Source organism: Capra hircus, chromosome 15, assembly GCF_001704415.2.
Source record: "Capra hircus breed San Clemente chromosome 15, ASM170441v1, whole genome shotgun sequence".
Taxonomy (NCBI): Eukaryota; Metazoa; Chordata; class Mammalia; order Artiodactyla; family Bovidae; genus Capra; species Capra hircus.
The window spans coordinates 13,828,109-13,972,287 of NC_030822.1; positions in this window are offsets into that span (position 1 = coordinate 13,828,109).

Genomic DNA, 144,179 nt, shown 5'->3' on the forward strand with positions numbered 1-144,179 from the left:
GTAATGATGAAAATAAATATTGTAAGAAAAATATTCTGCAGATTAAATATTACTCCTACCATATGTTGGAATAAAAACATAAATGAAGAATGGTCACTAATCAAACTTCCAGTCTAAAGCAAGAGACTGAAATGCAATTTCTACATGTTTATATGTCTAATAAAAAAATCTGGGCATTCTAATAGAAACATATTCGAATATAATATGTGGAACATTCTTATCCAAGTTTGAAAGTAATTATATAAAACAGTTTTCTAAAAGTTATCAGTCTCAGTCACACAAAAATCTATGAAATAGGTATTTCTTCTTTCCTTGGATGAGAAAATTTAGCCTTAGAGAACTTCTCTCAGTTCACAAAGTTGCCAGTCATACTCAAATTGATCTAACTTCAATACTCGTAATTCAGCCAAAAGGAATCAAGGATCTCAGCAGAAGAAGAATAGGAGTATAACAAGAAGACATTTAAATATATATATATATATATATATATATATATATATATAAGTTAGTTAGCAAACACACTCATAAACTAAAAATAATTTTATGTAAAATAAATATATTTAAGATTTCAAATAATAAAAGAGAAAGTCCTAGGTCTATTTGGGAGGCTCAAGAATTTTAAGTATGTACATAAAATACAATTATAATATTTAATGTGCCAACAAGTTACAATTTGTCTAACATTAGGTAAAGGATCATAATGTGTGTGCCTAGTCATGTTCAGCTCTGTGTGACCCTATGGACTATAAGCCCTCCAGGCTCCCCATCCAAGAAGTTTTCCAAGCAAGAACACTGGAGCAGGTTGTCATATCCTACTCTAGGTAATGTTCTGGACTCAGGGATGGAACCCATGTCTCCTGCATCTAACACATTGGCAGGCTGATTCTTTATCGCTGAGCCACCTGGGAAACCAATAAGTTGAGGGAAGGTAACTGTATTCGTTTACTAGGACTGCCATAACAAAGTATCACAGACATGATGTCTTAAATAACAGAAATATATCTTCTCATAATTCTAGAGGCTTAAAATCCATGATCAAGGTGCTTTTAAATTTGCAAATTTAAATTAATCATATACAATAAATGAGTTTATAAATCTTTGCATGTTATTTCTTTGTTTGATAACAATGAAACAAAATGAGAACCAAAATAGCATTATTCTTATGCAGGAATGTACACATTTAAAGAACTCATTATTTGAACTCAGTAAAAATTAATAATGTTGCTAGAATAAATATCATGTTGCATTTCCTTTAAAATATCATAAGCCACTTGACCAAAAAGTCATGAACTTTATATAGTTTTTGTGGCTGGCTTACTACAAAGTATGAACTTTTACCTCTGCTAACTGAGGCAAAACCTATTTTCTTTCAGAGTGTTATGGGGTTAATACTGACCTTCTTTCTGTGTTGTGGGAAAACAAATGTATAAGGATGTCAATATATTGATCAATTTTTTAGGTCAAAAGTGACATGGAAACTTTCATACTGTGGTGATTATTTCAGTCTTAAACTAACCAGACAATTAACTAAAACACCCACAGATATTTTTGAACTCTAATTTTGGAGAGACATAGGTCACAAGAAGAAAACCAAATGTCATCAATTTCATTAACTTCTTAAAGACCAAATATGTGTCTCAAATAGATAGAGCATGAACTTTGTCAATAGCTCCTGAGTGGTGTCACTAAAATTGTGAAACATTGAAATCCGTAAAAAAGTACTAGGTACCTTTTCAATGAAGGACTAGTCATAGACTGTCTTTCCATGGTTGCTGATATTAAAATGACCTGAAACTTTCATTGTCTTGGGGCTATTCAAAACTTAGTAAGTTGTAGAAATTTGTAGAGATGCAAAATTTTCTTATCCATATCAATGAAAAAAAAATGTGTCTGGTGGATTGCCATTGTTCACTGTCTGATGGATATTGGCTAGTTTTGCACTCTTTGTAAATTCATTTCAGAATTCTATATTGCATATATATATATATATATATATATATATATATGCATGTGGTTCTTTAAATTCTTCTTGGACCCATGGTAACATCTTACTGAATCTCATTTTACTTAAAGGAATACATAAAATCTTTACCTTATGTCCATTTTATATTTATATGAGTCATAATTTTGCTTTTTAAAATAAATTTTCCCTTAAGAGTTTGGATCCGTCTTCAGTCACTGACTATGCTAATCCAAGGTGTAATTCAGATCAGTTCAGTTCAGTTCAGTTCAGTTGCTCAGTCGTGTCCGACTCTTTGCAATCCCATGAATCGCAGCATGCCAGGCCTCCCTGTCCATCAGCAACTCCCGGAGTTCACTTAAACTCAAGTCCATCGAGTCAGTGATGCCATCCAGCCATCTCATCCTCTGTCGTCCTCTTCTTCTCCTGCCTCCAATCCCTCCCAGCATCAGCGTCTTTTCCAATGAGTCAACTCTTTGCATGAGGTGGCCAAAGTATTGGAGTTTCAGCTTTAGCATCATTCCTTCCAAAGAAATCTCAGGGCTGATCTCCTTCAGAATGGACTGGTTGTATCTCCTTGCAGTCCAAGGGACTCTCTAGAGTCTTCTCCAACATCATAGTTCAAAAGCATCAATTCTTTGATGCTCAGCTTTCTTCACAGTCCAACTCTCACATCCATACATGACCACTGGAAAAACCATAGCCTTATGCAGTGCTTGGATGTAGTCTCAAAAATCACAGAATGATCTCCGTTCAGTTCCAAAGCAATCCATTCAATATCACAGTAATCCAAGTCTATGCCCCAACCAGTAATGCTGAAGAAGCTGAAGTTGAACAGTTCTATGAAGACCTACAAGACTTTTAAAACAAACATCCAAAAAATATGTCCTTTTCATTATAGGGGACTGGAATACAAAAGTAAGAAGTCAAGAAACACCTGGAGTAACAGACAAATTTGGCCTTGGAACACAGAATGAAGCAGGGCAAAGACTAATAGAGTTTTGCCAAGAAAATGCACTGGTCATAGCAAACCCCTCCTTCAGCAATACAAGAGAAGACTCTATACATGGAAATCACCAGATGGTCAACACTGATCAGATTGATTATATTCTTTGCAACCAAAGATGGAGAAGCTCTATACAGTCAACAAAAACAAGACCAGGAGCTGACTGTGGCTCAGATCATGAACTCCTTATTGTCAAATTCAGACTTCAATTGAAGAAAGTAGGGAAAACCACTAGACCATTCAGATATGACCTAAATCAAATCCCTTATGATTATACAATGGAAGGTGTAATTAATTAACCTTTAAGTCCAGGTTTCTAGTCCATAAAAAGGATATAAAAATATCACCCTCTCAGGGTTGAAAAGAGCTTTAAATGAGGTGCAGTGCTTAGCACAGTCACTTGTCACACAAGAGTTAGTGTTCTTTATTTCCTTTTATAGCAAATGACTAACTTTAGTGCCAAACAATTAACTTTAGTTTAGAGGCCAAAGCCACCAACAATTTGAGCCTTTTTTAAATTTCTCCTCAACCTCAGTTCACAAACATATACACATAATTCTTATGCTAAATAAAAATGTCCTGGAAAGTATGAGTCATATTCCATTTTATTTTTTGCAGTGAAATAATACTACATAAAATATTTCTGAATAGAAATGATTATTTTTAGCCTTTTCTTTCTTTAGTTTTTACAAAGATTGCATATACATTGAATATGCCAGATTAACATAGACCAGAAGATATTAAGCATAAGTAGCCATAGAGCTGGAAGAGCCTTGGAGCACATGAAAACACTTTTAGAATATAAGTGCAAATGATATGTCCTGGTTAGGTTGCAAAGTGTCTAACATTTCAGAAAAAAAAAAAAAAATCATGAGCACAGAGGTGGGAAAAGTAGCCCTTCAACATGCACTATAACCAATAGGGCAGTCTGTTCTGCTACAACCTTCCTGAGCAGTTAAGTCCTGGTTGTGCATCATTAATTCAAAGTTAACCTGATTCTTTATCTAGTTGTTAATATAAAGTGCTAGAATTAGCTAGATATTTATCTGGAAAATCAATAATATCAAAGACACATATCAGCAAGTGCAAAAATAAGTAACTGGAAATGTGTGCATGCTCAGTCCCTAAGTCACGTCCAGCTCTTCGTGGCTCCATGTATTGTAGCCTTCCAGGCTCCTCTGTCCATGGGACTTCCCAGGCAAGAATACTGGAGTGGGTTGCCGTTTTCTCCTCCAGGGGATTTTCCTGACTCAGAGATTGAACCGGAATCTCCTATGTATCCTGTTTGGAAGGCAGATTTTTTACCACTGAGCCACCTGGGAGGCCCCCAGTAAATGAGAATACCCCAAACTAAAAGAAAATCATCAATAAAATGAAAGGCAATCTATGGTATGGGAGAAAAATATTTGCAAATTATATATCTCATGAGTTAATATCCAAAATTTACAATGAATTCTTACAACTCAATAATAAAATGCAAAAAATGAAAGCAAGCAATTCATTTTTAAAAAGGGGAGTGAGTCTAAATTATTTTCCAAGGAAGACATATGGCTATTTAACAGGCACATGAAAAGTTGGTCAACAATACCAATAATCAAAGAAATGCAAATCAAAACTGCAGTTAGATATTACCTAATATCTCTTAGAATGGTTATTATAAAAAATAAAACGGATAACAACTGTTGGCAAGGATGTGGAGAAAAGGAATCCTTGTGCACTCTTGGCAGGAATATAAGTTGGGTATGCTGCTGCTGCTGCTGCTGCTGCTGCTGCTGCTGCTACTGCGTCGCGTCAGTCATGTCCGACTCTGTGCGACCCCATAGACGGCAACCCACCAGGCTCCCTTATCCCTGGGATTCTCCAGGCAAGAACACTGGAGTGGTTTGCCATTTCCCTTCTCCAATGCATGAAAGTGAAAAGTAAAAGTGAAGTCGCTCAGTCGTGTCTGACTCTTAGTGACCCCATGGACTTCAGCCCACGAGGCTCCTCCATCCATGGGAGTTTCCAGACATAGCCTCTATGCAAAATGTTATGGAGATTATTTTAAAAATTGTAAATAAAACTACCATATGACCCAGCCAATCCACTTCTGAGTATTTATCAAAAGGAAATTAAAACACTAATTTAAAAGATATATGCACCCTCATGTGCATTGTAGCTGATTTGCAATAGCCAAGATATGTACATAGCCTGTGTCCACCAATGGATGAATGGATGAATACTCACACACAATGGAATGCTATTCAGCCATAAAAAGAAAGACATTTTGCTGTTTCCAACTATTTACATGGATGGACCTTAAGTACATTACACTAAGAGAAAGAAGTATACAGAGAAAGAGAAATAGGATATGATCTCATTTATATGTAGAATGTAAAAAAAAAAAAAAAGTCGATAGATACAGAGAACAGGTTGGTTGTTACCAGAGGTGGGGTGATTTAAGTAATAGATAAAAATGGGTGAAGGAGGTCAAAAAGTACAGACTTCCAGTTATAATAAGTGCTAGAGATGTATATAGCGTGGTGACTATAATTAGCAATATTGTATTTTTTATTTAGAAGTTGCTAAGAGAGTAGCTTAAAAATTCTGATCACTAGGGAAAAAAAACGCAATTGTGTGCATACAAATCTTTAACTTATTGAGGTGATAATTTCATGATGAACACATGTATCAAATCATTATGTTATATACCTGAAACTAATATACTATCAAATACAATTAGTTGATATCTTAAAAATACATATATTCTATGAGTATTTACTGCAAAGACATCTTGCCTAGGCATATGCAAATACATATACATATCCATTACTTCACAGTATGGTCAGTCTTCTTAACGAGACAGAGACAGAGATATAAACAAATACTTGTTGCATACTGTTAATACCAACACAGACATACACAAAGCATGTGGAGATAGGATGAATGATTGATTTCTAAAGGATGGGAAACGTTTTGGGAAAAAGTCATCTGGAATTAGAGAGCTGGGGAATATAGACATTTTCTTTCAAAATCTTTTCCTTTGCTTTATCCAAAAGGTAAGTATAGTGTTCCTCTGGTTTCTTGTTAGGAAAACATAATCAATTTAATGTTTGTTCATCTCAAATCTCTTGGGAGAAAATTTGCTTTGGGGTCAGCAAACATCAAGGACAGACTTTCTCCAAAAAATATTTCAAAGAAACACCCATTCAGAAGAAGAAAAAAAAATTGTTAAGAATTACTCTTAAGAGAGATTTTTTTTTACACCGTAAAATTTTCATCTCAAAAACGTTAGCAAAAAAAAGAAGCAGCAGATAACTAAATTGAGCTATAAATGTCAATTTATGACTTCTACCTTTATCTCTGGTATATGATGTATGAATTCAGTGGCAGGTAAAGGAAACTTGTTATGTAGCCTTTAGTATTAAGAAAATTGTAAACGCCAGTGGAGAACTCAGTGTTTGGGGCATGTAAATCAGACACTTTAAATACTTGTTTCTCTATATAAGAATCATTTTCTGCAATAATCATTAAGAACAATGAATACTAATAAACACAAAAAAGTTGAGAAAGTGAAAATCTCTTTACTGGGCTTCATACATATAAGTGTGCTTGTTAAAACAAAGAAAGAAATGAAATCAAATGAACAGTACAAAAGAGACAAAAAAAGCATCATTCTTTAAATTTTATATTTTAAATTCATAAATTCTATTTTTTAGAGCAGCTTAGTTTACAGCAAAATTGAGTAGGAAGTACAGAGAGCTCTCATGCACCTCCTGTTCCTGCACAGGTGAAACCACCCTGCTGTCGGGTCTCCCATACCACAGGGTGCATCTGCTACATGCCGCAAACCTCCCCTGATACGTCATCATCCAGCTTCTGTAGTTCACATTAGCATTTAAGTCTGGTGCTGTATATTCTATGAGCTTTGACAAATGCATGACATATTTCCACCATGATAGTGTCACACAGGATAGCGTCACTGCCCTAGCCTGTCCATCACCCCTCCACACTAACTCATTGTAACAACCCATCTTTTTACTGTCTCTACAGTTATGCATTTCCTAGAATGCATTATAAGCAATATAGTTGGAATCACACAGTACACAGTCTGCTCAGAGTGGATTCTTTCTAAACCACAGCCGTTGTTTTGAACTTAGAGAAGGCCATGCTGCCATTATCCTGCCAGTGGATTTTTTTTTTATTTTTTTTTGACACTGGCATTGTTTAGATTACCAATAAATTGTATAGATTGATAAACCATTGTTTAGATTGTTACCAGGGGATAATCCAAATCAAAGCAACTTTTACTCAGTTTTATTGTTGCTTTTAAGTACTATATAGATAAATGATACTTTAGCCATTCTACTCAAAGTGGACATTCACACTTGACCTTCCCACCACCCTATCTTTGGAAGATCACTGATAAAGACCTTAAACTTGCATCATTTTGAAGTCCATCTGTGGAAGAATGGATCTATTAAATAGTATCCTCAACTTTGGTAGTGTTCTTCGAAGCTTCCCTGTTCTGGAATTAGTAATGAGGGGGTTGGAACTCTGATTCACCTTGGTGCAAATTGTGATTTAAAACAATGTGAGGGATGTGACAGTATCCTGTTTAAGAAGTCCACTTGGAATGTGTGATTTTTTTATTCCGTGGCTAACCTAACCTTGCCTTTAAATCTTTAATTAAAATCTTAGCACTCTTAATGTTTTCCCATAGCATCTTCATTATGAATATTTAGATTTTTATCATCTTGAGTTGGAAAAGTGTATTTAGATTGATGTAAATTCTTCCTTTGAGGTCACAGTCTCTAGAAATTCATGAAATTGTAATGCTTAGAGCATTTTAAATATTATAGGCTTGCTTCTTTAGAAATGAATAAAGATTACTCAAATTAGAACAGGCAAATGCTATTTATTCAGAGTTTGCTAACAAGTAAGTCAGCCACCATCACCTGTGTTGGACAAACTTATAGGCAGACAGGAGATTATAGAAGTTTTATAGTAGAAGAAAGAGAAGGCTCAAGGTATACCCTAATGGGAAAGCTGGAAGATGGGCTAACTAGAGGGAAGATGTCCTATGAGGTTTGTTAAAGATATATATTTGAGTTTCTCTGGTTGGCCCTTAGAAGAGGAGGTAGAAATTAGGAAAACTGGTAGTTGGCCAAATCTTGACAGTTTGGAGTCAATTGCTATTCAAATTGTGGCTTGTCACCCTTCTAGTTGTTGCAGACTGTGGGTCAGAGTTCTAGTTTTATACGCAATCTGGCTGTTATCCATTTGTATATCAGTCTCTCCTTAGTCTTTGTCTTTTTCTGCAGATGAAGAATTGAGACTCTTAGAAGAAATGTTACCTAAGACTGATAGAGATCCTTTATTCTCAGTTTGTATGCTTGTTTCATTTATCACTTAAATATATTTATCCAGTTCTAAAATTAAATACATTCTTCCCTGGTACCTCAGCTGGTAAAGAATTCACCTGCAATGCTGGAGACCGGTTTGATTCCTGGATGGGGAAGATCCCTTGGAGGAGGGCATGGCAATCCACACCAGTATACTTGCCTGGAGAATCTCCATGGACAGAGGAGCCTGGCGGGCTACCCAGGTGGCACCAGTGTTAAAGAACCTGCCTGCCAATGCAGGAGATGTGAGAGGCATGGGTTCGATCCCTGGGTCAGGAAGATCCCCTGGAGGAGGGCATGGCAACCCATTCCAGTATACTTGCCTGGAGAATCCCATGGACTGAGGAGCCTGGTGGGCTACAGTCCATAGGGTCTCATAGAGTCAGACACGACTGAAGAGATTTAGAACACGCGCCCACTCCAGGCTGAACTAGCAAAAAACTCTCTACTATCCTGAAACTCACATTCTTTTCACACAAATAAATATATAATGGAATGTGAGGTAGTTTTATCTTTTCAAACACACCTCACTATGTCATGCCTCAGATACGTTTATTGCTTTCTATAATTTTTTTTAGAAAAACTAGAATAGACATTTTTTGTTGAAAGGATTTTAACTGTAAAGTATTAAGAGCAGCTGTGTGTCTGTTCAGTCAGAGCTTCATATTTGTCATCATTCTTCCTTCAAGTGAATTAAAAGTTAACATCAGTTGCTGAGAAAATGTGCTCACATAGACACTTCAGTTCTTTACCTGTAATGCTTTTAAAGTGTATCAAAGGGGAACAAACACTCAGGAAAATGAATTTGTTGCTTTGCCAGATCTTTTGACATATAAGGCTCATAAGAAGCTGATATCATGGTTGCAAATTAGGCAGACTAAAAATGTCTCTATATAGATTATTCATCCTTGTAATTTTGAGGTGCATGTGTTTGATGAAGCTACCTGTCTTTATAGAATGTGGAGTCAAAGATTTTTTTTTTTTTTTTTTTTTTTTTGTGGGGAAGCTACTTTTATTCCCACAAACCTGAGACAATCACAGCATGAGTTAATTGAGGGAGTATGAATGCCTTAAAGGCAATACTAGAAAAAAAAAAAAAAAAAAACTAGAAAACAGCCACGTAGGTACATTTATCCATAATGGGGAATGGTGCTATTTGCTAAGTAAACTAGAGCAGTTTTTGTTAAAGTCCACTGTGAATCAGAACTATCTTCAAATGCAGTAGGTCCAGAGTGGAGTTCTAAACTGCATTCATAACATATCAACAGACAATGCTTGTGATAATGGTGTTGCTGGTCTGGAAATCAAACATTTTAGAACCATTAGAGGAGACCACTCACTGTGCAATGTAGTCTTGTCTGTTTTGGAAGTCCACCATTTATAATTGATCAAGTAGCTTAAGTCAGTTTAGGATCGGACAAAATAAAGTATAGGCTCTAATGATAAGATCAACTTATTTGGCTTGACAATGAGAGAGAAACAGGATTTTACCTTGTGTGGAAAGTCAAATTTTCAAAGGTTAGTATTTGTAATAAATTGGCTTTTGAGGAGAAAACCAAAACTACTTTCTTACTAAAGAGAATTAACATTATATTTATAGAGGTAGAATTAATAAACATAAAGCTATAGAAGTCTTAAATTTCCATAAGCATAATGGGTTCAATTTATAGTTCGAGTATATCCAAATCCTTATAACACTTAAGCAAATAGGACTTTCCATATTAAACATATTGTAAAAAAATGTGATTTCTAAAATGTGTCTTTTTACCGTGGGTAAAAGATTAAAACAACCAAACTCTTGAGAGTTCAATTTGCAATCTCTGTACGTTTTTCATTATCTCAAAAAGTTACATTCCATTATTTAAGAAACACTGAAAGAATTGTGAACATGATTACATAGTGGGGATATAAATTTTAACTCAAAGCCTTTGGCCAATCTAATTAATAGTCTTTATTTCCTGAGCCTCTGAGGCAATTGTAATGTAAATATTATCCAATGATCTCATCTCCATTTTAGTGGTATAAATTTTTCAAGTCTTTTCATCAATAAGACTATTGCATTTTCAAAATTAAATATAACTGTGACTTGTGGTTTCTCTTTTCCAATAATTTCACACAAAGATAAATCAAATAACTTATATGCTTTCTGTGTTTATTTATAATTAAGTCTATAATGGTGAGTGAAGTCTCTCATTCGTGTCCAACTCCTTGTGACCCTATGGACTGTAGTCTACCAGGCTCCTCTGTCGATGGGGTTTCTCCAGGCAAGAATACTGGAGTGGGTTGCCATTTCCTTCACCAGGGGATCTTCCCGATGCAGGGATCAAACCTGGATCTCCCGCATTGCAGGCAGACCCTTTACCCTCTGAGCCACCAAGGGTGCAGTGGTGAAAGAATCCACCTGTCAATGCAGAAGACCTGGATTAGATCTTTAGGTAGGGAAGATCCCTTGGAGAAGGAAATGGCTACTCCATCCATTATTCTTGCCTGGAAAATTCAATGGACAGGAGCCTGGTGGGCTAAAGTCCATGGGGTCACAAAGAGTTCACTGAGATACAACTGAGTGACTGAGGATTTATGCAAATATGTGTCTAGATCAAATTTAATTTTTTAGCCTGTTTTACTTTGTTGGTTCTATTTACCAAGTTCGGTTCAGTAAGGACTTTTTTTTTTTTTTTAAATCTCGAAATTTCTGCAGCATCAGGATTTGTGAAACCTAGTGGATTATAGAGCCTCATGAAAATTTCAGTGCACTGAGGAAAAATGTGTTCCACAGCTCTGGGTGTAAAAAATTCTTATTTTTAAGTGTTCTGAATCAAGTGAAAAGTGACTCTAAACTTTTACTATAGAGGATTCTGAGAAATTCAATCTTATTCTTGCTGTGTGTAGCCACAAACACATGGAGAGCTTTCATACTGACTGAGAAAAACAGAATAAGAAACTCTAGACATCCATGCCATGTTCTCAACTGGATACTTATTAGACCAATCCAAGCCTCCAGGCAGGAGTTTCCCTGGTGGCTCAGATGGTAAAGAATCCTCCTGCATTGTGGAGGGCCTGGGTTCTATCCTTGGGTTAGGAAGATCCCCTGGAGGAGAGTATGACAACTCAGTATTCTTGCCTGGAGAATCCCCCTGGACAGAGGAGCCTGGGGGGCTAGGGTCCATGTTGTCACAAAAAGTTGGACTGACTGAGCAACTAAGCATAGCACAAGCCTCTAGTCAAAGTCAGCCTTCTGTAGCTCTGTGTTCAAGTCTTCATTTGGGCTTCTTTCCTGTGGTTCCAGGGAACAAACCTCCAGTTTAAATTCTCAGCATCTTTATTTCTCTACAGCAGATATCCTGTGCCTCTTTGGGTACACTCTGGAAAGGGGTTACAATTTATTTTCAGTTGCTGATACCATCATAGGGAAACAATCTCCATACTGTGGCAATTTTAGTTTGCATGCTTAATAAGTGTGAAATGTACATTTTAAATGGTATAGTTCTAAATATCAGCATGTTCATTTTCCAAACAGAGAAATTCTTAGATTCTTGCTTCTTGGTTGTGTAAGCTAATAAGACATGAATGTGAGAGGTGAGGAAGGGAAATATAAAACACTTTGTATTCTGTAGCAGTGCAAAATAATATATAAATAAGTCAATTAACCAATTACACATGTGTGTGTGCGCGCACGTACTGCAGCATAAGGCAAGGGAGGAAAAGAGAGGAAAGAAAGAAAGAAAAGAAAAGAAAGAATAAAGGAAGGAAGAGACAAATACTAAGTGATTCTATTCAGGCTCTTCTGTCTCCCTCTTCTAATATCAAAGCTTCTTCCCATATCGAATAACTTTCTGATAGAAGAGTTTCCTTTTTGAAAGAACATGAAGGAGATGTTCACTAACTGGGCAGTTTTTCCACAATAACTCATAGCTAGAGGCCTTTATTCTTCACTTAAATTCAAATTTCTATTCTTTTTAAGAAGTACAAATAAATCTTAAGAAGAATGGGAGTTCCCAGGATTCTGTGTTGGAAGACAAGTGTTTCCTCCATCTCAGGGCTATACTGTGCAGTTCGTAGTAACCACATGACTCTTTACAGTCTTAGTTTGGAAATGACTGAAAAGATAAAAGGATAATACGCTCACCCTCTTTGATATTTTTAAATGACAGTTATGTGTTTTTTCTTAAGGTACAAAGACCTAGGATATTTTCCTGATCAGTAAATATAGGGGCATTATCCCTAACAGGTAATACATTATCTTCTCTTCTATCCAGAAATATCAATATAACTAATAGAAATTTCAGAAACTTTTATCTAAATACAAGGCAATCTTTTGGGGGTATAAATCTGCTATCCAGACACTTGGCATTAAATTCTCTTTAAAATTCTTACTTTTTAAGAAATTTTGGTTTTTCTGAAGTCATACCCAATTACTCTGAGAGCTTAGCAAAGTGTTTGGCACATTTTGTGAAGGAACATAATATTTTATAAATGAAAACTAAATAGATAACACTGTGTATGGCTAAACTGAGCCACATTCTGTATCCCAAACCTATCTTCTCATTCCATTTTTCCTAGATAGCACAGTAATTATTGATTATTTGAAGTAATTTGCTTTATGTTTGTCTTCTCATTGATTGTAACTTCACAAGGGCACACCTACATCTATCTTCTTTGCTGTGGTGTCACCAGCGCCCCAAGGATAGCTTATGTTCAGTAAGCATTAAATGGATAGACATCGGTTGATTCATTAACTCGATGAATGAATGAAATAAACAAATAGAACAGTGAAAAGGAGAATACGGGGGAAATGACTGAACAGGTAATTAAAGACCAGGTTACTGCTTTATCCTTCTTCCATTGTTTCTAGACAGTTGAAAAATGAGCAAAAAGAGATTAGCATCTCTTGCTTCAGACATAAGATGAGAAAAGCAAAGGTTTAAAATCACAGAGACGAGGCTGACTTTCTATTTTCCTGACATATTTTGATATAATTTCTCTCATCCTACTCTCCCTTGTCGATACAGATCTTTTTCATTCTTCCATGCTCTGCTCAATTTTTTCCTAGCTGTGGTCTTTACCCAGCTGAATTCAGCCTATTCCTAATTGATGGGATGAAATAATCAAATATTTATCAGACGTTTAATTGATTATTGTATCTTATTTTATGTCAGTCTTACTGGGCTGTGGGGTACCCAAATATTTGACCAAATAATATGCTGAGTATTTCTGTAATGATGTTTTTACAGGTGATTTACACTTAACTTAGTAGACTGAATAAAGCATGATCTTTCCTAAAGAGGGTGTGCCTCATCTGATCAGTCAGAGACCTGAATAGACCAAAAAGGTTGAGTTAGAGGGAGCTTCTGCTGCCTGACTTCAAGAGCTGGGAAACAGGTCTTTTCTGGCTTTTGAACTTGGACTAAGTCATCAGTTCTTCTTGACTGTGGGCTTTCAGATCAGAGTTCCAACATTCTTGGAACTCCTAGTTCTCAAGACTTTGGACTCTGGGTGCAACTATATTATCAGCTCATGTGAACCTCCATTTTGCAAACTGTAGATCTTAGGACTATTTAGCCTCCATGATAACATGACTCAATTCCTTATAATAAATCTTTTACAGATTGATGAATAGATAGATATATCCTATTGACTCTGTTTTCTGTTTCTCGGGAGAACCTTGACTAAAATCCCAAATGTTTCCAATAATTTAATTTATTGATTAGGAATTGAGAAGGACTTCCTTGGTGACTCAGATGATAAAGAATCTGCCTGCAATGCGGGAGATCTGGATTCGATCCCTGGGTTGGGACGATCCCCTGGAGGAGGGCATGGCAGTCCACTCCAGTATTTTTGCTTGGAGAATCCACATGGACAGAGGAGCAGTCCATGGTGTTGCAAACAGTTGGACACAACCAAGAGACTAAGAACAGCACAGCACAGAATTTGAGAAAAAAAAATAAATTCTTTAATATACAGAATGCGGGAGCATGAAGACTCAATTTGATGTCTAGCTTCTATTATTTTTAACTTTGTTATCTGAGAGTCAAATTTCTCTTAGGCTAAATCTCCTCATCTCTGAAACGTATATTGAAATTCCTTGCCCATTTCACAAAATTGTTAGGTTAAATAGTTTAGATACATCAGAATTTATGATGTGATAATTTATGGAATTTTCTATCAGTCTTGTGTGTTCAGTTCAGCTCAGTCGCTCAGTCGTGTCCAACTCTTTGCAACCCCATGAATCACAGCACGCTAGGCCTCCCTGTCCATCACCAGCTCCCGGGGTTCACTCAGACTCACTCCATCGAGTCCGTGATGCCATCCAGCCATCTCATCCTCTGTCGTCCCCTTCTCCTCCTGCCCCCAATCCCTCCCAGCATCAGAATCTTTTCCAGTGAGTCAACTCTTCGCATGAGGTGGCCAAAGTACTGGGGCTTCAGCTTTAGCACCATTCCTTCCAAAGAAATCCCAGGGTTGATCTTCTTCAGAATGGACTGGTTGGATCTCCTTGCAGTTCAAGGGACTCTCAAGAATCTTCTCCAACACCACAGTTCAAAAGCATCAATTCTTCGGTGCTTAGCCTTCTTCACAGTCCAACTTTCACATCCATACATGACTACTGGAAAAACCATAGCCTTGACTAGCCGGACCTTAGTCGGCAAAGTAATGTCTCTGCTTTTGAATATACTATCTAGGTTGGTCATAACTTTTCTTCCAAGGAGTAAGCGTCTTTTAATTTCATGGCTGCAGTCACCATCTGCAGTGATTTTGGAGCCCCCCAAAGTAAAGTCTGACACTGTTTCCACTGTTTCCCCATCTATTTCCCCTGAAGTGATGGGACCAGTTGCCATGATCTTTGTTTTCTGAATGTTGAGCTTTAAGCCAACTTTTTCTCTCTCCTCTTTCACTTTCATTAAGAGGCTTTTTAGTTCCTCTTCACTTTCTGCCATAGGTAGCTTCTAATTCCACTTCACTTAAACTTAAAAGTAAAATTAAAAGCAATAGTCTTTTAAATAAAAACCCAATCAGTCTTATCTCTACAAGAGAGTGAAAGAATCCTTTTTCTCTTTAGAAGAAGGTCTTTAGGTAAAGAATAAAACCTAGCTTTTATTCTTTTCTTTTAGGCCCATTCCTCTTTTACGGACCAATCATCTCAAAGGGAAACAAGGCAAGGAAAGAGAAAGTAATTTTTCTAGAGGGCTTCATACCATGGCCTGCCGGCCAACTACAAGCTTTACCTGTGTTTGTATGGCCTGTGAAGTAAGGGTTTTTTTGAACAGGTGAATATTTAAAATCAATTTAATCACAAAGAATACTACCTTTAAAGAGCAATTAAGCAAAATGTTATGCAAAAATGTTCTTCTCATCTGTGAACCGTTTTTTTTTTTTACAACAAAAAATGAACAATTATAAATACTTTGAATTTCATCAAATATAAACATTATAGAAATTTGTTTTCTTTCTTGTCATATAAATACCCACATGGTATCTTTTATTTTGCATCCTGGCTCACAAAGCCTATAATGTTTACTGTGTCTATACACACAAAACAGCTTCCCTGATAGCTCAGTTGGTAAACAAAAAACAAAACACCTGCAATGCCGGAGACCCTGGTTTGATTCCTGGGTGGGAGAGATCCCCTGGAGAAGGGAACAACTACCCTCTCCAGTATTCTATGGGGTTGCAAAGAGTCAGGCACGACTGAGAGACTTTCACTTCACTTCCCTTCATACACGCACAAAAATACTGCCTTCTCTTAGACTAGGGCAATGAGTCAAATTTCTTTACTTCACTTGTTATTTTCTTCTGACATCAAACTGTATCAAATCATATCAAAAGGTCACTACTTCTCTCAACTTTCAAGTATCGGATGAGAGTGATTGACTTCTTCCAAAGAAAAGAAGCACTGGAACTCCCCCAAGCTCATGGGGGAATAAAGACTCTGCGGGAAGTGACTTCCAAATGAGAGAAATCCGAGCAGGCCAGGAATCCAAAGGGGTGAAATTTAAGGTGACTGTACGATTAAAGATCTTTCTCTTCACCCTGATTGTGTCAGCCTTTACTACCATCACCCAATAACATCTCTTGGGAGCCAATTTATCCCTGACTCATATTTGCAACTGTCAGAACTGTAACGAAATTTGAAGGAGGTAGAGAGGAGCTTCCCTTAGCTAGTTACTAACATAGATTCATAAATGATAAATATAAAGCTCACATGCTTTCATCTAGCAACCACATTTTGAGAATTTATGACAAGGAAATTATTTGAGAGGATAAAATTTTATATGCAGATAGATAAACATTGGAATATATATATAATTGCAAAAAACCCAGAATGATCCAAATGTCTAATAGTAATAAAGTATTTGAGTTAAAGAAATTCTGATAGAATTATATTTAGCCATTTAATTTGCAGTCATGAGAACCATTCCAAAACATAAAAAAAATATACAATATGATGTTATTAAATAAAAAAACAAGATAAAGTGATATTGAAAATCAAATATTCCATACATAAATTACAATAGAAAACATATCATTTAAGTAAAGTAGCTTTATTATAGACAAGTAAATAATGGTAAACTAAGGCTAGTTCTTTAAACTTCAAAATTTCATTAGTGGTACATCTGCTGTTGCTGTTCAGTCACTAAGTTGTGTCCGACTGGTTGGCAATCCCATGGGTTGCAGCATGCCAGGCTTCCCTGTCCTTCACTACTCCCAGAGTTTGCTCAGATTCATGTCCATTGAGTCAGTGACGGCATCTTCTGCTGTGCCATTCTCCTTTTGCCTTCAATGTCTCCCAACACCAGGGCCTTATCCAATGAATCGACTTCTTGCAGGTAGCCAAAGTATTGAAGCTTCAACTTCAGCGTCAGTCCTTCCAGTGATATTTAGCATTGATTTCCTTTAGGATTGACTGGTTTGATCTCCTTGCAGTCCAATTCTCTAGCACCACAATTCAAAAACATCAATTCTTCGGTACTCCGCCTACATTTGAACCTTTAGCAAAAGGTGATTCAAACATACATCTTTTTAGAAATTTGTAAATTTCCTTGTATTTCTGAGACAGATGAATAGGAGAGTTACTGCAAAACTGAGACAACTAAGGAGCCAGAGGCACCATGAGAAAAAAAAAAAGAAAGAAAAGAAAACTGCAGAAATAGCTTGCTGTATCTGATTTATCTAAGAACAGCTCAAAGGATTTGATATCTTACAGTGGTTTTAGTAATGGTCTGGTGAAAGTGAAGGCATGACTGTAAAACAGAAATCCTAAGAACACACCGAGATGAACTCTAAGGAATGACAGATACTGATGTTGAGAAGTAAATCTTTTTGAAGAGTCAGTGGCCTGAAGTATATTAGGAATGAAAAACAAACACCACCACAACCACAACCCACAGCAGAACAGGTGTTTACCTTAATGTACTCTGGTGCCCAACAGTGAGTTTTAGGTAATACGCTGTCTTTTTGGATATGTGTGAGTCCACTGAAAAAGGCTCTTAACTTGAGAATATGCCAGTGGGCATTACAGAGATTTAGCCAGGTCTGTGCTCTTGCACTCAATAAATGTAAGCACACTAACAGTAGGCAACTCTTGCTTACAGTGATATTTTTACCTTTTATAAGTGCATTGGTTTCAGAAAGCTTCAAGTCAATAAAATAGAAGGATTTCCTTCTGAAACTGCATTAAATGGTAGGACAACTCTGTAAAATATTAATTTCATCATTTAAAATAATGATGTTCTTTTTCATGTGTGCCAATATATGTATTCACAGATAAATGTGTGAACATCTCAAATATATACATACATACACACACACACACACACACACACACACATATATATAATATGAGTAAGAAGAAAAGAAAAATATCAGATTAATTCTGGTGAGTCTGAAATCCACTCATCAATGTCCTTAGCATTTCAGCATCATAAACAGAACAAAACTGTGTTACAAGAGAATGTGAATGGGTTGTTAGATATCATTACCCTCTAAAATCTTGGATTTAATTACCTCAACTTCTAGAGAACATGAGCTTCTTTAACTTTTTCCCATGCCCCTACCTGAGATTCACATATTATCTAAAAACAAAACAAATTACCATCTAAACTTTTACTCAAGCATTTCCCCCCCTCCCTCCGTCAATTCCTCTACATCTCTCAATTATTATTAGACTCCTAGAATCAGGCTTGGAGAAGGCAATGGCACCCCACTCCAGTACTCTTGCCTGGAAAATCCCATGGACGTAGGAGGCTGGTAGGCTGCAGTCCACGGGGTCTCTAAGAGTCCGGACACTACTGAGCGAATTCACTTTCACTTTTCACTTTCATGCATTGGAGAAGGAAATGGCAGCCCACTCCAGTATTCTTGCCTGGAGAATCCCAGGGACGGGGGAACCTGTGGGTTGCCGTCTATGGGGTCGCACAGAGTCGGACACAGCTGAAGCGACTTAGCAGCAGTAGCAGCAGCATCAGGCTTTGTGTTCCTCAGGATGTGCATTCACAGCGAGAAAACCTCTAAAAATATTGAGTTTCTACCAGGGGATGATCTACTAATTCCTTCTTTATGCTGGCTGTCTATGAACAATTGATATGAAATTCTTTTGCCTACCTTGTATTATCCTCCCCTATAAGACCCAGGCAGAGATGGAGAAGGGGACCTTTGTGAGTGACTCTGTTCAGTAGTAGATAGTGTTTAAATGTCTGTCTATGAAAAAATATGATGAAGGGAAGGAAGATTTGCTTTGCAGTATGAAGAGTCTTTTTACTGTAGTTTGAATTAATTACAGCAATAGGATAAAGGATAAAGTGAAGTTGTTCAGTCATGTCTGATTCTTTGTGACCCAATAGACTGTAGCCTACCAGTTTCCTCCACCGTCCATGAAATTTTCCAGGCAAGAGTATTGGAGTAGGTTGTTGTTTCCTTCTCTAAAGGATCTTCCCAACCCAGAGATCGAACTCAGGTCTCCTGGGATAAATGATAAATTGATTGCAAAAATTAAATCAAGTTAGCATGATCCTTGAAAGTGAATATACCCACTGGAATTATGGCCTTTATGGATATATATGTATAATTTAAGGAAAATGTTACTTATGTATATATATATAATCTAAACATATTATTTATCACATAAACATATTTGATGTTTTATATTATTTTCTCACCACTAGTTAAAATATACTTCATGCTATGCATAATGATCAAAAATTTGATTTTCCTATTTGATAAGCTATTTAAAATAATAAAGTATTATCCTCTGTACTTTTATGGAAAAAAATAAGTAATATTGGAAATAGAGCACAATCTTCTGAATCATATTATTTTATTTATTTTTTTGCTGGTGAGTATAAATATACAATGCTGCTTTCTAGTTTTCCACAATATATTTGCATTTTCTACAGTTAATGGGCGAGGGACTATTTTAAGTTCGTTTCAATTAGAAAAGAACATGTTTGTATGAATATTTTAATTTTTGTTTTCTTGGGTACCCTTGTGTGAATTCCTTGAGATGGTATTCTAGGAGTGTATTTTTCTGGGACATAAACCATGGATATTTTCAACTTCATTAAATAATGTCAAGGGGTCACATGTCTGCTTATAGAATGTTAAAATTTCCATCCTTACTAACACTTGGCACAATCAGGTTTTTAATGCTATTCAACATTCATTAATCAATAGTCATTTTAATTTTCTTTTCTCTGATTCTTCACTAGATTGGGCACCATTTGATTTTTCTTTTTTGTGAAATATTTTTCAATGATTTTTATCCTTCATTTTAGCTGTGGTTTCTATTTATGCGTCGTGATTTGTGAGAAGTTTTATATCATCTGTTTATAAGCCTTTTGTTGTTTTATGTGTTATTTCTCCAATCCATGTGTTAATTTTTTACTTCCAATGTATATTTTGAAATATAAACTCTATGAATTTTAATATAGTTGAACATAATGATCTTTTCTTTAAAATATTACCTGCCCTGATAACATGAAAATTTTTCTTATGCTTCAGAAGCTTTATTGTTTAAAAATTTTGTATAGGTCTCTAATCCCTCTGGAATTGGTTACCATGTGTGGTTTGAAGTAGGAATCCTTTTCATTTCCTTTTTTTTCTTGGTGTGGGTACTAATTATATCAATTGTGTGGTAACTGTTCTTTTTCCACTTGCTCTGCCATGCTGCCTATCAAAAAAAAGATCTGTATGTATGGGTATCATTCTTGTTTCTATATGCTATATACCATTGTGTTATTTTGCTATTTTTTCCTTTTTTTCGGATTTCAATGCAGTTGCTCCTAATTAAGATTTAAAGGGTAGAAAAACATGAAGGATAAAAAAGTCACCAATAATCACAACTAGTATCTGACATGCACCTTTTTTTACTACCATGTATATAATTAATAATTTTTTCCTTTATGAAAAATGTAGAGTGAGCATAGTTTACATAATTTGAACTGCTTTTAAATTTATAGTAATTATCTTAATTTTCTCCTGTCATTAAATAAATTTCTAAATCATAATTTGTAAAATCTGACACTTTTTCCAATAGAGGGTATCATCATTTATTTAATTGTTAAATAATGGCCCTTTTTCTTGCTCTGTAATTTCAATTTTTGAGCCTTACTAAAACCTTTTGAGGCAGGCAACTGGTATATTACTAGTAGTATTTTACTGATGAGAAAATTGAGGTTCATTCAGTAATGTGTCTTACCAAATGTCACCCATTTAGGATAAGGCCTAGCTAGATTTCAGACCCTAAATCCTTTTCAGTTACTATCTTCTGCCTCCCATCATGAGCATTAATTATCTTTGTGTTGCAGATGTAGATTCATTAAGTGCCAATTATTAACAATAGATGTTAAATTCTGGTCAAAATCCCACTAGAGAACAGTATTTCCTGTGTTTATCAATTTGACTTTTTATTCTCACAGAAGACTGACTGGTTGAAATGTTAAAGCATGTCAGCCATCCAGACGAAGTAGGAACCAATCCATGGATCAACGTCAGTTTCATTATTATTCTTGAGCACACATGTCTAATCATTTTTGTGTCTGACATTAGAATCCCTGCATAGAAATAATTTTCACAACTTTAATTCCCCCCCCATTTAATCCATCACACACTGAGACATTTGATATTCCCACTGTGATCAGCCTGTGAAATTTGTCAGCTTTATTGCTGATTTAGAGTGGACTCTGCTAATAATAAAAGTCATTCCTGACTGTATTCTAACTTTTCTAGACGTGCATGAACAAAGCAAGTGTTATTTTCTTTTTTAATCAGTGCTTTGTTGTTAGACAAGCTCAGAAAACACTGGGTATGAAAGTATCCAACAGTTCAGAGATGATTCCAGCAACATAGGCTACAAAAACACTAGTTTGATGACTGCATGAGTGAGATGGTAACATATTATTATTCTCTTATCACAACCACATGTTGGTCTTACCAACATCTCATAAACACCCTTTTGTGATTGACTTTCCTGGGGAAAATCATATTAACTTTGAACTTCTTACTGTGGTCCTTCAGGAAATATAAGTAGGTATAAAATCAATCAAATAAGCACATTATGCTGCTTGCAAAAGGGTTTGAACAACATGCAGTGATAATGAATAACATTTAGTATGTAATATATTTAATATATAAGAATATATAAATTAATATTTATGCTATACAAATGAATGTGAAAGTGTTAGTCTCTCAGTCATTTCTGACTCTTAGTGACCCCATGGACTGTAGCTCACCCGGCTTCTCCGTCCATGGAATGATCCTGGCAAGAATACTGGAGTGGTTTGCCATTTCCTCCTCCTGGAGATCTTACAGACACAAGGATTGAACCTGCAGCTCTTGCATTGGCAGGCAGAGTCTTTACCACTGAACCTCCTGGGAAGCCCCTATGATGCAATATGAATTGTTTATTTCAGCCAAGAGTCATCAGTGAATGCAACCAACAACAGAGGGCCAGCTGTCTCTCCCTGACCCACTGAACATCTGTAGTATCACGAAATCCATGCTACCAGATATAGGAAATCTGAAACTAGAAGATTCAAACTTGTTCTGGAAAGAGGCAAAAAAACAAATTCAGAAAGCAGGGCATTCTACAGGAAATTTTAAATCAAGAGCAAGGGGAGATTCTACATTTAAAAGGACGAACCTGCAAGTTATAGTAAATGGATTCTGTTTGGATAGTGAATTAGGGAAACTTAGGGTCAAAAAGAGTCTGACATGACTGAGCGACTTTCACTTTCACCATAAAAGTACCTTTTGGAAGCAACTGGAAAAATGTGTTTATACACTGAGGATTATTTGATAGCAAAGGTTTTGCATTAAATCCTCTGGAGACTGTGTTAGAATGGTGACATAAGAAATACCCATTTTCAAAAACTTGTAATGACTGAATGTAGGCATAAATGACAAGATCAAGATAGTATTCTTGCATTTGTTTTTGTTGTCTACCTTAAAAATGTAAGACAATTGTGCATAATTTTTAAATCTCTGCATCTGGTGGTGGCTTATCTTACTCCCACCTACATTCCATTGGCTAGGACTTCATCATGTGGTCCTCAAACACTCTGCAAAAGAAGATTGAAAGTGTAGGGTTTTTGGATGCCAAAGAAAGTTAATAAAATTTTAAATATATATCATTATCCCTACCACTTCTTTTTTCTTTCATTATTATAAGTAAATTATTTTTTTCCACATAACAGGGCATTATTTGTAAGTATTAACATGTGAACTTATACTGTGTTTACTATCAACCTAGTCTTCTAAGCCCCTTCATATAGATCAACTAAATAATTGCATACCCACATCTATTTTAAGATAAGAAAGTTAATTTTAAAATGTGCTGTAGTTAGGGATTAAACTAGGTGTGAAATCACACTGTCTGATTTCTTCCTAACACCTATGCTGAGATAGTATGTTACAGTGTTGTAATATATTTATTGTTAAAAGAACTATATTTTTAAACCTAACCTATTTTTTAAGCCAATTAAAATATAGTAATCTAATCATGATTTCCAACCAAAGCCCTGAATTTTGGTTTCTACACTGATAGGAGGGCAGGAGGAGAAGGGGACAACAGAGGATGAGATGGCTGGATGGCATCACTGACTCGATGGACATGAGTCTGAGTGAACTCCGGGAGTTGGTGATGGACAGGGAGGTCTGGCGTGCTGCAATTCATGGAGTTGCAAAGAGTCAGACATGACTGAGCGACTGAACTGAACTGAACTGACACTGATGGGAAAAGGAACATATTTTTCCTTCTAGCAAAACTCTTGTTGAGACTCAGTCTTGAAGAAAAAGACTCAGATATCAAGTAAGATGAATTTTGAAGTCTTGCTTCATCACTTATTACAAATGACTCGATTCCTTGAGCCTTAAAAGAAAACAACTATAAAGAAGATCATAAGAGCCACCTAATAAGGCTTCTGTGACAATTAAGTATAACATAAGTCAAGTAGTTAAGTTTCCAGGGTAAATGAGAAAGAGTCTCTTCAAGTTTATATCCCTGGGTCAGGAAGATCCCCTGGAGGAGGGTGTTATGCCCAGAGTCCGAGTCCCCAAAACTGAGAGAATAAGACGTCCACAGCAATGCAAAAGCATGAAGGGGTTTTATTTCTAGCTCGAGCTAGGGCTCGCGCCACATCCAAAGCAGTGGGGTGGAGCAAGGAGCCCCAAGCCCAGATTTATAGCAGTATTTATAGGTTTTAGAACATAGAGCTGGCAAGGGCTGATTGGCTGCAGGAGTTGCCTAGTATTTACTAATTGGCTAATCTTTATTGGCTGCAGGGGTTTCCTGATATTTACTAATTGGCTATTGGCTGCAGAGGGATGTCTTTTACGTCCTGATAAACTCAAACCAGGTTATGGGGAGTATGCTGATTAGACGAGTCCTGGCATTCTCGGGGATGACCTCACTGGGCAATGACTCAGCTTTTCCCATGAGTCCTACCTTAGTCCCTGAAGCCTATCATGGCGTTTGTTATGTCCCAACATTCCCCCCTGTCCTTTGATCATGGAGGGGAATCCTCTTCTTCATTCTGAGACATTGCCTGATATTGTTGTCTCAGCATCATCACTTGAACTGTACTGATATGTTCTTTTTACAAAGGTCCAAGGTTGAAGAATAAATCTGGCCACCAAGCATTGGGGGGATTCCAGGAGTCAAATTAAGTACCTCATGGGTTAGTCCATTACAAAGCATCCAGGTGATCTTAGCAGGTTGATGTGGGTTAGCACCAGCAGTTCCGGAGTGAAGAAGGAGGGCCACCAACAGGAGAGTCAGGGGGATTCGTCTGGGGCCAGCTGGCGGATGAGCTTCATTTTTAAGGGGTTGGTGGGATGCGGCGTTACCTTCCATTCTTTTGGGGCCTTTTCTTGTTCCTCTGGGGTGGCATGACGCACGTGGTTACAGTGCACCCAGGGTCCAATTCCATCCACCTTTAGGGCAGTGGGGGTGGTAAGGAGAACAACATAGGGGCCCTTCCATCTTGGCTCTAAGGTTTTTGAATGGTGTCTCTTAACCCAGACCCAATCCCCTGGGCCCATATCATGGGACGGGATTGTTCCTTTACTCTGGCCCTCATGAACTTCTCGTATCAGTGACCAGATATGTTTATGCACTTTACTTAAAGCCAGCATCTCTTGTTGGAACGTGCATAGCGAGAGAGATGGTTTAGTCTTTCCCTCAAACACTGAACAAATGGGGGGTGGACTTCCATATACAATTTCAGAAGGAGTCAAACCTAATTTATAGGGGGTATTGGACGCCTGAAAAAGTGCAAAGGGAAGGAGGGTTACCCAGTCCCCGCCAGTCTCTATTGCCAGCTTTGTTAGTTTCTTTTAGGGTCTGATTCATTCTTTCTACTTGTCCTGAGCTCTGGGGACTGTACTCGCAATGTAGCTTCCATTTGGTCCCCAGGGTTGGGACCAGTCCTTTAACAATTTTGCTCACAAATGCAGGTCCATTATCAGAGCCAATAGATGCCAGCAGCCCAAACCCAGGTATTATCTCTTCTAGGAGCTTCTTAGCCACTATTATTGCTGTCTCCTTTTTAGTGGGGTAAGCTTCTACCCACCCAGAAAATGTATCAACCAAAACTAACAGGTAACGATAGCCATACTTGCCTGGCCTTACCTCTATAAAATCTCTCCCAATGCTGTCCTGGCCTTTCCCGCTGGTATCTTATACCCGTGTGCTGTCCTTTTCCTGGTATCATCATCTGACAGGCCTTGCAGGTGCGGACTATGTCCTGTATGATTTTCTTTTGTCAGGGAAACCACAGCTGCGCTGCTTGTAGAAGCGTCAAAGTCTTTTTCTCTCCCAATGGGTGGTTTGGTGTAAATGAGTACAGAGATGTCTGCCCAGGTTGGCAGGAAGCAACAGGTTGTCATTCTGGTCCTGATACCATCCGTTCTTGCCCACAGGGCGGTTGGTGTTATCCTGCATCCAGCTTAAATCGGAGGGGGAGTATATGGGGCTTGGAGGGAGAGTCCCCATCCCCGGTGGTTGTAATCCTACAGCCAGCACATGAGCTTGGCAGTATCCAGTGGCCACCTTGCGGGCTGCTGCATCGGCAGCACAGTTGCCTCGGGCCCTGGCATCTTCTCCTTTCTGGTGTCCTGGGACATGTACTATGGATACCGCCCGGGGCAAGTGAACTGCTGCCAAGGGTCTGTGTATTTCAGGCAGGTTCTTAATCTCTTTTCTCTCTGCCGTCAAGAACCCCCGCTCTTTATATATAGGGCCTTGAATATGTGCAGTGCCGAATGCATACCGGCTGTCAGTGTAAAGGGTAATCTTTTTTCCTTTCGCCCTCTCTAGTGCTTGTATCAATTCTGCTTTTAGGGTGGATGTTCCAGTGGGCAAAGCCTTGGCCCAGACGACCCTCCCAGTGTCATCTACTATGGCTGCCCCTGCTTTTCTCTGCCCATCATTTATATAACTGCTCCCATCTGTGAACCATATCAGCTCACTGTCCTTTAATGGTATGTCACTGAGGTCTCTTCGTATGGTGGTTACCTCAGCCCATACTTCAACACAGTCATGGAGAGGCCCATCCTCCTCCGGGATGGGCAAGAGAGTAGCAGGATTTAGAAAACAAGGTGTCTGAAAGTGTATCCGGGGAGCATCTAACAGCAGGGCCTGGTAATGGGTTAAGCGAGCGTTAGAAATCCACTTATCTGGTGGCTGTTTGAGGATCCTCTCTATGGCATGGGGAGTGTAGACCAGGAGGCGCTGTCCATAAGTCAACTTGTCAGTGTCATGGACAAGGAGAGCAGCAGCCACGATGATACGGAGACAGGGCGGCCATCCAGCAGCTACTGGGTCCAGCCGTTTAGAGAGGTATGCCACAGGCCGCCTCCAAGGTCCCCATTGCTGTGTCAGGACTCCCTTTCCCACTCCCTGCTTTTCCTCCACAAACAGTTGAAATGGCTTAGCCAGGTCAGGGAGCGCTAGGGCCAGGGCTTCTAGCAATGCCCGCCAGAGTTCCTGAAACGCCCACCTCATTGGCTCAGTCCAAGTCCAGTTCTTACTTTCTCTACTTCCTTCATATAGGGGCCGGGCCTTTTCAGCAAACCCCAGGATCCATAGCCTGCAGTACCCACCGAGGGAGACTCTTCTCTTCTTACAGTCTTTTTTTCAGGTTTCTCTTGGGGCACTCATTTTTCCAGTGCCCTTGCTCTTTGCAATAGGCGCATTGGTCTCTCTTTAGGGTCTGTCTGGCTGGTTTCTCCCTTCCTTTTGGCTGGATGTCTCGAGTCTTCCAGGAATCAGGTCCCAGTCTTGTCGCCTCATAGAAAATTTGAGCCAGCTCTTTCTGATTTCTTCAGTTTTCCTTAGCTCTAAATTTCCTTTCCTCCCATCTAATTCGTCCCTCCCTCTCCTCAGGAGTCTCTCTGTTATTAAACACTTTCTCAGCTGCCCTCAGCAAGACTGCTGTGCATGGCTCATCAGCCTGAGGGTCCATGGGCGTATACTGCCTGAAAGCCTCCATTAACCTCTCTAAAAAGGCTGCCAGGCTCTCATTTAGCTCGTGCCTTATCAAATTTACCTTAGACAAATTCGTTGGTTTCCTGGCAGCTGCCCGGTGGCCAGCCATTAGAGTCTGGCGGTACACTCGGAGACGCTCCCTACCTTCAGCGCATTCAAAATCCCAGTTCGGTAGCATCAAAGGAAGCCCCTCCTCGATTAGGTGGGGCTGCGTGGTGGGTCTTGCATCCACTCCTGGAACATGTTTCCGTGCTTCTCATAGAATTCGCTCACGTTCCTTCGTGGTGAAGAGCACCTGCAACAGCTGCTGACAATCATCCCAAGTAGGGTTGTGAGTAAACAAGATAGAATCTAAGAGATCAATAAGACCTTAGGGTTTTTCAGAAAAAGAAGGGGTTTGAGTTTTCCAGTTATATAAATCACTCATAGAAAATGGCCAGTACTGGTATGTTCGCTCCCCACCGGGATTTGCTGGCCCCACCTGGACAGGAATGCCCGAACAGTGGATGAAGGAGCCTCCCAGCTTCCGTCCTCAGACAAGTCTCTGCCCCTTGGAGTCCTTCCATGAGTTCCTTGGGCTGGCCCCCCTTCCCATGGCGGAGCCAAGGGTTCTGGGTCCCTTCTTTGTTCTACTGATGACACCTGCGGTACCTGCGGGGGCAAGGGTGGCTGCATATATGGGGGAGGTGAGATTTCAGTGCCTAAGTCAATCAGGCTAGGATATAAAGAGGATCCTGGAGTATCGGCTTCTTCTGACTCTCCCAATCTTCATGGTCAGTCATTACAGACAAAGGGGTGGAAGAGCTTTGACCCATAATGACGGAGCTCACAATGAACACACACAAAAAACAAAAATGGCGCGGACACACAAAGAAAGGCGACAGAAGACAAACAGAAGACAGAAGACAAACAAATATCGGCCGAAAACACAGAACTAGGTCTATCCCTGGTTACTGTTATCTTGCTTCCCAATGTTATCTCGCCGAAGGGCGTCCACTGCCCACCAGATTTGGAGTCGGGAGAGACGTTCCTTCCCAATCCCTCACAGAACCAGCTGCCTTCCAGCACGAATGCTGGGCCCCGGTCTTATGCTGGCTGCCAGTTGCCTTCCAGCACTCTCACTGGGCATCGGTTTTACAGTGGCTAGGACAACTAATTTGCCTCTGATTAGGCCTAACAAGAGCCAGCTGCCTCCCAGTGCATATGCTGGGCCTTGGCCTTACACTGGACTTAACCAGACTTAACACCAGTGTTCAAATATCTTTCCTCCTAGTGAGGAAACCCCTTCTACTGGGAGAGTATTGTTCTTCCCAGTTAAAGGGATCCTGGACTAGCCCCCAAATGTTATGCCCAGAGTCCGAGTCCCCAAAACTGAGAGAATAAGACATCCACAGCAATGCAAAAGCATGAAGGGGTTTTATTTCTAGCTCAAGCTAGGGCTCCTGCCACATCCAAAGCAGTGGAGTGGAGCAAGGAGCTCCGAGCCCAGATTTACAGCAGTATTTATAGGTTTTAGAACAGAGAGTTGGCAAGGGCTGATTGGCTGCAGGAGTTGCCTAGTATTTACTAATTGGCTAATCTTTATTGGCTGCAGGGGTTTCCTGATATTTACTAGTTGGCTATTGGCTGCAGAGGGATGTCTTTTACGTCCTGATAAACTCAAACCAGGTTATGGGGAGTATGCTAATTAGACGAGTCCTGGCATTCTCAGGGATGACCTCACTGGGCAATGACTCAGCTTTTCCCATGAGTCCTACCTTAGTCCCTGATGCCTATCATGGCATTTGTTAGGTCCCAACAGAGGGCATGGCAACCCATTCCAGTTTTCTTGCCTGGAGAATCCCATGGACAGAGAATCCTGGTGGGCTACAGTCTATAGGGTTGCAAGGAGTTGCGCATGACTTAAGCGCTTACCACACACACACACATTCAGTTTTAAATATGAATTGCCTTATTCATTCCTCATTAAAAAAAAAGTCTAAGAAATGACTGAAGCAATTTTGATTTTGCACATGTTAGATTAAAAAAGCCTCTTGGGGCTTAAACTGTTTCTTTATGATGTCACAGCCACAAAGATTGGGCATAGGGGTCTCTCTGTTTTAACTTCTATTGCAGGGACTTTCCTTTTCCACAAAATATTCTTGTAAAGTTCTTTCTTGCACATTTTCTTACATAAAGTAAAATCTCCAGCTCTTTTCATGTGTACCTAAATAGTATCTCAAGAAGGTGAATGCACTGAAAACTACTAGTGTGTCTTTTATTTGCTTCTTAAGTATATGCTCAGAAGAACCTGGTTAATATCCTCTAAACCTATAGTACTAAAAGAGAAACTAAAATCATAATGATGGTAGATCCTCAATCAGAGTGTCTTGGAGTTAATAGATGTGAAGCCACAAAGAACCCATTACAACCTTAAATCAATTAGCATGCTAAGAACTTTAGGCCAGTGTTTGAATCAGGATAATAATGCCCCTGGTAACATTTATAAGCTGTTATTGGGACAGATTTAGTTATTTTAATGAAACAAAAATTCTTTTAACAGTTTTCATAAATGAATATATATGTGTGTTTATATATATACATGCATATAATTTTTTTGTAGTTGTTTCTAGAATCTTCCAGTATAATTGCAGGTGAGTCTAAAGACTGGTGATATTTATCGAAGGTGTCCTATGTGAGACGTACTTTCCAAGTTGGTAGTTTAATTGGCATAATAATTTTATGAGGGTTATTTGTTTCCATTTTACAGGTGAGCTAGTATTTATAATAGTCAGGTAACTTCAGGTAGTATAGCTCATTGGCAGCCAGTAGAGAACTTGAACCAGACCTGAAGCCAAAATCCTAGTTCTTCATCACCAAAATATAAGATCTTTTCTAAAATGTCTGTCTCTGAAAAATAAAGCTTAAAAATAAATATATTTTTAAGTGGTTGATTATTTTACATTTATGACCATGTTCAAAAAATTGCATAATCATGTGTATACCAAGGCAAATTCGATGATCTGAGTGACTTTTGAGCTAGAGACTGTATTGGATGTATGTTTCCATATTGATCATTCCAATAGCAAAAAAGAGTGACAAGATTTTTTTCTTCAGTATAATATGATATAGTTTGAAATTTCTCCAGGGTAAAAGTACTGTGATTTTAACAGTTAACATTTAGAGCTATTAGAAAATATTTCCACTTTTTTAAGCTACTGTCTAAATTTTTGTCTTTCTAATTTACCTTTCTGATAATTTTATTTTATTTCATTTCACTTCCACACAGTGCGGCTTGTGGGATCTTAGTTTTCTGACCAAGGATTGAACCTGTACCCGCAACAGTGAAAGCTCAGAGTCCTAACCACTGAACCACTAGGGAATTCTTAGTTTCTTTTTCTGAGAATTTTTAAACGTGACTTCATTGTCTCTGCATGAATTGATGGTATTGTAATGCTTGTTGCTGGTGTGAATTTGCAAATTTCATTCTTTAGCTGGACAATGTGCCCTTCTACTTTGACTAGCCTCTATTGTTTCATAACTGATATTTGGTTTGATTTTCAGTGTCTCACAGAGAAGTTCACTGCTTCTTATAAATATCAAGACAGTTGTTCAGCTTGCCATTTCATCAGTCATTACTGAGCCTGATTTTCCAAAATAGAATATGACAAGCCAATCTCAAGACTTTCTTTCTTTGTTTTCTTTGGTAAATAATTTATCTGGCCTCTCAATCCATCCACTCTAGATACCTTTGCTTCATACCTATAATCTTCTGTGAATACATTATAATTCTGTTATATCTTCTAGTCCCATTACCTCTCAGGTTTAAAAATTAATTGTGAAACCTCTCAGGTTTTATGCATAGATATTCTTTTTGCATGACTGAGTTCTTTAATTATTTAATGTGGTTTAACACATCTTTAAAACTTGAGTAGGAGCAAGAACGATGCCTAAATACCTACTGGTATTAGTAATTCTAGTTCCCTGAGTGTTGATTAGCACAATTTAGACATTTGGTAGAAGAAAGGCTTGCATGATGGCATGAGAACATAAGAGAAATTAATCCATTGTTATCTTTGTACAAAAATTTGGCTTAATTAAAATAACATTATCTTGTTGTTGTTCAGTCACTAAATCATGTCCAACTCTGCGAGTCCATGAACTGAAGCAGACCAGGCTTCCCTATCCTTCACCATCTCCCAGAATTTTCTCAAACTCATATCCATGGAGTCGGTTCATAAAGTATTAAGGATGTCTATAATTTTTATATAAAATATAAATAAATGACTTGTATGTAATCAGTAGGCTAATATCCGAAAATAGTCATCTTCTAAATAATAAAAAAAAAAAGTAGTTGAGTATCTATCTACTATAGATACTCAAATGAGGAAGTTTAGTATACCTAATCCTAATTGCTCTGATCTTCATAGTATTTTGCAAGGAGGATATTGTTTATTTTTAACAGTTTTCTGCCTGTTATTTTGATAAAGTGTTTCCATTCAAGATAACTCTCAGTTCACCTGATATTCCTGGTGACCTGCACAGTGCCTAATAAAAAAAAAAAGAAAAAAAAAAAAAGACAATAGATTAGTAGTTCTCAAACTTTTGTTGGGCCTTAAAAATTCACCTGCTATACTGAGTAAGAAGATTCACAGAAATTCAGTGGGTCTTGTGAGATGCCTATATTTACATTTTTAAACACAGTATACAGGTAACTTTGAAAGTCAAACTTCATGGACCATACTTTGAGAAATATAATAAACTGCAAAGGCTTGGTTTTATAATACTGTTAAAAAATGGGAAATGTTTGATAAACAATTCCTGTGTTTTGAAGAAGATACAAAAAGTCTTAAAAAAAAAACCACAAACTTTAAAGTGCAACGATTATTTAAAAGAATCAAGAGAAAGTTCTGGTAGAAAATGGGAAGGATGCCATTCAGCAGCAGTATACTGGTTGGCATTATACCATCATACTTACTCCACTACAGTGGTTGTCAGCACTTTTTAAATAATATTCTTCCCCTGATTGAAGAAAGTCCTTGGTATCAGTCACAGCCCAAGAGCCACTGGGTGACATCCTTGGGGGCAAGGTACCTGGCTATCAGTGTCAGTCAAGAACGATGTCTTCACGGTTCCAGAAAAAGGTCAAGAAGGGAAAAGTGATAGTGATTCGGGTTGAGAAGAGTAGGATGTGTTCTGTCACACTCCAAAGAGCCTTGTCCCTGAGCTGGCAGTAATGAGAGAGCATCAATTACGGTGTCTTACCAACCCCTCAAAGTGGATTAGCTTCATCCATAAGGAAGACCCGAGCAGAGAAAAGGTATTGGACCATTTCCTGCTGAAGAGTATTTTAAGAAGCAGGGTTGTTAAACATAAAATATATCTTCATTTTTGCCTTGGCCTCTCAGAGAAAGGCCTTTGTTTTCTTTATTCTGTTAATGTGTTCTTACCCTTACTTCTTCTTCTCATGTTTAGCTGGTAAAGCATGGCTCTCCTAGACCCGAGGTGGCCTCTTCAAATGTCAGTGATGGAATTCTGGCAAGGCCACAGCTGATACTTTTAAACACTGTAAAAACTGTGAAGTGCTGCCAGTTTCTCCCAAGAAATATTGGGAAATCTGTGATGCTTTCTTTGAGTATCCCTCTTATCCATGACTTTGGTAGAAATTTTCTTCCTTTGGCTGCCTGCTGACTCCACTGAAACCAGATCTTGCCTCAACATATTATGTCAACTGCTCAGTTCAGGTAATTTGAATAAACACGTCTTAACCATCAACTGTAAGCCAAGCATCAGCTATAATGAATAAGTAAGACAGAAACTTTGATCTCAAGAAGCTTATGTTTTAGAGGGAGATTCAAGCATCTGAACATACAGAAAACTACACTTTAAATTCTTTACTGGGAGAAAACACATGGTGTTCTAATTACAGAAGAAAGAAAGTCTGCCATTAATGATTTTTAGGGTAAAAAATACAGGGACATTATGACCGAATTGGTTTAGGAAAAGAAGTTACTGAATAACATAACAGAAGGTCCAGAAGCGGGGTTGGCTGGTTGTAGGCATGGCTTTCAAAGAAGGCCCTATAATATACTAGGATGTAAAATTTTGTCTGTAATGTGATTTCACCTGTGTTGTTTCTGATTTTTAAATGGACATCGTTTGTGGCAACAAAATGGCTTTCAGCAGCTACAGAGCTATTTCCTTTCTGCTGAAAACAGTTCGATAAGTTGAAAATATTTTTGTCTCATCATTATGAGGAGGAGTATTTAATCAGTTACCCACAGTCGAGTCAATCTCCAGATGTTTGTTGCACTGACTGAGGCTGGTGTGCATTATATACCCCATCCTTAAGCTGGTGCTAGACAGGAGCATAGACAGATCTTTTAGACTGAAAAGTAGTTGTCATATATTCCTAAAAGGAAAGTATGGGTGTTTGGAGTTAGATTCTAAAATGATCACAGCACAGGCCTCTAACTCAGCCTATGAGGTTTCAGAACAGGGGATGAAAGCTAAGATTCTTTTTTCAGACAGGAAGGAATTGACTACTCTATAAGAACAAACCATCACCCTACTCTCTCTGCATGATCTCAAATGGCTTAGAAAAAAAAAACTATATTTATTGCTTACACAATATCTACTATAGGTTTGGTAAGTTCTCCATAGCAGTGACATATCCTGAGAGTGCTTAGATTCTAGGCTGCACTGATTTTATTGAAACTCCATTTTAATATATGCTTTAACTAGAGGGCTGTAGAACGTGGAACTGTCAAATAAAACTTCCATTTATCACCACAAATCAATATGTCATTACTTTTGCAATGTCTTGAACAGAGTTGAACACATGCTAGACAGAAATGTATAATCCTCCCATATTGGACATTTTCAGAATCTGCCAATAACCCATTGACCATAGCTACTTGCATCAGTTCAGTTCAGGTGCTCAGTCGTGTCCGACTCTTCGCGACCCCATGAATCACAGCATGCCAGGCCTCCCTGTCCATCACCAACTCTCTGAATTTACTCAAACTCATGTCCATCGAGTTGGTGATGCCATCCAGCCATCTCATCCTCTGTCGTCCCCTTCTCCTGCCCCCAATCCCTCCCAACATCAGGGTCTTTTAGAATGAGTCAACTCTTCGCATGAGGTGCCCAAAGTATTGGAATTTCAGCTTTAGCATCATTTCTTCCAAAGAACACCCAGGACTGATCTCCTACAGAATGGACTGGTTGGATCTCCTCGCAGTCCAAGGGACTCTCAAGAGTCTTCTCCAACACCACAGTTCAAAAGCATCAATTCTTTGGCACTCAGCCTTCTTCACAGTCCAACTCTCACATCCATACATGATCACGGGAAAAACCATAGCCTTGACTAGATGGACATTTGTTGGCAAAGTAATGTCTCTGCTTTTGAATATACTACCTAGGTTGGTCATAACTTTTCTTCCAAGGAGTAAGCGTCTTTTAATTTCATGGCTACAGTCCCCATCTGCAGTGATTTTGGAGCCCCCCAAAATAAAGTCTGACACTGTTTCCACTGTTTCCCCATCTATTTCCCATGAAGTGATGGGACCAGTTGCCATGATCTTATTTTTCTGAATGTTGAGCTTTAAGCCAACTTTTTCTCTCTCCTCTTTCACTTTCATCAAGAGGCTTTTTAGTTCCTCTTCACTTTCTGCCATAAGGTGGTGTCATCTGCATATCTGAGGTTATTGATATTTTTCCCGGCAATCTTGATTCCAGCTTGTCCTTCTTCCAGCTCAGCATTTCTCATGATGTTTCAACTTCTGCATAGAAGTTAAGTAAGTAGGATGACAATATACAGCCTTGACATACTCCTTTTCCTATTTGGAACCAGTCTGTTGTTCCATGTCCAGTTCTAACTGTGGCTTCCTGACCTGCATATAGATCTCTCAAAATGAGGGTCAGGTGGTCTGGTATTCCCATCTCTTTCAGAATTTTCCACAGTTTATAGTGATCCACACGGTCAAAGGCTTTGGCATAGTCAATAAAGCAAAAATAGATGTTTTTCTGGAACTCTCTTGCTTTTTCGATGATCCAGTGGATGTTGGCAATGTGATCTCTGGTTCCTCTGCCTTTTCTAAAACCATCTTGAACATCTGGAAGTTCACAGTTCATGTATTGCTGAAGCCTGGCTTGGAGAATTTTGAGCATTACTTTACTAGTCTGTGAGATGAGTGCAATTGTGCAGTAGTTTGAGCATTCTTTGGCATTGCCTTTCTTTGGGATTAGAATGAAAACTGACCTTTTCCAGTCCTGTGGCCACTGCTGAGTTTTCCAAATTTGTTGGCATAGAGTGCAACACTTTCACAGTATTATCTTTTAGGATTTGAAATAGCTCGATTGGGATTCCATCACGTCCACTAGCTTTGTTCATAGTGATGCTTTGTAAGGCCCACTTGACTTCACATTCCAGGATGTCTGGCTCTAGGTGAGTGATCACACCATCGTGATTATCTAGGTCATGAAGATATTTTTCGTACAATTCTTCTGTGTATTCTTGCCACCTCTTCTTAATATCTTCTGCTTCTGTTAGATTCATACCATTTCTGTCCTTTATCAATCCCATCTTTGCATGAAATGTTCCCTTGGTATCTCTAATTTTCTTGAAGAGATCTCTAGTCTTTCCCATTCTGTCATTTTCCTCTATTTCTTTGCATTCATCACTGAAGAAGGCTTTCTTATCTCTCCTTGTTATTCTTTGGAACTCTACATTCAAATGCTTATATATTTCCTTTTCTCCTTTGCTTTCCACTTCTCTTCCTTCCACAGCTATTTGTAAGGCCTCCTCAGACAGCCATTTTGCTTTTTTGCATTTCTTTTTCTTGGGGATGGTCTTGATCCCTGTCTCCTGTACAATGTCATGAACCTCTGTCCATAGTTCATCAGGCACTCTGTCTATCAGATCTAGATCCTTAAATCTATTTCTCACTTCCACTGATCTCCAATAGCATATTGGGCACTTACCAACCTGGGGAGTTCCTCTTTCAGTGTCCTATCATTTTGCCCTTTCATACTGTTCATGGCATTCTCAAGGCAAGAATACTGAAGTGGCTTGCCGTTCTCTTCTCCGGTGGACCACATTCTGTCAGGCCCCTCCACCATGACCTGTCTGTCTTGGGTGGCCCCACACAGCATGGCTTAGTTTCACTGAGTTAGACAAGCCTGTGGTCAGTGTGATCAGATTGATTAGTTTTCAGTGATTATGGTTTTAGTGTGTTGTGGCCTCTTCCAATCACACGGGGGTGCACAGTGGTAACGTCTCCTATGCCCTAAAGGAAAGGAAAACTAGACAGGAGTGGGTATTTGGAGCTACTGCAAGTCTAGAGTCATCAGATGAGGGAAGAGCTGGTGCAGAGAAGTGGAAATTGAAACAGTGTAATGAGTTCTGAGAACTGCACAAAGTTTGGCATTTTTGAAATGAAAAACAAAAAATGTGGAAGAGGCTGGAAAGTTGTGCTTTTATGGTGCTTCACTTCACTTTGCAGATACTGTATTTCTTAGGTTGAAGACTTTTGGCAACTCTGCATTGAGGAAGTCTATTGACAAAATTTTTCAACAGTTTGCCTAGTGTCTCCATGTTATATTTTGGTAATTCTCACAATGTTTCAATTTTCTTTTCTTGTTTTTTTTTTTAAAATATCTTATGTGTATCTTTATTTTTTCTCTTTTTTAATTTAAATTTATTTATTTTAATTGGAGGCTAATTACTTTACAATATTGTATTGCTTTTGCCATACATCAACATGAATCCACCACAAGTGTACAGATATTCCCAATTGTTACAGTGATTTGTGATTATTGATCTTTGATGTTACTATGGTAATTGTTTTGGGGTGCCATGAAATGTGCCCATATAAGATAACAAACTTAATCAGTAAATGTATGTATCCTGACTGCTCCACCAACTGGCTGTTCCCCCATCTCTCTCCCTCTCCTTGAGCATCCTTATTCCCTCACACAACAGAAGGATTGAGATTAGGCCAATTAATAACCCTACGGTGGCCCCTAAGTATTCAAATGAAAGAAAGAGCCACATATTTCTCACTCTAATTCAAAAGATAGAAATGATTAAGCTTAGTGAGGAATACATGGTGAAAGCTGACATAGGCTGAAGGCTAGGCCGCTTGTACAAACAATTAGCAAAGTTGTGAATGCAAAGAAAATATTCTTAAGGAAAATTAAAAGTGCTATTCCACTGAACATGCAAATGATTAGAGAGCAAAACGGCCTTATTGCTGACATGGAAAGAGTTCCCTTGGGCTCCTGATTCTGGGGCCCATAACAAGATTCAGTATAAGTTTTATAATTTCATGGGATTTATCATTTCATTGGCTGGATAACTGTAGTCTCCATTCTATCAGACAGGTGCATGAACCAGGATTACAATTCATTTTAAAGTGCTAAAAAGGACAAAATTCAGAGATAAGTGCTAAGAATGAAAGGACATGTTTCATTTTATTTTAAACTTACTTAAAATTTTGTTGAGAATTTGAAATTTACTCATAGACAATAATCTTTTGGGAGCTGCCCGAGTGGCAGAGTAGTCAAAGAATCTGCCTCCCAGTGCAGGAGATGCAAGAGGCTCAGGCTTGATCCCTGGGTCAGAAGATCCCCTGGAGTAGGAAGTGGCAACTCACTCCAGTAATCTTGCCTGGAAAATTCCATGGACAGAGGAGCCTGGTAGGCTCCAGTCTAGAGGGTCTCAAAATGTCAGGCACAACTGAGCACATACAAATAAACGTTTTAAAGAACCACCCATGTACTAAGGAAAATTCAGAGCATCTAGCTTCCTAGAAGAAAAGAAGATATTAAAAAGGGAAAGAAATGCAGAGAAGAAGTAGAGAAGGTTTATATAAAATTTTTGCTAAAATGAAAAGACTAGTGGAAAACTTTTTTACTGGATGTCTAAGTTGGGGTGATGGGTATTTAATATGTACAAATCATTTACTTCTTGGGATCTGTGTTTTCACATTTACACATGAAAGGTGTTGGACAGACCATATCTAATGCAGAGATTTATGAAGGCATATTTTTCCTTTCCAAGATTAATATTTATTGAGCACCAACAATAATTGGGATTGATTTGGCTATGATTTTACCTGGTTGACATCTCCAGCTATGGTTTGATTTGGAAGAAATCTTCACCAAACCTCTAAATGACCCTTTCTTGCTGACTGAGTGTGGTCAGCATCTGGGTGTCTTTAAAAGGGATGTTTTTATAACTTGCATATGTTCTAGAGCTTCACTGAGCTTGGTTCCTGCATGGAATCATTATAAAAATTCACATTCTGGTAAACAAAAATAATTACAAGATATTTCTGATCATTATTTGCCTTTTGAAGAGCATCAAAGTGGCATGCTAGCAAACCAGAATCAGAATTCTTAAAAATCTTGTTTTTCAAACCCAGGTAGGCTATAATCCATAACTTCTCTAGAGATTCTTTCACAACAAACCATCTCCAATGTAGTCTGACTTTCCTCTTCCTTTATTCCACCCATGCATGCAACAGCTATACCACCTTGCTGATAAGACTGTCTACCTGTAGCCTCACCTTTACCTAATGATGGTGCCTGGATCCTCCAGAAGGGTTATCCCACTCCTGGTCCTTCCTTGTAGCTCATGAACAGCAGTGCACAGAACCTCTGGGCCTGAAACACTTTAATGTGTTTCTCTCTTAAGACATTCTTGGTGAGCATTTCTGATCACAAAAAGAGAGACATGATTGTTGTCATGCTCATGGGTTCCTCTCCTGAGTGGCAAATTCTCTTCCTACTTTCTGTTTTGTACTGCAGGAATAGAAGTAATTCCCTTTCAAAAGTTCTGGGAGCATAGTCAAGCTTAGAGTGACTGTTAGTGTCAGGTAGTACTTCATAGACTTGCCAAAAGAAGAAAGGAAACTTGTCAGTGAAAGAATTTAATCTCTGCTCACTTAGCAGGCAAAGACTAAGGCAAGTGAAGAAAGATATTGTATTATATGCCAGCTATCCCTTAATTATTTATCTATCACTTACACAGTTGAAATCATCATAAGATAATCTTGAATCCCCCCAATTGTGGGGTGCCTGAGTTTCATTATTGAATTTGTCCCACCTCTGCTGTTTCTTTAATGGGCCAGAAAATGAGCAATTGAGAAGTCACAGTAATCTTGTTAGTTTCTCTTGGTTCGTGCCAGAAGCAGACTATAAATCTATGACCTGGGTAAAATTCCATTCTCAAAATTCATACTTCCTGCTGGGACCTCACTTAGGGAAACCCAAGTTTAAAAACAATTGAGACATTCTTGTCTTTTTATCTCCCTGTCCAAGAGCTGGGATTAATTATGATGTTGGTCTCCTTGTTTTTCTTCTTTATTTTGATAAATTCACAAACAGGTGGAATTCACTGGCTGTCCAATGTTACCTTTCCTTTCTTCTTTTTTTTTTAATATTCATTTATTTGGCTGCTCTGGGTCTTAGTAGTGGCATGTGGGGTCTTTGATCTTCCTTGTGGGCATGTGGGTTCTAGTTTCCTGATTAGAAAACTAATTTCCTGATTAGAAAACTAGTTTCCTCAGTGATCAAACCCACGACCCCAGCATTGGACACTCCGAGTCCCACTGGACTGGCAGGGAAGTCCTTTCTTTCCTTTTTAAATTAAAAAAAAGACTATATAGCAAACCTTGCTGTGGAGAACTTCTGGCATTGACCTAACCTGATTCCTATTCATCCAAACATTTTCTTTCCCATCATATAACAATTGTCATTCTTTTTTTATTATTTTTCAACCTGAACTTGACAGAAAACTTTTTTCTTTCCTTGCTGCTGCTAAGTCACTTCAGTCGTGTCCGACTCTGTGCAACCTCATAGACAGCAGCCCACCAGGCTCCCCTGTCGCTGGGATTCTCCAAGCAAGAACACTGGAGTGGGTTGCCATTTCCTTCTCCAATGCATGAAAGTGAATAGTGAAAGTGAAGTCGCTCAGTAGTGTCTGACCCTCAGCGACCCCATGGACTGCAGCCTTCCAGGCTCCTCCATCCATGGGATTTTCCAGGCAAGAGTACTGGAGTGGGGTGCCACTGCCTTCTCCTTGCTTATCTGGAAATTTAACACATAAATGGTAACCAAATTCCACTGAGCCACATATATCGCCTATGAAGTGAATCCTACGTGAAATTGGAAACCTTTATGTCAACATGTCTTTGAGTCCATGGATGACTTTTGTAGGTTTCTGATTGCATACTGGGCCATATAAGCGTCAAAGAATTTCCAAAGCTGAATTATGCTCATAGAAAAATTTGACCACAGTTCAAAAGCATTTTCCTTGACTTTTGGCATTATTACTTTTTGCAAATTCCTCTAGAAAGTATGGTGAGGGAGTTCTTCATACTCTCTTTGTGAAGCTATAATATATGACAAAATATTGCTTTCTTCAGTCCTTAGAGAGGGCAGGTAAACTCTTGGCAGCCCTGTTGCTTCAGGCTGAAGCAACCTTATGTATATACTCTAATGAACTGTGACAAGGATTATTATTTTCATTATGTTCTATGACATGAAAAAAACGCGCCATACAGGTCCATAGCAATATTTTTCAACTTACCTAATTGTAAGTCCCACTGTAATATGCAAAGTGAACTAGTCCGAGCAGATTTTATAACTGTCTTCTCATACCTTCATATCCTGTGACTGAGAAACAATTTTCCCATAGAGCTCATGGCCTTATTTCTTTCAGTGAAGCTTTCTCTGACCATTCCATGTAAATTAGCATTCCCTTGTGCCCATATGTCCTAAAGTCCATACTATGCTTTGTCATTTGCCGTTACATTTATGACACACTGCGCTGCGCTGTGCTTAGTCGCTCAGTCATGGCCGACTCTTTGCGACCCCACAGACTGTAGCCCGCCAGACTCTTCTGTCCATGGGATTCTCCAGGCAAGAATACTGGAGCGGGTTTTCATGCCCTCCTCCAGGGGATCTTCCCTATCCAGAGATCAAACCCATGTCTCTTGCATCTCCTGCATTGGCAGGTGTATTCTTTACCAGTAATGCCTCTTGGGAAGATCTGTTCTTCTTATCCGGTAGCTTAGTCACTCAGTCGTGTTCGACTCTTGTGAACCCAAGAACTGTATAGCTCACTAGGCTCCTCTGCCTATGGAATTTCCCTGGGCAAGAACACCAGCGTGGTTTGCCATTTCCTTCTCCAGTTGTTGTCATACTTTCTCCAATAAATGTGTCTGTGGTTTTTATACTAATTATTATTAATAGTTTGCTTAAAATGTGTTAAATTCTCCAGAGTACAGATGGTTTCTAATTATTACTTGTGATACCACAGATATTTTAGATATTTTTATGGGTTTGTAAATCGTCTACTTACAGCTTCTTCCTGTGATCCTATATTTTAAAAAGGTTTTTCTTTTCCAAGATATAACTATTTCTCTTTATTTATTTATACTTTCTTTTTTATAGGTTGTACCTCACATCTAAATTATGAATAATGAATTTTTGTTTTACTGTGTAGAGTAAAAAACACAGTTAAGTTTTTTCAGTAGTGTTTATAGAATAAGCTATTCTTTTTCCATACTTCGAAATATCAACTTTACTACATTCTAGATACTTATATATTTTCAGGTCTGCCATAAAAATTCCTCTTATGTTCTTTTGGATGATGCTTCTGTTCCTACAGCTGTACCAAAATGTTTTCAGTATTCTAAATGTATAATGCTTTATTAATTTATGATTAAATTCATTAACCTGTTTCTCAAATTTATTCTAAATATAACATTTTCAATAAATGTATTTATTTAAAAGTGATCATTCTTCCAGATAAATTTTAAATAATTAAATTGTCCCTAAACTACCTGCAAGAAATCTGGGAATTTTAATCTGTACATTTGTTAATTACTTTGGTGAAAGTCAACCAAGGTATAAAGAAAAAAAACATATTTTCAGCATTACTTTTCTCTATTTAGAAATATGGCATGCATTTCTATTTTTAGGATATTAAATAATATTTTGTCCTCTAAATTAAAATTTTAGCATTAGATTGTTACTTATTTCCACGATATTATAATTATAGAACACAGAAAATAATGATAAAAAACCTAGCAAAATTAAAGTGAAAACTACGTGTAACTTAAAATCCTTTTCCTCTTTTCTTAACAAGCCATGAAAAGTCCTACTGACCACTCAGAGGTGAGCACATCTAATGCTTTTCAGTTTAGCATTCAGTTTACCATTAGTTTCTGTATATTTAAGCAAGTATAGGTGCATAGTTATAAAGCATATGCCAAAACATTTTGTTCCTTCCTTTTAAATTTGAAATAGATTTTTGTAGATAATGGGCATGATTATAAATCATTACCTATAATTCTATGTGAAAATGTCAGTCACTCAGTTGTGTCTGACTCTTTGCTACCCCATGGACTGTAGCCTACTAAGTTCTTCTGTCCATGGGATTTTCCAGGCAAATATACTGGAGTAGGTACTCATTCCCTTCTATACAGGATCTTCCTGATCCAGGGATAAAACCTAGGTCTCCTGTATTACAGGCAAATTCTTTACAGTCTGAGCCACCAGGGAAACCCTAGTTCTGTATCAGATGTTTAATATTCAGTTATCCATATCAGTTCAGTATTGTTCAGTTGTTCAGTCATTTCTGACTCTTTGCAACCCCCCAGACTGTAGCACGCCAGGCTTCCCTATCATCAACTCTTGGAGCTTGCTCAAACTCATGTCGATTGAGTCAGTGATGCCATCCAACCATCTCAGCCTCTGTTGTCCCTTCTCCTCCTGCCTTCAGTCTTTCCTAGCTTCAGGATATTTTCCAGTGAGTTATCGTATCATGTGGCCAAAGTATTGGAGTTTCAGCTTCAGCATCAGAAGATCCAATGAATATTCAGGATTGATTTCCTTTAGGATTGACTGGTTTGATCTCCTTGCAGTCCAAGGGACTTGCAAGAGTTTATTCTAACAACACAATTCAAAATTCTTTGGTGCGCATTTTTCTTTATAGCCCAACTCCCACATCCATACATTACTACTGGAAAAACCCTAGCTTTGACTTAAATGGACCTTTGTTGGCAAAGTAATGTCTCTGCTTTTTAATCTGCTGTCTAGGTTAGTTATAGTTTTTCTTCCAAGGAGCAAGGGTCTTTTAATTTCATGGCTGAAGTCACCATCTGCAATGATTTTGGAGCCCCAAAAATGAAGTCTGTCACTGTTTCCATTGTTTTCCCATCTATTTGCCATGAAGTGATGGGACCAGAAGCCATGATCTTAGTTTTCTGAATGTTGACTTTTAAGCCAACATTTTCACTCTCTTCTTTCATTTTCATCAAGAGGCTCTTTAGTTCTTCTTTGCTTTCTGCCAGAAGAGTGGTGTATCTAAGGTTATTGATATTTCTCCTGGCAATCTTGATTCCAGCTTGTGCTTCATCCAGTCCAGCATTTCTCATGATGTACTCTGCATATAAGTTAAATAAGCTGGGTGACAATATACAGCCTTGATGAACTGCTTTCCCAATTTGGAACCAGTCTGTTGTTCCATGTCCAGTTCTAACTGTTGCTTCTTGACCTGACCAGAATATCGATTTCTCAGGAGGCAAACATGGTCTGGTATTCCCATCTCTTTAAGAATTTTCCACAGATTGTTGTAATGCACACAGTCAAAGGCTTTGGAGTAGTCAATGAAGCAGATGTTTCTATGGAACTCTCTTGCTTTTTTGTTGATCTAACAGATGTTGGCAATTTGATCTCTGGTTCCTCTGCCTTTTCTAAATCCAGCTTGAACATATGGAAGTTCATGGTTCACGTATTGTTGAAGCCTCACTTGGAGAATTTTGAGCATTACTTTGCTAGAATGTGAGATGAGTAAAATTGTGCACTTATAATTTGAACATTCTTTGGCATAGCCTTTCTTAGGGATTGGAATGAAAACTGACCTTTCAAGTCCTGTGGCCATTGATGAGTTTTCCAAATTTGCTGGCATATTGAGTACAACACTTTAACAGAATCATCTTTTGGTATTTGAAACAGCTCAGCTGGAATTCCATCACTCCCACTAGCTTTGTTTGTAGTGATGCTTCCAAAGGCCCACTTGACTTCACATTCCAGGATGTCTGGCTCTAGATGAGTGATCACACTATCGTGGTTATCTGGGTCATGAAGATCCTTTTTGTATAGTTCTTCTGTGTATTCTTGCCATCTCTTCTTAATATCTTCTGCTTCTGTTAGGTCCATACCATTTCTGTCCTTTATTGTTCCCATCTTTGTATGAAATGTTTCCTTGGTATCTCTACTTTTCATGAAAAGATCGCTAGTCTTTTCCATTCTTCTGTTTTCCTCTATTTCTTTGCATTGATCACTTAGGAAGACTTTCTTATCTTTCCTCCTATTCTTTGAAACTCTTCATTCGCATTCAAATAGTATAGCTTTCCTTCTCTCCTTGGCCTTTAGCTTCTTTTCTTTTCTTAGCTATTTGTAAGGTCTTTCAGACAGCCATTTTGCTTTTTTGCATTTCTTTTCCATGGGGATGGTCTTGATCTTTGTCTCCTGTACAATGTCATGAAACTCCATCCATAGTTCATCAGGTGCTCTATCTATCAGATCTAGTCCCTTAAATCTGTTTCTTACTTCCACTGTATAGTCATAAGGGATGTGATTTAGGTCATACCTGAATGGTCTAGTGGTTTTCCCTACTTTCTTCAATTTAAGTCTGAATTTTGCAATAAGGAGTTCATGATCTGAGCCACAGTCAGCTTCTCATCTTGTTTTTGCTGACTGTATAGAGCTTCTCCTTCTTTGGCTGCAAAGAACATATCAATCTGATTTTGGTAATGACCATCAGGTGATGTCTATGTGTAGAGTCTTTTCTTATCTTGTTGAAAGAAGATGTTTGCTATAACCAGTGTGTTAGCTTGGCAAAACTCTGTTAGCCTTTGACCTGCTTAATTTTGTACTCCAAGGCCAGATTTGCCTGTTACTCCATTATCTCTTGACTTCCTGATTTTGCATTCCTGTCCCCTGTGATAAAAAGGACAGTTTTGGGGGGTGTTAGTTCTAGAAGGTCTTGTAGGTCTTCACAGAACTGTTCAATTTCAGCTTCTTCAGCATTACTGGTTGGGGCATAGACTTGGATTACTGTGATATTGAATGGTTTACCTTGGAAGTGAACAGAGATCATTCTGTTGTTTCTGAGATTGCACCCAAGAACTGTATTTTGAACTCTTTTGTATACACATATATAAAGTACACCAAGTACCCAGTCTGCTGCTGCTGTTGCTAAGTCACTTCAGTCGTGTCCGACTCTGTGTGACTCCATAGACGGCAGCCCACCAGGCTCCGCCATCCCTGGGATTCTCCAGGCAAGAACAGTGGAGTGGGTTGCCATTTCCTTCTCCAATGCATGAAAGTAAAATGTGAAATTGAAGTTGCTCAGTTGTGTCTGACTCTTCGAGACCCCATGGACTTACAGCCTACAAGCTCGTCAGTCCATGGGATTTTCCAGGCAAGAGTACTGGAGTGGGGTGCCATTGCCTTCTCCGAGTACCCAGTCTATTCTGTAGTAAACCCCACCAAATAGTGTCCTTTTCCCCAATCCCCATCTTTTTCCCACCCTCCTGACCATAATAACCCTTAAATACATAAATAAGTAATATTGTGATTATCATCTCAGAGCTACTTCAAAATTCAGGAGATGTTTATTACTTTCATGTATATTTCCAAAAAGGAAGGAAAATAATAACATGAGCACCAATAATTTCTCTTGGGACCAGAAGGTCAGGTCACCTGGCAATAAATATTTCTACCAGGTAGAGTACTTTATCTGCCTTTTAAATTGAATTTGAAAGGTTTACTTATAGAGGTAAATATAGCATCAACAGAAAATTCAGACGAATATTTGCAAGAGAGGAAGTTGAGGTTAAGCGATAGTTCCACGGAAAGCATGGTGACCTGTCCTCCCACCAAAGTGGCAGAGCGTCTGTGAAGTCTTGATTCTGATTGTGTCATGAAGCATCGGGCAACACGTATAGTATAAAGGAAGATGCACCCTCTGTTCGTCAAGTACTTTCTCCCAATATAGGCAAAGATACAGAATTAAAACACTCTTTCCCTTCACTTTGTAAATATTGTGTTACTTTTCCTCTATTTGTGTCAAGGCCTTTTTCTTGCTACTTCAAAAATAACTTCAAACACCAGCTGAAACAGATTAACACTAGGTGCCCAACTTGAATTTTGCATGCTTTCTACCTGAAATTACCTTTATGAGGCACATTTTCCTTATAAATGCAACAATTGCTCACAATTAGCTCTGAAAATTTGATTCGGGGGGAAAAAAAGAAGTTACACTGACAGTTAAGGAAATAATCTCACTAGAGTTTCATCTAAATACTGAATCAGGGGAAAAAAAATTGGTTTTTATTACATAAAATATGGTTAGACATCTTTACTATAGTAGGATAAGTAGTACATATTTAAAGTTATTAGATTGCAGACAGTGATATTTAATGACTAAAGAATTTAATTGGGCTGTTTGGGAATTCTGTCCTTGGTATCAAAAATATTTTTTTCCTAATCATTGTCTCACTTGAAGGTGCAGATGGCTTATTTATTAAATTTCTTATAGCAAGGGACTTAAGAGAAGAATCAGTGTATTAAGTTGCAGGACAGAATGAATGTTCTATATCTCCACCTGCTGGAAATAAGGGCCAGGACAAATATTATGAATTATAATAAAGATAAAGATAAAGATACTAGATCAGGGAATTTCAGAGCAGAAGAGACCTATAAGATTAGGTAACAAGGCTTTCTTCTTTTTTTTTTTTTTAAAGAGGTAACAAAATTGAGGTGTAAACCAAAATTTTAGACATAATGTAAAAATATAACTTTTTGAGTTTGAAGGGGAAAGACATAAAAGGTAAGAAAGATTCGTGCTTAGAGTAAAAAAGGATGCTAAGCCCTGCTTATGAAGGCAGTGGTGAATTTTGAAATGGAAACATAATAGCCGAAAAGAGAGGAGACATATTAAAAATCCTACTTTTTTTTGCAACAAAATGTCTGTATTCAGGAATTCTGGGTCACACTTTTGCAAAGAACATTAAGAATCTGGACTATGTCTCAGAGAATAATAACCAGGAAGATGTGATTGGCTCAACTTCTCAAACATTATGTGTGAGAATGCTAATGGAATTTTGACTAAAGGATATTTAAAAAAGAAAAATTGTTGCATTCAAAGAGTGTTAGTGCTGCCACTTAAAACAGAGACTATTTTTAAATGTAATTTCATATTACTTAAAATCATGGAAACTATAGTAAGTGAGTTTTACTATAAATATAAGAGAGATGTTTTAAATTAGGACAATAGTTATAATATAAGCACTGAAAGCTTATGATACTTCTGGTATCATTCTATACATTTTAGATATATTGATTCATTTAGATCCCATTAGAGATCAAGCTCACATCTCTTATGTCCCCTGTACTGGCGAGTTCTTTACCCCTAGCACCATCTGGAAAGTCCTCAAATTTATGAATTAGGTACTAACATCTGTTCCATTATATAAATGAGGAAACTGAGGCTTAAAGGTGTTAAAAATTTTTTGCTTAATGTCACACTGTATATAAAACCAGCATTTGAACCAAGATCATCTTGCTGAAGAGATGATATTATTAATCGCTTCTTTATGCCTAGACTTGATGTAGTCAGGATGTTGAATCCAAGATGATTGACTGCTGAGCTTAAGCCCTATGTGAAGTAAATATTTGATAGACTTTCAGGGTAAGCATAAACATTTAAGTGAAAATTGTTCCTCTAAAAATGTAAAATATGCCTTAAAGCCTGTGTTACAAGGTGCAGTCCCAAAGGTAGAGAGGACATCTTTCCTGTCATGCAAAAATTCTGTTCAGTTCAGTTCAGTCACTCAGTCATGTCTGACTCTTTGTGACCCCATGAATTGCAGCACGCCAGGCCTCCCTTGTCCATCACCAACTCCCGGAGTTTACTCAAATTCATGTCCATTGAGTCAGTGACACCATTCAGCCATCTCATCTTCTGTTGTCCCCTTCTCCTCCTGCCCCCAATCCCTCCCAGCATCAGAGTCTTTTCCAGTGAGTCAACTCTTCACATGACGTGGCCAAAGTATTGGAGTTTCAGCTTTAGCATCATTCCTTCCAAAGAAATCCCAGAACTGATCTCCTTTAGTATGGACTGGTTGGATCTCCTTGCAGGCCAAGGGACTCTCAAGAGTCTTCTCCAACACCACAGTTCAAAAGCATCAATTCTTTGGCGCTCAGCTTTCTTCACAGTCCAACTTTCACATCCATACATGACCACTGGAAAAACCATAGCCTTGACTAGACGGACATTTTTTGGCAAAGTAATGTCTCTGCTTTTGAATATGCTCTCTAGGTTGGTCATAACTTTCCTTCCAAGGAGTAAGCGTCTTTTAATTTCATGGCTGCAGTCACCATCTGCAGAAATTTAGGAGCCCCCCAAAATAAAGTCTGACACTCTTTCCACTGTTTCCCCATCTATTTCCCATGAAGTGATAGGACCAGTTGCCATGATCTTCGTTTTCTGAATGTTGAGCTTTAAACCAAGTTTTTCACTCTCCTCTTTCACTTTCATCAAGAGGCTTTTTAGTTCCTCTTCACTTTCTGCCATAAGGGTGGTGTCATCTATATGCTGCTGCTGCTAAGTCACTTCAGTCGTGTCTGACTTTGTGCGACCCCATAGATGGCAGCCCACCAGGCTCCCCCATCCCTGGGATTCTTCAGGCAAGAGTACCAGAGTGGGGTGCCATTGCCTTCTCCGATGCCATTGTCATCTGCATATCTGAGGTTATTGATATTTCTCCCGGCAATCTTGATTCCAGCTTGTGCTTCCTCCAGCCCAGCGTTTCTCATGATGTACTCTGCATATAAGTTAAATAAGCAGGGTGACAATGTACAGCCTTGATGTACTCCTTTTCCTATTTGGAACCAGTCTTTTGTTCTATGTCCAGTTCTAACTGTTGCTTCCTGAACTGCATATAGGTTTCTCAAGAGGCAGGTCAGGTGGTCTGGTATTCCCATCTCTTTCAGAATTTTCCACAGTTTATTGTGATCCACACAGTCAAGGGCTTTGGCGTAGTCAATAAAGCAGAAATAGATGTTTTTCTGGAACTCTCTTGCTTTTTCAATGATCCAGCAGATGTTGGCAATTTGATCACTGGTCCCTCTACTTTTTATAAAATACTATTAGTTTGATGCCAACATAATTGTGGTTTCAGACCATGAATTGTAAATCATTATATCTAGGATCAAATACACCTTTATTAATCAAAATGGGAACCAATATAATCAACACATTTTTGCCAATACAAAATGTTTGTTTAATTTTACAACCTAAAACCCATATTGTGGGATTTAACAAACTCTTGGAAAGCATTTTCTGCCTCCTGTGGCTGTAAAAGCATATTCCCTACAAAAGAAGTCGTCGAAATGGCTGAAGAAGTGGTAGCTGGATGGCAAGAGGTCAGGTAAATATGGCGGATGAGGCAAAATTTCATAGCCCAGTTAATTCAACTTTTGAAGTATTGGTTGTGCAACATGCAATTGGGCATTGTTGTGGAGAAGACTAGGTCTCATCAATGCTGCCTGCAGGCACTGCGGTTTTTGGTGCGTCACATTGATTTGCTCAGCATACTTCTCAGATATAATGGTTCCATCAGGATTCAGAAAGCTCTAGTGGAGCAGACCTGCTGCAGACCACCAATGACTATAACCCTTTTTCGGTGTAAGTTTGACATTGTTAAGTGCTTTGGAGCTTCACGATCCAGCCACTGAGCTGGTCATCACAAACTGTTGTATAATATCCACTTTTTGTTCACATGACAATCCAATCAAGTAATGGTTCATTGTTGTTACATAGAATAAAGAAAGCAACACTTCAAAGCAACAATTTTTTTTAAACTTTCTGTCAGTTCATGAGGCACCCACTTATTGAGCTTTTTCACCTTTCTAATTTGTTTCAAATGTCAAACAACTGTAGAAGGTCGACATTGAGTTCTTGGGTTACTTCTTACATAGTATAAGAGGATCAGCTTCGATGATGGCTCTCAGTTGCTCATTGTCAACTTCTGATGGCCAGCCAGTATACTCCTCGTCTTCAAGGCTCTTGTCCTCTTTGCAAAACCTCTTGAACCACCACTGTACAGTACAATCATTAGCAGTTCCTGGGCCAAATGCGTTCCTGATATGGTCTCTGCTACTTTACGATCCATTTTGAACTCGATTAAGAAAATGGCTTGAATTTGTTTTTTGTCTATCATTTTCATGGTCTAAAATAAATATAAAATACACAACAAGTAATTCATTGGACAAAAAATTAAAGCAGTAATTATGCTTTAAAATGATGTATAACATAACCACATTTATTTAAGAATGTATTCCAATATCATATGGCAGTGTTCAACACTATAAAACTGCAATTATTTTGCACCAATCTAGTAGTTTTTTTATGTTGAACTAAGGATTTCAGAAGGCATATGAACACTTACTCAGGCCCTTGCACTTAGCTGAGTGACTTTAATGTTTAATTAATTTAATTTTCTAAACATGAAGTAGGTGCTATTATTAGTCTCCTTTTATAAACAGAGAACTGAGGTACTAAAGAACTAGATAATTTTCCAGGTTCACACAGCTAGTAAATCATGAAGCCAGGGTGCAATAAATTCTTTAGATTCTATGAGCTTAACCACCAAGTTGGATTGTATCTCACTATTTTCAACCTTGCTAGTGTAGCCAGCCCAATAGTGATAAAAAATATCTTGGAAAAAAGGAATATATGTGTTATCCAAAATTGACAGACCTAATGGATAAGAGCTCATAATTATAGTTACCAAGGGGAGGGAGGGAGGTAACTTCATTGAGTTTGGAGGCAGTGGACACATATATTTTTACATTATGGAACATAGTTATAATTCTTCATGGCAACTTTATATAGACTACTTTAATATGCTGACCACAGGTACCACACTTATTAGTTTTCCTAGAGTAACAGGAAACCATTGGAACTAGAGATGAAAAAGCAAAAATCCTTTTAAAACTCACAGACCACAGGGACAAGGGCACAAATAATTCTCCAAAGAAATTGGAACCATAAATTGCAGTACCATTGGAATTCTTGATCCCTTGAATACGATCTTTCCTGTATCCCCCTGTCTTCTTCTGCCCAGTTATAAACAGCATTGAAGCCATGTTAGGGTTGTAAAATGTGAGTTGGGAAGGTTCATATAGCTTAAGAAGACATGCCCCGTGGTGATGAGGGCATTCAGGGAGTGAAGTGGCATTCTCAAGGAACGCAGCCCCAAAGAGAAAAAGGACAAGAACTCCACAGTCTTGAATAGCAGGCCGGCAGATTTTGTTCTTTCCTTATTGTTAGTTTGTCCCATTTTGTTTGCTGTTGTTGCCTTCTCTGACTTACCTACATGGCGTTGTTTAAAATACCGTGTTCCATGACTGAAAAGCTAGTGGGTGCTCAGGACAAAATCTGAGGGCCTGCTCAGTGGCTTTGTTCATTGTACCACTGAGAAACCAGAAAGAGCTCAGTAAAGTAATCTCATAGTACTGAGTGTATATGAGCTAAAGATTGTTAGACTGAGAAACTCTTTATAATGGAAGAAGGAAGCTATAGTCCCTTATGTGGCTCTGATATTTTAGATGGTATGCAGAACCAAGCTGTACCCTGTCAGTGAAATCAAGGAAGAAGAAAAAAGAAAAGGTAGGAAAAGAGGAATAGTGAAGGCAAAAGAGAGCATGGATTTCATTCTCTTCACTTCTTACCTGAAAATTATTTAGTCTTCCTTCTTTCCTCTTCAAAAAGTACTGATTTAATCAATACTGTGTGCGAGGCAGAAAAATTCCAGAATTAAATAACCCAGTTACTTTACTGTAGGAAACAACGATGGAAATTGACCAAATATGATTTAGTAGTAGGGGTATGCATAATTATATATAAAGTGTTGTCCTCTCTGTATATTGAAATTGGTAGTAAATAACATGATTAGTTCAAGAAACTGGCATAGTATCAGTCTGTGAGTATAGACATAGCCCTGGCTCAGGTTGTAGCAGATAAAACTTCAAGTATTCTTCTCCACTCATAAAGATTCACAAAGAAGAACCTCTCAATACTGTGAATTGTAGTTGTCTGGCTATTGAATCTTCATGAAAAGCATTTTCTTGTTTTTACAATATTTTAATAGGTTAAATTCTGTAATACCATTATACCTTTTAGTACAATCTGACAATTTGTCACCGTAAAAGTCCCTATGTATTGGATCAGAACTCTCCAGAGTGAGATTGATATATGTAGTGTTTATCTAGCAGATAATATTTATTCTGGGGAATACTATCATCAAATATAATTGTTAACCATATTTATTGCTGATACATTTACCTCTTGGTAAGACCCATGAGAGTTGATTCATCTGGAATTTAGCCAGAAATTGGAAGAGTGTTAGGATTTCATAAGCAAAATTCTGGATCTATTTTGCAAATTATCCAAGTTATCTTCTAGAATAAGAGAGTTAGAATGACATGCAAGAAGTACTAATAGCTTCAGAAGGATTGCAGGTTTCAATGAGATCAGCTGAATGATAGCAATCAAGTCAAATTTGTGATGTGAGGAAGAAATTTACAAAACTAGGAACCTGAGTGTTGGGGATATTATCATAATGCAGATAAAGGCATAGAAAAGACAAGGATCATTTTGCTTCTATAGGTTGTAACTTTAAAAATAAAATGTGTAAAGATTATGCTACACTAGTATTGCTTAGAAACAAATGTTCCTTAAAGTCAGGAAAGGGAGTAGGCAGGTGTTGCAAAGGGTGTTATAGATAACAATGGAGTCTGTTATGCTAATAGTGTAAGTGTTATAAGACTGCTTTTCTTTAATCGTCTCATGGTTACACAGATTTAGAGCATTGTATTTAATTTGTTCTTTCTTGTTAAGAAAATTTGCATTTCTAAAAGTAAAAACAAGCAACCCCATCTCAAGTTGCGTGTTAATTCTGTCGCAGTTTGTACATCTTAGTCATTTGTGAATATCTCCAATGTGTAGTGTTTTCTCCTTTTTTAACAACTGGTATATTATCTTAATTTTGAGGTCATTTTTTACTTAATACTTTGAGTGTAATAAAAATGGCTTATGGAAAAAAATATAGGCACATAAAAATAAAAACTTTGACCAACAAATATTACACAAACCTGCGATAGAAGGAGAGTCAACCTGATGCTGAGCTTATGAGAAATTCAAAGAGCTCTCCACATGCTTTCTTTCTATGACCAGGATTGGCCCCCAGAGATAAGCATCTACTGGTATATTCAGGTAGTGGTCAGTACAGGAGTTATATCTCCTATTTAACTGTGTATCTAAGAAGCAGAACAGCACTTAGTACATAATGAATGTTCAATAAAATTGTCTAGAATAAATACTACGCAGGTGTGCCAAAAGTAATAACTGACCACATGTTGACCCTGAGCTATTGGGAAAACAAATAAAAAGTCAGTCTGAAATGCACCTTTGAATAATTACTACCATCAAGATGATTTTAACAACCGAAAAATAGCAATAAATGGGGCAGATCATGTAAATGGCACAACCAAGTCAAAAGGCTAATTTTGGAAACTACATTATTGCATGAAGTGCTAAGCATATGTTATAAGTTATATTGTTGTTCAGTTTGCTCAAATTCATGTCCATTTTTGCCAGTGATGCTATCTGGCATCTAATAAAAAAAATCTTATTTCAAAGGAAGGTAATATTTTTATTTGCATGTTAGGAAATTGGAGACTTTTGCGACTAGAACACTCATCCATGGTCACTAAGCTAAAACGCAGTTGACCCAGAAATCTTATCCAGATTTATCTTATTTCACAAGTCTGGTCAGAGTTTCCTTGGCTAGAAGAGGTGATCTGCATTTCTAATCAAACTTGGGGAGGGCCATATGGCATATGTAAACTCTGTATCTCACTGAGAAACGCTGTGTTTCCTGCTGCTAAATGCCGGTTCCATGTAATTTAAGAATGCTGTGTTATCAAAGTGCCCTGTTCCAGAAGAAGTCAGTTCCTCATTAGCTGCTGAAGCAGAAAGCTATATGGATTATGACTCAAAAGCAAAGAATCTCACTTTCACATAAGTTTTCATTTGAGCAATGCAGGAAAAAAAATTTAAAAAAATTCAAAGTTAAATATCACTGAAGACCTTAATAGAACAAAGACCAGTCAGAAGCAGAATTAGGATAAGTCTTGTTAAAAATCTCTGAGTTCTAAATGCATAGATACATACACATTTTAATGGTTTCTGTTTCCTTCTCAAATTTTGCTTTTGAGGGGACAGAGGTTGGAGTGAATGAACTAGTGGTAAGTGACTAGTTTTTTCTTTTAATTCATGAAAGACTGTAATGACAGTGTAACAGGGTGATGGAGTTTGTGATAGGCAGATGTCTAAGACAGCCTTCAATGATCCCTTCTTTGTGATAATAATACCCCTTTTGGAATATCTCCATTTGAGTGTGGACTAAACCCAGTGACTGGTTTGTAACCAACAGAGTACAACACAGATGAGATGTCACGTGCGTGATTAGGTTACAAAAGGTTATAACTTCCTTCTTGATGGTAGACTCTCCCTTCATTGCGATTTTCACTTATACACTTTGAAAAAGCAAGACATCATTAAGGAGAAGTCCACGTGGTAAGACACTGAAGGAGGTCTCCAGCCAACTGCATCCGTTCTCCATCCAACAGCCCTTGAGGAGCTCAGTCATGCCAACTGCTACCTGAGTGTGGTTGCGAACCTATGCTTCTCCAACTGGGCCCTCAGATGGGACTTTGATTTGGGCTGTACATTGATTACAGCCTTACAATAAACCATAAAACAGAAGATCCAAAGAAGCTGTGCCCACATTTTCAGCTCACAGAAACCTGGATATAATAAATATGTGTTGTTTTAAGTTATTAAAGTTAGGGTAATCTGTTATGCAGCAATTGATAACTGATACAGAGGAATTTGGGCTACCCGGGCAGCACACTGGTAGAGAATCTGCCTGCGCATGCAGGAGATCCAAAAGGAGAGGGTTCAGTCTCTGGGTTAGGAAGATCCCCTGGAGAAGGCAAGCTACTCTAGTATTCTTGCCTGGAAAGCTCCATGAGTAAAGGAGCCTGGCGGGGTAGAGTCCTTGGGGTCACAAATAGTCAGACACAACTGAACAACTGAGTGTGTGTGTGCACACACACAGACATACACATATGTACACAGAGGAATTTAGTGATAATGGATGGATCAGTCAGCAATCCCAGAGTTAACTATCTTTCTCTAGATTGATTATGTATCAGGTCCAATGGACTCAACAATGACTGCAGACCACTTTCATCTATCTTATGTGTGTATCTTAGAAATGAGAAATTTCTTTTCCATAATTTCCATTTTGTAGCCTAATCTGAAGATAGATAGCACAAAGAGCCTTTAAAAAGGAGGAAGACCGAAAACTGAAATGAAATGTAAAAGCATGCATTTAAAGAGAAAATGTCCTGTGTTGTGGCCTGTAACCGTGGAAACAGTAGCTCCAGTACTTGGGGTTGCTTCCAATATAATTTTCCCACAAATTATAACTGAAATGCTTTATAAAAGAAAATTGTGAGTCAACTTACATTGCTAATTTTGGAGCACATTCTTTGTGTAGAGTTAATTGAAAAATTACTTTTAACCAATAGACAATTATGTTAAATCTTATTGTGTTAGTTCATAATTGAGGAAGTGCATAACAAAAGACATTTGCTCTGTCAAAGAAAAATTGCGGTAAGTTAAATATTTGATTATATGAATATTTTCATCTTTTATTTTTTGTACTAAATCAGTTTTTAGCCTATCTTAGGAAATGCTATAAATAGTCAATGAGCTCTAATATTTTATGGGATTATCTAATTCAATTTCACACCTCAAACAATATTTCTTTGCAATTTCTCTTACCGGTCTCACTTGCCACAACAGACAAAAAAAATTTTAAGCTTAAATAGATAGGTTTTTTTTCCTTTAGAAGTTCATATATCTTTAACTATCTTAATTTTCATTGTGGCAACATGAAGGAATGCATTTTTAATGCAGATTCTCCATATTGGCCCTCTCAACAACCCTCAGAAGTAGCAATTTTATCAATCTTAAAATGCATACAAATTAGCATACAGAGGCATGTAGAGAATAAACAATTTTTCAGGATCAAACAGCAAATGATAAATTCATACTAAAAAAATCTGGTATCAAAGCCCAAGTTTTATGGCATATTGGCCAGTACCATATATTGGCCGTTGATTTTTCTTTTGTTTTTATCTGTATTGCTTCCTCTCTTTCATGCCTCTCTCCCCACCTCACCCCTTAGTCTTGCAGCTATTTCCCCCTCTCTCTTTTTCTCTCTCTCTCTACCTCTGCTGTCTGCAAACTTTGAAGCTTCTTTTAACTATTTTCCTGATTATTTAAGGCTCTCAGTTCTCCCCAGTAATGAATAAACATGACTTTACAAAAGTTTCTACCTCCAACATATTCATATTTATTTAGGCTCTTTATTTTTATACCTACCATTAAGTAGAATTATAAGATATTTTCATATTAGCAGACCCTGAGCTGAGTCAATATGAAAGATAACAATTTGGCATTTCCCAAAACAGAGTGAAAAATATTATATATTACAGATCCTGCCCTCACACATTACTTCTACTTGACTCCCAATTCTAACTCAAACAGCAAGTGCTCAGTAGTTTTTCATATATCCCCAACTTTCAAATATTTGAGCTAGAAAAATGAGAATAAATCCTATCAAGCATAACCTGTAAGTCTTGATGTAGATTTCAGCCTAATGATCATGCTTAGCTAATATAATTGTGCAGGTTAGTTATTAAGATCAAGAATATGAAGCTACACTTCCAGGGTCTAAATCGTAGTGTCTTCCATTCTACCTGGGGAAACTTGGGCAAACTACTTAACTTTTCTGAGCCTCATTTGCATTTAAAAAATGAAGATAACAGTCTCTCCCTCACAGTGTCACTATGAAGTTTAAGAGATTGATAGCAAGTGATACATAAATATTTCTAAAATGAAGTTTAAAAGACATTGATAGCAAGAGATACATAAATATTTATAAAATAAAAATATAAATGGAATATTATCCAGAAGTAAAAAGGGATAAAATTGGGTCTTTGGTGGATGAACCTACTAGAGTCTGTCATACAGAGTGAAGTAAGTCAGAAAGAGAAAAATAAATATCATATGTTAACACACATATTTGGAATCTAGAAAAAATGGTACTGATTAATCTAGTTGCAGGACAGGAATAGAGAGACAACGTAGAGAAGGAACTTGTTGGACACAAAGGAAAGGAGGGGGTGGGATGAGCTGAGAAGGTACCATTGACATATATAAACTGCTATATGTAAAACTGATAGCCAATGGGAAGCTGCTGTATGTCAATAGCGCAGGGAGTTCATATCAGTGCTCTCTGGCGACCTTGCTGGGAAGAGGTATGGGAGGGTGGTTTTTGGAAGACTCAAAAGGGAGGGTATATATGTACACTTACAGATGATTTGAGATGTTGTACAGAGATCTCTTCAAGAAAATTAGAGATATCAAGGGAATATTTCATGCAAAGATGGGTTCAATAAAGGACAGAAATGGTATAGACCTAACAGATGCAGCAGATATTAAGAAAAAGTGGCAAGAATACACCGAAAACTATGCAAAAAAGATCTTCATGACCTAGATAAACATGATGGTGTGATCACTCACCTAGAGCCAGGCATCCTGGAATGTGAAGTCAAGTGGGCCTTAGGAAGCATCACTATGAACAAAGCTAGTGGAGGTGATGGGATTCCAGTAGAGCTATTTCAAATCCTCAAAGATGATGCTGTGAAACTGCTGCACACACTACACCAGCAAATTTGGAAAACTCAACAGTGGCCACAGGACTGGAAAAGGTCAGTTTTCATTCCAATCCCAAAGAAAGGCAATGCCAAAGAATGCTCAAACTACTGCACAATTGCATTCATCTCACACACTAGTAATGTAATGCTCAAAATTCTCTAAGCCACGTGTCAACAATATGTGAACTGTGAACTTCCAGATGTTCAAGCTTGATATAGAAAAGGCAGAGGAATCAAACATCAAATAGCCAACATCTGCTGGATCATCAAAAGAGCAAGAGAGTTCCAGGAAAACATCTATTTCTGCTTTATTGACTATGCCAAACCCTTTGACTGTGTGGATCACAAGAAACTGTGGAAAATTCTGAAAGAGATGGGAATACCAGACCACCTGACCCTGCCTCTTGAGAAATTTATATGCAAGTCAGGAAGCAACTGTTAGAACTGGACATGGAACAACAGACTGGTTCCAAATTGGAAAAGGGGTATGTCAAGGCTGTATATTGTCACCCTGCATATTTAATTTATATGCAGAGAACATCATGAGAAATGCTAGGCTGGAAGAAGCACAAGCTGGAATCAAGATTGCCAGGAGAAACATCAATAACCTCAGATATGCAGATGATACCACCCTTATAGCAGGAAGTGAAGAACTAAAGGGCCTCTTGATGAAAGGGAAAGAGGAGACTGAAAGAGTTGGCTTAAATCTCAACATTCAGAAAACTACGATCATGGTATCTGGTCCCACCACTTCATGGCAAATAGATGGACAAACAGCGGAAACAGTGGCTGACTTTATTTTTGGGGGCTCCAAAATCACTGCAGATGGTGATTGCAGCCATGAAATTAAAAGCTGCTTACTCCTTAGAAGGAAAGCAATGACCAACCTAGACAGCATATTAAAAGGCAGAGACATTACTTTGTCAACAAAGGTACATCTAGTCAAAGCTATGGTTTTTCCAGTGGTCATGTATGGATGTGAGAGTTGGACTATAAAGAAAGCTGAGCACAGAAGAACTGATGGTTTTGAACTGTGGTGTTGGAGAAGATTCTTGAGAGTCCCTTGGACTGCAAGGAGATCCAACCAGTCCATCCTAAAGGAAATCAGTCTTGGGTGTTCACTGGGAGGATTGATCTTGAAGCTGAAACTTCAGTACTTTGGCCACCTCATGGAAGAGTTGACTCATTGGGAAAGACCCTGATGCTGGGAAACATCGAGGGCAGGAGGAGAAGGGGCTGACAGAGGATGAGATGGCTGGATGGCATCACTGACTCAATGGACCTGAGTTTGGGTAAATTCCAAGAGTTGGTAATGGACAGGGAGGCCTGGCATGCTGCGGTTCATGCGTCTTAAAGAGTCGGACACAACTGAGCAACTGAACTGAACTGAACTGAACTGAACAGCAGAAACTAACACAATATTTTATAGCAGTTATACTCCAATTGAAAGAAAAATCCACAGGGGGTAAAGACAAAACAAACAAGCATTTACATGATGGGAAAGCAGAAGATATCAATGAGCGGTATGGACATGAGTAGAATATGCAACCCCTGAAAGATGGATAAGTAGGTTCAGATCCCAACACTTCAGTTTCTGTAGCCAAAAGACCTAGTACTGGACTTTTAGGAGCTGTCCTTTGCCTCCACTATAATAAATTTTCATTTTTATTATTAAAGCCATCATGTTTGAGTTTCAAATAGCTGAGAAAAAAGGAGAAGCAAAAGGCAAAAGAGAAAAGGAAAGATATATCCATCTGAATGCATAGTTCCAAAGAAGAGCAAAGAGAATTAAGAAAGCCTTCTTAAGTGATCAATGCAAATAAATAGAGGCAACGAATAGAATGGGAAATACTAGAGATCTTGCCAAGAAAATTAGAGATACTGAGAGAACATTTCATGCAAAGAAGTGTACAATAAAGGACAGAAATTGTATGGACCTAACAGAAGGAGAAGATATTAAGAAGAGGTGGCAAGAATGCACAGAAGAACTATACAAGAAAGTTCTTCATGACCCAGATAGCCATGATGGTGTAATCACTCAACTAGAGCCAGACATTCTGGAGTTTGAGGTCAGGTAGGCCTTAGAAAGCATCACTACCAACAAACTAGTGGAGGTGATGGAATTCCAGCTGAGCTGTTTCAGATCCTAAAAGATAATGCTGTGAAAGTGCTGCATTCAATACACCAGCAAATTTGGAAAACTCAGCAGTAGCCACAGGACTGGAAAAGTCAACTTTCATTCCAAATCTAAAGAAAGGCAATGCCAGAGGATGTTAAAACTATCACTCAATTGCATTCTTCTCACATGCTTGCAAAGTAATGCTCAAAATTCTCCAAGGTAGACTTCAACAATATGTGAACTGAGAACTTCCAGGTGTTCAAGTTGAATTTAGAAAAGGCAGAGGAACAAGAGATCAAATTGCCAACATCTGTTTCATCATAGGAAAAGCAATAAAATTCCAGAAAAATATTTACTTCTGCCTCATTGACTATGCTGAAGCCTTTGATTATGGATCACAGCAAACTGGAAAATTCTTAAAGAGATGGGAATACCAGACCTCCTTACCTGCCTCCTGAGAAATGTGTATGCAGGTTAAAAAGCAACAGTTAGAACCAGATATGGAACAACAGACTGGTTCCAAGTTGGAAAAGGAATGTATCAAGGCTGTATATTGTCACACTGCTTATTTAACTTATATGCAGAATACATCATGCAAAATTCAGGGCTGAATGATGCAGGAGCTGGAACCAATAGTTCTGGGAGAAATATCAATAACCTCAGGTAACACAGATGACACCACCCTTATGACAGAAAAGAAAGAGGGACTAAAGAGCCTTTGATGAAAGTAAAGAGAAGAGTGAAATACTGGCTGAAAACTCAACATTCAAAAAACTAAAAGCATGGCATCTGGCCCCATAACTTCATGGCAAATAGATGAGGAAACAATGGAAAAAGTGACAGACTTAATTTTCTTGGGCTCCAAAATCACTTCAAATGGTGACTGCAGCCATGGCATTAAAAGATTCTTGCTCCTTGGAAGAAAAGTTACGACAATCCTACTACTACTACTAAGTTGCTTCAGTTGTGTCCGACTCTGTGTGACTCCATAGATGGCAGCCCATCAGGCTCCCCCGTCCCTGGGATTCTCCAGGCAAGAACACTGGAGTGGGTTGCCATTTCCTTCTCCAATGCATGAAAGTGAAAAGTCAAAGTGAAGTTGCTCAGTCGTGTCTGACTCTTAGCGACCCCATGGACTGCAGTCTACCAGGCTCCTCCGCCCATGGGATTTTCCAGACAAGAGTACTGGAGTGGGGTGCCATTGCCTTCTGCATGACAATCTTAGGCAGCATATTAAAAAGCAGAGACATTACTTTGTCAACAAAGGTCCATCTAGTCAAAGCTAGGGTTTTTCTGGTAGTCATGTGTGGATGTGAGAGTTGGACCGTAAAGAAAGCTGAGCACCAAAGAATTGATGCTTTTGAACTGTAGTGTAGAGAAGACTCTTGAGAGTCCCTTGGACTGTAAGGAGATCAAACCAGTTAATCCTAAAGGAAATCAATCCTGAGTATTCATTGGAAGGATTAATGAAGCTGAAGCTCCAATCCTTTGGCCACCTGATGCAAAGAACTGAGTCCCCTCTGCCGGGCAAGATTGAAGGCAGGAGGAGAAGTGGATGACAGAGGATGAGACAGTTGGATGGCATCCACTGACTCGATGGACATGAAGTTTGAGCAAGCCCCGGGAGTTGGTGATGGAGAAGGAAGGCTGGCTTGCTGCTGTCCATGGTGTCACAAGTAATCCAACACAACTGAGTGACTGAACTGAACCAAAGATGCATTGTAAAATACTACTAATATAGAGTGAGAGGATTCAAACTGTTAATGTTGATAAAATGCTTACCACAATGTAAAGCACACAGAAAAACTGAAATAAAAGATAGTGTTGCTTCTTCCAGTCCACTTTACTAGTAAATTGTTCTAATATAGAGAAACAAAATCTATGATTTTTTTTTTCATGTCCTGCTAAAAAACTGCAATGTCTCAATATAGTCTAATGAAAAACATCTAATCTTGGCTGGGCTTTCAACAACCCATTTCCTGTCACTAATCTATCCCAGTAAAGTTATCTTTTTTATTTCCCTAAAAAAGGGCTCAATTGTGAATCACCTGTCCTGACAGCTCCACATTCTGCTTCTTTTCTAGTCTTGATTTTTGTGAGTTCTAAACAAGAAAGTTATTTTCTTTGTTATTTCTCTGCTCTACCTTTTTGCTCTTTATCTCTGACATAATGCTTCCCTGGTGGCTCAGATGGCAAAGAATCTGCCTGCAGTGCAGGAGATCTGGGTTATATCTCTGGGTTGGGAAGATTCCCTAGAGGTGGGCATGGCAAACCACGCCAGTATTCTTGCCTGGAGAATCCCCATGGACAAAGAAACCTGGAGGGCTCAGTCCATGGGGGTCACAGAGTCAGACACAACTGAGTGACTAAGCACAGCATATGCACATTTCCTTTATTAGAAATTAGCTTATTGTTCTTAGTCATATGTCCAAAATGCCTTGCCTCATCATGTCCAAACAGTAGGCAGTGGTCATATTGTAAATCCTCAAAACCTGACTCAGCATTGTACCCAACATAGTGTTGTCAACAGGACGAAGGCATAATCAAGAGATTTTACAAAGAACCAGTCATTTCATTGAACAGTTACTCCTGGTAACTGCTTTGAGGAGGTTCATTTATTTTTTCATATCCTCCTACCATGGGTCTTAGGTTATCAGAAGGTTTGGGAAATCAGCATGTATACTAAGCTCTAGTTCTCTTTCTAACTGTACTCATGAGCATAATGAGGTTGGTATTATGAGTGCCTGTAATCAAGAAGTTGGCTCTGGAGGGTGTTTTAGAATCTCGAGCATCTGCTTTATTTAACTGCTCACAGAATGTCATGTTAGCATTAGCACCTTTACCCATTTATAAGCAAGATTTTTTTTTCATTAAAATCACAATTGTACTTCATCCAAGTTTCTTTTTTATTCACAGTATACAATGACTTGTTATCTGAAAAGTACTTAATAAAAATATTTATGAAAGCATATCAGGAGGTAAAATCAGAACTGTCAAAACTAAAATGTATAAATGATTAAAAATAATTAAAAAAAAACTATTCAAAAACAGCATCTCACATATGGGTTTTATTTTCTAATGACAAACAGCCTCAAGAATTGGTGAAATCCAAAGATCTGCTTCATGGTTCTGCTGAATTCTTTATTTTTCTGTGGCCAGTAAAACATCTTTTTTTGAAAGTTGAAAATGTGTCCAAGTCATGTCAGTCTAGTGGTAAAAAATATAAAAATACAGATGCTGAGGATCATCATGAAGCTAACTGAGTAATGTGACCAGCTATGTCTTGACAAACAATTTTTTTAAACCATTTAGTCATAGTGATCTAGAATGAGGAAGACAGCGCCGTTTATAAATAGCTCTTTCCTTGGTCTGTAGCTCCTCCATGATCTCTGGAACTCTTGGTTCATTCAGCAACTATTAAATGCAAATATAAAAGGACGATCATTCTTTCCCACTTTACTAAATTGCCCACTTCAGCATTAAAAAAGAGTAATTCTGACAATTATCATTCAATAATATTGCCCTCAAAAGACTAAACCACTGTATATGCTTTTGGGACGTTAACTAATATGCTTTTATCCTCTTGTATTCCTAGTCCCCAAAAGCATCATGCTTTGCTATGCTCAGTTGTCCAACTCTTTGTGACCCTATGGACCGTAGCCTGCCAGTTTCCTCTGTCCATGGGATTTTCCAGGCAGGAAACTGAAGTGGATTGCCATTTCCCGTCTCCAGAAGATCTTCACAATTCAGAGATAGAATTTGCTTCTCTAGTGTCTCCTGAATCCGCAAGGGGATTTTTTACCACTCAGCCACCTGGGTGACTCTAAAAGCTTCCGTAGGAGTTTTTGAAAACTGTTTTATTTAACATTTTCTAAAACCATCATTATATTTTCTAATTATATATTTATTTGTTCATTTATAGTACTTATTAGATCCCACAACTCATCAGTCTCAATGAATTAGTAAATTTCCAGAAGTACAGATAAGTATTAAGTAAGGTGCTGGCATGGAAAGAGCATGACTTTGGGGGGTGAAGCAGAGATATAGATTCTAATTCCAGCTCTACCCTCTACTGCCTGGGCAAGGTTTTCCTCTCTGACTGTTGAGTTGTCTACAACTTAAGCAAGTGGTTTATTTATATTGTTATTGCCACTCAGAAATGGAAATATAGTTTCCTTGCAAGCAAAATAGAACCAACCATGCTTTTCTATAGGACTGACATGAAGACTAAATGAATTACTTTAAAAGTTTTCTGAGCAGTTCCTGGAAAAAAGTAACCATTCAATTAACTTTACCTTTTATTTCTCTTTATCTTCCAAGATCTAGCTTGTATCTTTTGAGATTTTCCTCTTTTAAAATTGAAGTCAGTGTTTATAGCTTTATGATAAAATTATATTGGTTATCTTCTTGCAAACTGGTAATTACTGTAAAATTCCCAGGGAAAAATATCACTCCTGGAAATCTTGGATTTCTCAACTCATCTATTTTTATCACTCATTTGTAGTTTTTAACTATAAGGAAATGACCAGAGACATGCACTCAAGATAGTTATTAGAAATGTACAATGTAAGTAATATAAGCATAATTTTCTAAGACAAAGTATATGCCCCCCTACACACACACACACACACACACACACACACACACACACACACACTCACACACACACACACCTTCCAACAAATGCCTTAGAGTATTAGTTTTACTGTCTCAGTTTTACTCCAGTGTGAAGACTGTATGTTTACTATAGAAATGGCATTTAGCAACATCCCCATCTACCCAATGGGTATTAAAACAGCAAAGACAGTTCTGCTCCTTTCACATAACTCTGGAACAGCTTTGTCAGAAATGTGAAAAATTAAGCACTAGCACTGAATTAAGATTTCTAAGACTGGAAATAATCACAAATGTGTATGGCATAAAGACCAGGGCCATTTGTTTTTCAGCCTTTGCAACACTATCCATATGCTATACACACGATTCTCTTTTCATGTTTCCATTTTTCTATTTCTCCCATATAAATGTTTTGCATGGACCTACTTTGAAATACCCTTACATAAGATGTGGCTAAAGAAAATGATTAATATAAAATACTGAATAAATCCAAATAGTAATACAGAATTAAATTACATTTTTTTCCACATTTCAGTAGGTGGTTTTTCCAAATAGATACCTTACATTTAGGTATGACAGAAAAGCTTTATCAGTGTTATTTTATATCATCTAAATGGTTCCACCCTTTGATAAATATTTAACTTAGAAAGATAATCCTGTTACTTAAATTTTGAAATAGAGCTTGATAGATTTTGCTAAACTAGCGACTGATGAGAGAGGGTTCTATAAGTGCATGTATTTGGCTCTTCAATATTTTATATTCCACTTTACAAATTATATCTTTTTCCATAAGGACAATATGGTCCACTTTTAAAAATAAGACACTTTAGGGAAGGTAGGAGTGGAATTAAAAAAAAAAATTCCTTTGGTCTCAAAGGAATTGAATTCAAATTTTAACACGACCAATGCTAGTTGCCAATATGAGTCACCCTTGATTAAGTCACTTGTTGTCTCTCAACTTTAGTTTCATCAACTGTATAATAGGGCAAGTGGTATGGTTGGGGAGTAGGATTACTTCCATACTGAGGGGCTTTAGCAGAATACACTGATTATTTACAGAGCTTCTAGCATAATCTCCTATTTATAAATGGTGTCCCACAAATGCTAATGCCATATTTGTTTTTCTGAAGAATTTTCAAAAAGACATTTTTGTTTATGATGTTATGATAAGAGATTATATAGAGATGTTTTCATTTATTCTCTTTTGCAAGACAAAACAACAAAAAAGCAAAAATGTATATATATATATATATATATATATATATATACTCCTTCCAAACTTGAAAATTGAAATTAGAACAGAACACCAGGCTTGGATTTAAGAGAGACCATGAAAGTTTTGCCAATGCATTCAACTACCCTTTCAGAACTTGTTAACAAATTCTGTAAAATCAACTTGTTTTAAGAAATGAAATTCAACATAATATGATGGTTTTCCTTGCAAACTCTTGGATTTAATTAACCAGTGAAGCAAATTTACAGCCAGCCTATTTACTGATTATATCCCAAAGCTTTGCCAAAACACAGTGCATGCAATATAAACCTCCCATAGCAATATCTTGCTTCACAGAGGTTTTTTTTTTTTTTTTTTTTTTTTTTTTTAGTTCCTTGGGGAATATTCATGAAAAATTTTCTCTGAATTGTATTTATTTATACTGAAGCATGTTGCTATTAAAATGATTGCAGCATCAGTTAAATTATGAACAGTGCCATCACATACTTATACAGTCTCAGGAATAACAAGTAAATCTGAAAACCATCAACATACACTGTCCTAAAAATAACTGCACTCACAAATACACAATAACTTGTTTTGCACAGGAAAACTTCTACTTTTGAATTTAGGAACAGTGATAATAAATATTGGTGGTAATGATGAGAGTTTCAATCTGACAATTAAACTCAAATCTTTGGTTTTAATGGAATGTTCTGAAAAGCAACTCATACTTTTCTGGATATCGCTCCAGTTATTTATCACCTTAATTCTACCATCAAAGAAATCCATCAGCATCCTCTAGTCTTATGAATTAAGTATACAAGTCTAGGGGATGTTGACGGGTTTCTTCTTTCACTTTGGGATTCACATTGGTGCAGAGATATATTAATTGAACTTAGAGAGATAAGAAAAAGATTAAATCATATGCCAAATGAGTGTAGGGATTGAGCATGGAGTGTCTACTTGTTATTACAGCTTATCTTCTGAAGAACACTTCAATAGATACCATCAACCCATCATTCAGTGTATGTAAATAAAACACATTCACAGGCATTTAGTAAATGGCCCAAGATCATATAGTTTGTAAGAGATAAAGACCTGATTTAAATGCATTTCTTTTCAAACAAATGCATATAACCAAACAGAAACAAACTCACATATATAGAGAACAAACTAGTGGTTACCAATGGGGAGAAGGAGGAGGGAAGGGGCAATATAGGGATAGAGGTCCAGGAGATATGAACTACTATGAATGAAATAAATAAGCATTGAGAACATATTGCACAGAACTGGAAAGTATAGTCATTATATTCTAATAACTTTAAATGGAGTAAAATTGAATCACTAGGTCATACACCTAAAACTAATACAATATTGAAAACCAACTATACTTCAACAAAGGGCTCCCCTTGTGGCTCAGCTGGTAAAGAATCCACCTGCAATGTGGGAGACCTGGGTTCGATCCCTGGTTTGAGAAGATCACCTGGAGAAGGGAAAGGCTACCCACTCCAGTATTCTCGCCTGGAATTCCATGGACAGTCCATGGGATTGTAAAGAGTCAGACATGACTGAGTGACTTTCACACATATTTCAACAAAACCAAAAAATGAATAAATATGTGCTTTTCATGTGATTCCAAATATAATCTCTACTTGACTTTGATCACAAGGAAAATAGTATTTCTGTTTGGTCGAAGATGTGACCTATAGAGAAAGAAGCCAAGAATGTAAATTAATGCTTCTTTATCTGATTTTCTTGTAATGAATGATTTCTTGCAAAGATCCCTCAAATAAGTAGATTGAGGATATGTAGACCAGCAAACTGAAATGGAGACAGGTCCAAGATTACCTGCGGACTCTCCTAGAGAGGAAACATTGTAAAGAGAACCAGGGCTTTGAGTTAGATGGAAGTGAATTCATCTCAATGATGCATTATGTGTCCTCAGGCAAGTGACCCAAATTAATCTGCCTCAATCCACCTCTAGAGGGACAGTGTTAGTAAGAATTACTGATAAGTGTCTCCCAGCATGTTGAGAAAGAAATGATAAATATTTGCAGCATCTTACACAATCCATTTTACAGAGCAAGTATGTAAACTATACTGTCTGTTTGTATTCACTCTTCATTGCTCCCCTTGATATTTTGTTAAGGTGTTCCTTTCTTTCGAGTCTTGTGAGATAGCTAGTTTTATTTTTAAATATGTTTTCTTTTTCTCTTGGCAGGCGAAACACAATCACACCTTCATCTGACTAATATGTACATGTGTCACCCAAATACTTATTTGCTCCCAACGGCAGTGCCTACCAGAGAGGTATGATTAGCAAAATACTAGCCACTTGGAATAATACCCAGACATATTTTGTAAACACCTCTTATAGCCGAGTGTTTGATATATATGCTTAATGTATGAAGGTGAGAGAATGATATGCATATATAATTGCAGTTACTCAGGTATGTGAGGAAGAGAAATGCCATCAGAACTGCAGCTGTTGTGTTTCCATTCTGTGAACAAGATACAAACGAAAACAATAAATAGATCAGGTAAGAAAGTCGATTAGAGTGAGTGAGTGGCTAGAATTTCCAAAATTCTATCAGTAAGAAAAAAAGTACAGTATTATGATTAGACTGAAAATGCAGAGAAGGTAGACATGTTTCAAATAAAATATGGTCACCACTTATTTCATATTCTTGTCAGTGTCCTTCAAGCACTGTTGTTGAGAATGGTTAGGAAGGAATAAACCGTATGGAGATAAATCAATGGAACATGGAGAGAATAAAAAGAGAAAGAACGAGAGCAGGAATGTTGAATAGACAAGACACACACACACTGAAGGATTCCAGTAACACTGGACTCTTCCTACACTCAGAGCTCCTTTCTTCCTTCTGGAAACATCCATCAGCAGATCCCCTCATCCATTTGATCAGCACTTTTGAAAACGGGATTCTCTGGTAGCTCAGATGGTAAAGCCTCTACCTGCAATGTGGGAGACCCGGGTTTGATCCCTAGGTCGGGACGATCCCCTGGAGAAGGAAATGGCAACTCACTCCAGTACTCTCGCCTAGACAATTCCATGGATGGAAGGGGCTGGTGAGCTACAGTCCATGGGGTTGCAAAGAGTCGAGCATGATTGAGCAACCTCACTTTCACTTTTTTCACTTTCTTTTCACTTTTGAAAACTGATACCAGCTTATTTAGACAATAAACAAAAAAGGATGTATCAGAAAGTGTCAGAAATGAGGAATTATGTGAGGCTAAAATGATGCCTTTCTGACGTTTTACCAATGGGTCTTGCCTGCACTAATGTTCATCACTAAAATCCAAAATAGATAAATAAGATCTGGATTTCTGCTGCTGCTGCTGCTAAGTCGTTTCAGTCGTGTCTGACTCTGTGCGACTCTATAGACGGCAGCCCACCAGGCTCCCCCATCCCTGGCATTCTCCAGGCAAGAACACTGGAGTGGGTTGCCATTTCCTTCTCCAATGCATGAAAGTGAAAAGTGAAAGTGAAGTCACTCAGGCATGTCGAACTCTTAGCAACCCCATGGACTGCAGCCCACCAGGCTCCTCCATCCATGGGATTCTCCAGGCAAGAGTACTGGAGTGGGGTGCCATTGCCTTCTCCTAAATCTATTCAAAAAAGAATTCTTTCACTGCAGTGTTTATGAGGAAACCTAACAAATATAATCAGAGATGTGCATTAGACACTTTACTTACACACATGAAGTGTAATTGCTATATGCTCGAACCCATGGTTCTCAAAGGATGTTCTGCCTCATGCTACACACTCTCATGTGAGTGGAAATAGAAATGCAATTTTTTTTGGTCATTTTTTTGGTTGTCAAAATGACTGGTAGAGTGGGATGACTAAAGGTTTATATAGTTCTTCAAACCTCAGATACTAAATGTTCTTGAGTTTTGTACATTGATGAACTGCCACTCCTGACCTCAACCCCAAATACAAATAAGGACCCTGTTTATAAACACGCTGATAAACACATATTTAGGGATGCTTTTTAGTGGAAAGTCCCACTTTGTTTGGGTCAGTTGTTAATTCCTTCATATATCTTTCATATATCTCTTAAGCAATGATGGTTTGTACCACATAAATAATATACATATTTGATGCTGAGTGATGCAGGGTAAAATATTACAAAAGGCAGAAAAGAATAATCAGTATACATAAGTGGATGGTATCATAGAAACGCTGGACTTCCTACAATCCTTTTCTGATCATTTAATACACTTCTCTGAATCTATCACTCAGTTCAGTTCAGTTCAGTCTCTCAGTCGTGTCTGACTCGTTGCAACTCCACGAACTGCAGCGCACCAGGCCTCCCTGTCTGTCACCAACTCCTGGAGTCCAGCCAAACCCATGTCCATTGAGTCAGTGGTGCCATCCAACCATCTTATCCTCTGCCCTCCCCTTCTCCTCCTGCCCTCAATCTTTCCCAGCATCAGGGTCTTTTCAAATGAGTCAGCTCTTTGCATCAGGTGGCCAAATTATTGGAGTTTCAGCTTCAACATCAGTCCTTCCAATGAACATCCAGGACTGATCTCCTTTAGGATGGACTGGTTGGATCTCCTTGCAGTCCAAGGGACTCTCAGGAGTCTTCTCCAACAGCACAGTTCAAAACCATCAATTCTTCTGTGCTCAGCTTTCTTTATAGTCCAGCTCTCACATCCATACATGGCTACTAGAAAAACCATAGCCTTGACTAGACAGATCTTTGTTGACAATGTCTCTGCTTTTCAATATGCTGTCTAGATTGGTCATAACTTTCCTTTCAAGGAGTAAGTGTCTTTTAATTTCATGGCTGCAATCACCATGTGCAGTGATTTTAGAATCCATCACTAAATCCTTAATATTTGTATAAAAAGTGAAAATGTCTTAAATTGATATATTTAAGGTCCTCCAATCAAATCAAACAATCCTAAAGGAAATCAACCCTGAATATTCATTGGAAGGACTGATGCTGAAGCTGAAGCTTCAATACTTTGGCCACCTGGTGCTGAGAACCAACCAACTGGAAAAGACCGTGATGCTGGGAAAGATTGTGGGCAGGAGGAGAAGGGGGAAACAGAGAGTAAGATGGTTGGATAACTGACTGATTCAATGGACATGAATTTGCGCAAACTCCTGGAAACAGTGGAGAACAAGGAAACCTGGCATGCTGCAGTCCATGGAGTTGCAAGGATTCGGACATGACTTAGTGACTGAACAACGATCTGCCTTAGTAGACCTATTGCCTATTAGCCTTTTCCCAGAACTGGTTAGAATATTCCAACCAATTCATTGATTCTCTTACATACCTTTCATTTTCTTGTCCTATGCATTTGCCTGCATTATGCTTTCTGCCAGGAAAACCCATTCCTAGTCTTCTTTATATGTCTTAATCCAATCTATTTTATTATTGTAAGCCTTGCTAAAAAGCCTAAATCTTCATGAAAATGTTCCTCATTTTGTTCTCTAAGAATGGAAAATAATCTCTTTCTATTGTTTTCTGTGTTTATGATATTTGTTATTCTCTATATTATATTATTCCTTTTGCATATTTCTTTACTTCTATAACTAAATAAAAATACTCATAGAAATGGCTTTATATCTTGTTCATCTTTACAGCTTCACAACACCTTGAAGTCTCCACACACATAGTTGATACTTAATGAGTAATTGCTGAATTAATTACAAGGCCTTGCAAAGCAGGTCTAGGGACCAGAAGTAATCAATGTGACTGAGGAAGAAGGAGAAGAGTTAGTATTGGATAATAACCACACTTCTGTGCATGGGTAGTATGGTTCAGTGGCTTCTAAAATTATCTGAGGTTGAATTTGAAAGAATTTAAAGGAGTTGAATTTAAATTCCTGTATCAATCCTTAGGTAACCCAGTCATCATACTAGGACACACTGTCTTGTCCAGAACTGACCAATTTGCTCTCATTTTGAAAGTTATTAATCTTCTATCAAGGCCTTTCATTCTCTGATCCTTGACCAAGTGTCTTACTCACACAAATATTAACCCTGAATCAATCTTCTCATAAATTTTTTCATGAAGCTTTCCTCTTATTCTGTAATTAAACAGTTATTAGTAACTCATATCTTCATAGATTAATTTCAGTCCCTGGTATAATAACTATTTTTTCTATTTGATAGAGTCAAATGGTCTCTTTTTCATTTCTTCAAATAAAGGAATAGCTCTTTCATAGTTTTTATTTACCAATCCATTTCTTTAAACTTTCAATCATCTGTGATTCTTGCATAAGTAAATATATATTCAATTACTTGTGACATAAGTTTCTTAACCAGTATGATGCTGTGTGACCCAGACTTCAGTTGGATTCTGAAAGCTACTGGTCAAAAGTCAATGAACTGAATGATTATCTCAGTCACAAAATACATACATCAAAATAAATGTGTTCAAGTAAAACTTTGAAATTATTGTAGGAAAGAACTTAAAGCATTTTTTGACAATCAATATCTTTCTCTTTTCTGACATTCACCTTACTTTTCGGGTATAGTAGTCATGTTCTGTTAAACCAGATGTATGGCTGGTACACACTTCTCCCCTTAATAACGGTTAGTTATGCATGGCTGAACCTAAACATAAAAAACGATAGGAGAAAGATGAGGTGACAATATGCAATATTGGAAAGAACTAAGAGGCTATGAATTGTGCTTTGAAAATAACACAGCACATTCACTCTTCTCATTAAAAAACCATGCCATTCAGTAGAATGAACCTTTTGTTCATTAATTGCAAAGTTTGTGGCCCCGCATGTATCTCTTTGCATTTTGTAGGCAATGTCAAAAGAAAAACAAAAATAAGTTATTTCTTCAGTATTCAGTTTGGTTTATTGCTATCTGCTTTTTGACATTTAACTATGATTGCAATGGCAGGTCATTGAAATAGAAGACATAATAAACCCAATAAATACCTTGTTTTCCTCTTTTGATGCAGTCCCTTTACATACTGTCTCTCTGATATTTGCAGCCTCTTATTTGGAAGGAATGATGCTAAAGCTGAAACTCCAGTACTTTGACCACCTAATGCGAAGAGTTGACTCATTGGAAAAGACTCTGATGCTAGGAGAGATTGGAGGCAGGAGGAGAAGGGGACAACAGAGGACGAGATGGCTGCATGGCATCACTGACTCAATGGACGTGAGTCTGAGTGAACTCCGGGAGCTGGTGATGGACAGGGAGGCCTGGTGTGCTGCGATTCATGGGGTCGCAGAGTTGGACACGACTGAGCGACTGAACTAAACTGAACTGAATATGGAAAGAATCATTTTATAGACAGATTCATAATACAACAAATTTTTTGTAAATTACTTGATTTCTGTCTGTCTTTCTAGAATTGGCGATGTATTTACATCTTGAGTTATTGTCAACACAAAATATAAAACATATATGTTGTTGCTTAGTCACAAATTCATCCCTGATTCTGCAGCCCCATAGACTGCAGCATGCCAAGCCTTATCTGTCCTCCACTATTTCTCAGAGTTTGCTCAAATTCATGTTCATTAAGTCAATGATGCTATCTAACCATCTCATCCTCTGCTGCCCTCTTCTCCTTTTGCCTTCAGTCTTTCCCAGTATCAGGATATATTCTAATGAGTTGACTCTTTGTATCAGCTGGTGAAAGTATTGGAGCTTCAGCTTCTCAGCAGTCCTGCCAATGAATTTTCAGGGTTGATTTCCTTTAGGATCAATTGGTTTGATGTCCTTGCTGTAGGATCAATTGGTTTGATGTCCTTGCTCTCAAGAGTCTTCTCTAATACCACACTTTGGAAGTATCAATTCTTTGGCACTCACTTCTTTATGGTCCAACTCTCACATCTGTAGATTTTTTTTTATGGAAAAACCATAACTTTGACTATATGGTGCTTTGTGGAGAAAATAATGTCTCTCTTTTTTAATATGCTGTCTAGGTTTGTCATAGCTTGTCTTCAAAGGAGCAACCATCTTTTAATTTCATGGCTGCAGACGTCATCTGCACTGATTTTGGACCCCCCCCCCAAAAAAATATTTTACTGTTTCCAATTTTTCCCCTTCTGTTTGCCATGAAGTGATGGGACTGGATGCCATAAATTTAGCTTTTTGAATTTTGAATTTTAAGCCAGCTTCTTCACTCTCTTCTTTTGCCCTCATCAAGAGGCTCTTTAGTTCCTCTTCACTTTCCGCCATTAGAGTGGTTATCAACTGCATATCTGAGACTGTTGATACTTCTCCCAGTAACCTTGATTCCAGCCTGTGAGTCATCCAGCCTGGTACTTCACATGATGTACTCTGCATAGAAGTTTAATAAGCAGGGTGACAATATACATCCTTGTTGTATTCTTCTCCTAAATTCGAATCAGTCAGTTGAAACATGTATAGGGGGCTGAATTATGGCCTCAAAACATAAACCCAAACCCTAAAGCTGGTACCTGACAATGTGATCATATTTGGAAATATGTTTCTTGCAGATATAATTAAGTTAAGGCTCTTGAGATGAAGTTATCCTGGATTTAGGGTAGGCTTTGTTGTGCTTATAAAAACAAAGAACTGTGGATTTGAGACACAGAAAAACAAAGGGAAGTTCCTCTGAAGACAGAGATTAGAATTAAACAGTTGCAAACAATGGAATTCCAAAGTTTTCCAGAAGATACCAAAATGTGCATCAAAAAAGATATAATTTGAATTCTGACTTGGACATCTTAGTTCAGAACATTAGGTAAATTATGTAAAGGATTCAAGTCTCTTTATTTGTTCATAAAATAGAAATTTTAAAAATCACCCTCAAGGTGTTTTTGTGAGGATAAAAGATTACTTATGTAACTATCTAGAACTGTGTGGTTTTATTTAAAATATAATAGCTATTTCTTTTTATCAAAAATATTTTTCTCAGTACTTTGCAATATTTCATTGAAACAGTGTATAAAAAGCACACACAAATTAATCTTTTATTTAAATTCTTTTTAATTTGAAAATAATAGTTGCCAAGTCCACCACTCATCTCAAACTGATGTTTCAGTTGAAGGCTTTTTAAGATAGTAAAACATTCCTACAGATAAAGATGTTTTGTTACTTCTTAGCCACTGTTTTTCACATCTGATTTTGAATGTGCTTGGTATAATTATAAGGATTAACTAGCAGCCACCAGAATAAATTCATATTTCTCCACATTAGTAAAATGTCAGTACAGAAACACTGCAACTTTCAGAGAAATAAGGTCATAAATGTTTAGTGCTTGTTATGTCAGACAACCCAATGAAAATGTACCATTTTTGTGTGTATGCTAATGTACAATGATGTAACAGAGATAGATTAAAGGGAAGAAGATCCATTGAGTTTCAAAAATAAAAACTCTTTAATTGCAAATTAGATACGAGTACATCAAATTCAAACTAGAAACAATTAGCTCTCCTTCTCCTCAGCAATTAATAATAAGAGAGAAGACACCGGAAGGGATAATGATATTTAGCTCTCTTTAAGGTTGTTGCTGTTCAGTCACTCAGTACTGTTTGACTCTTTGTGACCCCATGGGCTGCAGCACACCAGGCTTCCCTGTCGTTCACTATTTCCTGAAGCTTGCTCAAACTCATGTCCACTAAAACAGTGAGACCACCCAACCATTTACTCCTCTGTTGTCCCCTTCTGCTCCACCTTCGATCTTTCCCAGCATCAGAGTCTTTTCCAATGAGTCAGTTCTTTGCATCAGGTGGACAAAGTATTAGAGCATCAGCATCAGTCCTTCCAATGAATATTCAGGGATGATTTCCTTTAGGATTGCATGGTTTGATCTAATTACTGTCCAAAGGACTCTCAAGAGTCTTCTCCAGCACCACAATTTGAAAGAACTGATGCTTTAAAAATGTGGTGCTGGAGAAGACTCTTGAGAGTCCCTTGGACTGCAAGGAAGTCAAATCAGTCAATCCTAGAGGAAATCAATTCTGAATATTCATTGGAAGGTCTGATGCTGATGCTGGAGTTCCAATACGTCAGCCACCCTGATGCTTGGAAAGACTGAAGGCAGGAGGAGAAGAGAATGACAGAGGATGAGATGATTAGATGACATCACCAACTCAATGTACAGGTGTTTGAGCAACTTTGGGAGTTGGTGATGGACAGGGAAGCCTGGTGTGCCCCAGTCCATGGCATTGCAAAGAGTTGGACATGAGTGAGTGACTGAACAACAAGGACTGTCATAGCTTATCTTCCAAGGAGCAAATGTCTTAATTTCATGGCTGCAGTCACCATTCACAGTGACTTAGGTATCAGGTATTTCACTCCATAAAAGTAATATAACAGCAGCAACAGCAATACGAGGGTTGTTTCTTCTAGAAAGGCATCGATTAGTCCAACTTGACAGTCCTACTGATGGAGATATGTACCACCAATGAGTCCCAACACTCCATTTATTTGCACTTTACTTCTTTGACTCCCTCTGAGCTCAGATACTTGGAAGCACACACTGTGAGTACTTCCACACTGAGTTGTATTGGAGGGTGAAACAAAAGAAAGCAGTAATACTGAACCTCTCTTTTAATACTTGATATTTTTCCATCACAGATTTTTTTTCTTGCATTGGCTTTCATTTTTTAAAATACTGCCTTAAAAACTATTATTTGTCTTGAGCACTGTGTTTTTGACATCTGCTTAAATGCTTTAGGAAAAGGATTAAGGCAAAATTCAGTGATGTTCAGAATCTTCTATATTGGTTTGAGGTCCCCTGTTATTTGCTGTATGCACTTTGATAATGTGAAAATTTATTCAATGTGTTGATCTGTAAATTTATTTTAAATAAGATTAGGGATAAAGAGTCTTTCTGCAGTGCAGGAGACCCACTTCCATGTCTGAGGCAGGGAAGATTCCCCTGGAGAAGGGAATGGCTACCCGCTCCAGTATTTTTGCCTGAGAATTCAATGGACAGAAGAGCCTGGCCGATTACAGTCCATGAGGTCGAGAAGAGTCCGATACAACTGAGTGACTAACACACACAGAGGTCCTTAATTAATGCAAATCTAAAATTGGACTCTTCCTAAAAAAGAATAAATATTGTATACAGTAGTATAGCATTAGTTATCTATTGAAAAATTAGTCCATGCAAGAAGTAACACATTATAATCTAATTTGGGTATTGTAAATTTGTAAACAACAACAACAACAAAGATTTTTCCATGCTATTAAAAAAACAAGGTTAAAGAGAAAGTATGATTTGAAGTTAGCATTCTGTGGTTCACTATTCATTGTTTTTGTTCATTAACGAAGTCAGGTCCGACTTTGCAACAACATAGACCGCAGCACACCAGGCTTCCCTGTCTTTCACTCTCTCCCAGAGTTTATTCAAACTCATGTCCATTGAATTGATGATGCCATCCAACCATCTCACCTTCTGTCACCCCCTTCTTCTCCTGCCCTCAATCTTTCCCAGCATCAAGGTCTTTTCCAATGAGTCAGCTCTTAACATCAGGTGGCCAAAATATTGGAGATTCAGCTTCAGCATTAGTCCTTCCAATGAATATTAAGGGTTGATTTCAAAAGCATCAATTCTTTGGCACACAGCCTTCTTTATGGTCCAACTGTTACATCTGTACATGTCTACTGGAAAAACCATGGCTTTGACTATATGGTTCTTTGTTGGGACAAAGTGATGTCTCTGCTTTATGAAACACTGTCTAGGTTTGTATAGGTCAGGAAAATTAAGATTAAAAAAATGGAATCACATAACATATAATTGCCCGATGTGAATTCATTTATTTAGTTAATAATTTTAAGAATATGTTTTGAGAATACTTCTCACGAAAACAGACATGATATGATCATAAATAGACTTCCTGGAAATAAAGTGATGATGAGTGGGCAGGGAATGTTTATAGTAGCACCTATAAATGTCAACCCACTCCAGTATTCTTGCCTGGAAAATCCCATGGACAGAGGATCCTGGAGGGCTACAGTCCATGGGTTCACAAGGGTTGGATGCGACTATCAACTTCACATACTTCTATAATATTTTATATAGTGTTATGAGAGAGTGAGAATTTTCTATAACTTTAATACACTAGTTATGGAACTAGAAAGTACAGACCAGAGTAGGGTATGGATTATCATGATAGGAAGTAAAAAGTAGAAACAAAGAATCAAATTTTGCCTGAGATTTTTACCTGTTGTATAATGAACAGTGATTTTTCTTAAAATTAACTTAAGAACCATATTATGGATGTTGACTATCTATGGAGATTTCCTATTCTTGCTTTATAAGCTATAAAAAAAAACATAAGGGCGGAAAACAACAAAAAAGTTCTTATCTGTCATTTGTTTGTGGGATAATTTGACTTAGCCTTGTAGTTTTTCTGATCCATGTGATATCGGTTAGGTGAAGGTGAAGTCACTCAGCCGTGTCTGACTCTTTGCGACCCCGTGGACTGTAGCCCACCAGGCTCCTCCGTCCATGGGATTCTCCAGGCAAGAATACTGGAGTGGGTTGCCATTTCCTTCTCCAGGGGATCTTCCCGACCCAGGGATTGAACCCAGGTCTCCCGCATTGGAGGCAGACACTTTAACCTCTGAGCCACCAGAGAAGTGGGTTAGCTCAAGGTCAAATGACCATGGAATGCCAGGCCATCGAGACAATCACAGATTAGCCTGGAACATTCAAGATAATTCACTACCACGGTTGACTATTGGCCAAGAGCTCAGACAGAACCTGCAATAAGAGCAAGTTAGTTCTCCCTACATGGCTTGGCCCTCATACTGCAGCTTCAAGATTCCAGAGGAAGAAGGGAGAAGCAGTCAGTCATCTTAAATTCTAGGTATCTAGAATGTCGCTACTGCCATAATCCATTGGTTAAAGTCAGTCACAAAAGCTAGCCTTGATTTAAGTAAAGTGAAGTTGCTCAGTCATGTCTGACTCTTTGTGACCCCATAAACTGTAGCCTACCAGGCTCCTCTGTCCATGGGATTTTTCAGGCAATAGTACTGGAGTGGATTGCCATTTCCTTCTCCAGGGAATCTTCCCGACCCAGGGATTGAACCCAGGTCTCCCACATTGTAGACAGATGCTTTACCATCTGAGCCACCAGGGAAGTCTTGATTTAAGGGAAAGGTAAATAAGTTCTACCTCTTGATGTAAGGTGTGACATAAGCCCAGAGATCAGAGTAATTGTTAGGCATTACCTTCAGCTATCACGTTACTCAATATATGTTTGTCCTTAAATTGAGAGTTTAATAACCTGGGTAGGACTCATTGTATAGCATAGGTCCATATTTTCTAAAATTGTCTCATTATTTTTATTTGAAAATATGAAATTAAAATAACTCCTTCACTGATTTTTAGAGATAGCTATCTAAACCATACAAAGTCAGTTAGTTAATAAACCATATAATGTTAGAATGGCAAACCAAGTGTCTTTGTAATCATATGGCATGTACTATACATGGCGCTGTAGGAAATACAATCTTTTTCATGGAGTTGGAAGCTATAGTTCCAGAGTTATAAAAAACTTTGAGAGTTGGCTTTAATTCTGGGTAAGCACTAAGTTGCTTGATTTCTTGAAACCTTATTTCCTCATTTATTAAAGAGAAATAACATACTAGTGAACATCTCTTATCTAACAATGTAGCTTCTGCTTTATAACTATTGTCATCTAATAGCACCCCAATTTTGTCAGGGTAACTACTGGGCTTCCCTGGTGGCTCAGCTGGTAAAGAATCCGCCTGCAGTGATGGAGACCTTGGTTCCATCCCTGGGTTGGGAAGATCCCCTGGAGAAGGGAAAGGCTACCCACTCCAGTATCCTGGCCTGGAGAATGCCATGGACTGTGTAGTCCACAGGGTTGCAAAGATTTGGACACAACTGAGCGACTTTCACTGTCACTTTCAGTCCTTTGGTGACATTTAGTCCTTGTGGTCAAAATGATGGAGTCAGGAGTAAAACTGTAACTCTTAGCCAATCTGAAGAGAATAAATTTAAGAACACTTGTAATACTGAGACAAAGAAAACATTCTTTTCTCTGAAAAAAACAAAGATTTTGTAGCAGTAGGAGTTGTCATCAATCGTGTTCCCTACTGAAGGAGACCTGTCTTAGCACGATGTTGACCACATAGTTGGAGTTCAAAAAAGAGGGAAGGAAAGACTCCATCCTTAGTGATGCTGTTGTGCTCTTGGACCTAATTTGAATCTGATATTCCCTGTACTTTTGGACATTTCACATCTGAGAGTTAGTTAGAACCTTATTGTTCAGAATCTCTCTGTATTGGAAATTCTGATACTAGCAAAATTAAAAGTCTTCAAAAATGTGTACATATATATATATATATATATATATATATATATATTTAAGAAAATTTCTTTGGGGTACAATATGATAGATTTAATAAGCATCCAGTATGGTCACATACAAACAAAGGATCTTTTGTTTGTTTATTTGTTTTCTTTTCCTTTTACTCACTGTGTTGAAATATGTTAATCAAACATTTGAATTTTTTCTCAAGAACCAGATTATTCTTTTTTATTATTTAGTTATGGGACAAAAGAAAAAACCCTGAGAGTTTGACTCCATTTGACTTTAATTTAAATACATAAAGTAGAATTGTCTGCAATTACAAGCTTACTTACCAGAGGAATATGGTATAAATAAAAAACACAATAAAAATGTAATTATAGAAGCTGGGTAATTTTTTGAAAGGAGTTTATGTTGGATAAGGAAGAGCTGATTTGTATTATTTTTCTATGAATATGGTATTCTATTTATATTCTCAGCATTGAATTAATTTCTTTGTCTAATGCTCACCTTGCTGAGGATCTTTTTAAAATACTTTAATGAGTTGAGTACATAAATCATCTTTGTGAACACAAATACATTAGAGGGAATTTTTTTAAGATTTCAGAGTGGGAGATTAGTCAGTCAAAGACTTCATGCCACATTTGTTTAATCTATCAAAGTGAAAAAAATAATAGTTGCCTTTTTCATAGACTTAACAGTGGTGAAATCTTTAAAAAAAAAACAAAAGTAAAAGAATTTCACAGAGAACTATGTCATGTATTATAAACAAAGCTTGCCAAATATAGGCTTAGCAATAGTAGTCATTTTTTTTTTATTTTTAACCATAAGCCAGCCTCATTCCTAAATTTTAAGTGAATTTTATACCTATAAGCAAATATTCCTATTATGAATGAGAATTTCCTGAAGACTATACCATAATATTTTGCTGCTGTTGTATAGTTGCTAAGTTGTGCCCCACTCTTTGAGACAGCATGGACTATAGTCTGTCAGGCTCCTCTGTCCATGGGATTTCCCAAGCAGGAATACTCGAGTGTGTTGCCATTTCCTTCTCCAGGGGATCCTCCCAACCCAGGGATTGAACCTGTGTCTCCTGCACTGGCGAGTGGGTTCTTTACTACTGAGCCACCTTGGAAGCCTGCACTATAATATAGATGGGCTGAAATTTGAGAATTCACAGCCACATGTTAAAAACCAGACTAAAAAATAATTCGTTCAAATCTTCATTGCTACTGTTACTGCTAAGTCGCTTCAGTCATGTTCGCTCTGTGCGACCCCATAGACGACCTCCTACCAGGCTCCTCTCTCCCTGGGATTCTCCAGGCAAGAATACTGGAGTGGGTATAATGTCCATGAGTCATAAATAAATATTTAAACTCATTAGAGATTCTTACACATGTAACAAGTTAATTCATTCAGGTGGCAGATACTTGCCAGTCACATGGAGAGTTACTAGGTATTGAAGAAACACTCTTTAATTTACTAGTTTGTATAAACTTCATTTTCATATATTGAGTTGCTTAAAGTGATCCCCATCTATATTCCCATACAGCAAAAGCATCACAAATCTCCACCTGCATAGACACATGCTGCAAACTTTTTATCTAAATGAGAATCACTGAAGGGAACATAAAGACTCATTTATTATGTAATTGGGAATATAGTTGTAATTTTCAATTTCTTTGAAACCATATATCTCTTGCACCCTGCATATCTACCCTGTTGTTTGTTGGGAAACTGAGGAAAGCATATTTAAATAGCTTGCTTTATTTCCACCATTCATCATTGAGATGTAAAATTAGGAAACATCAAAATCCCATAAATACAGAAGGAAATCAGGATCAATATCATGAAAAGGAAATTGATCCAAGAACCATGATTCTGATCTGAGATCTATAATGATCTAGCCTTGTGGAATTCAATTTTCCTAAGGCTTACTATCTTATTTTGTTAAATAAAAGATAATAACTTTTAAGCCCTCAAGGTAAGTACATAGAGAATTATTAAGTTAAAAATGAGCTAACCAACAGAATAACTGCTGCTTCTGCTGCTGTTAAGTCGCTTCAGTCGTGTCCAACTCTGTGCGACCCCACAGACGGCAGCCTACTAGGCTCCTCTGTCTCTGGGATTCTCCAGGCAAGAACACTGGAGTGGATTGCCATTTCCTTCTCCAATGCATGAAAGTGAAAAGCAAAAGTGAAGTCGCTCAGTCGTGTCCGACTCTTAGCGACCCCATGGACTGCAGCCTACCAGGCTCCTCCATCCATGGGATTTTCCAGGCAAGAGTACTGGAGTGGGGTGCCATTGCCTTCTCCAAACAGAATAACTATTCAGTTATAAATCAGAAGGTAACAAACCAAAAAGCTGTTTGCAAGTTCTATAACTTGTTTGCTCCTTAACTCCCTAAGAGAACTACTGGGCCTTACTACATATAGCATTCTGCCTCCTTGACAATCTAGCTAGATTTTCTGCTTCTTTTCACTCTTCAATAACACAATCAATTCTTGGGACTTTGCATTGACCACCACCATGTTATTCTGGTCTCAGAACCTGAATTAATCCTTGCCTACTGCCTGATTCAGTTCTTTACCATAGAATCTGGTCAATCCAAGTTCTTAGACCATCTAAGAACATAATCTTTTCTTACAACTATTAGGGTTTAATTTTGATGGATAGTGAGAAGACCTACTTTTCACTAGACATGTAATATTTGATTTTTGATTTCTTACCTCCATACAAATATCTGAAAATGAGTACTTTGTGATAAACGACTCCATGGAGATTAACACAGCATCGTCAAGATTTTATTTACATAATATTGGAAATTTGAAACGACTTTCATTGGTAACTGTAGCTGGTTAAGAAGGCTTATTCTTTAAAAGGCTGAGGAAGAAAATTTGTGATAATTAAGAATTCTTTTCTCATGTTCAGATGAGGTATAAGGAATAGGAAAGGAATAAATGATTGCATTCATAAAATAAATTTTCTTACTTGAAATATAATAAATATCAATGAACTGTATTATAATTATTAAAATAACCAAACCTAAAGTTTTCTGAACATAATGGAAATTATTTAACCTTTTTTTTTTACCTTCTGATAACCTTGCCTTAAAAATATTACATTGAAACAAGCCCAAAATATGTGGAATAATTAACAGAGCTGTAATCACTGTTATAAACCTCCTGAGAACAGTCACTGTAATAAAACTGGCATAGTAAGTTCTACAGAAAAAAAAAAAAATCTGGTGCAGCTAAATATGATTAATGATAAACCAACTAATTTCACATGCATAGAATATTAAACAGTTGTGGACTTTGACTAGTATCAAACTTCCCGTTAATCTGATCCTTTGATAAAAGCAGACACACCACAGTACCTTATTTTGCTCAAATATTCAAATCTCATAATCTCGCTGTTTTACAGTGAATTTTTGCTGGCTATTTAGAGTAGAAACAGACTCTAAAAATTGGATGAGACATAGTTGTTGTTCTCTGACTCTTTGCAAACTCATGGAGTGCCGCACACAAGGCTTCCCTGTTCTTCACTATCTCAAACTCATGTCCCTTGAGTCGATGATGTCATTCAACCATCTTATCCTCTGTCACCCCTTTCTCCTGGCCTCAGTTTTTCCCAGCATCAGAGTCTTTTCCAGTGTGTCAGCTCTTCGCATCAGGTGGCCAAAGTATTGGAGCTTCAGCTTCAGCATCAGTCCTTGCAGTGAATATTCAGGATTGATTTCCTTCAGAATTGACAAGTTTGATGTCCTTGCTGTCCAAGGGACTCTCAAGAGTCTTCTCCAGCACCACAATTTAAATCCATCAATTCTTCGGTCTCAGACTTCTTTATGGTCCAATTCTCACATCTGTACATGATTACTAGAAAAAACAGCTTTGACAATATGGACCTTTGTTGGCAAAATGATGTCTCTGCTTTTTAATATGCTGTCTAGGTGTGTCACAGCTTTGCTTACAGGGAGCAAGCATCTTTTAATTTCATGGTTGCAGTCACCATCTCCAGTAATTTTGGAGCCCCCCCAAAATAAAGTCTGTCTCTGTTTCCTCTTTTTATCCTTTCTATTTGCCATAAAGTGATGGGACCGGATGCCATGATCTGTTTTCTGAATGCTGAGTTTTAAGCCAGCTTTTCACTCTCCTCTTTCACCTTCATCAAGAGTCTCTTTAGTTCCTTTTCACTTTCTGTCATTAGAGTTGTATCATCTGCATATCTGAAGTTATTGATATTTCTCCTGGCAATCTTGATTACAGCTTTCAATTCATCCAGCCTGGCATTTCTCATGATGTACTCTGCATATAAGTTTAAAAACAGGGTGATAATATACAGCCTTGATGCATTACTTTCCCAGTTTTGAACCAGTCCATTGTTATATGTCCAGTTCTAATTGTAACTTCTTCACCTCCATACAGGTTTCTCAGGAGGCAGGTCAGGTAGTCTGGTAATCCCATCTCTTTAAGAATTTTCCATAGTTTGTTGTAATCTACACAGCCAAAGGCTTTAGTGTAGTCAATAAAGCAGGAGTAGAAGAATTAGATTTTTTTTCTGGAATTCCCTTGTGTTTTCTATGATCTAATAAATATTGGCAATTTGATTTCTGGATCCTCTGCCTTTTCTAAATCCAGCTTGTACATCTGGAAGTTCTTGGCCACAGACTGCTGAAGACTAGTTTGGATGATTTTGAGCATTACCTTGCTAGCATGTGAAATGAATGCAATTTTCCAGTAGTTTGAACATTCTTTGGTATTACCCTTCTTTGGAATTGGAATGGAAACTGACCCTTTCTAGCCCTATGGCCACTGCTGAGTTTTCCAAATTAGCTAACATAGTAAATGCGATAGTTTAACAGCATTATCTTTTAGGATTTGAAATAGCTCAGTTGCAATTCCATCACCTCCACTAGCTTTATTCACAGTAATGCTTCCTAAGACCCACTTGACTTCATTCTCTAGGATGTCTTGCTCTAGGTGAGTGACCACACCATTATGGCTATCTGGGTCATGAAGACCTTTTTGTATATTTCTTTTGTGCATTATTGCCCCCTTTTTCTTAATCTGTTCTGTTAGGTCCTTACCATTTCTTTCCTTTGTAGTGCCCATCCTTCCATAAAATATTCCCTTGATATCTCCTATTTTCTTGAAGAGATCTCTAGTTTTCTTTTTTTCCATTCTACTGTTTTTCTCTATTTCTTTGCATTGTTCACTTAAGAAGAATTTTTTTTTTTTAATCTCTCCTTGCTATTCTCTGGAATCCTGAATTCAGTTGGGTTTGCTTTTCCCTTTCTCCCTTGCCTTTTGTTTCTCTTCTCAGCTATTTGTAAAACCTCATTCAGACAACCACTTTGCCCTCTTGCATTTCTTTTTCTTTGGGTTGGTTTTTGCCACTGCCTTTTGTACCATGATACGAAACTTTGTCCACAGTTCTTCAAGGCAGTCTGTCTACCAGATCTACTCCCTTGAATCTTTTCATCACCTCCACTGTCAAAGGTAGTTTCCAAGATTCTTAAGTGTATATTCCAATGCTCAATCATGATAGAAAAATTTGGTAACCCTTGGCCTGGTGCTATCGTGGAGATAATTTTTTCTAAGTAACTTCAACAATGTGGCCAGTGTGTCTCCATGGCCTTGCAAATTGTAAGTAATTTGGTGGCTGATGGTTATGCCTTTAGCTCTTTCATAAGCTCATTTTTAAAAAATTCAAAAATTGAGAGAAATCAATAACATAATGCCTCACCCGTGTGTTTTCTGTCAATTGTGGAATCTTGATTCAAATAAAGGCAAGAAATGGGCCTAGTCATTACGTTAGAGGAAGAGTTGTGCTGTGCTAAGTCACTTTAGTCGTGTTTGACTCAGTGCAAACCCATGGACTGTTTAGTCTGCCAGACTTCTCTGTCCATGCAATTTTCCAGGCGAGAATACTGGTGTGGGTTGCCATTTCTTCCTCCAGGGGATCTTTCTGACCCAGCGATCAAATCGGTGCCTCTTAGTTCTCCTGCATTGGCAGGCAAGTTCTTTACCATTAGTGCCACCTGGGAAGCCCCTAGAGGAAGGGCACTATCCTTATATTATGCATCTTAAGCCCAGTGATTCAAAATGGTCTTTTTTTACTTTGTAATGAACTATTTTTGACTTCAGTAATGTTTCTCTGATGAAGCTTCTGCTTTTGCAGTGGCAATTACTAGGACCATGATATTAAGTAGACAAAATGTACATTATTTATTTAGCCTGAGGTAGGTATCACCTGAGATTACTACCTTGTATATGCTTGAAATGTAACCATCAACTCTACACTGCATTGTATTTCAAGGATCAACTTCTTTAAACCTTTTTTCTATGTTCTTTTTAACTGTACCTTTTTCTTTGTCTTTCCTTTTCCAGTTTTTTCATTTTATAGCCTTAGGGTTAGCCTCTTTAAAATTTGATGGATGCATATTGGGTCTACACATTGGGAATTGCACAGATATCTTTAAACTACACCTTTAACGTTATAGAGGAATATGGTAGCTCCTTTGGATTCTCAACATGCAAGCTGGTCAGCAGAAGTAAACTTGGAACTCTAGCTTGAGGGCAACCTAGGACATGGAATCAATGACAGCAGACCTTAAGTGGGCAATTAATATGCATGAGGCAACTTCCTTGGAGAAGGAAATGGCAACACACTCTAGTGTTCTTGCCTGGAGAATTCCACGGACAGAGGAGCCTGGCAGGCTGGAGTCCATGGGGTCGCAAAGAGTTGGACATGATGGAAGGACTATCACTCACTCATTCAAGTACTTTGCTAAACATTTTAACAGGAGTTACCTGACAGTTATGAACTCCACAGAAAATGAAGAGTTAGAGAGCTCAGTGATACTGTTCAACTCACAGCTAGTAAGTGGTAGGTCCTAATCTCCCTGAGGTCAACTCCCATAAATTATTGACCAGCATGACTGAGCCGTGTGCCCCATGCTTCAGCCTCACTCCAGCCTTTACAAGTGAACCTTCACTGTAATTGAGGCTTGTATATGGGATTCCAGTAGAATCATAAATAGGATAATCTCCTTGAAATTAATTCTGAGTATATCTTTATACTGAACCTCCTCTGTGTTTTCTTATATTTTTATAAACCCTGTAATTCATTTACTTTAATATATGGGATCTCTTTAATACAAACAACAGATTTTACTGGGATTCTTAATAAATATGTTGACTATTTCACCTGTTTTATATAGCTACAGTGCTGTGATATCCTATACACTTGTATTAAAGTTTTTTTTTTTCCCCTTTTTATGTTTTGCTGCTGCTAAGTCGCCTCAGTCGTGTCCGACTCTGTGCGACCCCATAGACGGCAGCCCACCAGGCTCCCCCGTCCCTGGGATTCTCCAGGCAAGGACACTGGAGTGGGTTGCCATTTCCTTCTCCAATGCATGAAAGTGAAAAGTGAAAGTGAAGTCGCTCAGTTGTGTCTGACTCTTAGCTACCCCATGGACTGCAGCCCACCAGGCTCCTCTGTCCATGGGATCTTCCAGGCAAGAGTACTGGAGTGGGGTGCCATTGCCTTCTCCATTGCTACTATTTATTAAATATAAGAGATAATGTTGTTGATCATGATTATGTTGCATCTCTCTGGTCTTTTTCTAGATTTTTAAAATTAAAACTAATTACTTCTTTTTAAAAAATATTAGATCAAGCTGAGGAAATGCCATCCATCTTTTTATGAGAAACTGAGTTACAAAATTATAGTGCCCAGAGTAGTTTGGGCAGGGAATCTGTAATGTAGAGTTGTGCTGAGGCCTGAGTCAAAACAAATTGTAACCACTTAACACAAATTAAATATTGTCTTACCCATATGTGCTTTTTTATATCTCAATATATCTTTTAATGTGGCCAATTTCCAAATGTAAATACAAACTCATTTTCTTTTTATAGTATTTAAAATTAATGAATAAAAAAATATCAGTTGCATTAGAATATGATGAATGGTTCCAATTATTTCCTTATTTGGTTTACAACATCAAACAAATGTATCAGAATGCAGATACTGGGGAATCCCATCAAAATTGATACACTCTTATTAATATAAATAGATATACTGACAAAATTAAGTTAGTATAAAATGGTCTTTTATCTTTATATCATTTTGACTCTTTTTTCTCTTTCTTTTTTATTTTTTAAATTATGAGACTATGACAGCACATTTATAGGAAACTTGTGAAATACAGATCAAAGTGACATTAGGTCCACTACATATTGCAGTTATTTTGTAGGCAAATAACTCAAGATTTTTGTTGCAGTTTCCGTATCAAACTCTCACAAATTAATATAATGAATAGACGGAAGAATAGAAGGATATAGTAGACCTGAAAAGCACCCTGAACCTATTTACCATAATTGCGATTTGCACAATTCTCACATTACAACAGGAAACAAATTCCATTCATGTTACCATAGACTAAAGAAACACTGGGATGTATCCAGGAACATAAGGTGCAAAAATGTCATGGTCTAAAGGCGTTGAAATCATGCAGAGTCTGTTCTCTTATCACTGTAGAATTATGCTAAAAATCAATATCAAAAGATATTTGAAAATAACTGACATATTTTTGAGTGCAGTGTAACATTTACCGGGAGAGATCTTTGACTTCGCCTGTGTAGGCCTCAATAAACTTAAAAGACTGAAAAAACACAGAGGGTGACTGCAGAGAAGAAAGCATTTAAATGAGAAATTAAATGTCTACCTTTAAATGAAGCTATTGTAAAATGGTTTTTTATCTTTATATCTCCTTGACTCTTAACTCCCTTATAGTTTCTACTTTTATCGTTTTTCTAAAAATTTTTGCTTCTTTCCTAGTCTTATTCTTCTCAATGATGCTCAACTGGAAGGGTAATTTTTGAACTGCTGCTTTTCTATTTCTCTTTCAACTTGGCTTTTGTTTCCATCTCCTCTCTGCACAATCATCTCACTACTTGTCACCCTCATCTCACCAACATATGGCTTTCCTTTTTGTGAAACATAGGTCGGATCTCTTCCTAGTGATCATTAGCTCAAGCAGAGAAATATCTCCAAATACACCACAATTAAAACACAAAAGAGCTGTTAGATAACAGATGAGACATATGACAGCCAGTGAGCTTAAAAAATTAATCTAGTAGAATTAAAAATGAGAATATGAAATAGATAAGAAGCCAGAAGAGCCGAAAAGGTATTTGGTGAAAACCCATAATTTCTGCCTATAACAATTAGGGAAAGAAATCAAAATGGAAAATATGTACCATATCTGATCGACATTTCTTAACCTTTTCAATGAATTCAAAAGTGAGAATCTGTAAAGCTTTATCTCATGCAATTTTCAAAAATATAACAACTATCGCTATATTTCCAGGAGACTCCCCAAACGTGAAGCATCTTTACTGCTATAATAGCACAATTTCACTTTGTGCCAGCCTAGACTTTGTGGCCCAGTTTCCAGATACAAACAATGAAAAGTTGAAATCTAGTAAGATTTAAGAAGATAGCTTTTCAAATAGGCTCAGGGGCTGCTAGAAAGTAATTATTTTAAATCACCTTTCAAAATAAATAAATAAATAACACACTCAAGACGCAACATGAAGATTGCAGAAGAGGATGCAAAAGATAATCAAGAACAGAGGGAATTAAATTACAGCCAAGCGAAAACAGATACTAGAGCTGTCATCAGATGGCTACTCACTTTATTTGTATTCTCAAATGCATAAAGCAGCATATGTAGAAAAGAAAACAGCAAAATAGAATGTTTCTGTTGGTTTTTTAAGAGTGTGCTTTGGGCATTCATGGGGCTTCCCTGATAGCTGAGTTGGTTAAGAATCCACCTGCAAGGCAGGAGACCTCAATTCGATTCCTGGATCAGGAAGATCCACTGGAGAAGGGATAGGCTACCCACTCCAGTTTTCTTGGGCTTCCCTTGGGGCTGAGCTGACAAAGAATCTGCCTGCGGTGCCAGCGACCTGGGTCGATCCCTGGGTTGGGAAGATCGCCTGGAGAAGAAAAGGCTACCCACTCCAATATTCCTGCTGGAAAATTCCGTGAACTGTACCATCCATGGGGTCCCAAAAAGTTGGACACGAGTGAGCAACTTTCAGTTGGGCATTCAAGTTAATACAAGAAAAAGAGAAAAAGAAAAACAGGTTATAACCTAATTAGTAATGATATATGTTGCTCACTTACCTTGTTTTACAATAAAGCATGTATAAGTTAAACCACTCTAGGTTTTCAATGATTTTTCCTGCTAAAACATTTGTTCATGGAAGGAAAACAAATCTAGGGTACAGTCTTTTTGCTGTTTATTTAAAGTGAAGTGAAAGCTGCTCAGTCATGCCCTACTCTTATTTAAAAATTCAATCTATTTCTATATCTTTTGTATGAGATGAAAGATTAAAAATTGAAATTTATATCATTTTTATCTCATTTTCAAGTAACATATATTCTTTTTATTTCCTTTATAGGAACCAAAGTATCGAATTAAGTTATCCTCAGTGTGACAACAGAAACGTGTCTGGAAACTAGAGCATATTAAGGTCCCCACTGGGCTTCCCTGATAGCTCAGTTAGTAAAACAACAATCCCCCTGCAATGCAGAAGATCCCAGTTAGATTCCTGGGTCAGGAAGGTCCCCTAGAGAAGGGATACGCTACACGCTCCAGTATTCTTGACCTTCCTTTGTGGCTCAGCTGGTAAAGAGTCCACCTGCAATGCGGGAGACGTAGGTTCCATCCCTGGGTTTGGAAGATCCCCTGGAGAAGGGAAAGGTTACCCACTCCAGTATTCTGGCCTAGAGAATTCCATGGACTGTATAGTCAGACGAGACTGCAAAGAGTTGGACATGACTGAGCAACTTACACTTTCAAGGACCCCATCTCCTTAAATCTGGACCGATCTTTGACCGCTTTGACCAATAGCATGGCAGAAATGATACCATACCAGTTTGGGACTTATTATTTGCAACCATGCATCACTCAAACACTGGGCATACGAACTGACTTGAATCAGAGGATAGAGTCATATCTGGACAATTATTTCAGAGTTTAGAAAGAAAAACCTACTAAATTGCCCCAACTTAGAGTTGTAATGGAAACTATATGGTTTTCTCTTCACTCATTTAATCCTGGCTCAGATGGTAAAGAATCTGCCTGCAAAGCGGGAGACCTGGGTTTGATCTCTGGGTTGGGAAGATCCCCTGGAGAAGGAAAAGGCAACCCACTCCACTATTTTTGTCTGGAGAATCCCATGAACAGAGTAGCCTGGTAGGCACATTTAATCCAGCTGGAAGTTTTTAAACTCTGAATTGAGACACGTTGGCTCCTATCAGACATAGGGATAATTTGCCAAGTTTTATAATAATATATGCAGAAATTTAGAACACCTCAATATACTATTGATTTTTAAGCTGTAAATCCTATTTAGAAAAAAAATGAGTAGTAGTACACCATATAGATTCCACAATACTGTTTATCAAAATGTGAAAAGTGAAGGTGAAGTCGTTCAGTTGTGTCCGACTCTTTGACACATGGACTGTAGCCTACCATGCTCCTCTGTCCATGGGATTTTCCAGGCAAGAGTACTGGAGTGGGTTGCCATTTTCTTCTCCAGAGGATCTTCCCGACCCAGGGACTGAACCCGGATCTCCTGAGTTGTAGGCAGACACTTTACTTTCTGAGCCACCAGGGAAGCCTTATCAAAATGTATTTCCATATATAATGAATTATATTAATAAATATTTATTGAGATTCCTTTAGACAAAACCCCAGTCTAGGCATTGGAGATCATCTTTTTCTAAATATAATCATTACTGTGGTAGCTAGAGGCCTCATAATCTGTCCAAAACATTAACAGTGACCAACTACCAAATGCATGTCATATTTCAGTGACTTTAATAATACCACTTAACTGCCTTTTCATTTTAAGCATTGTTTATAATTATCATGTATTATATATATATATGCAAAAAAACAAGTACATTTGTATACCTTTAGAAAGACAGATTTATAAAATTATGTAAGTAAATGGTACAAATGTCTGTGATAATTTTTTTTCAAACTAGAATAAATTATAATGGGAATTACTCAAGTGATCCCATGAGTAGAAAATGGTTCAGAAAGAAACTATTAAGAAGGGAACAAAATCTGTACTTTTTTTTCTTCCTAGACTAACCTCAGAAATGCAAGAAAGCATTTTTATCTACAGCCAATATATACTCATAAGTTTGGGAAAGGTGGTTTGTTTGAAAGGGTGTCAAAATTTCATTTAATGGACTTGCCTGAAGTAATGTCTCAGTGCAAGCATTCAAATTAGTGATATTAATGTTCATATTTTATGTGAAGGAACAATATTGGTGTAACCTGGTCACTGATGCAAATCAGGAGACTCCCATCTTATTATAATAATTTCCCACTCCAATTTGATCAGGCTCAGTGACCTGGAGGTAATAAATGAGTAAGTCAACAAACCAAACAACAGATAAATAAATCAACTGCCAATAACATTCTTTCAAACCATGTAATTCCCTGGGATTGATATGTTTAATTAAGGAAAATAAATTGTGCTGTGTTGAATTGCTAATGATGTTGTGAATCAAATAATATTTAAATGATTTGTCTTGCAATATTTGTGGACTAATTAAATTATTCAATACTGTATGAATAGGCAATAAAGGAAATAAAAATGAAACAATTTTATCATGTAGTGGGTTTTACTTTATGAAATCATGAGCAATTATTCATTTATTTGAATCAAAACAGAAAAATGCTAATCATCATGACACATAAAAATTATATGTAAGTCACAGTTGTAGATTTAGGGTGCCATTCTGTAATGAGATCCCCATACTCATAACTTTTGGTCATTATGGTGAGTATTTTTCATTCTCTCACTGAACACACTGTGATTAAATTAAAATGATGAGTTCTACCTGACTTAATGCATAAAGAAACAAATAAACAGACAGATTAGACAAAACTAAACAGAGAAACAATAAAACCACAAGCAATAAAATATCCATTGGTTACTGTAACTAAAATGTTTAGAGATTAGGACAAGATTCAATGTATAAACCCAACATTTATTAAAAGAATCATTTTCTACTCATGTTTTCTCTGACTCTTACACTGTGACTGCAACTCTATATGATGACTTCTTATATAGGGTAAATATCTAGAAAGTTAGACTCTAGCACAAACAGCATATATTTTAATCGCTGTGTAGCCTTGGTTTCCTTATCTCTTCCTTAGCATCCTCAACTGGGCCCTAGTATCCTTATCTGAGAGAGAAGACAACAATAATACATACATATTTTTGAGAAATTTGAGAGTTAATAAAAAAGTGTAAAGCTCTCAGTTCAACGACTGATGGAATGTAAGTCTTACACATGAGTCAGATGTAATTCTTGTTATTGTGGTCAGAAAATGACTACAACGTTTAGAGACCTCACATCTCATACTATCAAACAAATAAGACTCCTATTTTCTCCTCATAACTATGAAGATTCTTACAATCTATTTTTCCATCATCCCCAACTAAATCCATTTCAGTTCAGTTCAGTTCAGTCGCTCAGTTTTGTCCGACTCTTGGCGACTCCATAGATGGTAAACACCAGGCCTCCCTGTCCATTATCTACTCCTGGAGATTACTCAAACTCATGTCCATTGAGTGATGCCATCCAACCATCTCATCCTCTGTTGTCTCCTTCTTGCCCTGCCTTCAATTTTCCCCAGCGTCAGGGACTCTTCCATGAGGCAGTTCTTCACATCAGGTGGCCAAAATATTGGAGTTTCAGCTTCAGCATCAGTCCTTCCAATGAATATTCAGGACTGATTTCCTTTAGGATGGACTGGTTGGATGTCCTTGCTGTCCAAGGGACTCTGAAGAGTCTTTTCCAACACTACAGTTCAAAAGCATAAATTCTTCACTGCTCAGCTTTCTTTATACTCCAACTGTCACATCCATACATGAGTACTTGAAAAAACCATAGCCTTGACTAGCCAGAGGTTTGTTGGCAAAGTAATGTCTCTGCTTTTTACTAAGCTGTCTAGGTTGGGCATAGCTTTTCTTCCAAGGAGTAAGCATCTTTAAATTTCATGGCTGCAATCACCATCTGCAGTGATTTTGTGCACCCTCCTGCCACAAGAAAAAAGTCTGTCATTATTTCCATTGTTTTCCCATCTATTTGCCATGAAGTGATGGGATCAGACGCCATGATCTTAATTTTCTGAATGGTGAGTTTAAAGCCAACTTTTTCACTCTCTTCTTTCACTTTCATCAAGAGGCTTCTTCACTTTAGCTCTTCATTTTCTGCCATAAGGGTAGTGTCATCTGCGTATCTGAGATTATTGATATTTTTCCTGGAAATCTTGATTCCAGCTTGTGCCTCATCCAGCCCAGCATTTTGCATAATATACTGTGCATATAAGTTAAATAAGCAGGGTGACAATATACAGCCCTGACGTACTCCTTTCCCGATTAGGAACAAGTCTGTAGTTCCATGTCAAGTTCTAACTTTTGCTTCATGACAGGCATACAGATTTATCAGCAGGCAGGTCAATTGGTCTGGTATTCCCATCTCTTGAAGAATTTTCCATAGTTTGTTTTGATCCACACAGTCAAAGTCTTTGGCATAGTCAATAAAGCAGATAGATATTTTTCTGGAGCTCTCTCGCTTTGTTGATGATCCAACAGATATTAGCAGTTTGATTTCTGGTTCCTCTGCCTTTTCTAAATCTAGCTTGAGTGCCTGAAAGTTCAAATTTCATGTACTATTGAAGCCTAGCTTGGAGAATTTTGAGTATTACTTTCCTAGCATGTGAGATGAGTGCAATTAATCTGAACATTCTTAGGCACTTTCATTCTTTGGGATTGGGATGAAGACTGACCTTATCCAGTCCTGTGGTCACTGCTGAGTTTTCCAAATTTGCTGGCATATTGAGTGCAGCACTTTCACAGCATCATCTTTTAGGATTTTGTCACGGTGAAGAGTTCTGACAAAACGTGGTCCACTGAAGAAGGAAATGGCAAACTGATTCAGTAGTCTTGCCTTGAGAACTCCATGAAGTATGAAAAGTCAAAAAATAGAACACTGAAAGATGAACTCCCCAGGTAGGTAGGTGTCCAATATGCTACTGGAGATCAATGGAGAAGTAACTCCACAAAATATGAAGAGATGGAGCCAAAGCAAAAACAACATCCAGTTGTGGAAGTGTCTGGTGATGGAATTAAAATCCAATGCTGTAAAGAGTAATAATGAATAGGTATCTGGAATGTTAAGTCTATGAATCAGGGAAAATTGGAAGTGGTCAAATAGGAGATGGCAAGAATGAACACTGACATTTTAGGAATCAGCAAACTAGGATGTACTGGTATGCATCAATTTAACTCAAATGACTATTATATTTACTGCTGTGGGCAAGAATCCCTTAGAAGAAATGGAGTAGCCATCCTACTCAACAAGAGTCAGAAATGCAGTACTTGGATGCAGTCTCAAAAATGATAGAATGATCCGTGTTCATTTCTAAGGCAAACCATTTAATATCAGAGTAATCCAAATCTATGCCCTGATTGGTAATGTTGAAGAAGCTGAAGTTGAACAGCTCTATGAACACCTACAAGACCTCCTAGAACTAACAGCCAAAAAAGATGTCCTTTTCTTTACAGGGGACTGGAATGCAAATGTAGGAAGTCAGGAAACACCTGGGGTAACTGGCAAATTTGGCCTTGGAGTACAGAATGAAGCAGGGAAAAGGCTAATAGAGTTTTGCCAAGAGAATGCACTGGCCATAGCAAACACCATCTTCCAAAAACACAAGAGAAGACTCTACACATGGACATCACCAGATGGTCAACACCGAAATCAGATTGATTATACTCTTTGCAGCCAAAGGTGGAGAAGTTCTACACAGTCAGCAAAAAACAAGACTGGGAGTTGACTGTGGCTCAGATCATGAACTCCTTATTGCCAAATTCAGACTTAATTTGAAGAAAGTAGGGAAAAACAATAGACCATTCAGGTATGACCTAAATAAAATCCCTTATGACTATACAGTAGAAGTGGCAAATAGATTTAAGGGATTAGATCTGATAGGCAGATTTCCTGAAGAACTATGGATGGAGGTTCCCGACATTGTACAGGAGGTAGTGGTCAAGACCATCCCCAAGAAAAAGAGTTACAAAAAAGGCAAAATGGTTGTCTGAGGAGGCCTTACAAATAGCTGTGCGAAGAAGAGAAGCAAAAGGCAAAGGAGAAAAGGAAAGATATACCCATATGAATGCAGAGTTCCAAAGAAGAGCAAAGAGAAATAAGAAAGACTTCCTCAGTGAACAATGCAAAGAAATAGAATGGGAAAGACTAGAGATTTCTTTAAGAAAATCAGAGACACTAAGGGAATATTTCATGCAAAGGTGGGCTCAATAAAGGGCAGAAATGGTATGGACTTAACAGAAACAGAAGATATTAAGAAGAGGTGGTGAGAATACACAGCAAACTATACAAAAACAAAAAAACAAAAACAACTTCACCACCCAGATAACCATAATAGTGTGATCACTCACCTAGAGCCAGACATCCTGGAATATGAAGTCAAGTGGGCCTTAGGAAGCATCACTATGAACAAAGCTAGCGGTTTCAGTTCAGTTCATTTCAGTTGCTCAGTTGTGTCCATGCCCTTGCGACCCCATGAATTGCAGCACACAAGGCTTCCCTGTCCATCACCAACTACTAGAGTTCACTCAAACTGACATCCATCTAGTCGGTGATGCCATCCAGCCATCTCACCCTCTGTCATCCCCTTCTCCTCCGGTCACCAATTCCTCCCAGCATCAGAGCTTTACCCAATGAGTCAACTCTTCGCATGAGGTGGCCAAAGTACTAGAGTTTCAGGTTTAGCATCATTCCTTTCAATGAACACCCAGGACTGATCTCCTTTAGAATGGACTGGTTGGATCTCCTTGTAGTCCAAGGGACTCTCAAGAGTCTTCTCCAACACCACAGTTGAAATGCATCAAGTTTTCAGTGCTCAGCTTTCTTCACAGTCCGACTCTCACATCCATACATGACCACTGGAAAAACCATAGCCTTGACTAGAGGGACCTTTGTTGACAAAGTAATGCTTCTGCTTTTCTATATGCTATTTAGGTTGGTCATAACTTTCCTTCCAAGGAGTAAGTGCCTTTTAATTTCATGGCTGCAAACACCATGTGCAGTGATTTTGGAGCCCCCAAAATGAAGTCTGACACTGTTTCCACTGTTTCTCCTGTTTCCCCATCTATTTCCCATGAAGTGATGGGACCGGATACCATTATCTTATTTTTCTGAATGCTGAGCTTTAAGCCAACTTTTTCACTCTCCTCTTTCACTTTCATCACGCGGCTCTTTAGTTCTTCTTCACTTTCTGCCATAAGGGTGGTGTCATCTGCATATCTGAGATTATTGATGTTTCCCCCAGCAATCTTGATTCCAGCTTGTATTTCTTCCAGTCCAGCATTTCTCATGATGTACTCTGCATATAAATTAAATAAGCAGGGTGACAATATACAGCCTTGACCTACTCCTTTTCCTATTTGGAACCAGTCTGTTGTTCCATGTCCAGTTCTAACTGGTGCTTTCTGACCTGCATATAGGTTTCTCAAGAGGCAGGTCAGGTGGTCTGGTATTCCCATCTCTTTCAGAATATTCCACAGTTTATTGTGATCCACACAGTCAAAAGCTTTGGCATAGTTAATAAAGCAGAAATAGATGTTTTTTCTGGAACTCTGTTGCTTTTTCCAATATCCAGCAGATGTTGGCAATTTGATCTCTGGTTCCTCTGCTTTTCCTGAAACCAGCTTGATCATTGGAAGTTCATGGTTCACGTATTGCTGAAGCCTGGTTTGGAGAATTTTGAGCATTATTTACTAGCATGTGAGATGAGTGCAAATGTGCAGTAGTTTGAGCATTCTTTGGCATTGCCTTTCTTTGTGTTTGGAATGAAAACTGACCTTTTCTAGTCCTATGGCCACTGCTGAGTTTTCCAAATTTGCTGGCATATTGAGTGCAGCACTTTCACAGCATCATCTTTCAGGATTTGAAATAGCTCAACTGGAATTCCATCACCTCCACTAGCTTTGTTCGTAGTGATGCTTTCTAAGGGCCACTTGACTTCACATTCCAAGACGTCTGGCTCTAGATGGCTCTAGATGAGTGATCACACCATCGTGATTATCTGGGTCATGAAGATCTTTTTTGTACAGTTCTTCTGTGTATTCTTCCCACCTTTTCTTAAATATTCTGCTTCTATTAGATGGTCAACACTAACATCAGATTGATTATAGATAGAGAAGATAGATTAAAGATAGAGAAGCTCTATACAGTCAGCAAAAGCGAGATACCAAGGGAATATTTCATGTAAAGATCGGCTCGATAAAGGACAAAAATGATATGGACCTAACAGAAGCAGAAGATATTAAGAATAGGTGGCAGAAATATACAGAACTGTACAAAAAAGATCTTCACGACCCAGATAATCACGATCGTGTGATCACTCAGCCTGAGCCAGACATCTTGGAATGTGAAGTCAAGTGGGCCTTAATAAGCATTATTATGAGTAAATCTAGTAGAGGTGATGGAATTCCAGTTGAGTTATTTCAAACCCTGAAAGATGACGCTGTGAAAGTGCTGCACGCTATGCCAGCAAATTTGGAAAACTCAGCAGTGGCCATAGAACTGGAAAACGTCAGTTTTCATTCCAATTCCAAAGAAAGGCAATGCCAAAGAATGTTCAAACTACCGCACATTTGCACTCATCTCACACTCTAGTAAAGTAATGCTCAAAATTCTCCAAACCAGGCTTCAGCAATACATGAACCGTGAACTTCCAGACATTCAAGCTGGTTTTAGAAAAGGCATAGGAACCAGAGATCAAATTGCCAACATCTGCTAGATCATCGAAAAAGCAAAAGAGTTCCAGAAAACCATTTATTTCTGCTTTATTGACTATGCCAAAGCCTTTGACTGTGTGAATCAAAATAAACTGTGGAATATTCTGAGAGATGGGAATACCAGACCACCTGACCTGCCTCTTGAGAAACCTATATGCAGGTCAGAAAGCACCAGTTAGAACTGGACATGGAACAACAGACTGTTTCCAAATAGGAAAAGGAGTACATCAAGGCTATATATTGTCACCCTGCGTATTTAACTTCTATGCAGAGTACATCATGAGAAACCCTGGGCTGAAATAACCACAAGCTGGAATCAAGACTGACTGGAGAAATATCAGTAATCTCGGATATGCAGATGACACCACCCTTATGGCAGAAAGTGAAGAGGAACTAAAAAGTCTCTTGATGGAAGTGAAAGAGGAGAGTGAAAAAGTTGGCTTAAAGCTCAACATTCAGAAAACTAAGATCATGGCATATGGTCTCATCGCTTCATTGGAAATAGATGGGGAAACAGTGGAAACAGTGTCAGACTTTTTTTTTTTTTTGGGGGGACTCCAAAAGCACTGCAGATCGTGATTGCAGCCATGAAATTAAAAGACACTTATTCCTTTGAAGCAAAGTTATGACCAACCTAGATAGCATATTGAAAAGCAGAGACATTATTCTGCCAAAAAAGTCCATCAAGTCAAGGCTATGCTTTTTCCAGTGGTCATGTATGAATGTGAGAGTTTTGCTGTGAAGGAAGCTGAGTGCCAAAGAATTGATGCTTTTGAGCTGTGGTGTTGGAGAAGACTCTAGAGAGTCCCTCAGACTGCAAGGAGATCCAACAAGTCCATCATAAAGGAGATCAGTCCTGGGTGTTCATCGGATTGACTGATGCTAAAGCTGAAACTCGAATACTTTGGCCACCTCATGTGAAGAATTGACTCCTTGGAAAAGACCCTGATGTTGGCAGGGATTGGGGGCAGTGGGAAATGGGGACGGCAGTGGATGAGATTGCTGGATGGCATCACTGACTCGATGGACATGAGTTTGAGTGAACTCCAGGAGTTGGTGATGGACATGGATGCCTGGTGTGCTATGATTCATGGGGTTGCAAAGAGTCGGACATGACTGAGTAACTGAACTGACCTGAATAACATAAAGAAGATTGCAATAGGTTATGTGAAAAGTAGTAGACAACAAAGGTGAAATAATAATTGACTTTGCACTCGAGAGAGAGAAATTGAACTTGATCCTAAATTAGGAGCCATGAAAAGTACTTGAAACCTTTCCTGATGTGATGAAACTAGTATTTCACAAGTAATCTGAATGAATTACACAGAGACCACTGAAGGTAAGGGAACCAGTTACCAACATGGACAGTATATAAGATTGAGGTGCTAGAGCAGTAAACTAAAGTATCAGCAGTGAAACAAACAGGAAACAAGAACAAGCTTGAGTGAGACATTTAATGTAATATATGAGAAGAAATGTATAGACAATATTTTAGCTCAGTAATCAAAAACCATGGTAGTATTGATGCAAAAGTAGAGAATGAGTGAGAGTAAATATTAAGGAAAGAAGACCAAATTTTAATTGCTGAGTTATATGTCTTCTATGCAGGTCAGGAAGCAACAGTTAGAACTGGACGTGGAAGAACAGACTGGTTCCAAATAGGAAAAGGAGCATGTCAAGGCTGCATATTGTCACCCTGCTTATTTATCTTATATGCAGTGTGCATCATGAGAAACTCTGGGCTGGAGGAAGCACAAGCTGGAATCAAGATTGCTGGGAGAAATATTAGTAACCTCAGAGAGGCAGATGACACCACCCTTATGGCAGAAAGTGAGGAAGAATTAATGAACTTCTTGATGAAAGTGAAAGAGGAGAGTGAAAAATTTGGCTTAAAGCTCAACATTCAGAAAACTAAGATCATGGCATCTGGTCCCATCACTTCATGGCAAGTAGATGGGGAAACGGGGAAACAGAGGGAGACTTCAGTTTTTTAGGCCCCCAAATCACAGCACGCCAGGCCTCCCTGTCCATCACCAACACCCGGAGTTCATTCAGACTCACGTCCATCGAGTCAGTGATGCCATTCAGCCATCTCATCCTCTGTCATCCCCTTCTCCTCCTGCCCCCAGTCCCTCCCAGCATAAGGGTCTTTTCCAATGAGTCAACTCTTCGCATGAGGTGGCCAAAGTTCTGGAGTTTCAGCTTTAGCATCATTCCTTGCAAAGAGATTCCAGGGCTGATCTCTTTCAGAATGGACTGGTTGGATCTCCTTGCAGTCCAAGGGACTCTCAAGAGTCTTCTCCACACCACAGTTCAAAAGCATCAATTCTTCAGCACTCAGCTTTCTTCACAGTCCACCTCTCATATCTATACATAACCGCTGGAAAGACCATAGCCTTGACTAGATGGACCTTTTTTGGCAAAGTAATGTCTCAGCTTTTGAATATGCTATCTAGGTTGATCATAACTTTTCTTCCCAGGAGTAAGTGTCTTTTAATTTCCTGGCTGCAGTCACCATCTGCAGTGATTTTGGAGCCCCCCAGAATAAAGTCTGACACTGTTTCCACTGTTTCCCCATCTATTTCCCACGAAGTGATGGGACCAGATGCCATGATCTTCGTTTTCTGAATGTTGAGCTTTAAGCCAACTTTTTCACTCTCCACTTTCACTTTTATCAAGAGGATTTTTGGATGGTGACTGCAGCCATAACATTTAAAGATGCTTACTCCTTGGAAGAAAGTTATGACCAACCTATACAGCATATTCAAAAGCAGAGACATTACTTTGCCAGCAAAAGTCTGGCTAGTCAAAGCTATGGGTTTTCCAGTGGTCATGTATGGATGTGAGAGTTGGACTCTGAAGGAAGCTGAGCACCAAAGAATTGATGCTTTTGAACTGTGGTGTTGGAGAAGACTCTTGAGAGTCCTTTGGACTGCAAAGAGGTCCAACCAGTCCATACTAAAAGAGATCAGTCCTGAATGCTCATTGGAAGGACTGATGTTAAAGCTGAAACTCCAGTACTTTGGCCACCTGAGGTGAAGAACTGACTCATTGGAATAGACCATGATGCTGGGAAAGATTGAAGGTGGGAAGAGAAGGGGACGACAGAGGATGAGATGCTTGGGTGGCATCACCGATTCAATGGACATGAGTTTGAGTAAACTCCAGGAGTTGGTGATGGACAGGGAAGCCTGGTGTTCTTCAGTCCATGGGTTTGCTAAGAATCAGACATGACTGATAAACTGAACTGAACTGAACTATGTCTTGAGAGTAGGAATTTTAAAATAGAGAAATTATACCTCCAGTTTTATATATAAAAGTGAAGTTCACTTGAGAGTTCAAATTTGAACCATCTTGGAAGAGTCATCTTCATCTTCTACTTGTTCTAAAACTAAATGTAGATTTAAAATATACTCTTGAATTTCCAACCAAGGAAATGCCTTCTTTTATTGAATCCTTTGAATTATCTGGTGTAAATAATCCAAATGTTCTCTCACAGAATTTTTCCAGTCATTTGAATCAAACTTACTACTTACATATAACTGTGCTGTCATTATTCAGATTTAATGTGGTATTCTATAACACGTGAGTGTGTGCGGGCTTAGTCACTAAGTAATGTCCAACTCTTTGTAGCCCGATGGACTGTAGCCTGCCAGGTTCCTCTGTCCATGGGATTTCCATTGGTGGTAAAGAGTTTGTATTCTATTTCCAAAGTTTGTCTTTTTAAAGTTTTCCGTAATCATCCAAAATGCCAAGCGCTTTGTCTGAACTGGGGAGTCAGCAAATTTGCTTCGACTAAAGTAGGAGAGAAATTAAGTCATAATCCATTTAATGTCTTCTGTTGTCAGTAGGAAAGCAAGAACTCTTTGCTGTATGCTGAATGCAAAACAGATGTTGTTCAGTAGGTTTGACTATGGACCCTCAATTTTTTACTTTTAAGACAACATTTAAAGATGCCAGATTGCTCTCATCACAAGTGTCAACCATTCATTAGCTTAATGGAAAAAGGTAACAGATTATGTATATAATAGTCACCCAGGGAGAATACATACATTTACAACCCATAACACTTATGTAGATAGATTGTAGACGTAATAATCTTCCACAGGAGGGAGAGAGACAAACAATTACTCTAATGGAAAGCAAGAAAATGTGATTAACATAAAATGCTACCCAAAGACAGATACTTGTAGTGGGAATGACTTGCAGGATAACTGTATAACTTGGCCTAGAGTTTTGGGCAAGAGAGGTAGGGAAGATAATAAATGTATTTAGATGCTGCAGTTCAAAGAAATCATATAGATTTGCCTTTTACTTTTTGAAAGAATCTCTTTTTTTCCTGGTGTGTAAACTGAATTTATAAAATGGCTTCTAAAGATAACACACCTTAATTCCCTGTAAATATGGTGAGATGTCACTCTCACAATGATATTAGGTTATATGTCTCAGCTGACCTTCAGACAGGGAGATGATCTTGCTGGGCCTTACCTAATCACATGAGCCCTTACAAACAAAACAAAATGAAAATGTATTTGTCTGATAGCAGAAGTCAGAGATATAGAACTCTGGAAGGGGTGGATGTAATGTGGGATTGAGGATAAAATGTGTGACCTGAGAAGTGTGGTGGTCTTAAGGAACTGAGAAAGTCTCTGGGGCTAAAAGCCAGCAAATTAAGGAAATCCTTGGTCCTACTACTTCAGAGAACTGAATTCTGCAGAGAGAAAGAATGAGCTTGGAAGAGGAACACATTTTCTAATAAGAATGCAATTGGCTGACACTTTGATTTCAGCTTTCTGAGACCCTGAGAATAGAACCTAGCTAAGTTCCCCTGGATTTCCAATATATGGAACCGTGACATAGAAAAACTAACATTAGAAAGCAAAGCTGGCACTCCAGTACTTTGGCCGCCTAATGTGAAAAGCTGCCTCATTGGAAAAGACTGATGTTGGAAAAGATTGAAGGCAAAAGGAGAATGGGGCAGCAGAGGATGAGATGTTTAGATATCATCACTGACTGATGCATAAATATAAGCAAACTCTGGGAGATAGTGGAGGATAGGGAAACCTGGCATGCGGCCAGCTTCACGTTGTTGCAAAGAGCTGGATATGACTTAGCAACTAAACAACCTTGACTTTATTAAAACTAGAAAACCAACAGCTTTACTACAATAGTAAACACCTACAATATGGAATCAAAAATAATTTCAAATATGCAATATGGATAGCCATGAATGAGAAAAACATAGACATGTCATCACTGAAAAATAATTCAAAGCAGAGGTGGTTATGGAGAATGTAATAATACATATGTATTCATTTTGACTACTAGGTATTAAACTGAGAAACAGTACTTTAAGAAAGCGTTTTTGGTTTGTACTGTCATGCTTATCAATATATAATGAAATAAAATATATAGCTGAATATAAATTTTGAGTTTTCCTTTTCTTTGAATTACTATGATATTATTTATTAAATATCTGATTTATCTGTATTTACAATTGAGAGAATTGGTTGCATTTTTTGATATGTAGTTGTCTCATGTAGCACATTCTTCTTAGTAAGGAAGTAAATAGGTGAGAAATTTCCTCTTTATTTCATTTTACCATTTTGATTGTGAAAATGATTACAATACATAATAAATATTCCTTTCCATTTAAGGGACTGCAGTTTCAGATGTACTCTGGCAGGTAGCAGTTGTGAAGTGGCAGATAAAGAAGAAAGGAAAACAAACCATTCTATTATAATAGAACACTGCCTGTCATGTATTTGGAATCAAACTAACAAGGCATTTCTAGGTTTGAGTAAATACTTTGCTCTTCCCTCATGCTCTTTTCTTTTGTAGAACACATTGTATTTCCTGTATTTTTTTTCATTTCTCTCTCATGATAATTGCCGCTAATTTCTAGGGAAATACATCCATTACTACTGAATCTGTGATGCAAAATCATAGCAATTCCTTATTTCTTACGTTGTTCTTTTATTTTTCAATTTCTTTTTCTGCCATTGTTATAAGGCTTTGTGATTCTGTTCAGTGTGAATTTTTTCTATATGATTGATTACATTGGGGACACAAAATATTAACAATTAAAATTAGCTTTGCTTTTTCTATGTTAGAATTGCTTAGATGTCTCTAACATTAAATGGTCAGTGTTTTAAACCACAACTTGATATAGGTATGACTTAATCTCTACTTGACTGTACAAATGAACCACGAAAGTGTTTCACTATGACTTTCAGATGGCCAAATTAGAAAGCACTTTGGATTGCCAGAGTTAATGCCTCTGAAGGAAGCTGATAAGTTGCCACTCTCTCCACTGTTTCTATTCTTTCAAAATATTAAATGCAAGCAATTCTCAATAAGGTCAGAAATCTGTTTCTGAATTCAAAATGCTTTTTTTAACCTTTATTACAGGACCTTTCTATACTCGATACTGTCAATCATACCTTCCTCCAGATATCACACAATCCTCTGAATATCTTGAGTTCTTTCTCCTCTCCACATACTTTTTATCAATATTTCTTTGTGCTCCTATCCTCTTCTTCCCAGCCATTCAGTGTTGAAACCCCTAATCTTTTCATAGGCATAATTATTATTTTTTTAATTCTATATTCTCCCTCTAGTGATTTCAGCTCCCAGTGACAACCAGATCACTCCCTATTCTGCATGTCAAATCCAGTCTCTCCTCTCAGCTCCCAGGTTTCTAAACTCTGCCAGTTTTTAAACTCCTCTTGGATATGTGGCAGCTATCCAAACTTAACATGCCCGAAGTCAAACTCAGAGATATCCTGCATGTACTAGTCCTCTATTTCTGTGTAACAAATTACCTCACAACTTGGAGGCTGAATACAAATCAAATATTTATTTTCTCTCAGTTACTCTAAGTCAGAAATTTGGGAGTGGCTTAACTAAATCATTTCAGCTTGATATTCAGTCAGGTGTAGCCCATGACCGCAGGAATTTAAGGCTTGATGAAACTGGAGGATACACTTCTAAAGTACCTTACTCACAAGTCTGGGCAATCAAGATTGTGTTATCAGAAGGCCTTTTTTACTCTCCACATGGGCTACTGCTGAGGTCTCGATGGTGGATGGCTTCTCCAAGAGACCAATACAAGTGCTGCCATATCACCTCCACAGTATTCTCTCAGGTACTCAGGTCAGTCGGGATTTAGAATGAGAGGAGAAGTACACAGAAATTGTGAACACCAAACAGTAAGGATCCTTGGGGGCCATCTTGGAACCTCCCACCACAGTGTACCAGGTAATTTTTCTGGATTTGGGTAATGATAATGAATAGGCAAGTGAAAGATCTAAGATTCACTCTTGACACTGACCTTGCCTTCATTCCTTTGTATTCACTCCACTGCTTACCTTTATGACTTTGCCTCTCATTTGAATCTGTTTTATCAGATCTATTGCTACCACCTTAACCATACTGGGCCCAACTGCATATATTTTCATCTTCTTATGGTTAATATTTGCACTGAAATTAAACTTTTTTAAAACACATATTAATTTGTGTCATAATTTTGCTTAAAAATATTTCCTTGATTTCCTGTTGATCTTGGTAAAAGACCATTCACATGACTTTCAAAACCCTATGTGGTTTAGCCTCTACCTACTTCTTCAACTACGACTTGTCTGATATTTCCCTTTCTGTTTATTATCAGACATACACAAAATACCTGATACATGTGAAACATTGAGTTATATGTTGAGCAGCATAAAAGACCATGTGATAGGTTCATTTGAGTTGCTTAAAGTTTGTTTAAAAGGATAAATTGAATAAAACTGACGGTAATATAAGAAAAATTATGTAAAGTTCTAATATGACATAAGGTGTCTTTACTAAGTTCAAAAATAGTTTCTAGAAGGTTTGGGATTGTCAGGCCCTTCACAGGCCTTCTTCTATCTTAGAAAATCACCAATTCTGCCATTTCCAGTATACAAACACAAACCAGAAAAAAAAAAAGTTGTTTTAGTGAATTGAGTGGTCATATTTGTTAAAACATCACAGAAACTGTTGTGACAAGAAAATCACAGAGTGATATCTAACCCTTAGCCCCAAACTTCCAGAGACAAGTTAAATACTCTGCTTGAAGCCAGCTGTTGTGAGCTTTCACAGGCAACTTTTTGACCTTCTCTCCAGGCCAAAGTCATATCCATCCTCACAGAGTATCTTCTTGCATTCAGTGACTATCATGAAATTTAAGGGTAGGCTTCTCTGGTGGCTTAGATGGTAAAGAATCCTGCAATGTGGAAGACCTGGGTTCAATCCCTGGGTTGGGAAGATCCTCTGGAGGAGGGCATGGCAACCCACTCTAGTAGCCTTGCCTGGAGAATCCCCATGAATAGAGGAGCCTGGTGGGCTACAGTCCATAGGGTCTCAAAGACTTCCTCATTTATCCCACATAGAAGAAATTGTTAGAATATTATAAAAATGAAATTCATTCACATTTTTAAACTATGGTAGATTTTTATGTTTGTGCTTGTTGTAATTATATATATATGCCTATATATATATATATATATTTATATTTGTACGGTGAGTTCTAGTTGCCATGTGAAACATGATTAAGAGGGATCTTTGCCAAACAAAAGTTTAATCATGAAAACTAACAAAATATGTGTTGTTCAGTTGCTAAGTCGTGTCCAGTTCTTTACTTTCCCATGAACTGCAGCATGCCAGGCTTCCTTGTCCTTCACTATCTCTCTGAGTTGGCTCAAACTCAAGTCCATTGAGTCAGTGATGCCATCCGACCATCTTATCCTCTGTCACCACCTTCTCCCCCTGCCCTCAATCTTTCCTAGCGTGAAAGTTTTTCCAGTGACTTGGCTCTTTGCATCAGGTGCCCAAAGAATTGGAGATTCAGCTTCAGCATCAGTTCTTCTAATGAGTATTCAGGGTTGATTTCCCTTAGGATTGACTGGTTTGATCTCATTGCTATCCAAGGGATTCTCAAGAGTCTTCCCCAGGATCACAATTAATTCTTTGGCACTCAGCCTTCTTTATGGTCCAACTTTCATATCCGTACATGACTATTGGAAAAACCATATGTTTGACTACATGGGCCTTTGTCAGCAAAGTGATGTCTCTGCTTTTTAATATGCTGTTTTGTCATAGCTTCCCCCCCAACCAAGGAGCAAACATCTTTAAATTTCATGGCTACAGTCCCTGTCCACAGTGATTTTGGAGCCCCCCAAATAAAATCTACCACTGTTTCCACTATTTCCCCAATTATTTGCCATGGGACCAGATGCCATGACTTTAGTTTTTTGAGTGCTAGTGTTAAACCAGTTTTTTAACACTCCTCTTTCACCTTCATCAAGAGGCTCTTTAGTTCCTCTTCAATTTCTGCCATTAAAGTGGTATCATCTGCGTATCTGAGGTTGCTGATATTTCTCCTGGCAATCTGGATTCCAGTTTGTGATTCATCTAGCCACAAGAGGAATTGAGGGGCAAGACGAAGTGACTGATGTTATGATTCAAGTGGATTAAGAAGGGCTACGTGGAAGAGATAATATGGGAATATTAAGGATGGCTTATTCTACAGAACACAGACATTCATTGAAGAAGGTGTTCCAGACATGGGGACTATCATTTACAGAACATTGAGTTGGAAAATTGCCAGGAAAATCTGCAAACAACATTATGCTCAACTTGGTGACACTAGAGTATTTGATATATTCCTCTGTAAAATAAGAGAGTATTGTAAATGTAAGTTATTGCTATGTCATGCCATGCATAAAGAATTGGATTTTTCCTGAAGGGATCTTTCATTAGGAATGCATAGTCTTCTAATTTGTATATCCCTGATTACAAATAATATCAAAAATTTTGTAAGCAAATCTGTTGGTTAGTTAATCTTTAAGATATTTAATAATATAAAGTTAGATATTCTTACTTGATTTAAAAAAAAAACTTTGTAGAATCTAATACAGGCCTCTTAATAAATCAATTTGTTTTTATATTTAGATTAAATATACTTTGGCATCTACCTTATTGTTAAGAATAGAGTAGAAAAAAGCCCTAGGATTAAGAATGCTTCATTAAGGTCTTTCAATATCTCTTCAATTTGTAGATCCCTCCTCAGCATACAATCAGAGCCTCATTTGTCTTCTCAGAACTCTCAAAACTACTTAGAATCATGTACTCACATACTATATAATTCAAGTAGGTTATAACAATGAATGCTAAAATTAGTATTTTGTGCTAGGCAAAATGCTATTCCTCTGAGCAAAGGGCAACTTGCTTTACCTTGATTGTGTCAAAGAAACCCACAGCTGAACATCAGTTAAAGTTGTAAAGCCAAATTTCATTCAGGAAATACTAAAACATAAGAAAAGAGACCTTAGTACAGAACTGGGCTCAATCCTGAACACAAGGAAAAGTGTGAATTATATAGTCAAGGAGCAGGGTAGTGTGATCAGCTGGTGGAAAATTACTAGTAGGAGACGTTAGGGCTAGAGGGGATTCTGGCTAAAGGGGTTTACAGTATTCTTGCTGAAGACAGGTCCCGGTGAATGATGGGGATGCGATTTGATGAGATAGTTAAAGAGATCAGAGATCCGGAGTGAGATTTCTTGCTAAAGTGACTTACCAAGGTCATGTAAAGAGGAACATAGAATTCCAAACATTGAACCCTCCAGGATAATAGGATTAAGAGGTGATCTTTTCATTTGGAAAACAATCAAATGCAGAATACTAAGGAAAGATTCCTTAAACCCCTTTAGCCAGAATCCCCTCTAGCCCTAATGTCTTCATGAAAGTGAGAGAGGAGAGTGAAAAACTTGGCTTAAAGCTCAACATTCAGAAAACGAAGATCATGGCATCCGGTCCCATCACTTCATGGGAAATAGATGGGGAAACAGTGGAAACAGTGTCAGACTTTATTTTTAGAGGCTCCAAAATCACTGCAGATGGTGACTACAGCCATGAAATTAAAAGACGCTTACTCCTTGGAAGAAAAGTTATGACCAACCTAGATAGTATATTCAAAGCAGAGACATTACTTTGCTGACTAAGGTCCGCCTAGTCAAGGCTATGGTTTTTCCTGTGGTCATGTATGGATGTGAGAGTTGGACTGTGAAGAAGGCCGAGCGCCGAAGAATTGCTGCATTTGAACTGTGGTGTTGGAGAAGACTCTTGAAGGTCCCTTGGACTGCAAGGAGATCCAACCAGTCCATTCTGAAGGAGATCAACCCTGGGATTTCTGTGGAAGGAATAATGCTAAAGCTGAAGCTCCAGTACTTTGGACACATCATGCGAAGAGTTGACTCATTGGAAAAGACTCTGATGCTGGGAGAGATTGGGGGCAGGAGGAGAAGAGGACGACCCAGGATGAGATGGCTGGATGGCATCATGGACTCGATGGACGTGAGTCTGAGTGAACTCCGGGAGTTGGTGATGGACAGGGAGACCTGGAGTGCTGTGATTCATGGGGTCGCAAAGAGTCGGACACGACTGATTGACTGAACTGTGATGACTGAAGGAAAGATTGACAGTACTTTGAGGACATTTCAGCAAGACCACAAATGCCACTGTGAGCATTCAGTAACATCAAATGTTATACATTCATCCTTGGTTTATGTTTAGATATTCTTATGGAAAGCATTTCCTTGCTTTTCTGAAAGGCTCTCTGAGTCTTTAGTAATTAAAAGCTTATTAAACTTATTTTTACCTCATTTGATTGCTTTTTTTTTTTTCCTCTGTTGAATTCTACTTTTAACTAGTGGAGGTTGGTGCTGATAACAGAGGACATTTTAATCACTTTCCTCTGATGATAGATGGTCATTCCATTTAATCAAATGTTATTTGACCAAGTATTGTCTCTGGGGTTTGCTCTGGTAGTAATTCAGAGATTGGCCACATGTGGTGGGGTAGAGGACATACTGTAACTTTCTTTAATAATATGGTTAGACCATGACATGAAAAACAACACTGAATCTCATACAATTTCCAAACCCACATATACTATTATTAAAATGAACTATGATTTTTTAAAAATCCTATAAGAAATACTTAACATTAAGTGCTGAATAGCTTTTCAAATCATTTTTATATTTTTTCCTTAATTGAAATTCAACCATATGCTAGGAATATGGTTGACATATTACAAATCCATCTCTTTTGTCATCTAAATAGTTTCTATATGTTAAAATATGTATTATATATATATTAAATTCCCGCTATACAAGTCCATATTCTGAAAACTAAAGATTTCAAATCATACATGGTATACAATTGGCTGAATAGATCTTGCTTCAAATTTGAGAATGTTTTGGACATTTTTTTCATGTATAAAGAGGTAATAACCTTTTATAAAAATCTGCGGGGCTTCTTGTTTAACATAGTAAACCACAGTTCAAAACTTCCAAAATTGATAAATAAATGAGCAAAAAAGTACCAGCAATACTAAACCAATAACTAACATGAGAAAAGGTGATGTCACACAAAAGATAAAGAATCTTTAAAGCTTGGCTTGATGCATCCAAGTAAAATACACGGGATTAGAGTCTAAGCTGATATCTTCTTACAGAAAGGAAATCTTCATGCTAAACCAGGAGAGAAAAATCTCTGGCTGTAAAAGGAAGAGGATTTGTCACTGTACAAGCTATTCCTTGTGACAGCAGTGTTTTGCAAATAGACACCTTCGAACTCAAACATAGAACAAATAGTCATTTATTTGATAATGCTTCTTCAGTTCAGGGATTTAGGTTGGGTGTGGCTGCATGACTGAGTGGCTTATCTAGTGTGGGAACACTCACACATCAGGCATCCAGTTGACTGTAGCTGGACAAGTGGGAAGAGAGACAGTGTTGCCTGTGATTCTCACTTTACTGCACCTTAGCTCAGGTATATTCTCATGGTGGTGACTTACGGGATAAGCCCAGTCACATAAACTCTTGCATGGAGCAGGAGTTGAGACTGCGGGGGCAGAAATGACAAAGCTACTGCTTGAGCAAAGATTATCGATATCGCCTGTCTGCGTGCTCTGTTGCTAGGTTGTGTCCGATTCTGTGCGACCCCATGGACTGTTGCCTGCCAGGCTCGTCTCTCCATGGGATTTCCAGCAAAAATACTGAAGCAGGTTGCCATTTCCTTCTCCAGGAGATCGTCTTGACCCAGGGATCGAACCCACCTCTCTTGCATTGGCAAGCAATTCTTGACCACTGAGCCGCCAGGAAGCTTACCAGTACGGCACTAGTCACTGTCAGACTTTCGCTGTTCGGTGTCTAAGTCATGTCCAACTCTTTGCATCCTCATGGACTGCAGTGTGCCAGGTGTCCCTGTCCTCCACTGTCTCCTGGAGTTTGCTCAAATTCATGTCCATTGAGTCAGACTGAGAGAGTATCAATATAATCACATTGCAGTGGCAAAAAGCGAGGCCTCAGGAACGGCGAAGCAGTACAGCTACTAGCTCACTCAGCTGAATCCTCTACCGAGTGTCTAGAAACTTTTATAACATATTTAGAAGAATAACAGTGAAGACATAGTGGAGGGCTTGACTTTCTCACTCCTCATTTTTCCCTTGTCTTTTTCTGTGAGGTAAAGAGAAACTGGTAGAATTTAACATCTGGCACCTTGCGTTGTAACGCCCTGAGGAAGATACATACATCTTAGATAAAATGTGAACAGAGTACAGAAAAATCCACTGAGCTCTGAGCATATATCAGTGAAAAGAGAAGAACTAGACATGGCTGTGTTCATTCAATGTGGTCATGAATTTACAACAGGAATTGAGAACCTGGGTTGCGGAGGAGAGGGAGAGATGACATTCCTTAGAATTTAAACAAAAAAAAAAAAAAAGGAAAGAAAAACTAACAGAATATTTGGAAAATAAATGTTAAGAATACACAGTTGAAGAGAATATAAAGCTGTACACTGAAGACCATCTTTATTTGGGTTATTTCCAGTTTGGGACTTTAATGAGTAAAGTTTCTGTGACCTAAGCACCTAAGCACAGGATAAATACTTAGGAGGGGGATCATTGGATTATATGCTAAATATGTTTCCCTTCATAAGCAAAAACTGTCAGTTGTATCTAAAATTGTGTGTCTCATTTCATATTCCAACTAGCAGTATATGAGGAGTCCTAGCTGGTATGTGTCTTTACCAACACTTGGTATTGTCAATCTCTTTTACTCTAAGCATTCTAATGAGCATAAATTTACTTTGAATTTTACTAAAGGTTAAGGACATTGAACATATTTCATGTGCTTGTTTGTAATCTTAATATATTCTCTAGTAGAATATATGTGAAATATTTCTCTTATATAGTAAAATTGGACTCTTCATCTTATACAGAGTTGTAGGATCACTTTATATATTCTGTATACAACTCTTTAAGAAACACATGGTATGTTGTGAATGATCTCTTCTAGATTGGGTTTTTCCCTTTCATTTTCAAAATAGTTTTTTTCAGTGTCCTTTCCTTAGAGACAGAGCAAGGAATGTTTCTAAATACTAGAAACATCATAATTTTTTAAAATTTACATCCACTAAATTCCTTCAGTTTATTAGCAAAACTTCATATATGCAAAGACATATTTCTGCATTCCTGGAAAAATGCAATTCAAATATAAAATATACCACATAAGAATACAGGAAGAATGCTTGCTCTTCAAAAGTCTTATGTTTCTTTTAATCCTTCAAAGTTTGGGTAGACTTGGAAAACAGTGACCCTGGGAAAAAAGTATAAATTTCAATCAGATTTTAAAAATGGAGGGTAGAAAAAATAAAGAAAAAAAAATGGAGGGTGGTTTTTAGTAATTCATAAGGTAAAAAAAAAAAAAAAAAAAAAAAAGGACCTTGAGGTTTTATTTAGTATATTCCCAATAACTCTAAAAATCATTGTTTAAAGTAACTTCTATTATATTCTTTTTTTTTTTTTTTTTGAAAATACAGTCCAGTGATGCTAAGCTATGTTGGTCCATTCCACTTCAATTACATCTCCACAGAGAACATGAGGATATTTGTATTATCTCAGTGCTTACAGAGTGCTATTATAACATGGAAAATTGAAAGTGAAAGTTATCCGACTCTTTGTGACACCATGGACTATATAGCCTGCCAGGTTCCTCTGTCCATTGAATTCTCCAGGCAAGAATACTGCAGTAGGTAGCCATTCCCTTCTCCAGAGGATCTTCCTGACCTAGGGATTGAACCCAGGTCTCCTGCATTGCAGGAAGATACTTTACCATCAGAGCCTCCAAAGAAGCCTGATAACATGCAAAGTTATGTGCAAAATGCAATTCTGTAGCATGCAGAAACACTGCTGGTTTAGAGAACTGGCCCAGAGTTTCTTACTGCATTTGAATCCCATAAACTATATAGAATAAATATAAAAAGATGTGATAACTTTTTTCCTCCTGGAGTTGAAACCATGGAGGAATTGAGTAAGAATAAGAACAACACCTGAATCCCTTATTTAATACCTCTGAAGCCAAGGCAGAATATCATGAGGATTCTTGGCTAGCTTACAGGTATTTAGGTCACTTCAACATACAGTTGCAAATAGACTCTATGCAACAAATTGTTAAGATGTATTTGATTTGGTCTAATATTAACTTTTATCACAGTAACTAAGTGAAAGTTTCACATCAGGACTGCTTGTATGTTTGCCATTATATAATTCAACAGAATAAAGTTAAAAATGCACTTCCTGTCTGCCAATTTTTAGCAGCTTGCCTTGAAAAAACTTACATATGCTCTACATATTAAAAATTGCTATACTATTAAAAACTGTACAGCATTTGCATTCCTTAGCACAGCATCTTATAGGCAAATTCATCTGAAAAAAAAAATGAGAACCAAGGATCAGCTTCTCGTCTTCTTCCTGTCGAGCCCATCCAGGCACAAAGCTTCTTTTTGAGGACAGTGGGAGCTTTGCGCTTGGATATGCTCTGCAGAGAAACAAAGCCAGAGAACTGAAGTCAATAGATGCTGTGTGTGGCTAAGATTGCAGGATGGAATCTGCAAGTCCCTGGTTCTTTCAGGTGATTCTCAAAAGTGTCAAGGGCTCACTCTCTGTCTTACCCACCTTGAAAACTCTACAGCTCAGAACTAAAACACCAAAAGCTAGAACTAAGGAGCTTAAAGCTCAAGTTGATAAAAAAAGGGTGCACAATGACTGTAGCAAGATTTGAAATTATTTTAAAAATATAGTATTATTGTTATTATTGCAGCTGTTATTATAACTATTATTGTTATTTTTATTTTATTTTATGGGATTAAAATTTACTTGGCATCTCAATTGACCAACATATATTTCAGAAGAGAGAGTTGTGAATTAACACTATTACTTGCCTTTTGGGTTTAAGTTTATTTCCCCATGTTATGTCCTTAAGCCAGAGTTATAGATACAAATTACTAAATCTAAAGTTATTTTTAACTTTTTAACTCCTTATTGCCAAATTCAGACTTAAACTGAAGAAAGTAGGGAAAACCACTAGACCATTCACATATTACCTAAACCAAACCCCTTATGATTATACAGTGGAATTGAGAAATAGATTTAAGGAACTAGATCTGATAGAGTGCATGATGAACTATGGACAGAGGTTCATGACATTGTACAGGAGACAGGGATCAAGACCATCCTCATGGGAAAGAAATGCAAAAAAGGAAAATGGCTGTCTAGGGAGGCCTTAAAAATAGCTGTGAAAAGAAGAGAAGTGAAAAGCAAAGGAGAAAAGGAAAGATATAAGCTATAAGAAAGCCTTCCTCAGCAATCAATGCAAAGAAATAGAGGAAAACAAGAGAATGGGAAAGACTAGAGATCTTGTCAAGAAAATTAGCTATCAAGGGAACATTTCATGCAAAGATGGGCTCAATAAAGGACAGAAATGGTATGAACCTAACAGAAACAGAGGATATTAAGAAGAGGTGTCAAGAATACAGGGATGAACTGTACAAAAAAGATCTTCACACCCAGATAATCACGATGGTGTGATCACTCACCTAGAGCCAGACATCCTGGAATGCGAAGTCAAGTGGACCTTAGAAAGCATCACTACAAACAAAGCTAGTGGAGGTGATGGGATTCCAGTTGAGCTATTTTAAATCCTAAAGATGATGCTGTGAAACTACTGCACTCACTTCACCAGCAAATTTGGAAAACTCGGCAGTGGCCACAGGACTGGAAAAGGTCAGTTTTCATTCCAATCCCAAAGAAAGGCAATGCCAAAGAATGCTCAAACTACCTCACATTTGCACTCATCTCACATGCTAGTAAAGTAATACTCAAAATTCTCCAAGCCAGGCTTCAGCAATACGTGAACCATGAACTTCCAGATGTTCAAGATGGTTTTAGAAAAGGCAGAGGAACCAGAGATCAAACTACCAACATCTGCTGGGTCATGGAAAAAGCAAGAGAGTTCCAGAAAAACATCTATTTCTGTTTTATTGACTATGCCAAAGCCTTTGAATGTGTGGATCACAGCAAACTGTGGAAGATTCTGAAAGAGATGGGAATACCAGACCACCTGACCTGCCTCTTGAGAAACCTATATGCAAGTCAGGAAGCAACAGTTAGAACTGGACATGGAACAACAGACTGGTTCCAGATAGGGAAAGGAGTATATCAACGCTGTATACTGTCACCCTGCTTATTTAACTTATATGCAGAGTACATCATGAGAAATGCTGGGCTCGACGAAGCACAAGTTGGAATCAAGATTGCTAGGAGAAATATCAAAAACCTCAGATATGCAGAGGACATCATCCTTATGGCAGAAAGTGAAGAGGAACTCAAAAGCCTCTTGATAAAACTGAAAGAGGAGACTGAAAAAGTTGGCTTAAATCTCAACATTCAGAAAACTAAGACCTTGGCATCTGGTCTCATCACTTCATGGGAAATAGACGGGGAAACAGTGGAAACAGTGTCAGACTTTATTTCTTGGGCTCTGGAATCACTGCAGATGGCGATTGCAGCCATGAAATTAAAAGACGCTTACTCTTTGGAAGGAAGTTATGACCAACCTAGATAGCATATTCAAAAGCACAGACATTACGTTGCCAACAAAGTTCCATCTAGTCAAGACTATGGTTTTCCCAGTGGTTATGTATGGATGTGAAAGTTGAACTGTGAAGAAAGCTGAATGCTGAAGAATTGATGCTTTTGAACTGTGGTGTTGGAGAAGTTTCTTGAGAGTTCCTTGGACTCCAAGGAGATCCAACTGGTCCATCCTAAAGGAGATCAGTCCTGGGTGTTCTTTGGAAGAATGATGCTAAAGCTGAAACTCCAATACTTTGGCCACCTCATGTGAATAATTGACTCAGTGGATAAGACTCTGATGCTGGGAAGGATTGGGGGCAGGATGAAAAGGGGACGACAGGATGAGATGGCTGGATGTCATCACTGACTCGATGGACATGAGTTTGCATAAACTCCGGGAATTGGTGATGGACAGGGAGGCCTGGCATGCTGCGACTCATGGGGTTGCAAACAGTCGGACTTGACTGAGCAACTAAACTCAATTGGAAGTTATTTTTCTTGTACAAAAGTTGCTTGAAAATATGTAATGCTCATATGTGCCAAGTACTTTTTCAGGACTTTATACTTGTGATGATATATGAATCAACTGAGGCATAGAGAAATGGAGACACTTGCCAAAAGTCACATAATGGATTTGTAGTAAGGTCACACTCAAGGAGTTTGGCACTAAGATTGATTCTCATTTTTCTTTTCTTTTTTTTCTCCAAACTGGTTTTATCTTAATCACCACATCTTACAGTTAATATAAATAACACAGAACTTGCACACTTCTTGGATTTAGATTAGTTTCATGAATGCAGTACCTTTGCTTTATATAAGAAATAAAAGTGTAAGGATAGAATCAGTCAAAATATCTCAATAACTAATTTTCATACATGCATTCATTTATGCCCTAAATTCATTTCAACTACTGTTTGCAGATGACACAATCCTATACCTAGAAAACACTAAAGATTCCACTAAAACTTTATTAGAATTAATAAACAAATCCCACACGTCTGCAGATACAAATCAACACACACAAATCAGTTGAAATTTCATGCACTAGAAATGAACTATTGAAAAGGAACTTAAGAAAACTATTCCATTTATAATAGTACAAAAAATGGCAAAATAAAACTGAAACAGAGGTAAGACACTTGTACACTGAAAATCACAAAACACTGCTGAAAGTAGTTGAAGAAGACACAAATAAATGGAAGGACATTTCATGTTCATCGACTGGAAGATTTAATATAGTTAAAATGTGCATATCACCCAAAACAGCATATAGATTTAAGCCAATCCCTACCAAAATCTCAATTTCATTTCTGTCAGGAATAGAAAAACACATGCTAAAATTGTTATGAAATTTCAAAGGAATTCAAACAACCAAAATGACCTTGAGAAAAAAAGCAAACATGCACACTTCACAGTTTCTGATTTCAAAATATGTTGCAAAGTTATAGCAATCAGAACACTATGCTGCTAGCATAAAGCTAGACATTTTGACCAATGAAACTGGGTAAAAATTAACCCTAATGTAACTTTCAAATGAGTACCATGTTGAAGCTAACAAATGAGGAAAGGATAGTCTCTTCAATAAATGATGCTGGGCAAACTATACATCACCATGCAAACAAATTAAGTTGGACCTTTATTTTACAATATATATGTACAAATATACATATATAAATATATAAATTTATATATAAATATCTGTACATATATACCCATAAATATATCCACATATATATATTTACATAAATTAACTCAAGCGGATCAAAGTATTAAACATGAGTCCAGAAGCTATAAACTCCTTAAAGAAAACATAGGGATATAGTTTTATGGCATGGGGATTTTCACCAAAACAGCAGGCAACAATAGAAAAACTATACAAAGGAAATTATATTATATGTAAAAACTTTTGTGCAATAAGTAAGTGAACAGGCAACCTACAGAATAAGAGAAAATATTTGCAAACCATATATCTAATAAAAGGTTAAAAATATTGAAAATCGATAATGAATTCGTGTAACTTGACAACAAAAAATGAACAATCCAACTTTTAAAATCGGCAAAGTGTTGAATAGACATATTTCCAGAGGAAATACACAAATGGCCAACAAACATATGAAAAGGACTCAAATTCAGTAATCATCTGGAAACCAAATCAAAACCGCAGTATTATCTCACACACCATTAGGTGGCCTGTTTCAAAAAAAAGAAAAAAAAAAGAGAGAGAAACAGAAAAAGAAGGAGAAGAAGAAAGGGAAGGGAAGGGAAGAGGAAAGAATGAGTGTTGATGAGGATCTGGAGAAATCAGAATGCTGTATAAAGGTGGTGGGAATATAAAGTGAATGGTGCACTCCTATGGGAAACATCATGAAGCTTCCTCAAAAACTTAAAAAAGAGAATTGCCATATGATTTAGTAATTTCATGTTCAGTGTATATCCACATTAATTGAAAGCAGGAATTCAAAGTGATTTTTTCATAGCCATGTTCGTTGCAGCACTATTTCCAATAGTCGAGAAGTAGAAGCAACCTAGATATCCATCAATGGATGATCAGATAAAGGAAATATGGTATACATATTCAATGGCATATTATTCAGCCTTAATAAAGAAGGAAATCTTGCCATTTGCAATAACATAGATGAATATTGAGAACATTGCGCTAAGTGAAATGTACCAAACACAGAAGGAAATATTTTGCATAATTCCGCCTGACAGAATGTGGTCCACTGGAGAAGGGAATGGCAAGCCACTTCAGTATTCTTGCCTTGAGAACCCTATGAACAGTAGGAAAAGGCAAAATGATAGGATACCAAAAGAGGAACTCCCCAGGTCATTAAGTGTCCAATATGCTACTGGAGATCAGTGGAGAAATAACTCCAGAAAGAATGAAGGGATGGAACCAAAGCAAAAACAATACCCAGCTGTGGATGTGACTGGTGATAGAAGCAAGATCCGATGCTGTAAAGAGCATAATGCATAGGAACCTGGAATGTCAGGTCCATGAATCAAGGCAAATTGGAAGTGGTCAAACAGGAGATGGCAAGGGTGAAAGTCGACATTCTAGGAATCAGCGAACTAAAATGGACTGGAATGGGTGAATTTAACTCAGATGACCATTACATCTACTACTGCGGGCAGGAATCCCTCGGAAGAAATGGAGTAGCCATCATGGTCAACAAAAGAGTCCAAAATGCAGTACTTGGATGCAATCTCAAAAACGACAGAATGATCTCTGTTCGTCTCCAAGGCAAACCATTCAATATCACAGTTATTCAAGTCTATGCCCCAACCAGTAACGCTGAAGAAACTGAAGTTGAACAGTTTTATGAAGATGTACAAGATCTTTTAGAACTAACACCCAAAAAAGATGTCCTTTTCATTATAGGGGACTGGAATGCAAAAGTAGGAAGTCAAGAAACACTTGGAGTAACAGGCAAATTTGGCCTTGGAATGAAGCAGGGCAAAGATTAATAGAGTTTTGCCAAGAAAATGCACTGGTCATAGCAAACACCCTCTTCCAACAACCCAAGAGAAGACTCTACACATGGACATCACCAGATGGTCAACACTGAAATCAGATTGATTATATTCTTTGCAGCCAAAGATGGAGAAGCTCTATACAGTCAATAAAAACAAGACCAGGGGCTGACTGTGGCTCAGATCATGAACTCCTTATTACCAAATTCAGACTTAAATTGAAGAAAGTAGGGAAAACTGCTAGACCATTCAGGTATGACCTAAATCAAACCCCTTATGATTATACAGTGGAAGTGAGAAATAGATTTAAGAGTCTAGATCTGATAGATAGAGTGCATGATGAACTATGGCTAGAGGTTCGTAACATTGTACAGGAGACAGGGATCAAGACCATCCCCATGGAAAAAAAAATCCAAAAAAGCAAAATGGCTGTCTGCGGAGGCCTTACAAATAGCGGTGAAAGGAAGAGAAGTGAAAAGCAAAGGAGAAAAGGAAAGATATAAGCATCTGAATGCAGAGTTCCAAAGAATAGCAAGAAGAGATAAGAAAGCCTTCCTCAGCAATCAATGCAAAGAAATAGAGGAAAACAACAGAATGGGAATGACTAGAGACCGCCACAAGAAAATTAGAGATACCAAGGGAATATTTTATGCAAAGATGGGCACAATAAAGGACAGAAATGGTCTGGACATAACAGAAGCAGAAGATATTAAAAAGAGGTGGCAAGAATACAGGGAAGAACTGTACAAAAAAGATCTTCATGACCCAGATAATCAAAATGGTGTGATCACTAATCTAGAGCCAGACATCTTGGAATGTGAAGTCAAGTGGGCCTTAGAAAGCATCACAATGAACAAAGCTAGTGGAGGTGATGTAATTCCAGTGGAGCTATTTCAAATCCTGAAAGATGATGCTGTGAAAGTGCTGCACTCAATATGCCAGCAAGTTTGGAAAACTCAGCAGTGGCCACAGGACTGGAAAAGGTCACTTTTCATCCCAATTCCAAAGAAAGGCAATGCCAAAGAATGCTCAACTACCGCACAATTGCACTCATCTCACATGCTAGTAAAGTAATGCTCAAAATTCTCCAAGCCAGGCTTCAGCAATACATGAACTGTGAACTCCCTGATGTTCAAGCTGGTTTTAGAAAAGGCAGAGGAACCAGAGATCAAATTGCCAAAATCTGCTGGATCATGGAAAAAGCAAGAGAGTTCCAGAAAAACATCTATTTCTGTTTTATTGACTATGCCAAAGCCTTTGACTGTGTGAATTACAAGAAACTGTAGAAAATTCTGAAAGAGATGGGAATACCAGACCACCTAACCTGCCTCCTGAGAAATCTGTATGCAGGTCAGGAGGCAACAGTTAGAACTGGACATGGAACAACAGACTGGTTCCAAATAGGAAAAGCAGTATGCCAAGGCTGTATATTGTCACCCTGCTTATTTAACTTCTATGCAGAGTATATCATGAGAAACGTTGGACTGGAAGAAACACAAGCTGGAATCAAGATTGCTGGGAGAAATATCAATAACCTCAGCTATGCTGATGACACCACCCTTATGGCGGAAAGTGAAGAGGAGCTAAAAAGCCTCTTGATGAAAGTAAAAGAGGAGAGAGAAAAAGTTGGCTTAAAGCTCAACATTCAGAAAATGAAGATCATGGCATCCGGTCCCATCATTTCGTGGGAAATAGATGGGGAAACTGTAGAAACAGTGTCAGACTTTATTTTTCTGGGCTCTAAAATCACTGCAGATGGTGACTGCAGCCATGAAATTAAGAGACGCTTACTCCTTGGAAGAAAAGTTATGATCAACCTAGATAGCATATTCAAAAGCAGAGACATTACTTTGCCGACTGTGGTCCGTCTAGTCAAGGCTATGGTTTTTCCAGTGGTCATGTATGTATTTGAGAGTTGGACTGTGAATAAGGCTGAGCATCAAAGAATTGTTGCTTTTGAACTGTGGTGTTGGAGAAGACTCTTGAGAGTCCCTTGGACTGCAAGGAAATCCAACCAGTTCATTCTGAAGGAGATCAACCCTGGGATTTCTTTGGAAGGAACCATGCTAAAGCTGAAGCTCCAGTACTTTGGCCACCTCATATGAAGAGCTGACTCATTGGAAGTGACTCTGATGCTGGGAGAGATTGGAGACAGGAGGAGAAGGGGACTACCCAGGATGAGATGGCTGGATGACATCACGGACTCGATGGACGTGAGTCTGAGTGAACTCTGGGAGATGGTGATGGACAGGGAGGCCTGGCGTGCTGCTATTCATGGGGTCGCAAAGAGTCAGACAAGACTGAGCGACTGAACTGAACTGAAGAGAGGTATCTAAAGTAGTCAAATAGATGGGGCAAATTGATGGGGAAACAGTGGAAGCAGAGACAGACTTTATTCTGGGGGCTCCAAAATCACTGCAGATGGTGACTGCAGCCATGAAATTAAAAGATGCTTACTCCTTGGAAGAAAAGTTATGACCAACCTAGACAGCATATTAAAAAGCAGATACATTACTTTTCCAACAAAGGTCCATCTAGTAAAGGCTATGGTTTTTCAGCGGTCATTTATGGATGTGAGAGTTGGACTATAGTGAAAGTTGAGCACTGAAGAATTGATGCTTTTGACCTGTGGTGTTGGAGAAGACTCTTGAGAGTCCCTTGGACTGCAAGGGGAGTCCCAACCAGTCCATCCTAAAAGAGATCAGTCCTGGGTGTTCATTGAAAAGATTGATGCTAAAGCTGAAACTCCAATACTTTGGCCACCTGATGGGAATGAAGAGCTGACTCATTTGAAAAGACCCTGCTGCTGGAAAAGATTGAAGGCAGGAGGAGAAAGAGATGACAGAGGATGAGATGGTTGGATGGCATCACCAACTTAATAGACATGAGTCTGAGTAAACTCCAGGAGTCAGTGATGGACAGGGAGGCCTGGCGTGCTGCGGTTCATAGAGTCGCAAAGAGTCAGACATGACTGAGCAACTTAATTAACTGAACTGAAATTAGTCAAATTCTTAGAAACTAGTTAAAATGGTGGCTGCTAGGGGCTCAGGGAAAGGGGAAGAGGGGAACCTGAGCAAAAGGTTTAGAGTTTCAGTTTTGCAAGTTGAGAAAGTTCTAGAAATTTGTTATAAAATAAGATCTATATATTGTAATTAAAACTACTATACAGTACATTTTAAAATGGTAAATTTATGTTTTTTACCATAGGAAAAAAATGTGGTCTTTGCACTGAATTATTGGGAAGCTCTCACATATTGAAACATAGTACATAAATTATGCATTTATATTATTCATAGGTGTTATAATTTATGTTATTGATATTTATTTGAATGGATATTAAATACCTTTTATTTCTATTGATACGAACATTCACTGAATGTTCATCAAGCACTTGCCATCATCAGGCACTGAAGTAAGTGCTGGGTCCATAATGAGCAACACCGTAGACGTGCTTTCTGTTTTCACACAGCTTACATTTTACCTTAACACAAACAGTCAGACACAACTGAGTGACTGAACAGTGCTGAAATAAAAGTTTTTTGTTTTTATAAATAAGTGTATATATAATATGTATATATATGTATATATATATATATATGTATTTGTCATTGTTATTTTTAAAAATCAGGTAGAAAAGGAGAGTCAGAGTTGAAAAGGCACAAGTTTTGTGTTATACAGTCCTGGGTTCAAGTCTAAGCTGTTTTTCATTAACTGTCAGAACTTGAACAAGTCATTTATCAACTGCAAGCAGTTTCTTACCACACTACGCTATTTTGAGGAATAAATGAGATAATGCTGAAAATTTCCTAGCACAAAAATAAGCTTTCACAAATATTTACTTTCTTTATGCCTTCACCCTCAAAAATAATAGGTTTATTTTTCAAATACTTGACCACATTTATATAATGTTTTCACAAATAGTGCTGCAAATGAAAAATATTAACCAGTAATATCACATATTTCTCTGACATGTATTTACATACTGAATTTCCTTTAGATATCAAAAATACATAAATTTGAGATATATTTTGGTCTTAATCTTGCACTGGATACAGATGAAAATGTCTGCAACCAGAATTTGTTAAAATATTTTAGTGTTAAATTAAACTTAATCAAAATCTATCCACATTTTAGAAAGCAATAAGGAAAAAGATATTGTTTGTTTTAGACACCAAAGTGAGTCACTGGAAACCATAAGTGTGGACCAGTGATTGTAGTATTTTTTAAATAAAATGTTATCAAACAATGTTAGATTAATGGAAGGTGATTTCTAAAGCAACTAGTCACCTTGTAAATGATTTTACTAGCTGAAATGCCCTCTTTTGTGTCATTTTTCAAAACATATCACTTTTCTGTGATATCAGAGTGTCACAAAACTCTGGAGTATTTAAAAATTTCCTTGTGTACCACATGCTATAAAATGCTTGAAGAATTTCAAAATGAGATTTTTATGTCATTGAAAAACCACAACAAAAAGGGAAAACCACAAATTTATCTCAATTAACCTCAAATTTCAGAGCTATAATTTTGACTCAATAATTACAAACTGTGGTTAAAGAAATGAAACCTTCTGCCTTGTGCATGGTTTTTGCTATAAAACAGAAGCAAAATAGATATTTATAATGGAAATGCTTGCTCAGCCATAACTATTGCATTGCCATTCCAAAGCACTAATAAATCATTGACAGGTTTTCATTCACCAGCAATCGATCTGTCTTCCATGATTATTAGCCCTCTATATTGAAGCAGGTAATCAAATCATTCAAGCACTTTGAGACTTAAATATCTTGTAGAAGAAATGAAAAAGTGCATGTTCGTGCATATACAGAAGACGAATGTTTCCCTCTAGTCTGTGACCCAGAAACCCAGGCAGTAGACAACAGCTGAAAATGAAGCCTGGAAAGAGGATTTTCAACAGTCATCTTCTGGAAGAAATATTTTGAAATAACTTCTTGGGTGGTTGTATGCAATTTAGTCGTCGAAGGGTAATTATGGATTGCTAGAATTTCAGAGTAAGAAAGAAATTTGTACTGACTGGAGGACAATTTTTAATAATGCTTTATTTTCCATAACTTCTAATATAATTCCCTTGGCTGATAAGATATATAACTGTTTTCCCAAATCAAATTTAAAAGCTGAAAAATTTTTAAACATAGCATTCATTTTGCCTTGCTAAATCCAACATAATTATATGATTTAGTAAAGTCAAGGCTATGGTTTTCCTGTGGTCATGTATGGATGTGAGAGTTGGCCTGTGAAGAATGCTGAGCGCTGAAGAATTGATGCTTTTGAGCTGTGGTGTTGGAGAAGACTCTTGAGAGTCCCTTGGACTCCAAGGAGATCCAACCAGTCCATTCTGAAGGAGATCAACCCTGGGATTTCTTTGGAAGGAATGATGCTAAAGCTGAAGCTGCAGTACTTTGGCCACGTCATGCGAAGAGTTGACTCATTGGAAAAGACTCTGATGCTGGGAGGGATTGGGGGCAGGAGGAGAAGGGGACGACAGAGGATGAGATGGCTGGATGGCATCACGGACTCGATGGACATGAGTCTGAGTGAACTCCGGGAGTTGGTGATGGACAGGGAGGCCTGGTGTGCTGCGATTCATGGGGTCGCAAAGAATCAGATACTACTGAGTGACTGAACTGAACTGAAAGTAAAATATGAATACCAAGAGATTAAAAAGTAAACAGTTTTTTTTCTAATCCTACTCCTCCTCTAATAAACTTACCTATAAAAAATTTGGTTTTATGTGTATTTATCTAGCTGTCTCTGTAAATGTTTCTATTTACATCTCCATATAGATGTAATTAATACCTAATTTGAATTGTATATTTTTTGTGATTTACAGTTTTTTTACATATATATATGTATATATATTTCTTTGGTATGTTAGCCTAAGCATCTATAGTAATATAAATAGTTTAACCTCAACCTTTGTAAAGGCTTGTATTATTTAACAATTATCAATGCCCTGTATTTTATTTAATCATTCACTGACTGATTAATATCTATATGATTTTCATACATCATACAACATGACATTATAAACATTACTACAGGAAACACCTTTCAGGAACATCTTTGTTCAAACACATACATAATTGTACAGCATAAATGTTTAAAGGTATAGTTCTGGAATGCCAAAGTCCCTGCATTTAAAGTTTTGACAAGATATTTCTGATTGTTATCAAGAAAGTTATCAGTTTACAGATTAGTCTATCACTTTCAGTATAATTTATAACTTGGCCAGAAAATTCAGACACAATACAAAATAAGAACTGAAACTCATGCTTATTCTTGGTCCTTGCAAACTTTAGCTGTGTGCTTTCCTGCTTTTTATAAGTAATGATAATTATTTTTCTATATGTATGACCAGCATTTTTGACTGGGTAAACAGGGAATTAGCAAATCAGAAATTTCTCATTGGAAAGGGAAACTTTTCTGAGACTTTACAGAAGCAGAGATTCTCAGAGAGAGACAGTTAAAAACACCTTTACTCTTACAATTCTGCTGCTTTATTTAGTAAGATTTTGTCAGGCACTAAAATTGGAACTGGATTGCATTTAAAAGAAAACAAATTATAGCATTTCCTCAAGCAAAATTCGTATACAGTGTTATATTACTGCCTCCTGAGTGGTTTAAACTGCTGTCAATGCTTAGCTGAATTTGTCCAGAATATTTCATAAGTCTATCTTTCAATGTGAGTTTTATATTTGGGAGATACCCAACACTGCTTACTTTCACAAAAATCATATTTTAATTCATTTTTAAGCCATATGAAAAATACTTAGTCTGATCTATTTAAACTATCATCGAGTTCAAACTTTCTATGTGATTTTACTTAGAAACTGAGGTGGCTCAGATGGTAAAGAATCTGCCTGCAATGCAGAAGGCTTGTGTTTGATCCCTGGGTCAGGAAGATCTCCTGGAGAAGTGAATGGCACTCACTTCAGTATTCTTGCCTGGAGAATCCCATGGAGAGAGGAGCCTGTCAGGCTACAGTCCATAGGGTTGCAAAGAGTCCTGATATGACTGAGTGACTAACACTAACTCTGACTATATGACTATACCTAAGCACTACAATGGAATCCAGGAGATCTGTATTTTAATTCTGGTTGTATCATTCATTAAAACTACAACATTCAAATGTGTCACTTAAACGTTTTGGACACCAGTCCCTAAATTAGTATAATTTCTTAGCTCAAAGGTTATCTTAGGTTCTTCCAGCTCCAAGAAAATTCTAAAGGCTAGAATTATTCTTTAATTCTACAATAAATGATTTTTTTTCTTTATACATGTGCTTTTTCTTTACACATCTGATTTTTCTTTGTTGTGATTGTTTAGTCGCTAAGTCCTGCCTGACTCTTTTGTGACCCCATGGACTGTAGCCTGCCAGTTTCCTCTGACCATGGAATTTCCCAAGCAAGAATACTGGAGTGGGTTGCTAGTTCCATCTCCATGGAATCTTCCCATCCCAGGGATTGAACCCACATCTCCTGCTTGGCAGGAGGAATCTTTACCACTAAGCTACCTGGGAAGCCATTTACTATGATAAACTCTTCAAAGAGATGTGCATCAAACCTTGCAAAAATCGATAAATGATTTTGGAAGGCATTTAATTTTCTTAAACAATGATGCTCACCATGATCTGTAAGACCAGAAACTGGACTCCCTTAGAAGCAGTTTTAGCTCTTTGTTCTGTAACATGCTCATTAGCTAGTTATTAAATATTTAACTGCTATCTGAAAAATTAGGTTAATATTGATAGCAACTAGCTCATACAGATGTTGTGTGTATCAAGTGAGTGTATTAGTGAAACACAACATTCATACATATCAGATGCTCATATACGCTATTAGAACTGGTGTTATGATTAATATGCACGGTATCAGAAAGATGTTGCTCTTTATCATTCTCTGAATCAACTCAGCCTTGTTTACCAAAGATGGTAAAAATATTACCCTTGGATGCCCCACTTACTTTAGCAAAGCAGGAAAACTGGTGAGGAAGTCACATTCAGAGCCCCAGATTTGCAAACCACAGATCCCTTCTCAAAAGAAAGTAAAAACAAAAACTACAAACATTTGGTACATTCTCAGGACAGAAAATTATTTAGGACCAAAGTCTGCACAAAACAAAGCCCCCAAAAGCAATATTTCTAACTCAATCTTGTCTGCTGCTGCTGCTGCTAAGTCAGTTCAGTCGTGTCCGACTCTGTGCGACCCCAGAGACGGCAGCCCACCAGGTCCCCTGTCCCTGGGATTCTCCAGGCAAGAGTACTAGAGCGGGTTGCCATTTCTTTCTCCAAAGCATGAAAGTGAAAAGTCAAAGTGAAGTCGCTCAGTTGTGTCTGACTCTTAGCAACCCCATGGACTGCAGCCTACCAGGCTGCTCCATCCATGGGATTTTCCAGGCAAGAGTACTGGAGTGGGTTGCCATTGTCTAGGTGAAGCTAAAATTTCTACTGAACTCAAAAAAGTGACTTAAATAATTGGTGACTTACTCTAGAGTTGGTGACATTTATTCAAGGATTTCTACTCAAAAGTGCTGGAAGCTGTAACGAAAAAGGGATCTGAAATATTCTTGAGTTGTGTAAAGAAATCTTGGTTAAAGTAGTGGCAGAGTGCAATTTTATAAGTTTAAAATACCACAGTGTTTGTTTTTCAAGTTTTGAAGTTGTAAAACTTCATGTTAGAAAAAATTTAGGAACAATCAGAACTTCAGTGCATATTTCCACATATTCATTCAGTTTTAGAAAATCCAGTTGCTATGTTGAGTTCAATTAAGTTTTTCCATTTCTCATCAGGACTATAAGTTCAATTTAAATGACCTATGTTCCTGAAACGCTCTGTGAAGATAGTTTCCTCTCTTGAGAATACTACTGAAATTTCCCACACTGATATATATCAAAGTTTCTTAAACCTCCTCTTAAAATTTTTAGAGAAAAAAAGGCCAAATTAAGACTTATTTAGGACAAAAGCATAAATTGGTATGATAACATACATCAGGATGAAATAAGACATAAATGAAATTTTCCATTAGGAATTTTACATAAATTAATTGGATATATATGGCTTCTAGCATGAAGTATGTTTTACTATTTAGATTTTGCTAGTATTTGTTTTGTGTCCTATATGTAGAGACTCTTAAAATTGACCCTAATTGTTTATCTCAGTCTATCAGGTTATCCCCAAACTTTGTAGTGAGACAATAGTTTGTTGTTTGGAGCAGAATTATTCTATCCAGAGAATTGAATTTAGAAATCCATGCTAAGAGAACAACAACAAAACAAAACAAAAAACCCTTAAAATTATAAACAAATCTATTATCCTTTCTGTTTACTTATGCTTATAAATCTAGATGATCTGAGTGATTTCCCTGTAGCTCAGATGGTAAAGAATCTGCCTACAATACAGGAGACCTGGGTTCTATTCCTGGGTCAGGAAGATCCCCTGGAGAAGGGAATGGCAACCCTTTCTAGTACTCTTGCCTGGATAATCCCACAGACAGAGGAGCCTCATGGGATCGCAGAGTCAGACACGACTGAGTGATTTTCTCTCTCTCTAGATGATCTGAATATTAAATTGTCAGGTCTATAAAAGCACATAAGCTATAAAAATTTTATCCATTCAGTGAATTGTTGTGAAATTATTATAAGTTCATCACCGAACATGAAAAAAACTTTAATGATGCATGACAAGCAACCAAGTGAAAAAGTAAGATACATATATGAGGGTTTTCTCTTTATCAAAAAAGGAAATATATGTTCAAACTATTTTTTCTTTTTTCCTGTGAGATATTTTCTCAGATTAATATGATACTTTTCTATATTTTCAGAATTTTCTATATATATGATCTCAAAATCAGAAAACAGTTTTGAATTGAGAGTTTACAAAATCAAAATACACTTAGAGAAAAAAAAATTTTAAATAATCCATTATACTGATACTATACTAAATACCATGTTAAGTGTGGGGCATTACATTTTCTTTAAAATTCAGACATTTCTATTCAATTGAAATGAAGCATTGTTATGTTCTACCTTCCCTCTTCCACCAGAGTCTCATACTTCTTACTTGCCGTTCCTAGTCTGTGACTCATCCTTGGTACCTAAAATGATGGTATGCATGGTTCCTCTTATTATCTGATTCATCATTTCCAATATTTCATCCCTGTATTACTCTTGTATTTTCTAGGCTTTTTGCCCAAATTTCTTTATTACTCTCAAGAGGATGTTTACTTTCATTTAGCGGCTTTAGCCTGGAACAGACTTCACCTACTTCAATTGCCCATTTTAAATCAAGCAATGCTTACCACAATTTAGTAATCAGACAGGACCCTGGTTTCAAATCTCTACCTGGTTAGCGCTGCATCTACAGCCCTACAGGCCTGTCTGTAAAACTTGGAGCCCAGTGAAGAGTACAAAGTTGACCTTCATATCAATATATAAACATTTAAATGTTACACATCAGGGGAATAGATTTCATAGCACACAGAAAGCCCGGGTTCAAATTCTAAATTTTTCGACTCCTTGGTATGTGACCGTACAGGAAGCAGTGGCCCCTTGCCTGTCTCACTCTGTCTGCTACAACAGAGCTACTGCCCACCCTCCACCCCCTGAAAAATCCTTCCAATTGGCCATTCTGTGGACTTACATCTTTCCCAGAAGTGCAATGCAATCTACCCTACAAAAGAGGGCCTCCCAGGTTTAGAAGTTTATGTGAAGCACGTGGTAGGGAATTCCAGACCTGGCTAGAAAGGCAGACATGCCCACTGTATGCCCGCAGCCCAGTGGCTGTCTGGACTCCCTGCCCTTGGTGGAAAATAACAAAAGAAGAGCCAAAGTCAAGTCCTCACAGGGCAGGGGATCCTCAAGCAGGTGGTCTTAAAGTCTGTGCTCTATTTAATTTTTAAATTAATGCAAGAAAATATATCAGGAAGTAAAACAAATTTCCTGATTAATATCATCAGAAATTAGAGGTTTATTGTTTCTCTGTGTATTATCTAAGTGTACTTTATTAGCTCTCAGGATTCTTCTCTGTCCTGATTATCTGTCTACTGATCTGTGCTTACTTCTGCCTCATTCCCAGTTTCTGAATTGATGGACAATTATGGGTCAGTTCCATAATTAAAGTTCAAAAGAATTGTCTTACTATCTACTGGGAGAACAGAATTTGGGGCAGATACCTTAATACTTCCAAGCCACAATTTAATATTTATTTAATAGATAATGTATTCTGTGATGTACCAGTGTCAAACTAATTTAATTTTTTTATATCCATGATGATTTTCAAGGAAGCTTAATTAATTTTATATGATGGACTTCCCAGGTGACTCAGTGGAAATCTGCCTGCCAATACAGGAGACATGGGTTCTATCCCAGGGTCAGGGTAATTCCCTTGGAGAAGGAAATGGCAACCCACTATAGTATTCTTGCCTGGAAAATCCCATTAACGGAGGAACCTCTTGGGTTACAGTCCATGGGGCCTCAAGGAGTCAGATACAATTGAGTTACTGAACACACTTGACTCGACATTTGACTTAATTACTTATAGACAATTGATGATGTGGTTAATACGAAGAAAGATATTTTAAATGAAATTAGAAGGGAAATTACCATTCTGTCTAATCACTTCTATCATTTTCATCTTAGTAAAAAAAAAATAATAATGGATTTTTTTATACAAGAGGCACAGCTGCAGTCTAGCATGCCTTATGCTGAAAAATAGTATTTGAGGTATTTTTGTCATTCTGTAACCAACAGCTATTTTATTAGTTTCTATTTAAATTTCCCAGTGGACTCACTTTTTAAAAAAATTACTTTGCTGAAGCTTGTTGTAAAGAACTCAAATAAGGAACATATTTATATCCCAAGAAACTAGAACAATGGTCTAGGGAGAAGTATTAAAAAAACGAAGGCAACTTGAATTTGTTTAATAATTATAAATATATCCTTTATATGTGAATACTAAGACAAGTCTAGTATCTTTGGGACTTTGTGTTTTTAATCAATTAATAGGAAATGTATGTATGTATATATTTATGTATTTATGTTTATCTTAGTTTCAGAACCAGGAGGTGGTCTGATAAGCTTCTAAATGGCCTGAAAAGCTTTTTCTAATATATGAACTGAGATAAAGAAAGCAATAGTAGCAAAAAATCCTTCTGATTTGACTTTTGTTGTTCAATCACTTGGTCATGTTCAAGCCTTCACAGCTTCATGGACTGCAGCACACCAGGTTTCCAGGCCCTTCACTATATTCCAGAGTTTGCTCAGATTCATGTACATTGAGTCAGTGATGCCATCCAAACATCTCATTTTCTGTCGCCCCCTTCTCCTCCTGCCCTCAATCTTTCCCAGCGTCAGGGTCTTTTCCAATGAGTCGACCCCTAGGATCAGATGGTCAGAGTATTGGAGCTTCCTTTCTAATGAACATTCAGGGTTGATTTCCTTTTGTATTGACTGGTTTGATATCCTTGCAGACCAAGGAACTCACAAGAATCTTATGCAGCACCACATTTTGAAAGCATCAATTCTTCAAGATTATCCTTCTTTATGATTCAACTCTCATATCTGTACATGACTACTAGAAAAACAATCAGTAGAGTGATGTCTGTGTTTTTTAATACACATCTAGGTTTGTCATGTCTTTTCTTCCAAGGAGCAAGCATTTTTTAATTTTATGGCAGCAGTCACTGTCCACAGTGGTTTTGGAGCCCAAGAAAATAAAATCTGTCACTGATTCCACATTTCCCCCATTCATTTCCCATGAAGTGATGGGACCAGATGCCATGATCTTCATTTTTGGATAGCTGAGTTTTAAGTCACTCTTTTTGCTCTCTTCTTTCACCTTCATCAAGAGGCTCTTCACTTTCAGCCATTAAAGTGGTATCATCTGCATATGTTTGACCCTATATATCTCTTGATTGGTCAAACATTATTCTATTTGTCTGTTATAGTTCACTCTAATTGGTTGTAGACATTGGGGTTTTCTGTAGGGTTTATAGCTCATTGATACTCTCACTTTGCATGTTTTCTGTGTCTGCCAAGGCTGTTGCTTACCAGAAACTGGAAATAAACTATCTTTAGAAATGGAGGAATTTACTGAATATCAACAGCATGGAATCCAACAGTGTGAACAATCTTCTTGGAAAAAGAGCAGAAACTAAGGCAGCTGTCAGGCAGACCCAAGGCACAGAAAGTATAACGACAGCTTCTTAACATGACCACTGTCGCCAGCATGCCACATTGCAAAAATCTCTGTACACCCCTGTAGCTACAGAAATTGAATTCTCAGTCTTTGTGTCTCTCATTCCACAATAAAATCTAAGAGCAAACCATTCAGAGATCTGAATTTTAGTCACATGCTGTCAGAAGGCAGACTGTGGAAGAATATTTCCACTTTGTTTCTTGAGAATGGGATTAATATGGCTATGTCTCTGGCACTTCCCTGGCAGTCCAATGGTTAAGTCTTCATCTTCCACTGTGGTGAATATGGGTTCAATACCTGGTCGGGAAGCTAAAATCACACATGACTCCTGGCCAAAACACCAAGACATGAAAAAGAAGCAATGTTGTAACAAATTCAATAAAGACTTTAAAAATGGTCCACATCAATGAATAAATAAATAAAGACTTGAAAAGCTATTGCTATGACCTTCACTGTTACATATAATAAGTCTACCATATATGAAGGGAATTAAGTTTTGGATAGCTCCAAATGACAAATATTTGCTACTTATTCGCTTTCATCACTCATTTAGGTTTAACTGTCCAAAACATACCTCCCTTTCCCCTCATTCTACCTTTAAGCCCAGATTCATATATTCAGTTCCTACAAGACATCACCAGCTAATTTGTCATTTATTCGACAACTATTTTTTGAGGTTCTACCATGTACGCGGTGCTGACACTTCATTCTCAGTGTCTTCAAAACTGAGCTCATCATTTTGCTCTCTTGCTGTTTATTTTCTGCACTTTACTTCTTGATCTGTGGTAACACCATGGATTTATATTGAAGATTCATTCCAAAATTTTCCCTTTGCTTCCTGTAGCCTATCGCCAACTCATTCTAATTTTCCCTTCTTAATATTTCAGGAAAAAATTCCTTATTCTTTATTTCTGCTACTGTTATTACATATTACCCAATTATGTTGCATAGCTATAGTGCAACTCAACAGCTTTTGTCCAGATAAACTCAGGTTTATTTTACTTTAATTTCTGCATTTTTGGTCATATTCTGCTTACGTATGTGTGTGTGTGTGCTAAGCCACCTTAGTCATGTCCCACTTTTTGCGATACTATGGACTCTCACCAACCAAGCTTCTCTGTCCATGAGATTCTCCAGGCCAGAATACTGCAGTGGGTTACCATCCCCTCCTCCACGGGATCTTCCCAACACAGGGACAGAACCCATGTATTTTATGTCTCCTACATTGGCAGTCGAGTTCTTTACCACTAGTGCCACCTGGAAAGCCTAATCATATTCTATACATTTGTAAATCTGATAGCATATAATCAGTCAAATGAAATAAATTTTACATTGTGCTTGTTAAATGTTAATTAAAATTTAGTAAAAAGCTATTGAATAACTAAATCTACCAACAATCTTAAATTTTATGTCCATTTTATTCCTGCTTTCACGTAAATAAGTAGTTAGGAGAACTAGGAGAAATAACCATGTAAACCTTAATATCAGCAAAACATATATACTCTCTATATGTTAATGATGGATATGTTTTCATAATTCATGTTATTTACATTTTTGTTTCCAACACAAGACCATGTAAGTCAGGGCAGGTGGGGCTAGCTCTATGCTGGAACAAAACAAGAACTTAAATTGTTTTTGAATGAAAAGAACAACAGAATTCGAGCCAGTGGGCTCATCTCCTTAAATCAAGCCAGAATTATCAACCATTAGATATTATTCTCAGCTATGTGTCAGTTTAAATATGATCTACATTGCTGACATTAGAAATCTGAGCTTTTAAGTGTTCAGTAATTTGAGATGTTTTGTCTAGTTTCCTAGTGCATATAATCTTGGAAGATTTCTTCACTTTCATCAACTCAAGCATAGCTATTAAATGAGCCACCTTCATGACCCCAAGTCTCAAACTACAGATGTTAGATTTTCTAGATGAAGTCCTCAGTATGGTTGTGGAAACTCTGGTTGTCCCAAGAGATACAGTGTCTGTCCTTCTCCACAGCACAGAAATATACATAGCCCTATAATCATGTTGAATTTCATTTAAACTTGTGCTTCTTTATACACGGGACGTTATGCTGGAATTACTGGAGAAATATCTAGCCTCTGAGTGTACAAAATCTAAGCAAAGAGACAAAATGTACCAAAAAAGGCTTAACAGACCTCTTATTATAAGGAAATGAACTAAAAATATACTTCTTCCTTACTATATAAATTGATAATACGCTTTAGCTCTGGTCGATTGCACAGATCCTGTCTATTAAATGTTAAGTCTCCACATCCTAAAAGATATATCTGTCTATCAGAGGATAAGACTACACTAATCCCCCCTGTAGGATTGAAAATGAAATTGAAAGGGTGCTCTGGGGGAATCTGCCCTATTGGTTTAGAGCTCAGATCTCATAAAGCCTTTTCACTGCCAAGTAGGATTGATTATTTTTCAGAAATGTGGAGGATAAGATAGACATAAACTATCCTTCCCTCCCCTTCACTGCAAGAGTCTATGGTATCTATAAAATAATATTTTTCAGTGTCAAATCTGGTGCTCACATGTACTATAGATCTTTGGTCTTGTGAGCAAGAGTTCCAAAAAGCTTTTCAATACATATTTGCATCAGTTTTTAAAAGTTCTATAGAGTCACCTAGCGATAATCACTTCATGTTGAAATATATATATATATATATATATTTTAATGTTTTTAATCCTTTCAGTGACAAAAATAAACATTTTAAGGGCATGTTATGAAGGATTTAGAGAGTTATGCTGTACTATAAAAGAAAAGTGGTGATCTATTTGTATAATTTTTTCTGGAATTTTACATACCCATTTGGTAAAGCTAAATTAAATTATTTTAATAAATTGGCACCCTTTGGTTTCCAGGGGGTCGCTAAGAGTTGGACACGACTGAACAACTTCACTTTCACTTTTCACTTTCATGCATTGGAGAAGGAAATGGCGACCCACTCCAGTGTTCTTGCCTGGAGAATCCCAGGGACGGGGAGCCTGGTGGGCTGCCGTCTATGGGGTCGCACAGAGTCGGATACAACTGAAGCGACTCAACAGTTGGTTAATCACTCTACTATCTACTTTAGATCACGAGTGTTGTTGTTGTTTAGTCACCAAGTCATGTCCACCTCTTTTGTGACGCCATAAATTGTAGCCTGCCAGGCTCCTCTGTCCATGGAATTCTCCAGGCAACAATACCGGAGTGGGTTGCCATTTCCTCCTTTAGGGGATCTATGATGCTACACCTTAAACTTTGGTCACCGATGGCTGTGCTAATTTTACTTGGGAAGTTATTACTAGACAGATTACAGATGGTATCCCCAAACTTAATCAAATCAAAATCAGATTTAAGGCACAAATATCTTATTTCTTGTGTGTGGCTCTTTCTTTTAATTCATATTACTCCATTTCCCTGAATAAGATAAAACCTAGTTTCTTGAATGTTACCCTAGGTATATATAGGAAAGACTAGTGACCTTAACAATGTTTGTTCTTCATTCCAATCCCTAAGTGTAAGTAGTTCTAGGAAACTTTCAAACATTTTACCCTCCAAAATCCCAGCTGTTCATTACTCAACAGCATTTCCTAGGATAAGTGATATGCCTACTAACAACGTTATAAAATATTTCATAGACACCATTTCAAATTTATACAAAGAGGGAAAATACACAAGCAGGTTTTAAAACAGAATAAAGTGTGATCATGTCCTAAGATGAGCCAGCTGGTTTGAGGCTAGTAAAAGACACTCCTGGCATTTTGATAACAGGGGACATCCTGTTGGGCCGGAAATTAGTAAAATGATGTTAAATTGCAAGTAATTAGCTCTAGCATTTTTCATGGACCCTCTGAACATTAAAAGAAAGAAAGAAAGAAACATAGCAGCTATTGGTTAATAGAAATAGCTTAGTTGCCGAAAAAGGTTTTCAATGACAAATTAAAATGCTGCAAAGATTCATGAGTAGAGATATCTCGAAGGGTGTTTTGAATGCGGAATTAGATCAAACAAAGAAAAAGCTAAACAATGACCAACCCTTGGACTCTCACTGCCTATTTGTGTCCACATCAGTTGGCTATTATACATATCTTTGTCAGCAAAGTGATGTGTCTGTTTTTTAATATACTGTCTAGGCTGGTCATAGCTTTTCTTCTAAGGAGCAAGCATCTTTTAATTTCATGGCTGCAGTCACCATCTGCAGTGATTTTGGAGCCCCCAAAAATAAAGTCTGTCACTATTTCCGTTGTTTCCCCATTTATTTGTCATGTAGTGATGGGACTGGATGCCATAATCTTCATTTTTTGAATGTTGAGTTTTAAGCTACCTTTTTCACTTTCCTCTTTCACTTTCATCAAGAGGCACTTTAGTTCCTCTTCACTTTCTCCCATTAGGGTGGTGTCCTTTGCATATCCGAGGTTATTGATATTTCTCTCGGTAATCTTGATTTCAGCTTGTGCTTTGTCCAGACTGGCATTTCTCATGATGTACTTTACACAGGAGTTAAATAAGCAGAGTGATAATATACAATCTTGATGTACTCCTTTCCCAATCTGGTACCAGTCTGTTGTTCCATGGCGGGGCTCAAACTGTTGCTTCTTGACCTGCATACAGGTTTCTCAGGAGGCAGGTAAGATAATCTGGTATTCCCATCTCTTTAAGAATTTTCCGCAGTTTGTTGTGATCCATACAGTTAAAAGTTTTAGCATAGTCAGTGAAGCAGAAGTAGATTTTCTGGAATTCTCTTGGTTTTTCTATGATCCAGTGGATGCTGGCAATTTGATTTTTGGTTCCTCTGCCTTTTCTAAATCCAATTTTTACATCTGAAAGTTCTTATACTATTGAAGCTTAGTTTGAAGCATTTTGAGCATTACCTTGCTAGCATGTGAAATGCGTGCAACTGTGTAGTAGTCTGAACATTCTTTGGCATTGCCCTTCTTTGGGACCGAAATGAAAACTGACCTTTTCCAGTCTTGTGACCATTTCTGGAGTTTTCCAAATGTGCTGGCATATTGTGTACAGCACTCTAACAGCATCATCTTTTAGGATTTGAAATAGTTCAGCTGGAATTTCATTACCTCCACTAGTTTTGTTCATAGTAATACTTCCTAAGGCCCACTTGACTTCACAGCCAGGTTGTCTGGCTCTAGGTGAGTGGTCACATCCTCATGGTTATCTGGGTCATTAAAACCTTTCTTGTACAGTTCTGTGTATGCTTGATGCCTCTTCTTAATCCCTTCTGCTTCTCTTAGTTCCTTACCATTTCTGTCCTTTATTGTGCCCATCCTTGAATGAGATATCCCCTCAATGTCTCTAATTTTCTTGAAGTGATCTCTGGTCTTTCCCATTTTATTGTTTTCCTCTGTTTCTTTGCATTGTTCATTTAAGAAGGGCTTCTTACTCTCTTTGCTATTCTCTGGAACTCCACATTCACTTGGTTATATCTTTCCCTTTCACTCTTGCCTTTTTCGTTTCTTCTTTCCCCAGCTATTTGTAAGGCCTCTTCAGACAACCACTTAGCCTTTTTGCATTTCTTTTTCTACAGAATGGTTTTGATCAACGCCTCCTGTACAGTGTTGTGAACCTCTGCCCATAGTTCTTTAGGCACTGTATACCAGATCTAACCCCTTGAATCTTTCGTCATCCCTACTGTATAATCATAAGGGTTTCGTCTTAGGTCATATCTGAATGGCCTAGTGATTTGCCCTACTTTTTTCAAGCTGAGGCTAGGACATAGAGAAAAAGTAAATTTTCACATTTTGTTACTTACTCCAGTATGAGGCTTGGTGATTTCAGCTGAACATTATAATCCAGATGGGGAGAAACTAGACTAGAACTTGCACACAGCCACTGATTTTTCTGGTCTGCATAATTTAATAATCCACTCTGGACCCTAATTCTGCCTCAGAAATTAAGAAGCCTAAAAAATTATCTGTAATATAGGATAGATTTTTTTAAACAAATGAATAATTGATTTTTTTTTTGTTTTTATATATAAGCCTTTATTGTGTTTCTGAGCAGGTGACTACAATTTACAATAATTTTGTAGGTTTAAAGGCCTGTGAGGTTTATTTTAAAGACTGAAAAAAAAAAAAAAAAAAAAAAGAAAACCTCCACCCTATTTAAAGGTACTATTTATTACCCCAATAGAATTCAAACATACTTTTGACAGAAGGGGTTGTTTTCTGTTTGCTTTCATTTGGACCCAACTGAAATATAATCTTTTCTAAGAATATTTCTGCTATGTCCCAGGTAGTTAAACTACCTTTACTTTGTAATCCCCTGGTGAAAGTGAAAGTGAAAGTGAAAGTCACTCAGTCACTCAGTCATTATACAGTCCATGGAATTCTCCAGGCCAGAATACTGGAGTGGGTAGCCTTTCCCTTTTCCAGGGGATCTTCCCAACCCAGGTCTCCCGCACTGCAGGTGGATTTTTTTCTTTTTTAACCAGGTGAGCCACAAGGGAAGTCCAGGAATACTGGAATGGATAGCCTACCCCTTCTCCAGTGGATCTTCCCAACCCAGGAATCAAACCAATGTCTCCTGCATTGCAGGTGAAGTCTTTACCAACTGAGCTATCAGGGAAGCTTGTAATCCCTTAATATTTGTTAAAACTTTTATTGCAATAGCTAATATGGAGTGTTATGAGTGTTATGAGAGTCTTTCAAAATGATTTAATGGTTAGACAGGATTTCTGATTAAGTTAAAATGTTAATTCCTCTTGGTGGTTTCATTTATTTAAAAGTCTTTAAAAGAAATATTCCTCAGAGAGGCTCATTAAGTTGTAACTTTAAGCAAATTGATTGTACATACTTAATTGTTTAGTTCCCTTAAGAATTGTGTCTCGGGTAACAACATCAAAATCATTTTGACAGCACCTGTGATGATTTTAAATTTCCATCAGAAAGAGTAATATTGCCCAATGAACTGAGAACAGTATAGAAACACAAACAAAGGTCTACACTCATATACACAAAGAAGCATGTATATACACGAGTTCAACTATGTGTACACACTGGGCAATATTAGCATATTTGTGCTATTAGACTTTTCTGCCATTTGTCTCCTAGATAGGAACCACCTTGGTTCCACTGTTTCTTTGTCTACATGATAACAGAGTTGCTTCAGTTTCTGGTAGATTAGTTTTTGTTTTTGCTATGTGGGGTCAGCTGTAATGGACAAGAGATGCCTCAGGTGAAGCTGTGAAATCAGTTTCCTAAGAAGTGCTGTAAAACGAAACACAAAATTATAGATAACATATAAGTGAAAGTGAAAGTCGCTCAGTCATGTGTGACACTTTGTGACCCCATGGACTATACAGTCCATGGAATTCTCCAGACCAGAATACTGGAGTAGGTAGCTGTTCCCTTCTCCAGGGGATCTTCTCAACCTAGCTACCGAACCTAGGTCTCCTGTACTGCAGGCCTGCAATGTGGGAGACCCTGGTTCTATTCCTGGGTGGGGACGATCCACTGGAGAAGGGGTAGGCTATGCACTCCAATATTCTTGGGTCTTCCTGGTGGCTCAGCTGATAAAGATAACGTATAAGTGAAGCTTAATGTGCAAAGAAAAGAAAGTAAAAGATGATTTTTAAAACGGTTTCATGTATGGATCACAAATCTTTTTCCACCATTGAAGAATGGAACTTGAATTTAGATAGTTTTTCTATTCTTTAAGTACACTATCACTGTAATTCTGGCCCATGCAGGGCTTCAGTTAGTCTCTTCAGTTTAATTTATGGCTTCTTTTATGTTTATATACTTATATTTTTAATATGTTAATATACAAATATCTATGTTCATGAATTCATATCTCCATACACTTACATATGTGTATAAATATGTATTGTCACATGCTACTTATCATTATTCAAATGGCAATTACTTTTCTTTTTTACTTATTTTAGTATGTTGGAAACCAGGATGCATTTTAAAATCATTGGTGTTCTGGCATTATGTTTTGTTTGCAAAATTTTTCCTTACTTAAGCATATAATATATATATATACATATATATAAATTTAATTAAAACCTAGATTTTATTTTATAGGTAAACTGTTATTTTATTGAACTGACAGAGTTAATCAATTTGACAAAATTATATCTTCCAAATTATTTAAGTTGTCTTCTAATGATCAGTTAAATAATAAAGTCAAGTGTATTAAGGAAAATGAAGTTGAATTTGAAGAAATATTTTTTTCATCATATATAAAGTAAGCTTTGACTATTAACAGAAATTAATCTTTCTGCAAAATTTTTGATGCCTGACAATTTTCTTGCTTTATCAAAATGCTACAATTAGAATTCAATAATACTTTTTGATAAGAGATGAACTTTAATTTTAATATTAATATTAACTTATATTAAACACTTTGAGAACTGATTAGAGTTGTTCACCAATCCAAAATTGTCGTTTTTTATGTTTATTTTTTAATGGCTTTGAAACAATAATATATGTGCTTAATTTTTAAAAATTCCTAGGTCAGAAATGAATACACATATATAATTAGTAAATAACTTTTTCATCCCCAATTAAACTGCAGCATTTTTGCAAAAGATGAGTCCTTAATTATGTTTTGTTTTATGGACTGTTCTGGGGAAGTAAGAGGTGGTGATATGTCTAGGTAAGTATCTTAGTTTCAACACATACTTTTCAGCATCTTAAATATCCTAAGAACTGATATAAGGCCCTATTAATTATAGAAAATAGGTAGATGATATGCATATATACAAACATACACACATACATATCAGGTAGCCTTTCCTTTTTCCAGGGGATCTTCCCAACTCAGGGCTTGAACTCTGGTCTCCTGCATTGCAGACAGACTCTTAACCATCTGAGCCACCAGGGAAGCCCCATATATATACATACACACATAGAATTTCCCTTGGAGTCATGAATTATTTATATATCTTTTTAAACTCAGAATCATAAGCTAAAACTAAAAGATGGTACATGAAAGGCTTTACTTTAGAATTTCTTGTTTCTTGATAAATATTATTTTGCTAATTTGTATTATTTTTTAAAATCCTCCTTATATAGACAGAGATTCATATTTTATTAGGAATAAATTTCACCATTCCAAAATAACATGAGATCAATGATTTGGAATGCATGAATAAATTTATGAAAATCATCAATATTTTCAAACTACTTTTTGTAATCTCTAAAGAAACCCTAATACCTATATAATATTTTAAAAAACCTTAAAAAAATTAATTGTTTTCTTTTACATGTATTCACTCCCATTTGGGCATTGTGAGAAAGCCAAAATGTATTAAAAAAGGACTGTATTAGATTCACTCATTGACTGTAAGAGGCTTTATAATTTGTCCTTCATGTCCAATAATACACAGTAAATTTGTGAAGAATCAGAATAAAAACTAATATGATGATTTCTGGTTTATTATATGCTTCTCATATAGACATATAAAATATATTATAATAAAGGGGACACAACAACCAAATGGATAAAAGACAGTCTTTTCAGAAAGTGATGATATAACTAAATATATTATGAAGAAATGTGAATCTCAGCTCCACTTCATACACAAATATCTACTTCAGACATACTGCCATATAAAATTATAAAAATTTAATCTATGAAGTATGCAAAAGAACATAGAGAACATGTTTCACTCTATAAACTATAAAATATTTCTTAAACAAGATAGCAAAACATCCATGCATAAATAAATTTTCAACAATTTAAATCAGATTAAAACTGAGAGAAATTTTTTCATTAAAAGGCATTATTTTTAGAGTAAAAAGGTAAACCGCATCCTGTGAAGAAATTTGCAATGGGTATAAAGATGGCAGGATATTGTCAAGTATACCCATTGCAAATTTCTTCACAGAATAATGCTTTTTATAATATTACTTACCAGGTAAGTTGTATACCTCAATTGTCCAATAGCCACATACCCCCTGAATAATTGCTATTATCTAAGAGTGAAAAAAACAAGCTATGCAAAACTGAGTTAACAATGAATAATGTGCCTTATTTTCTCTTCCTTAGGGCCAGAAAATAATGAGTATTTATTATATGTCAGGGGCTTCCCTAGTGGCCCAGTGGTAAAGAACCTGCCTGCCAATGCAGGAGACATGAGTT